This window comes from Amphiprion ocellaris, chromosome 2 (assembly GCF_022539595.1).
Source record: "Amphiprion ocellaris isolate individual 3 ecotype Okinawa chromosome 2, ASM2253959v1, whole genome shotgun sequence".
Taxonomy (NCBI): domain Eukaryota; kingdom Metazoa; phylum Chordata; class Actinopteri; family Pomacentridae; genus Amphiprion; species Amphiprion ocellaris.
Window position 1 is genome coordinate 32,765,386 of NC_072767.1, and position 106,024 is coordinate 32,871,409.

Genomic DNA, 106,024 nt, shown 5'->3' on the forward strand with positions numbered 1-106,024 from the left:
CATTACTGTAACTGGTTGAATATGTGGATGTGGACGACTTGTTTGCTAGCTAATTTATATATTAGTATTGTGTTTTCAGCTCATTCCAAGTGGTCAGTAAAATAATTAACGCTGCTTTAATGTACATAAAAAGATGCTTTTGTCAATTTTAAGTCACTATAACAATTAACAAGTCTTTTTTTTTATTCTAGACTGTGTTTTCTTTTACTGACCAGCTCCACCACAACAACTGATCAGGTTACTCACAAACAACTAACAGACAAATCAGGTTCCAACTGAAGTAGGTTGAACTGGAAGGATTATTCAACTCTGGCTTACTGCCTTTTTGTTGCTCCAGGCAAGATTGATTTTCCCAACGCAACAACAACCTGATCTCAGGTGTAAAAGTCACTGTGACAAAAGACAAATAAAAAGAAGGTTGGATCACATCGTGGGAAAGCATCGTTAATTGTCTAGGAGTTAGAATATTACGATAAATAAGGATTCAGTGAATCAACAGAAATACAGGTTTTACTGGTCACATGGCAGCACTCTGTGGTTGTTTATCTTTAGTGCCGTTATGGAAGCGCAGGACTGGTTGTATGAGCCTGAAAATATTCCACACTCCAGGAAATGAATTTACACTGAAGGTGTTTTGATTCGTTTTGTTGTTTTGCATGAACAGTGGATTCGTGTTCCTCATTCCTTCACCTTCATTCCCTTGAACACACTGTCAGTTAAAATAGCGGTTTCGCTATAGGGATGTCATGAACAATGCCAAGTTGCTGGGCAGTTTAGTGCATAGGCTGTAAATTATCACCTCCCAGACACTGCACCGGACACTGGTAGTTTTGACTCATCTGGATTTCCCCTGCATTAGTCACCAACTGGAATATACACACAGACGCACACAAGTATGCCCACATAACCCCCTCACAGTGTGAGAGTGATTGGCCACAGTATGGTGTATGTGACTGACACTGATAACACAGTGCAGCAAACGTCGGTGCTACTTCATCAGCTGCTCCACCAACTGCTCTCTGGCATCCTGTATGTAAACTCTTGACATTAATAAGGCCGTGTGAATGGGGCCATATAATACTGTTAGAACAATGAACACACCAGGATGAATTAAGCAGATATTAGGCTTTACAGTCACTCTGGCTGGTTGCCATCTATGGTTTTGACTCCAGATACAATTGCAGATTAAAGCAGGCTTAGCACTCTCCAACCAGAGCCCTGTGAGAATAATAACCACATTAGACATTTGTGCTCTCCTACTGATGACAGTACCAGAGATGTCACTGACGTAGCCGCCAACTCATAAACACTCACATACATCTCAAATGAAGTAATACGTGTTCGGTGACTGGTTCCCAACCCCCGAGCCTTAGAGTAATTAATGATGTAAGGGTTTCAGATGTCGTTGTAAATATCAGATTTAATGACATCTTGAGGTCAGTTTGTCCTTGTTATGTTGAGAGGTGGACGCGGTCAAAGCTGGAGTGTGTGTGAAAGGTTTATTAGAGGGAATTTGTTGTATAAATACCATAATAGCCACATTTAACTAGTGTTTTTTTATTGTGTTTATGTCTGAAGTGATTGATCTTTATTTTAACTGTACAAGCTGATTAACAACGCCTGATATTTCCAGAAGTGACCTTGGGGAATAGTTGCTTAGACATTCAGACAGTTGTTGCTGTGAAAAACGTGATAAGAATTTGGATGATTAATAAGTCTCGATCCAAATCCTCTGTAATTTCCTACATGATTATATTTTTTTACTTCACCAAGGAACACGACGGAGCCATGTGAGGATCAGCGTACATTTTTCCTTCCATCTGTGAATCTGTTGTTCCGTCTGTACACAACATTACTTAAAAACATACAAATGGATTTGGATTAAATTTTCAGGGAAGATCAGAAATGACACAAGGACCAAATCAGCTTATAATCTGGATCCACGGCATCACTGTAACTATGACAAGTGAACACTACTTCAGCTGTCTGCCTGTGATGATCACATGATTGCAATCCTACTACAAATCCACCGCTGCGGACTGATCGGAAATGATACAAGGAACAATTGATTAAATTGTGGGGGTGTTTCCGAGTCCCATCAATTAACTGTGACCGCTACATATTAAGGTCACGCGATTCGGTATCCGTACACAACATACACATGCACAACACACATCTGTCCTCAGCGCAAGGTCATTCTGTTTGCAGGTACATCTATATTAAATGGCATTCTATGGTACTGTGATTTCTGCAACTAAGTTTTTCAAGATTTCATCCATTGGAAATGACACAATGACTGAGCAGCCTTGGCGGAGTACTGCGCTCTATGAGTGCTTTTCTTGTTTTAAGTATTTGTCCCAGTGGTCATCACATATACAAAGATAGTAACAGGAGTCAGGACAGTTACACACATTTATAATAAAATCTGTCATGGGTTTCACTCAGGCACTCTGTCTTTCAGTTTGTTCACTTTGGTCCAGACTGAAATATGTCAACAGCTTCTGGCTGACTTGCAGTACAGTTCTGTAGGCATTCATGGTGCCAAGAGAATGGATCCTAATGACTGTGATGATCCTCTAATATCCCCAACAGGTCAGAGTTTTCACATCTTATAAAGTATGTCAACAACTACTAGGCTGATTGACCAAACATCTTATACAGACGTCACAGTTCTCAGATAATAGTGGAACAGATATAGTGAAACAGTAAAATAAAACAGTAAATTAAAAGCGATGACTATAGTAGAACCTTAAGTGTCCGTCTAACTTCAGCATCAAGTCAATACTTTGATTTGTTGATTTTTATTAGCATGCTAACTTGCTAAACTAAAATGGTGACCGTTGTAAAGATTTTTGTACATGCTAAAAACATTAAAAACCCAAAAAGGCACGTTAGCATTGTCATGTTTAGCTTTTTTTAACATAAGTTTTTGTAAATTTTTTGTCAATATGCCATTCTACATCCAAATGATTCATAGTTATTTTTAGTTTATATTTAGTTTTACAAATGAACATTTTTAAACACACACAATCAAACAAGAAGCAAAACCAAAATGGAACAATAGAAAAACTGTCCAAAAAAAACCCCAAAAACCCCCCAAACAAAATAACAGACTGGCCATTACAGCATTTAAAATATGTTCACCTGTTACTTCTAGTCTTGATCCTCCTAAGTTTAGAATTAGGGAAATTATCCCAGACTGGCTTAAATTTTGCTGTTGTCTTGTTTATTTTACATATTTACTATTAAAGGCAGCAGTTTCAGTCATAGATTTAACCCATTCATTGTGTTCCGATGTTCTTGCTTACTTCCAGTTTTGCAGTTTGACCAGTTTAACTTGCTAACATTAACATTTAGCTAAAATCCTTCGTTGTCTTGTCAAGTCTTACTGAAGCTACTCTGGTACAGGCCTTCTCCGACGTGTACACCAGCTTGTATACTCTATGCCATCTTAGTTGCATTGTTCAATGAAACACCCTGGAGAACACAAACATTAGTAGTGGTATTATCTGAAGTGGCTGCAAGAAAGTCACTAAACATGGCTTTTCACTGTGCTTTTGTTATGTTTATGGTCACCAAGCTCGTGGTCACCGTCTATTTCCACGTTTGTCCATGTGGTCTCTCATAACAGGGTCATGCTGTTTGTACTGCCTACCTATTAAGCCTGTCTGCCTCCAAACTAGTCATCTCAAAATGCAAAATGACACACATGCAGTGCAAACTTCAGAAATTAGATGGTGAATGACCAGGATGCTATGATGGCCTGCAGGTCTTTCACTTTCACCAGCCGTGCATTAAAAGACATGCGGAGTGCATCGTTGTTGTGCTTTAAAGTACCAGCATCACAGTGGAACGTAATCTAGGACGTCCAATTTCAGTAACAGATGAATGCATTTAAAGGCATATCAGACAACAAAACAACAGTTTGTAGCATGCACGTGTTCAAGTAACATAAGGGAATGTGTATGTGCATGTACACTATATTGCCAAAAGTATTCGCTCACCTGCCATTCCTAATCCATAGGGTTCAATATGACGTCGGTCCACCCTTTGCAGCTATAACAGCTTCAACTCTTCTGGGAAGGCTGTCCACAAGGTTTAGGAGTGTGTTTATGGGAATTTTTGACCATTCTTCCAGAAGTGCATTTGTGAGGTCACACACTGATGTTGGACCAGAAGGTCTGGCTCTCAGTCTCTGCTCTAATTCATCCCAAAGGTGTTCTATCAGGTTGAGGTCAGGACTCTGTGCAGGCCAGTCAAGTTCATCCACACCAGACTCTGTCATCCATGTCTTTATGGACCTTGCTTTGTGCACTGGTGCACAGTCATGTTGGAAGAGGAAGGACCAGCTCCAAACTGTTCCCACAAAGTTGGGAGCATGGAATTGTCCAAAATGTCTTGGTATGCTGAAGCATTCAGAGTTCCTTTCACTGGAACTAAGGGGCCAAGCCCAGCTCCTGAAAAACAAGCCCACACCATAATCCCCCCTCCACCAAACTTTACACTTGGTACAATGCAGTCCGACAAGTATCGTTCTCCTGGCAACCGCCAAACCCAGACTCATCCATCAGATTGCCAGATGGAGAAGCGCCATTCGTCACTCCAGAGAAGGCGTCTCCACTGCTCTAGAGTCCAGTGGTGGCGTGCTTTACACCACTGCATCCGACGCTTTGCATTGCACTTGGTGATGTATGGCTTGGATGCAGCTGCTCGGCCATGGAAACCCATTCCATGAAGCTCTCTGCTGAAGCACTGTTCCTGAGCTAATCTGAAGGCCACATGAAGTTTGAAGGTCTGTAGTGATTGACTGCAAAACGTTGGCGACCTCTTGGCACTATACGCCTCAGCATCCACTGACCCCGCTCCATCAGTTTACATGACCTACCACTTTGTGGCTGAGTTGCTGTCGTTCCCGCACACTTCCACTTTCTTACAATACAGCTGACAGTTGACTGTAGAATATTTAGGAGCGAGGAAATGTCACGACTGGATTTGTTGCACAGGTGGCATCCTATCACAGTTCCACGCTGGAATTCACTGAGCTCCTGAGAGCGACCCATTCTTTCACAAATGTTTGTAAAAGCAGTCTGCATGCCTAGGTGCTTGATTTTATACACCTGTGGCCATGGAAGTGATTGGAACACCTGATTCTGATTATTTGGATGGGTGAGCGAATACTTTTGGCAATATAGTGTATGTGACTGCTGGATGACGTGTTGCAAATAAAAACGAGCCACGTTTGCATTTTTTCATGCAGGGCTCAGGGTGATAAAAGCAAACAGACTTACTCTCTGCCCCAAAAAATATCATGGTGTCACATGTCCACAGAAAATGACTAAATATTGATGTACCACAAAGTTATGCTCTGACTGTCAAATGATTCGGGCTTTGATAGATGTGAATAGAAGACAATAGAAGAGAGAATGTGTAATCCTTTATATATCATCAAAACAATATAGATACATGCAGGTGCGCAGCTTTAGATTTAAAGCTGCATCCCTGATGAACTCTTATGAGCTGAATGTGACATTTCATATATGAAACCTCTTTTATTTTGTCAGACATGCCTTTTAAAAATAGCCTCTGTTTGACCACAGTGTCTCGTCACCAGGTTGGCACACAGTTTGTGAGTCCGCTGCCCATCACAGGTGCACAGTTGGCGCTCGGCGGGGAGAGAGAGGCTGCGTGTCTTTATTAAAAGTACAAGAGAGTAGCTTAGAGGTTTGTGTTCCCTGGATACACCACATCTATTTATTATCATTCCCCCTGCTGTGACCCTACCTTTTATTTTAGCATGCTGATTCATGTGCTGCTCATCTCTAAAAACCACACAACACCTCTAGGTTTACATCGCCATACTGCCTGGTGAGCGGGGGGTGGAAGTAGGATGTGGCACGATATCTGTACGCGCCTAAATAAGATTTTATGTAGGCTACTGTAAAGATAAAGTATTTTTATCCAGTGTCTGTTTATGTTTGCTCAAGCTTGAATAGGAATTCTGTTAATATGTCTCAGGAGACGTGAAATCTTGATCCAAGTGCATGTTTCACTTCCTTAAAATCAAACATTTGGCTTTTTTTTTTTTTTTTGCTGAATCGGCACAGAATCAACTATTTCTGCCATTTGGAGGGTATTTATGGAAATGCTTAGGCTTCGGTGAGGAGCGTGACGCAACAGACAGGCCCTCGACCAACAAAAAAACTCTCGGGAATCCGGGTGGAAATATCAGGACAAGGCCAGAGAAACACATGCGGGAGTCGGGTACGGGGGGGTAGGTTTTCAGGAGAGTGGCTGTTTGTGTGGGTGAGTGGGGGGAGGTCTGAGGGCGGCTGCAGGGTCAAATGTAGTTGCTTGATATCTATATCCTAGCAACTGAGAGTGAGTGATATCTTGTACAACTGTAGCATGGGATTGGTCAGATAGCTGACACAGGCCCCTCCTATTTGTAGCGTAGCCTAAGAAAAAATACCTAAATTCAAAACATCTCTCAAACTTTCTCCACTCTGCACTGTACCCTCCGGCACTTTAATCCAGGCCTGTTTGTTTATTCATTTCTATGTTATATATTTTTTATTTTATTTTTATTTGCTGTTTTTATTCTCGTAGCTCAAGCACAGTTATTGATACATTTATGACAAGCTGGTCGTTTTGAAGATTTCAACACGAGTGAAGTTTGGCATGACAACATGAATTCACCTTACACAGCTGTGCAGTATTACCCAGAGTTTCCCTTTCATCGGTAAGTACATACATGTTGTACAAATTGATGATTTCCTTGATATGATCTGATCTCATGATCTATTATTTTTTAATGCAAACTCACGATAAACAACATTTACTGCATGGATTTAACATTGACCTTGTATTTAGCTGGATTCTTTAGCATTTATATGTAAGTCTAGTCAAGTATATCAAAGCTACAGGCTGGGAATCTCCCTGCTCTTGTTTGACCTGCTGATGCTGTCTGAGGGTCCAAAATGACCTGAGAACAGTTGCGTCTGCCTGGATCCTCAGCTGCTGTCGCTCGGTCCTGATATATTTATAAGTGTGGCATACTTATGGCAACAATGCATGTGTAAAGGGCAATCAGGGCTGATGGCAGACAGATTACATGACATCCGGAGCTCTTCTTCTAAACCTTACTGTAAAGGATTTGTGGGTCAGTGAGGACGAATGTTCAGGTTCAAAAAAGTGTGATGACAGAAATGCAGGATGCATTCAATTCAGTCACAGCACAATATTCTACTTTATGTATTTTACCCCATAAATGTCCTCTATATGTTTAACAAAGCCATGATATAAACAATATGTTAGAACATTATGTTGCCTCTTCAGCTCTGGGATGGAAAAATAGCTAAAATAGAGCGCAGTAAAAGATAAAAACAATAAATAAAGCAAAACAAAGGGGCTTTATAATGGTATCTTGGCCAAACTGAAATCAATGACAGATAAAAAAAAAAAAAAAACAAGCTATAAAACAGATTAACTGAGCAATGAAAAAGTATCTGTCTATCTATCTATCTATCTATCTATCTATCTATCTATCTATCTATCTATCTATCTATCTATCTATCTATCTATCTATCTATCTATCTATCTATCTATCATTTTCAAATTTAGGTATTTAGTAGACATTATTTAACTATAGTTTCTTCCTCTTTTGTGTGCAGATTCAAAGTGTTCTTCATTTTTTTTTTGAAAATTTTTAGTCTTTTTCACAGTGTCCTTGTGGACAAGTATGTTTTCCATGCCAGAGCTGAAAGAAATGTTCAAATCTTAAGGAAAAGTGTGAGTAAAACAGCGTAGAAATGCTCAAGTAAAATTCCTACATTTACTGTCAAAATATAGTTAACGTACTAAAAATAAATGTATTCATGATGCAGAGAGGAATATTTCATAAAAGTGTATTGTACAGGATTATAATTATCTGCTCAATAATGTGTTGACTGCTTTAACGCTGGAGCTGAAGGAGGTGATTAAACTACTTTTTATCAGCTGGACAGCTTGTGAATTTCATCTCAAGGATCAATTAAGTTGGATGTTAAACTCTAATATTTCATCACATTTTGATCTTTGATTATATTTTCTTTTATAAAAATTAATCTGAAGCTGACTTAAAGTTGTCAAATTAATGTAGTGAAATAAAAAAGTACAATTTTTTTTGTCTATAAAATGTAGTGGTGTAGAAGTATAAAGTGAAATGGAAATACTCAAGTGCAGTACAAGTAACTCTTGACTGAACTTAAGCACAGTACTTCAGTGATTGTACTTACTTTCTGTCCACCACTGTTAAACTTATCACTGTGTCAAGTTTCTTGTGTTGATTAAACAAAATGCTCTGCACATTTAAACGCATTCTAGTGTGTTTTCACATAAAACCTGTTAGCAGTGGTGCTCTAATCTGTTTTTGAGCACGCAAAGTTTTTAGCATTAGCTAATTTTTTGTGTTGTTGCTTTTGGCACTCAGGTATCCAGGTATCATTGTTGGCTCACTGTTTCTCCCTCCTGCCTTGTTTTCTTTGCATTCCAAACCTTCAAGGAATTTGCGCCTGTCCTCGTCCCCCAGAGGATTTGACTTCAGACTGTTTCACTTCTATAAAAGTAAAGGGATAAGAGGAGGAGAAACTTGGGGGCCTTCCATTGTTTTGCAGTCATGTCCCTCCTGCAGCCAAGACTGACAGATGAGGGGAGAGGGTCTTAGGCCTTTGAACGGGTGATTAATAAAGACACTGGAGAAGGGCCCCGATCGGCTGGGCTGTTTGTTTTGATTGCATTTTCATCGGTCGTTGTGCCCAACCTGCCAGGAGACAATGGCCATCCCTGTTTAGTGCTGACCTCTGCCCCAGTCTCGTCTGGAGGCGCTGCGCTGTGTTTAAGTGGATGCTGAACAGCCTCTGCCTCAGGCTAGCTGAAAAACTCTCTGAGTAACCAGACACTTAATAGCAGACAAACAACAGCCAGAAAAGGGACAAACCCATCTAACCGAATGTTGTCTTAGAGAAACAGAACAGCTAAAGGATGATAGAAAGACAGATAAAAGATTTGATTTAAACGTCAGAACTAAGCCTATATTGCTGTGTGGTGTGTATATGTGCAACAATGAAGTCCAGCTTTTGGTATTAAAATCCACTATTTTTATGTTTTTCCACCTTGTTGTTTACCAGTAATCCACTAAAGTCTCAGTGCTTTAAATATTTAAATAGGATTAGCATTACATGCATGTGAAAGTGCACATATTTGCCTTTTTATTAACAGAAAACATGACCATTGCTAAAAACACATGTTTAAGTGTGCTGGACATCAGGAGTTTAGCAGTTTTGCTATATAAATGATTCACTAGTGCAGCTGCTGAACCTGAAGCACAACTTTGGTGATTATATTCTGGAAGCTGGCTGGTCAACAAACAATGCAGAAACAAAGCTCAAAAGTCTTTTGGGCAGTTAATGAGGTGTCAGACAGTTAAACTAGTTCTGCCAAATAGCCAATTTTAAAGTAACATTAATGCCAGACTCAAATGCAGTTGACCTGAGTCAGAAAGTGGCTGCACCTCTTTGAACAGAGGCGACACCACACCTGTTCTATCTGCAATCTATTTGTCTTTTATTATTTGAGTCATCTTACGATTTGTTGTTTTCCTTGTGGCTGGCGGTGTTGGGGTAACACGTTCCAAAGCAGTCACATTATATGTGTCTGCAATGCAATAATGTAACTTATATGATCACATTACAGTTATTACTCAACTGCAGTTTAATTGGAGCAGTATAGCCAACGCTACCTTAACTCTTTTAGACATGCAGGTGAGCCTCCTTCTCGCCATGATTGTTTTTTTCTGTGAAATGCTCTCTGTGCATTTTTTCACCAACTTTGCATTTAGATTTTATGGTAAAAGCAAAGCTCTTGGGTACATTCTCCTTATTGCGATTTGGGTTTTGCTAATGTGTGGACATAAGTAAGGTTTATATCTTTAACTAGCTTTTATGTGACGGTTCATCTCAAGCAATGTTGCAGAGGAACTCAAAAGTACTGTAGCAAGTAGTGGAGTGATTTGCTTTTTGCAGGGAGTAAATATGTAAAATGTTTTAAAATGTGCTATTTGTTTTAAAGTTAAAATGGACTTATCTGCAAAACAAAGCCTTACTATTTGGATTGATGCTCTAAATGCCTTCCTTCTTCAATTATCCTCATTATCAACTGTAATGTTTGGGAAAATGACCTAAAAAGAAAATTAAAACAGGTTGGAAAAGTCTAATGTGCTTTTCAACCCTGTTTTAATTTTCCTTTCAAGTCAACAAAGAAAGTAGCTGAGACAATTCCAAAATCAAACTAAGACAAAAATACAAAACAAACAAGAAAAAAATTACTATAAATTATATATCCTTTTAAGTATCACAAAAAATTACCATCTCGTGCAGGACAAGTTCTTAATTCGTGCTTTACATTTAAGTAAAACAAACCAGAAGTCATTTTTACACACTCTGTACTCCCGCGAAATTCTGTCGTTGACAATCATAGGACCTTGAAGACAACCGGAACTAAAAATCAAGTCAGATTAAAACACCTGCAACAGCAACAGTAAGAGGCAAAAATGTTGAGAATATTTGAAGAATGAATAAACTTCAGCAGACACAGCTAATGATGCTGCAAAACCAGGGCAGAAATTTGTAATAATACCGAGGCTGGCTGTAGGAAGCGCAGCTAAAATGACTTGGCTTAGTAGGTGATTCCTGATGAAAATTTAAAACACTAAGGCTGCTAAATTTATTTTTCCTGGTGTTACAAAACGTCTTAAGCCAGCTGCTACTTCTGCTGAACTGCCTATTATTATCAAAAAGCCAAATTTGTTTGTAGTTAGCACCAACTACAAAACTCAAACTGACACATTCAGTCCTTTTCATAGGATTTTTCATACATAATTTCACATGGGTTTAACATTAATTGTCTAAATCAATCATTAAATTTTTTAGAGTATGTAGTTTTTTGTTGTTGTATTTAAATTAGCCAGATAAATTTGTACTACTACTATTGTTGCACCAGCTAAAAACTTAATAGTTGAAGTTGTTCTGTAAATTTATGATGTTAATCTTGTTTCTCTATTGGAAAGCACTTTGGCTCAGCAGCAGTGTTTAAAAATGTGCCTTGTTAATAATCATGACTTGACTTTTAAGGTTTCATGGCTTTAAATATTTTACTTAATTTCTACTTTTTTAAATGCATTATGTGTTTGCAGTCTCTGTACCTTACTCAAATGTTTAAGTATGTTTAACCTGTCAAAATTAGCTATAAAATAGAATATATTACTTTCACTTTTTACAAATGACAACTTTAACCAATGTGCTGCACAGGCCACAAAGGATATCCATATTGCCATTAGTTGTAGATCATCACTCTTTTTTATCTGCAGATGTGTTGTTACAGTCTTGACATGTTGGCGGTTTAGCCCATCCCAGAAATCTATTTATTTTAATCTGATAATTGCACCACTTTCAAGTTATTTCAGGGTAAAATGGTGTTATAAAATATAAGACGCTGTGCTGGAGGCAAAGTAAGGTCATGCCATTTTCTTTCTATGTGCAGTCTGCGTTCCACAGTAATATTACAGGGTGTGCACAGTGACATTTACAAAGCTGTAACTGTTAAGGTGTGCCTTGGAAATACTTGTTTCATAAAGTTTATTTAATACTTGTTAGGATGACCGACCCTTAGTTCAGTAGGAGAGATACAGGTGCTGGTTAGGGGATAAAATTGACCCATAAAGTCCCTAAAACGATAACCCAAATAAATAATAATCATACCAAATTTGCTGTCCGTGTTGCTGATAAAACATTCTGTCCGTAGCCTAATGATATCTTGTCTAAGTACAGCAACCTATAATAAATCACTAAAATGTCATAATTGTCATAATTTGTTAGTTCTTATGCTGATTAGACAGGTCACATTTTACATATAATTACAGAGGAGCTTCCAGACACACAATAACATCAGTGCTGCAGACATCCTGCTGTGACACTATGAAAGAGAAAAATCTCTGTAATGAAACAGTCAACTTTAGTGAACAGATCAGGCTTTTATGAAGAACAGAATTAATAATGTTTTTTTAAAAAGCTCTATCATATTTTCAGCGATTCTAGCCTGATCAGAATGACTGATGAATGGATTTTTTTTTAATTGCTCTTTTATTTTAAAAAAAGCAAGCAAACAAAAATATATAGATCCAGGGCTATTCATAAAATATTTGGGGCGAACTCGGATGCTCGGGCCAAACAACACCATTGTTAATCCGTTCAAGCCTTGACATTGTCTTAATTTTGCAAAAGCGTTTAAATATATTACATTAAGTTCATTTTGAATAATTAGTCGGCCTAATCCATGACATCTGACCCATAATGTTGTTTTAGCATTGCAAACTGAAGGCATCTTTAATTCATCTAATCTCTCCACCCTCCCTCATGTCTGCCTTCTGCATAAGTTAAATTATTTCCTTCATTAGATATGCCTGTGTTTGTAAGTCAGGTATTAATATCATTCATCACGCAGTGCCGGGGAATTCCAGAACCTAAAATAGTGCCAGCTTCAGATTATGGCCGCCCCATCAGCCCCCCTCCAAGCTCGTCCAGCTGTACACATACCAGGAGCTGTGGCAGTACTATCATATAGACTGTGGGGGGAATTCCTCTCGTCTCAGACTGCAGCGTGCGCCACTTCAGCTGGAACAATGGCAGGCTGAGCTCTGAAGCAGGTGTAATGTTTCAAGGGAGCAGGTCAAAGTGCCTGGGTCTGAATGGTGCATAATCACCATTATGTGTAGTACAAATATTCAGTATTATGCAGGCTGACTTCTCCACAATGGAAGTGCTCGTCATGAATGGCTGCCAGCAGGACAACTCCTCCTCCTTTGCTCCTCTGACTGGGTGGCCAAATGTCAGCCCTGCCCATCAACATTTATGCTCAGTGTTTGCTGACATTGCAACTATTAAAACCAACCATTAAAATAGTTGTTCCTTTTTCCAAATGCCAACAGTAAAGCAAGTATTGCTTATTTGGAATATGTATAATTATAGTAGCTGATTGATGATGTGTCTTTGCAGTCTCAGGGACCCCTCATCTCGTTTGTCCTGGAGAGAGAGCTCATTCCTCACCACCATGTCCCAGAACCAGTCAGCACAGACAAATGACTTCTTCAGCCAAGATGTATTTAACCAACTATTTGATATGTTGGACCAGTAAGTGAATATACACAAATACAAAAGCACACACAGACTTCAGTGACTTTTTGTGACTGACCAGAAAAAAAGATAATGTGCATATCAACTGTTTGTCAGTGGTGCCAATATTTTTCTTACAGATCTGCTCTTCACTCAGTGCAGCCCATTGAGCTGAATTTCACTGAGGGGCCAACAGATGGGTCTGCAGGAAACACCATTCAGATCAGCATGGACTGCATAACCATGCATGAGCCAGACGAGGTGCATTCTGTAAGTACATAGGTTTCTGTGGAAAACAAAAGTTTTATTTTGTGTAGTTTTTCAACAAGCAGCTCCCGCTGCCTCAAACCCACCATGACCCATCATTTAAAAATATGTACAGGAACAACTGCATGCCCTGCTCATGTGACCCCTTTAATTTCAATATGTATCTATGCAACCAGCATTGGTGGAAGAAGTCCAGATCCTTTATATAAGTAAAAGTACCAATATAACCATGTAAAAATACTCTGATCTAGGTAAAGTCCTGCAAAAATCATCCTCCATGAGTAAAAGAACATAGAACATTTAAGTATTATCAGGCAAATGTAGTTAAAGTATTAAAGTAAAAGTTTTGGTTTGGTCTGATTATATTATTATATACGACATTGTGGGATTATTAATAGAGAATCAAGTGTGTCAGTATCATTTTGCTGAAGTCAGAACTTCCTCATATCCAGATTTATATACAGAAGCAACAGATAAATCTGAGGGCTCATCCCATGATTGATAAGAAATTAAAAGTTGTTTGTGGACTTCTTTAGTCTTCTATTTTTTGATAGATATTTGATCATTGGAACATTTATTGACATGAACCCATCTGAGAAGTGTAGAGTGAATAATTGCTGTCTAGTGCAGCTGTCAACAATTCATCTGAATTGTGAGCCTGACTACACACTGTTTTTTCTGGGAAGCCAAAAAGGTTTTAAACCACTGGTTTGATCTTGTGCTGTTATTGAAAAGTTTAATATATACTCCTATGTATAAAATCTTCTTCTAAGAAGTAACTAAGTCTGTCAGATAAATGTAATGTGGTATAAAGCACCAAAAATGCCCTCTGAAATGTAGTGTAGTGTAAGTGTACATTAGCATAAAATGGAAATACTCAAGTAAATTACAAGTACCTCAAAATTGTTTTAAAATATTGTACTTGAGTAAATGTATTTAGCTACTTTACACCACTAACAGTTACAAAACAACCTGGTTCTTGCAAAGGCAAAGCAACTTTTTTATACCGCTTTAATACCATTAACTACGGAGCCCCTCTGGTGACATGGTTAAAAAAAAATAAAAATGTGGCCACAATAACAGAAACAATACAGATGTTTTTGACATTTTACCAATGCTTGTGTTTTTAATGGTTATACTTTTTTAGCCAGTGAAGTCCACTCAAATTATCTCATGAAACCACACAGAGAGCTTATATTTCTCTCTGAATGATTCACCAAAAACAACATGGTTTTTGTATGACACTTAGTAGCTTAGAGCTCTATGTGATTTTTAAATTTGTCAGTTTGTGCACCTGATAACATATATCTGAGATTACTTTCATTCTGAGTTGATGGGACTTACAGTGGTAAATCCCTCATGTTGTTAAATACAGAATCTACTTTCAATTTTCATATTAACAATGGAATTTCCCCGGGACAGTTGAGAAATGTGGCACAGAGCAGTTCAACATGCTAGTAAAGAACACCAGTTTATCTGTTGTTGTCTGAGATGTTGTCTGTAAGGTTCTGATAATATCTCATCTTAGCCTGAGCTGTGCTTGACCTGGGTGGCCCCTGTGAGATTGTGATTGAAGCCACGATTGGGAGCTCGATTCTTGGAAGATGCATATTTTTAAGAACGAAAACTACTTCAATTTTGTCTTGGGTTTAGGTCATTCAAATGTCATTTTTTTGGCAGTATTGCTCAGCTCTATAGTCTGTACAAACAATGTGTTCTAGTTTATAAACTGGTGTCTTTATGAGCTTCCTTCTGTCTGACCTGTGCTGAGGGATGTATCCTTGTCAGCTCTGCTACTCTGAGATGATGAGCATGTTCCCCTCCCAGTGCAGGAATGCCACTGTCCAGCCAGAGTGGAAAAAAAATAGCAAATAAAAATTTTGTTCAAGGAGCTGAGTAATGTTACCCTGTGCATCCCCCTAGGGGGCCTGTGCTCTCTTGAACTGGTGATTAATGGCTCCACCCCCACCACCCACTTTCCTCTGCACACAGAGAGGGGCGTGGTGGGGTGATTGGCACGCCAACAACTCAGGCAGCGTCCGTGTGGGGCTGAGAGCTCGCTGCCGTGGCGGCTTGCCAATCACCAAGCCCCGGTCGTTATCAGCAAGTCAAGCGTCTGCTTAGACGAGAATCTGTGGTGGGCAAACCCACCCTCACCCCTGCCCCCCTCTCCTCTTCCAGCCGAGTGGAGGTGTGCCTCTTTCATGAGTCATTAGAATGCAGCTCACTGTTTAGTGCCCTGGGGGACTTATTTGTATTGTGTAGGGTTTATGTTTAATCTGAAATTCCTTTTTCTTCTGGATTTTTTTTTTTCTGTAGCTGCAGGGCAACAATTTAAGGCAGCACCTGCCTCTCTCACAGAGGTCCCGGCTCTCATCTATCAGTACGTGTCTTCTCTGTGTAAAGGTGGGGGATGGCAACAAGGGAGAAGGAGAGGAGCAAGCAGAGGGTAGAATAACATGAAGGAATGCAGCAGGAAAGTGGTAGGAGAAACTATATCCTACCCCCAACAGCTGATTTTACACCTGATCAGCTCTGATCAGCTGAGGAAAGTCAGTGTTAGGGGCCTAGGGCTGAAGGTCTTTTCACTCACAGGTTAGAGTTTAAACAACTTGGCAGCAGAGTAGCTCAATCGACGCTCCGCTTCTCTGAGATCTAATTACATGTTTGTGTTTGGTTTTGTGCTTTTTTCACCACACCTTGTGTGTCTACTGTGTGATTGCCGCTTTGTTCTGTTTGTGCATATGAGCAGTTTTCTGTTCTGTTTCCTAATTGTAACTGAACTAAAATCCAGTCTTCATGCATCCTTCTAAAAAAATCTGCCAACATTTGGTGCAGTTATTTACATTATCATGCCAACTTCAGACGTTTTTTTTTTTGTCATTTTCTTAACATTCTTTATTAGTCATTACTTCCATTTTACCTGAAGGAAAGTATCTTAACACTAAGTCCATCTTGCCCTTTATTTGTCTCACTCAGCCGACATTTGAGGTACCTTCACTTCCCATCACAATTTTTAAGAACAACAATTTTAAGCTTAACTTGGATTAATCACCAGGACTCGTTGCTTTATTTAATCCAAGGTAAACCTGTGCTTGAAATCCCAAACCATAATATGCTCTTTTATTTTTTTTAATGCTCCACCAGTTTGCCTCCAGCACATAAAGACGTGTTTTTAAGGCGTAACACCAGAGAATGACTACTTGCTGTGGTCCACATGCAGAGCTGAGCCAGGAGGCAGTCTGATTGTGGTGATGCTGCACCGGGTTTTTCCTGCTGCAGAATGAGCCTTTGGGGGGTGACAACATGCAGTCGCTCCCTGTACAGTAAAGGCAGTGAGTCTGTGTTAACTCATTTGACAGAAATCAATGCATTTTATCATTATCTGTGACCATTTCATGAACAAAAATATCTTTTATGCTTGACTAAATGAAAACCCCATCTAACAAAACAGGTTTTCCCAGTTCTTAATATTTTAGCCTTGGTATTTTTTCTTTTGCATTGGTTAAACCGTTTTTAGGGAGTACTGAAAACTTTTTTGCAGGGGTTTTGGGGTGCAAAAAATTCACCTATGCAGGAAAAACCCTGCGATAGTAAAACTCTGTATGAACACCATCAAACCCTATTTTTTCACACATTTTCTTAACTGTATTTTTACACTGCAGTATTATATAATACCAGGTTAGATTGAAAAACTTGCTCACATAAATAAATACCAGTTTTCAATATTCCTCTTCATAAAAATGTTAGATTTGAATCCAGAGTTTTTCGCCAGACTGTGAAAATAAAAATAGATTGGAGTTGATGCACTTGGGAAGAAAAGATTTTATCTTTTACTATAAATGAACACATTTGGTTGTGTAGTTGCAGATGTTTCCTTTAAGATTTTTAAAAATATTTTGTTTTCAAATGAACATAGTCACTGCTGGGATGATGTTTAGTTGGAAAATTTGTTTTTAGTTTGTTTCTAGGATTAGACATTAAAATCAGGCACCACATTTTTTTTTACAGTTTCCATTCTCACTGCACCCAACTGACTGTGATGATTAGACAAATTAAAAAGCAGTGGCTCTGTTTGACAGATAGGTTTTGCATGCAACCAAATAGCATATTGTCATTGTGTTCTTTGTTGCTTGACTAATGTTTGAAAAGATGCTAGAAAGAAGACAGATTGGAAAAAAGAAAAAGACACCTGTTTCTAAAGTATTTCTACTGACGTATGCAAACTAGCAAAACAAAAGCTGCTGTAGTTAGGTTAAATTTTCCATTCCTCTCTTTTTCTCACCCTTTCAGGATTTACACTCCTCACGAAAACATACAGTGGTGGAAAAAAACTTTTCTGACACCATTCAAATTTTACACAATCTCAAATGTTATCATGAAATATTTGTGGAAAAATCTTTTTTGTGTTTCAAAATGTGTGGCTGCATTAGACAGACACAAACAAATACAACTGATATGTTTCTTGTTTGTTTACAAGAAAAAACTAACAAAACCGAATTCTTGACATTTTCAATATGTCAGTTCTCGACATTGTCGGTATCAAAGTCAACAAATAACAGAGAATGTGTTCACAACTGAACAAAAATAAATAAACCATCACATCATCAAATTAATATTTAGCAGTCCTTCCATTAGCAGCAGTAGAGCTCTAATCCTGGCTGGCATGTTTCCCACGAGCCTTTCACACTGTTGAGGGGTAATCTTGTCCAATTCTTCTTGAATTACTGCTTTTAATTCTTCTAAATTCTTTGGTTTACACTTTGAAACAGACCTTCTAATAATCCATCACAGATTTTCAATGGAGCTCATGTCCAGGGATTGAGCTGGCCATTCTAAGACCTGGATACTGAGCTCCTGCAGCCAAGTTCTACAGGCCCTGGATGTGTGGCAAGGAGCATTACCTTGTTGAAACATCTAGTTTTGACTTCGATGGAACAGTGCACGTGCAGAAGGGAGCATGTGGAAGTCTAGAATGGCACAAAACTTGGCAGAGTTCAACATGCCATCACAGACAGTGAGATGACCAACACCAGCAGCACTCATGCATCCCCAAACCATGATACTGCCCCCACCATGCTTGACAGCAGGTACTGTACATGCTGGAGATAATGCCTCACCTGGCCTTCTGTGTACCCTCACATTAGCAGGAGGAAGATAAAGCTGGAAACTGGACTGGAAATAATGAATTTAAAAGTAGTGTATTCAGCACTTTTATTTTTAAAGTACTGTTATATGAACAAAAATACAGTAACATTTGGTTTGTAAACACTTTTTACACAGTAGCAGTTGAGATATTTCTTGTAAATCTCAATCTAAACATTAATGTAATCAAATCAAATAAAACCACAGCTGTTTGCCACTGCAAGGACATTAATATTTTTATCTGGTTTGTTAGAGAAAAGCAAGTTACCGTCAGAGTCCAGAGCCACGATCATAACATTATGACAGGAACCATCCCAGCAACAGCAAGTTAACATTTATTAGCACAAACATTTTTCTTTTTTCAGGGAGCAGCAGAACCAGTCTATATGTCGGGGACTATAGCAGCTGTGTATGGGTCTCCTAGTAGTGATGCATGTTGAGGCTCATACATGCCGTCATTCGTTGCGATCCTAAAAACGTTCCTCAGACCGACATCTTCCATAAGACTAATCGGAATGCAGTCTATAGCTAATTACTTCACTGCTGCATTTGTTAGCTTGTCTTGTTTTAGTTAATCTCTACTTCTCCCACACTCTGCATCCAACCAGTCTGCTGAAGCCTCCCTCTATTGTTATTGGGTGAGACATGATGACGCCCATCCCAAGTACTGATCAACATCCAGCCCTCCTGTGACCCATGATTTGTCTGTATATTCATTAAGAGCTATTGAGCAACAGATTTTCATAATAATTTAAAAAAAACTGCATTAACGTGCAGTAAAATAATTGTCAGCAACATTAACGCATTGATAACGTGTTAACGTGCCCAGCCCTACTTTTAATAAAAAAGCACGACCTTCATTAGTGAGTCACTGGTGCCAAAATGACACAATACTCAAAATTTCTTATGTATTTTTATGGAACCAATCAATTTTAGGCTTCTAATGGCTTTTTTAGGATTTGTTTATTATTCTGGTTGTGACTGTCCTAAAAGAAATTACACTTGAAGACCTCAAAGTGATTCTTAACGTAAAATTTCACAAACGCACGGGGTGTCCGAAAACTTTCTTCGAAAACTGTATGCATGACTGTTTTTTTTAACATCAACTTTGAACAAATGATTCGTAGTCCTAATGCTGATGTTAACTGCAGCCTCTGAATGAATACTGAATGGGCCTTGAGGCTGTTGATTAGTCAGCCACGTTCAGTACTTCACTTCATCTCCACCCTGTTGGTTCATTGTCTGTTGCAAAGCACTAATCTGAGAACTTCAGAGAACAGAAGCTACAGCCCAGTCAAGCCCTTTTATTCATCCAAGCAACTTTTCATACGTAGTATGATGCTATGTTGAAAAAACAACATCAGCGGTACTTTTATTGAAAGATTAATGGCAAGATGGAAGTCTGGTGAATGTTGTAGTACTTTGTAGCTTGTATGAATATTTTTGTTTATTTAAAATTTTTGTTTACAGTATGCTGTGCTTTTAAAAATTACTCTGCAATTAAGTTTTTAAGTTGGTAAATTAATTCTAACAAAGGCAGCTTACTTCTGTTTTTGGGATTTTAGGAACTGCCACCCAAGTAACGCTTTGTGTAGCTCTGTTGACTGCTTGTGTTGTCAGTATGGATGTTGGCTTCCTCTGTTTTAAGGTCAGGTGTCTGTGTCTTCCCAGCCACTGCAGCCTGACACCTGATACTAAACTAATCTAGCTGACTTTAGGAACAGGCTCTTTAAAAGGAACAACTCTAGTAAAGCCTCTTTTGTCTGAGCCCCTGGATCTGCAGACCTTCAGCTGCTGCCTGGTCGACTTAGTTTCTCACTACTGCAGGATCTGAGCTGATGAAGTTAATAGAGATGTGACTGCTCTCATTGAGTGTATAGTTACGTTTATCAGTGAGCTATTGTTTCAATGAACAGCCTAAAACAAACACGCTAGCAAGTGAAAAATTTAACTTTTGCTGCGAGAGACTTTAAAAAATTGTTTACTCATTAGTTTAAAATAGTTTCATGTTAGTTTATGTAGAAAAACTATGTAATTGAGAACATTTAAGATGTGTTTTAATCTGTGGACCTACAGGAATGTATTGCACCAATTGTCTCAGATGCATTAAACAGCCAGTATTCCATGTTTCTATGGTTTGTCTGTCCTGTCCCACTTAAATGCAGCTACCTTTCTATATTTTACTGCTGTATTAGACGTACACTAAGCACTCTAACTTCTTTTCATAAGTCATTGTTGTTTTAACATAATTCGAAGTTTGTTTAGCTAAACTAATTATCACCCTCAGAAGGTTTGGCTTGACCCTCACTGAGGCCAGTACCTTGGGAGGTTGCCGGATCAAGCTCTTTAGTGTTGATTTGCCTTTTGTGGGAGGCTGACCTATGGGCCCTTTGCCTCCAGGGCCTGAACGGGGTGTGGCTGGTGATTGGAGACACTGACTTCACGTCATAGTTGTGCTTGAGTTTTCAGACAGCTCTCAAACCACTCTGACCCACAGGGCAGGAGTCTTCGGGTTCTCACTCTGTAGTAATTGAAGTGATTTGCACTGTAGTAGCCAGTCTCCTCCCTCGTCATACAGCAGTGCAGTTAGCAGTGATTCCACTCATGCTTACAGCTGCAGTTTGACTTCACTCCATATTTCTCTTGCAGATGAAAAACCAAAACTACTTTGAGATTTTAAAAGATTAATATATAAACCTAAAGATGCTTTTCATTTGTTGTTTAGCAAAACGGTCTGTGATGTTCATGAATTTTTTTTTTGGTGAAAAAATTGGTGTAATATTTTTATTTATTTTTTTCAACTCTTCACAGTTGGAAAACACACTTCCCTGCACTGAAATTTTGTTATTTCAATTTGCCAGCTGAAAAATTTAAAATATATTGTATGTAAATTGAAAGTAAATTTTTACTCGGTTTACTGGAGTTGTTGCAATAGCAGGAGAGCGAGATGATCAGTGCCACCACCATTAGAGTATCTGAGAAACAATGCATGTTTCCACAACAGAGCTACATCAGTCATCTCTGATAGATACAAGGATTCTCCAGGAGCCACATTGTTTTTTCTGGGGGCTTCTACATTCAGATTGCTTAGAGGATGCAGAGGAGGGCAATTCTTATGCAAACTAGCTACTGTAGGTTAACTCTTCCAACCCCAGACTACAGCTCTCACTCTGCGGCCTCTTTCACTCTGTAGTTCTAGAGAATTTTGTGTTATTAGTCCTCATTATCATTCACATTGATGGTATTTTTAAATTTGGAAATTTCCTTTTCATTCTCTCCTGCAGTGCACCCACTCAAAGATACATTCCATATAGTTGGAATGGCTAAAATTAAATTCTAAATTGATCTGAGAGCATTGCTATGAAGATACGCCCCCCGAAAAAAAAACAGGATCTAATTTATAAATTAAATGTATTTCTTTTTTCCAGTATTCTATGTTGGCTTACATGGATTGGCAACTGCAGCAAAATGATGGTCAATAAGTAAAATATAAAAAAACTAAAATGCAAGCATGCAAGGAAAAAGCGCATAATTTTTGTTGCGTTTGAAACAGAAAATGTCAATGCTTTGACAATCTAAGCACAGCTTCCAAGTTGCTAAAAGTCATTTGTTTCTCCTCTGAGGAGCTCTGCAGAGATTGAAAGACGGGGTAAGGAGCCAGTGCTTCTTCTTGAGATGGGTGTATACTCGGGTTTTGAACAGGTATCCTTAGACCCCTCCCCTCTCTTCCAGGTATATATGACCTCCCAATAGATTCCTATAGAAGCTTCTGCTTGTCCACTTTGCATTTGTAGTCCACATCACTCCTTTAGAGTGAGGAAAAGAGATTTGTGGAATCCTGGAGCCAGTGGAGCAAACAGCAGCAGCTCTGCTCAATCTCAGCGCCAGCATGTTGTACCTGGAGACGGGGACCACACCATCTTACAGTGAGGTAAGACCAACGGAGGAGCTGGTAATGGAGAATCTTCACTCGATCTCATTCCTCTAGTTGGTTCTCCAGAACTCCATGGCACAAAGGCCACATCAGAGTAAAAGGCCTTTTCCCATTTTATGTCAGCTTTTTGAATTATACTCAATCGTTTGGACTGATGTGTATCATGTTTCTGTGTAACTGTTGGTATTCACTGCTTAGTAGCTTAGAAAAAAATATTCACGACAATTAGACAAATGTTTTTTTAAATCAAGCAAACACCAAGTAAGTCTGTAATGAAGAATTTTTTCTTCTGTGTTGCGGTATGCGACAGTATGTTTGTATATTTGTGCACATCTGTGTGCGTGTGACAGTCTAGGGAGCAGGGAATGTAAACACCTGGAGAATCTCTTTGAATATTTTCTTCTCATGAAATGGCTGCTGTCCGCTGGGCATCGATGTAGTCAGTTGATATAATTTAATTTCAGTGTCTGGCTGCTGTTCAACAAGCATTCTATATGTCAGAAAATCAGGTTTCCAACAGGATTTAGATGGTTTGGATTTTCTATGGTGAGAAGTTCTTCCTGCTCTCTAAGAGGATTTTAATGGAAATGGTCAGAAAAGATGAAGAAATGGAAAGGAAAGAGAAAAATGCCTTCATGTAGGTTATTTTAATGATGAGAAACTATACCAACACTGTGATTTGCTTTGTACGATTTTTGTGGGATCAGCCGTTTTTTGTGCTCCATTTGAACGGAATGTCCTTCCACAAAATGTCGAAGTTTACATTAAAGGATCTTCTGTTCTGTCAAAGATATCACCCAAAAAAACAAAACAGTTTAAATGCATCAATCAGTATTCAAAACTCTTTGTTAAAAAAAAAATCCCATTTTTTATTCTGAAAGTGCAAGCATAATGATTGATGAATCTGTGTTTGCAGAGCTCGATGTCAAATACTACAAAGGTGAATTAAATAAGCTTGTACGAAGTTAAAATATGCTTTCATATTTTTCAAAAACTTGATCGTGACATTAATCTGATTGAATTAATAGCTTTACATCAGTTCCATTTAATCATAATGGTACAAAAGAAAGCACTAAAATTGGTCCTTATAGTGTTTGAGAAGACAAAAAAACTGTTGTCAATTTCTGTATCTCTATTCATTGTGCAAAATACATTCTTTAGTTTTCAAATGATCTTTGTTCTGTTCGTTTTTGTCCCATTTTCCTTTTTCCCATTGTTGATTCCTTTTGTGAACTGTTGTGTTGCGCTTCTTGATTTATTTTTGTTCACCAGCCAAATTTCACATTTAAACTTCGTTGCGGAGCGAGTGAGCGGTGATAGATTCTCAGATTGCAGGTTGCAGATAGCAGGTGTGTCAGGTCACTGTCTTTAAAGTTGTTGAGCAGAGGGTCTTTAAGTGGTGTCCGGCTCAATCCCTCCAGTGTGTGAGGTATCAGGTTCCCCCATCGCCAGTCTCCTGGGAGCCGCTGCAGCCATTAGAATGTGGCTGCTCAGGCGTTGGTGTTTAGTCCGGGGTCGTAATTGCTTTAATGGTATGTCGATGTAGATACAATCACCTGCTCTGCCCACCCCAGCAGGTATAAGGTGCAGATAGACCCCCACCCAGCCCCGCTGAGCCTTTAAAGCCTCCCTCCCCTGTGGTCACTCATCACGGTCCCCTCGATGCTGTTAGGTGCTGGCCAGAGGAACACGCAGCAGGTCATCAGAGAGCCTGGAATGGCAGCTATTTTACCTCCCTCAGGCCAGGTCTGCTCTGATTCCTGCCTTATCAGTGCTTGCAGTGGCTAAACATCAGCAACAACAGGAGAATTTATGCAGCTTTAGATATAAATTGTCAGTGTTTATCTGTTTTGGTTATTCAGTGGAAATCAAATGTACTGTTCTTCAGATGGTATCCACAGGTTTTGCTGTATGTCTGCAGATGTGCAGTATTTTCCAGCAGATATTCTGCATGCACAGCGCTCACACAGATAACAGAATCTCTCATGTAACTGTTGCTAATGATACTCAACTAACCTATTAATCAGACAAAATCATAACTTCTGAGACCTTTCAGAAATCTGTACTGACAGAGGTGCAGAGTATCTCAAACTGCAGAAAATCAGCTACACCTCAATAGTATTTGTTGGTCTTTGTTGAGCACTGGTCTAGCAGTAAACACAAGACAGTAATTTAAATGTGTTAGCATGCCATACCACTACTGAATGCCAATGTGTTGGCCGTCGCAGTAAGTTTTGATTTAGTGCTGCCATGTGTATTTAAAAGATCTCTGATATGTGTTGTGGATAACTCAGATTCCTACGTTGAAATGAACAAGCAGTCGCTGTGAAGGTCAACAGTGTCCTTTTCCTCTTGGCCTGAAATGGTTACCCCAGCATTTATCTCAGACAAAGAAATGAGCTCAAAGGCCTCAAACAGACAGCACAACCTTTCACAAACTTTATTAAAGGCTGTTGAGGATGTCAAGGCTACTGATTTACTGTGCTTCTGCTTAGCAGCGTGACATCCCAAAGGCCTAAACACAGCGTCAGCTATAAACAGAAGGAATTTTTAAGAGCTGCTAAAGTGGTTATTAAATGGTTGCTGTATTATAGTGGAATAAGATCTGATTAAAGGAAACAAAGAGAAGCCCTCAAACTCCCTCTCACGGCTCTTTTTAAAAGCTGATATCCCACTTCCAGCCAATTAAACATTTAAACATGATGAGTTTAGGTGAAACTCTGCTGAGCTGCACTATCAGGTCAATTATGGCTTTATCCTTAAATCCTCAACTTTGATCCTCATATTCATTTAGAGTACAAGAAGAATTGCCTTGGCCCCTGTATTTAATGCTAAGTAGTCTGTGTCAGGCATTTGTGTCCCTGCTTTTATCTGTGTTTGTTCTCTGGCCAGCATCAACCTTCTCTTTACAATAATAATTTGGCATTGATAATTGGTGCCTGTCACATCCACGGTTGCAGCTGCCAGCATCAGGTAAGGGGGGGAGGGGGGCTGTGTCATCTCCCAAAGGCTGAGCGCCTCAGTGAAATTGCGCCAGAGTTCAAAAGAATCATACTGATATCATGATTGCTCACTCGTCACATACGGGAAAACACTGGCCCAACTGGAAAATTAGTCACTCCATTAGTTCCCATGGAAAACGAGGAAAATGATCGTTTTTTAACTTTGTCTAGGTGATTACGTTGACATTTTTTAGTCACACGAGTTCAACACATACCCATTTTCTGCTCTGAGATCAGACACACAGGGTCAATCTCCAGCTCATTGACTTTAAACCTGTATAATACATGTGGGTAATTAGCCTTTTGTGAAAGAGCGCGTCTTTGGGGAAGCCTCTCCCTGCTAGAGGCTGAAGGATCTCCTCCAGAGTCAAGTTTTCTTTCCTTCTTAGTTTGTGTGTTCCATTCACAAAGCACTTGTCTCCTAACACCTGCATGCCCAGCATAATTGTTCTCCAGACAGACTCTTATAAGCTCTGTTGTCATTGTTTCCGGGGGGAGGGGGTTAAGCAGCTTCGCACTGCACACACAGTGACCCTCATCCTAACAGCTCACTACCCTGTGGCGCTGTTGCACAAGTATGTTGACTCGAATGACCTCTTTCAGGTGTGTCTGTCTGTCTGGCTGCATGAGTCTGCGCGGCTCAGTGTGCAATTAAGCAGCATTATTGATTCATAAGTCACAATCTTGACTAATAGTTATATAACCTACCAAGATGTGTGTTTTGTCGGTCATCTGGCACAACACTAACACCTGGCAGCACGGTGGGTGTGAGTAGGACAGCTGTGGTCAGCCGTGCTTGAAATAAACAAGAGGCCCTGGAAGAGATTAATGGCCGTCTAAAGAGCGAGAGCCATGGCACCTCGTCCAGGAATGTGCCATTTATAAATGGAAAGGAATGGGGTGAATGGCAAGCAGAGCAGGCAGGAAGGGGCAGGCTATGACCCAGGCGTACTCTCCATCCTGTTTAAAGGCAGATATTTTAATTCCATTCCTCCTGTCTGAATAGTTTCGGCTGTGGAAAGGTGAATTAGAAGGCTTGGGTATCCAGTTTATTATTTATTTTATATATTCTATGATCATTTTGTTGTTTTTACCTAAATTAAAGTTCTCGGCAGCCATTTTTTTTTACTTAGCCATGGCTATTTATTTCTAAGAATAATCTTTAGCTGCCAACCCCATGGGATTCTGAAGTAATTCACCAATTGTATCTTGGTATATTTGCAGATAAAACTATAACACCTGACACCTAAAGCTAAGATTTTCTCATGTTCTCAATATTAATATTCAAATTCAGCCTTAAAGGTAGCAAACCAACCCTTGTAGGTCCCTAAATATCTAACGTTCACATGAGTATTTCTGTTTGAATGAAAAAGATTGATCAGTCTTTTCTTTTATATTAACTAGTTTTAAACAGTATCACAATGAAGCATCTGACTGAACACATTCCTTTGTTGCCATTCCCTCCATTTTGTCTTCAGTCACAGTATACCAATCTGGGGCTCCTGAACAGCATGGATCAGAACATTCAGAATGGCGGCTCAACCTCCACCAGCCCCTACAACAACGACCATGCACAGAACAACGTGACTGCTCCGTCACCTTACGCCCAGCCCAGCTCCACCTTTGACGCCCTTTCCCCCTCACCGGCCATCCCATCTAACACAGACTACGCCGGGCCCCACACCTTTGATGTGTCCTTCCAGCAGTCTAGTACAGCAAAGTCTGCCACCTGGACGGTAAGACCCTCCGTTCATTTAACAGTTTGTGCAGTCTGCTTAAAGTCAGTTGGATCCAACCTCTGTATTGCATGATGTATAGACAGTCTGAGTCCTGCTGCTGCTCCTTACCAACTTTCAGAACATTTCACCATCACAACATATTTTCAAGCATCTTCCTAAAAAGCTGAACTGTGTTCCCGGAGAGTTACGCATGTACAACATTTTGAGTCAGAAAGCGGATGAATAATCAGTTTATGGAGCCAGTCGCCTTTTCTTTTCAAACACTTGCCAATTTTCAGATTTTGTGATATTTCACTCCTATAACAAGTCTTTCTTTCAGACAAGTGGAAAGAAAACATCTGAAATGTACATTAAGCTGTTTATTTCACTGCATGTTGTCTACTTCCATCTGTAGATTTCAATTACAACACAGGTCATCATATGAGGCACTGATTTCTCAGGGTAGAGGTTTAAAGAGACGCTTTTACCCATGAACTCCTTATCTAACTGTCTGTGCTTGAGGCAAGTTGAGGTGTACATTATTCGAAAGTCCTGCATTGCACAACCACATCTGGAGAATGTCACTTGAGATGTATAGCTTCAAATTATGACTCGACCTCAGGCATTTTTCATGAACTTCTCTTGCTGACAAAAAAGTATGATCTCACTGTGGGAGACATTTGCTTACCAAAGTCTTAAAAAATAATCCTAACTGTGTAAAAACCATATATGGAGGGTTAAAACCTTTGTTTAGCCAACAATGACCGTGTTCTTTAACTTCAGCTTAGTCACAACTTGGTCAAAGTTTACTGGTGCTTTGTTGATGACAGAAGTAAACAGGTAGAATCTTTGCTCCAGGTGTGGTGATGCCCTGTGCAGCTAGATGTCACCATGTGATGCTCAGTAAAGCCACACAACCAGCTCTTCCTGCTCTGTCATTATGCATGACGGGGCTGAGGGACAGCTGTTGCATCAGCACCCCACCTGCTTGGTTGTTTGCATGGTTAACCTGTGCAGACACTGTTGCAGCCATGCGATTTCAGCGTATGGATGCACCCTAGTGGACATCGTAGACGACGAGTTTTCTCTCCGTGTTTGGGTGACGTGCTTTTTATTGGACAGTTTTGATAAGACGTTGAAACGTTCTGCGAATTGGGCACACCAGTGGCCTAAATCGGAATTAGAAAGACAAAACTACGTAGCATGTGTCTCTGGCTATGTGTGACATGTTGATAATTATGTAATGGAGCTGCTTTACTAAAGAATTATTTACAAATGTCAACGGGAATGAGACATCTTTAAAGGAAATTGCCATTTAAAAGGTCTATCATTAGGGTAAAATTGATAATTAGCAGCCGACCCAAGCATTCCCTATTAAATATGTCAAAAGGGGACTGTTGAAAAACCTGCTGAGCTTAATGCGCTGAATTTAATGCACTGTGCCTTCAGAGTAAACTCAGGGAGTGCTGCACCATCTCTCATTATTCCTTTGCCACACCAAGTGTGGGATTGTGACATTTACCCAATTCCCACACTGCCTCACTCATCCCTCTCATTTTCACAGTCCAAAAACAAAAGTGTTTGTCTGATGTGCAACTGTGAGACGGCTAAGAGTGTGGTTTGTGAGAGGCACGCCCCAGAGCCAGGTTTAGGACCTATCCCATTATAGACACATGTAGTAAAACAGACTGCGTCCCACAGTCATAACACATGATGCAAGACAGGTTAGATTGGTCTGACTTAACGTGGAAAAGTAGTGGATTGCTACTTCCTATTATTGCACTGTCTGAAGCCAGGCCATCATTGTGAATGAGAACTGGTTCTCAATTGACCTACCTGGTTAAACAAATAAAAAGCGTATGTCTCCCACTGATGTGTTCATTCATACATTTTCAGTCAACACTTAAGAAAACAGAACATCAGTACTTTCTATCTAAATTCAGTTAGACTTCAGTTTTATTGTGTCTGTGGCCTTTGACGGTTTTGAATATAGTCTTTTTAAAGATGAAAATCAACTATGAGAGTTGAAAATGTAGCAGTAAAATAAAAAAATAGGAATAAAATTAGAGAAGCCTGGGGCAACCTATAGGCACAAATGCCATCAGCACTGAGTCCCTCGTTTGAATCTCAGTCGGCCTGCACCTTTACTACACGTCATTCTCCTGATCTTTTTCCCCACATTTTAACTTCACTATCTAACACAAAGACAACAGTGCCTCAAAAAAAAGTATTTTAAAAAATCTGTAGTCTATGACAGATGCCAATTCACTGAACTACTCATAGTCATTATATGACTAATAATTAAGATGAATGAAGTTAATTCTGATAGCCTGACTGGGAAATGATTCATGTTTAAAAAAACTTTTATTTTAAAGTAGTGCACTGTGTTCATGGAGGAGCTATAGATCCTTTGTTTACTGGTTTCTGCATTCTAGAAAAAGTTTATAGAAACGGCAACATTTTTTTAAAAAACATCTTCAATTTCGCAAAAAATTTCTAGACCCACTTGAGGTGGTTTTTGACTTTTTGTAGAAAGAGTTCATGTACTTCACGGGAGATGGAAACAGTTCTGACAGCAAACTTTATGCACATGACTGATCAAGTGTTTCTTTGGATGTCTTTGTCTTCAGACGGACTTCTTCTACTCTGTTTGTTGCAGCCATATGTCATGTAGCCTACAGCGCCACCTTCTGATGAGTCTACACAGCATATGCGTAGCAAATATAAACAAACCTAAATCACATGTATTTTAACAGAAAATAAAAAACGCAGCATTTTAACTGACACAGTATACCAAGGTTGTCTCAGCTGTTTTCTCACTTAATAACCAGGTAAATGTCACCAGTGATTCTAGCTGCTCCTCTCTCCACTCCCATCAAAGACTATTTGTCACACCTTCGCCTCACTGAACATTATTTAGTTTTTCTGATGAAAGTCATTTTCACTGCTCTGCTGCAGCACTCAGCCTCCTTTTAAAAAGCAGTGATTATAGTGTTGGTCCCCATCTCGCAGGCTCCCTCACCTGATCTCAGGAGATCTTTGGTAAAGCTCCCATAATCTCAACCCAATAGCTCAACTGCTGGACTGATGGACTGCAGGCGGAGACCCACTGAAGATGTCACCACCACAGCTTTGCGCTGCTCATAGATCTGCTAATGCCCCCTTTTGAAGGCCTGTGGGATCTTCCACAGGACTTAGTGGACTGTGTACTGTACTTTTTGATGACTGTTCTTTTGGAGACACACCTAATCCCTAACCCACACCTTAACCTCTTCCTGTCTAGAATGACTGTAAGGTGCAACACGTCAACATTTCCCAGAACTGCTCCCACACGGTTTCCTCGTTGGCACTCCTGCAGTCTCCATGGTGTTCCCTCCTTTATCGTTCACTGAGAAAAACACTGTGAATACAGATGTTTTGTCTTCATTGCTTTACTAAATTAATGGAGTGTTGCAAACGACGCAGCCATTGTCGGCTATTGATGCAGCTATTGTGAGGCTAAAGATTGGTTGTGTTTGCCCTGTGTATTAACTGCCACTACATATAGTCAAAGGAGAGGAATGTCATGGTTTGGGCTATCACTGGGACGCAGTAGAGCTCAGGGGGATTACAGTAATGGATTGAGGGCCTGTAGATAATACTTGTGTAAATACTGTGTGCCTCTTTCCTGAACCCTGTGCTCTTGGAGTGGGCTCTGTCTTTTTGAGAGAGTTAAGCTTGATGGTTGCATCTCACATTGCGCCGGAGGAGGAGGAGAGTCCTTGAATGCTCAAAGAGTGTTCTAGCGAAAGGCAGCAAGACACAGCTTGCCCCTGGAACATCTGCGGGCCCGTCCCACGCCTCACGAGATGGGGCTGAGACTTGTTTGTGTCAAGAAGCTTGTCACGACTCGCCCATCACAGAGAGACAAGCCCTGAGTGCTACAGATGGGAAAAGGTAGAGGGGAAATTTTAAAAAAGGCAGGGTTGAAAAGGTTTTTATGATATGGGCTATGGGATTTCTTCATAATCTTCATGGAAAAGCCCTTTCTCTTACAGTTTAAATTACAAGATTCTTTTTTCCCTCTAACAAACACCACCATACAGATAGCTGCAGCAGTGATTTACCTCCACAGAAAACAGGATCACGCTGCAGTGGTATAAATACAAAAGGCAGATATTAGTCTGTCAACCGAACCTTCACTGAGTTAATGAGCTCTCAACACAGAAGTCATTGTTGTGGGATAATTGAAGGTTGGGATAACACAAACATATTTGCAGCTTTATTACTTCCTTGAAGGATAAGCAGATCAAACATAATTTTTGGAATTATTTTCGTAGGTTAGCAAACTTTGGCTATACTGCATTTGATAAAAAAAGGACAGAATGTGTTGGATTTTATTTGTTCATGCTACTTTCAGGGCCCCAGACATATTTTTATTTATCTCTTCTCACCTGTTGATTTTATTTTTAAATGCAGTTTTAGCTAGTGATGGTTACATTAAACATTCAAACAAACCTCAGGTAAGACAGGCGCATATTTGACTCTTTCAGCACCGGATACATGATGCCATATGTGAGCGCTCAGGTTTACCTTGTGACAGGTGTCATCACTGAGTTTGGGTGGTCAAGATTAGTGCTGATGGCTGCAGCCAAACATTCATTTTTAGAGAGGTTGTAGGAATATGTAGTTGTCCTCTAAAATGTTAAATTTTACCCTATTTTTAATTTTCTTCTAAGAAGCAGGTGCTTTGCTTCTGTGTCAGAGAGAAGAAGGAGAAGAGAGGGAAAAAACCCCTTTGGATTATTGTTGAATTAAACAGGTTTGGGAGAAGCTGTAGGCATGACATGACATGTCAGGTATGAAGAAGACAAGACCAGAGGCGCCAAACAGTGCTTGTTTAAGGCCTGATGTTTGTCAGGACTTGACTTCTGCATGCGCCCGCAGCGCCTGTCAGGGAGAAAAGAACGCTACAGCTGTGGGCCTGCCTCAACCTGCGCTGCACAGGAAGTGTGTGCTTGTGTGTTAGAAAGTAATTGCACACATGCAGCACTGTCCAAGCATCAGAACAAATTGTGTGTTGCATGTAGTCAGATTATGATAGAGGTGTATATTTTCACTATTGCACCAGCTTGCAAACTGCAGTGGTGCTGTCGTGCAGCTCAGTTGTACAATAGCAGTCAGTTGTGTTTGTAAATGCAACGTCTTCAGGTCATTCATTATTTTTTTTAGCCTCACTGCACATGTGCCAGTCGGACAGTATGTCACGTGTGGTTCTTACAAAAGTTTTCTTTCACATGATTTTGATTAAGCTGCTCTTCATTGTGCGCTGTGTGTTCGTCGGCTGTGTAATTCACATTGTGACCATTGAAAGGCTCATAATTACATGTTAACACCTGAGCACCGCGCCCTGTGTGAGCCGCTGAATCCCATCAGTCAACCGGCTGTCCTCCACCCTGAACACTGTTGGCTTTAAGCGTTCGCTGCTTTCAGCAATCAGCAGCAGCTCCTGCTCTCACTGCTGAGCAAACACAGCACCACAAGCACATAGTTGTGTACTCAAAGTTTGTAGCTCGAGGGCTGGGATGGTTCTCTGCTGTGTGTGTATTTGTGTTTGTGTGGCAGTTTGAGACAGTAGGATATCATCTAAACAGACTTCTGCCTCACAAAAATCTCTGATTAAATCTCTGAATTGTGTTGTTTTCACCTTCAGCTACACAAAGCCAGCAACCTGTAATTATTTCAGACACTACTTACTGACCCTTTACACAGCACTTCTCCCGTTTTCTGTTTGCCTCATGATCTTCTGCTCACACTGTTGCTCTTTCCCCCGTCTCTGGGCTCGGCTTCTCCACCTCATTTAGCAGATTGACAGAGGCGTATGGGGAGTATCAGGTTAGGAGTGAGGAGACGACTACAGTCATTCATCTTAGACTTTTTCCTTTTTTTAAAGGCCTTTTGGAAAGCTGCTTTCATTTTAAGGAAGAATCACTTCAGTCACTGTGTTGACACACATGTCCCAGAGCTTGAGCTGTGCTTATCACTTAGTGTATCCTGCTAACTAGTTGTATTTATGCGCACATAAACACTGTTTTGGTGTAACTTTGCTGTTTGCTTTAATACTAACTTTCTAGCAGCAATTATTAGTAGCACACATGTACTGTTGTGTTATTATAATTAGATAACTTGAAGAAAGGAGTGTAGTGGAGAGTTTGGGTTATTATTAAGCTGCCTTTGTTTCCGAAATGCAGTAACAGCAGTAATATGTGCAGTTTGTGGGCGAGAATATGGGAGCGAGAGACGGGAAGGTGCTGTTTAGGGTTTGTCCTGATGAAAGGAAAGGTTGTGCCTGGGGAGCAGAGTAGAAAATGTCCGTGCCAAGCTTGTGTAATATTTAAAGTCAGCACAGGCAGGTACTGGGATGAGCTCCTTTTCATTCGAACCACACTTAATAGGGCTGGAATTTTATGTTGCATTGTTCTCGAACACAGCCCCGAGCGGTTTTCACAATGTTCACTTTTCTTCGCTCAGAAATGAACCTGACAGGAAAATTTTCCCCACCACCCCCCACCCAGTGTCTTCTGCACAGAGAGGATTTGAAGCGCTGCTTACACAGCAGTGATTTCAATGGCTTGTTTACACAGTTGGGTTGTGCCTATTAGTAACAATTCAGTCTTTCTGATGGCTTACTGGTTATCAATTCTAACAGTGCCAGGGATCAAGGTGCATCCATTATTCATGACTCCTGGCTTGCAAACTTGAATGTGGGCCAGCTTGTGTGAGCAACCATCACATTTTGGCACAAGCCGTGGATGGATCTCCTGTGATTAGTCCTTCACTCCTGTACTCTGCTGAGCCATTTTCATCCAACCACACAAGGAAATCTGCACTTAGCTCAGTTCAGAAGCTCTGCTCTGTATGATGAGTGGCCATCGGACGCTTTCAGAGTCCTCCCCCCTTGGAGATGAAAGCCAGGCCCGGTTTAATTGCTCCTGGAGGGGTCCATTTTATGGCGCTCTTCGGAAGTCCCAGAGGCTCTCTCTGAGACATCTTTGAGGTTGTCCAATACACACACCAAAACTTGTGTGTGTTTATTTAAGTAGGTCATAATCACAGTCTTGTATTTAACTTTTTTTTTTTTTTTTTTTTTTTTTTGCTTTAAGGGAAACCAGAAGTGCACAGTCTAGGCAACAGGTGTTACCAAGATCAATGTGAACCTTTAAAATTTAAGCAAAAACTGTTCAGATGTGGGGCTATGCAAAAAAATAATAGTCACATTGCAATTTTCTTGGAAGATATTGCAAGTCACAGTTCTAGTGGAATTCTTTCTCATTTGTTTTCATCAAAAGTCATGATGATGTGACTTTTGCTGTGGTGTGTATAAAAACAAATATGTTCTCTTATGTGTGGAGAATATAATTTGTAGGCTGAGGCATCTCTGTAGCACCACAGTGCTGCATTTATTATAATATGTTGTAACAGGTTTTTTGTCAAAAAATTGCAATTCCTGTGCTTTGGATTTTCCACTTGGTCATGTTGCTTCTTAATATTTTGATTATTTGTTGGACCTTTTTTAGAAGCTGAAAGCTGTGTGTTTATGAACATTTACTTAATCACTTTATTGGACAAAAAGTACACTGTTTAATGTATTTTTTTGTGTTTTTCTACTTTCCAGTACTCAACAGATCTGAAGAAGTTGTACTGCCAAATTGCCAAGACCTGCCCCATTCAGATCAAAGTTCTGACCACCCCACCACAGGGCGCCGTCATCAGGGCCATGCCTGTTTACAAGAAAGCCGAACACGTGACTGAAGTGGTGAAACGTTGCCCGAACCACGAGCTCAGCCGCGAGTTCAATGACGGTCAGTCCTTCTGATTTATTGATGAAATAAATCCAATCCCTGCGCATGTCTTGATTCACTGTTTGCTGTCAGCATTTAATGACACGGCTTGTGTTGCTTCCAGGCCAGATAGCTCCTCCGAGCCATCTGATCCGTGTGGAGGGAAACAGCCACGCCCAGTACGTGGAGGACTCCATCACTGGAAGACAGAGTGTGTTAGTTCCTTACGAGCCTCCTCAGGTGAGCTGTCCGTCATCTTGCCGCTGAACGCTCTGTCAGCGACACCTCAGCACCTCCGCCTCACTCTGACTGATAGAGCGGCGACAGACTCGGAGCTGACAGCCTCTCATGTCCAGACACTCTGCCCTCTGTGTGATCAGCACCTCAGCTCAGCGCAGGCCTCAGCAGAAAGTAGTTCTCTTCCTTAAAATCTTCTTTAGAAGGGAGTGCCACCACAGACACTACAAACAGGCCTTTGGCAGCTATTAGGAAGCTCCCTCAACTAAATAACCCTAACCCTAAACTCACTAACAGCAGAGTGAAAGAATAAAAGAGCTGACGTGTCCTTGGATCCAAAATAATTAAATCTAAAGTGCAACTAAAATTGAAGCTGACACTGAAATGAGTCTAAATAACGACTTTTCTCCAGCTAAATCCTGGAATTTTAATCATGTTTTAAAGTTTTCTTCTGGCACCAGCAGATGATGTTGCTCACCTTCACTTTTGTTCTCATCAGGTGGGGACAGAATTTACCACGATTTTGTACAACTTCATGTGCAACTCAAGCTGCGTGGGTGGAATGAACAGACGTCCAATCCTCATCATCGTCACTCTGGAAACCAGAGAGTAAGACGCACCGTCATCATCTTCATCATCCCATTCGGTTGCTTGTTGTTCTCCTGGATAAACGGTGGATTGTTTGTGACCGAGGCTTGCCTGCCGTGTGTCTCGTCCTCTCCTAGTGGTCAGGTATTAGGACGCCGCTGCTTCGAGGCCAGGATCTGCGCCTGCCCGGGCCGAGACCGGAAGGCGGACGAGGATAGCATCCGCAAGCAGCACGTAACAGACGCTACAAAGAGCAGTGATGGTACGAAACGCCGTAAGTAGCGCTGGGGCTGGTGACGGGCTGACGAGCTTTGGTCTCATCTGACTTGCTGCCAGTGTCGAGGACCATCAACCTCTGCACTCACTAATACTCGGAGCTCAGCGAATGCCTCCTACTTTCAGCTACATGCCTACCTTTCCCCTCGCTTATCTCCCCGCCTGCTCTGGCAAACTGTCAACACATGGTCACCTCTACTCACTCTTTTCTCTCCCTTTTCCAGCCTACCGCCATGTTTCCCAGGGCATACAGATGTCCACCATCAAGAAGAGAAGATCTACAGATGAGGAAGTTTTTTGTTTGCCTGTAAGTGTCACTGTGCTGTTTACTTTAAAGAGCTCATGTTATGCTTTTCTTTTACGTCACCATGTAGCACATTTGCATAATGCCTGCCTTGCAGCTAGTTTAAGACGCCCTAAATCAAAGCAGGAGCAGTTGCCTCACAGTCTGCATTATTAGAGCAGCTTCTGCAGGAGCTACATTCCTATATTCATAAATCTCTGGTTAGCAGACGTAGCCAAAGTTCACTGGCTTTAATCGATCCAACTGACCAATCAGCATTTCAGACAAAGAAGAGGTGCAGCAGGAATGTGCAGTATGAGGAAATGTGTTTTTGAATGTTAAACAACATAAGCATATTTTAGGCCCACAGTATATAATTATAAACCTGTAAATGTGCATTACATGGGCTCTTTAAATAACTGTTCTGGGTGTGTCTATGCTGCTTACTGACCGCTGTCACTTTTTTCCCTCCTATAGATCAAAGGCCGTGAAATTTATGAGATTTTGGTAAAAATCAAAGAGTCTCTGGAACTCATGCAGTTTCTGCCACAGCACACAATAGAGTCATACAGACAGCAGCAGCAGAACCTGCTACAAAAACAGTGAGTACCAGTACAGATTGTTGATAAAGTGAAGCTCATTTGTTCTCAGGCACACTCTGAAAGGCAGACCTACATTACTTGCAAGGTTCACCCTTGAATTTAAGGTTCCTTTCTGTGTTCGTCTTACTAAATACTTTGTTTGCTTGTGTAGAACTTTGTTTTGGCTGAATTTGTTTGCAATAATCAGGAGGATTTTTAATTACCCTGCAGGATAAATTGCTTAGAGTGTAGTGATGACTACCCGACTTAACATGACTGACTTGTTGCTGGAAAAGTGGGTTTCACTGATAAAGGCTGTGCATGAGATTCTTGATTGTATTTACTGCTGCCACCAAAGCATCACAGCTCTCGAGAAAAGCTGATAATAATTGCTCTAAAATGGCTGTTATGCAGTGTTTACCAGCAGCTGAGAATTTTCCCAGAATTCGCTCAATGCTGGCGACTTCAGAGGGTGAGCCTTGCATCAAGTAGAACTGTTTTTCCTTTTCTTTTTTCCCCCCTCTTTCATGGGACGCGAGCCAAAGCTGATGAGTCGTGACAAATGTACCTGGCTATGCTTTGTTAGGGAGAAGCTTCCAAAGGTTCACGGTAACGCCTTTGGGTGCCTTGCCAGGTTTTGCACAACAGCACCAAACAAAATCCGTGCCTCAGCCTCATCTATTGGCTTCAGCATAATTAAAACTGTCTCACAGGTTCGCACACACTTTTCCTCATTTCGCCCATTTCACTATAAGCTATGGAAACGAGGAGATGGGTGTAAGTGATAGTTTGACAGCCCTGTGACGATAATTACTGCTTATGTTATAGTTTCCCATTAAGACACTGGCAGACGCCTCACAGTGACGTAGTGCTTGCATTTGTTTTGTTTTTTAAAAATTTTTTTTAACTTGTCGGACCCCAAAACATCTAAAACATTTAACCCTCTGAACCCTAAAACCTGCCAGCACGGTATGAAATAAACAATCACCGAATTGACAACATTTATCACAGTCAGAAACTGTAAAAACTGAAAATACAATCAAATTTTCAACTTTAAGATGATCCTAGAACTGAATGTGTGACTTATGGTGCTGTCTGGGAAATAAACCAAATTTAAGCTTAAATTCTTTGCCTTTTTAAAAAAATGATATGAACACAAACTGTTTAAACCAAATACTATTAAAAAGAAAAAATCTGTGCTCCTCAGCCCATTTTAGAAACCAAGATTTACTGAGTGGAGACCAAGTCACATAACAAAAATTCTGAGACTATTCAGCTGAACTGCAGTCTGTGTACACAGAGCACAGAGTAGTATGTAAACAATTTAGAAAGGTAGAGAGGAAAATTAAACATACTTGATCAATAAATAAATGGCTCAGAGGAGCAAGTTGTCAGCAAGTACATTCAGCATGGTGAAATATTTTTCTAGAGCTTCTGTGCAGAGTACTGCAGAAAAAAAACTCCTAATTTGTAGAATTTATACAAATATATGTAGTAAAATGTCTATAGTATGCAGTGCCACAATTTTTTCCAGTGTTGGTAACATCTGTGGGCTAACCCTAACCCTTGGAGAAATATTATACATATCATTTCCAAGTTTTTAAATTTTTGTAAAATAATCAAACAAATCCAGGTTTGATTTTTTGTGATTCATGGCATTATATCTATGTCAGACATTTTTGAGTTATCTTTACTTCTAGCCATGGTTGTGCTGTTTCCATTTCATATTGTAGGTAAATATGAGCCCACAGTGAACAAAAATATGTTCTAGAAACTGATTGGGATTTAGAGGGTTAATAAAATAAAATATTTCCATATATGTTTCAATTTTAAGGAATGTATTGGTATATTTAGACTCATAACTTGCAGTTCAAACATTACAAGAATACATTTCTAAAAGGATTTGCTGTGTTCGGCCTTCCTTGTTTATTTTGCATGATTTTCCTTGTTTTCTTGGTATATTCTTCGAGTTCATGCTGCTCGTTACTGTCTTCTGTAATTCTTAACTCCCTCGCAGCCTTTTGAAATAAAAGGTTCTGTCAGCAGCGAGTGTTTCAGACCTTTTCTTTCCCTCTGCGATGTGAATGCTAAACAAAGTACGTTCTAGCAGTGAAGTGCTGTGATTTGTGTGTTCATACTGCCATCTTCTGGACACTGGCGTTAGTGCAGCACTGTCATATTGCATCTGTTGTCCGTCACTGAGTCTCTGTCCAGTTCTTTGTGTTTCTTTCTTCACCACTGTATTTTCCAGTTATATGTGGTGTTTTCTGAACCTCTGGGCCTCTCTTCTCCTCTGTCAGTGAGCCTTTATTTCTGCTCTCTCTCTTCTTTCTGGTTCCTCCCTGCAGCCTGATAAAAGCTCGTCTTGGTAGCCAGCTGCTGGAACCTGCAGGAGATCAGAGGCGGCGCTGCAGCTCCTCCTGAAACTCCACATTCCTCCTCCTCCCTCACATCTCACGGACCTCCTCTCTGTCTCCTTCTTGTCAACTCTGATTTTTCCCATCTACTTCCTGCTGTCTGTGCTGGGACTCTGTTGCTGCTGCAAGATCCTGGAATACCACTTTTACTGAGCCACTATAGACAGATTGTGACTGCCGGCTCCACTGAAACTGCTCTTTGAATCAGTAGATTGACTTGCATGCATCATTTTTGTCTGTAAAAGCATTATTTTGAAGGTTGCCTGTTGCGTTGAGGCTGCTTGTAGAACCTCACTCAGCCCTTCAGGCTGATGTTGGACAGGAACCAAGCTTCAGCCTGTTTTCTATCTTACTTTAGATACAGAGCTTCTTCACATGAATGTGTCATGCCTTTGCATTTTCGTGAGAGCTGGACTCAAACTCTTGCGGGTTTTCGTGGGGGGAAGAGACTTTATTATTGAGAGAACTTTTGATGCTGGTCATGTTTTCTAAAGTCACTGCAGGGCAGTTTGTGTGTTTTTGTTTTTAACTTTGACCCATAAAATGTCTTTTAATAGAGGAAGCTGCAGATGTGCACTCAGTGATGTACAGAGCAGATTTGTGACCATTCTGTTTGAAACAGATTGTTTTATTTTGGTGGCTGCTGCACTTTTGTCTGTCAGAGTTTAATAAATGGCTTTTTTTTTTTTTGCTTGAACTTGGTATTTTTATGAAAGGAATGTGGTCGGTATGAGGTAATACTATGAATGTTGTCATGTTGTTCAGAGACATTATTGTTTAACCTTCTGAACCCCAGTAGTTTCTTTGTATGTTTTGCTCCCGTTACATTTTTTCCCACCGTTAGCTCATTTTTCACTGCAGTATAAAGTCCTGCACCTCGTTGGAAACAGCACAATACCTAAAAGTAGAGAGAACTCAGAAATGTCTTTGGTGGAGTAAACCACAATTATAACACTGGAAATCATTAAAAAAAAAGAAAATATGAATGTGAAAATAAATAAACCAACATGTGAAACAACACATACTATAGATATTGTAGTGTTTTTAGGATTAGTTTTTAGGCTGATTACAGTTCAGTCGAAAGTTCCTGAAGCAAAGAATTTGGAGTTTTTGACAGAATCTGTTGCAACAGACTTATTTTTCAGTTAATGTTTGAATGAAACCTAAAGAATAAAATGATTTTAAGGAATTATCACAATTTTAAACTTAGATTTGAAAATGATTTCTGATGGAACGAAACGTCAGAGATGATTAGTGGAAAGACGAACATCCAAAGGTTCACATTTTATAGTGGCAGATAAATGGTGTCATACTGGTGATTTTTTTCAAGAGAACATTTCTGTCAAACCCACCGGTACTTTTTGGGGTTCAGAGGGGTAAATTAAAGGACAGTTATGAGTCTGCTGATAGAAACCGCCTGTCCTTCTTTCTCCTCCAGAACCTCGATGCAGTCTCAGCCCTCCTTCGGCTCAAGCTCCCCGACTCACGGAAAAGTCAACAAGCTGCCCTCCGTCAGCCAGCTCATCAACCCCCAGCAGCGCAACACACTCACCCCATCCAGCATGTCTGGAGGCCTCACTGACAGTAAGTGCTGCCCTTTTGTTCCTCTTCCTGTCTGCCTCTTGCCCCCAAACCCTCCACCAGTCGTCCCTCCAGGGTTTTTTTTAAGGTCAGCGTGTCCGGGCAGGCAGGAGGGGACCTGAACGCCTCTCAGCCCCCCCAACCCGACAGACAGCTTCTTCCTTAAAAGAATGTGATCCCTGTGAGATTCTCCCGCAGGACCTGTTATGATGCATCATGTGTCATGTTAGGAATAGCCTCTGCTCGTCCCCCTACTACCACGTTATGTAATCTCTACATCTCAGAGCAGCAGAAAGAAGCCTCACGGTCGCTCCTTTTGTCTCTGCAGTGACTCCTATGATGGGAACTCACATCCCCATGAACGCTGACATGAGCTCACTGAGCCCCACACATGCACTGCAGCCTCAGCTTCCCCTGGTGCCCTCCTCCCACTGCACCCCCCCTCCTCCCTACCCCATGGACAGCAGCATCTCCAGGTACCTCCTCAAACCACAGCGTCACACAACCACCGTTCTAGTTACCCTTCTTCGTCCATTTTAGAGATTTTTTTTACTCAAACACATGGAGTCTAATGTGTTTAGTATTTATGGCTGCAGTAAACCAACGAAAATCTCGGTCAACTTAAGTTGTATTAACTAGCTGAAAAAACATCTGCACATTATCACTAAATGAACTAAATCAACCAAACAGCACTTATTTCACTATACCTGGTTAGCCTTATTAGCCTAAATGATTTTGAAATAAACATAAACAGCTAATATTTGCAGCATAGGAAATACTTTTACCTTATTTTACAGTGAAGTTATGATAAAACTATATCAACTGGCGATCTAACCAAGAATATAATGCAGACATGTTGGTCAGCTGTTTATAGACAATATTTCATTTTGGTTGTTGATATACAAACTAATGTTTGCAAAATTTACCCTCGACTTTTTGGACATCTGAACGATATGGAGCCACATCACCAACCTTTTTGTCACTTTTTTGTTTGGAGACGACTTTGACTAAACATCCAGTATAAGATAAATAAGTTAAACTAAACTCCATTAGGCTGAGACAGTTTAAAGCTGTTAAAATGTGAGGACAGTTAGTCTGTTCTTCCCATCACCAGGAATAATGGATTGATCATTGAAAGATGTTGATGTAGCACTTTTTAACTTATTTAAGTATTTAAGCAACATCAACGATTTCCAGTCCAATAAGAGGCTATCGACCAACTAGTCGACCTGGAGACTGCAGCCCAAAAATAATTATTCCAGCGGGCACTTGGTAAATATTATACATGTTGATTCCAGGTTTTTCCAATTTTTGTACAGTAAACAATAAAAGAAATTCTATTCCTGTGAATTTTCCCAGAACTTTCCTGTATTTTTCATGGAATTTTCCCAGAATTTAATTGGAATGTTCTTGGAATTTTATTGGAATTTTCCAGTAATTTTATCTGAATTTTCATGGGAGTTTTCTGAGAATTTTGTGGGATTTTTCCTGGAACTTTCTGAGAATTTTGTGGGAATATTCCTGGAATTTTATGAAAATTTTATTGGAATTTTATGAAAAAATTATTGGAATGTTATAGAAGTTTTCTAGAAATTTTCCAGGGATTTTACAGAATTTTTTTTTGAGTTTTATGGGAATTTTCTGGCAATCTGGGGAGAATTATCCTGAAATTTTGTGGCAATTTTATGGAAATTTTCCTAAAATTTTCCAAGAGTTTTATGGGAATTTTCCAGTAATTTTATTGACAATTTCCTCAACATTTTCCAGGAATTGTATGCTAATTTTACTGGATTTTTAAAAATGAAACTCTATGGGAATTTTCCTGGAATTTTACAAGAAAGTATTTATTCCACATTGTCTCAGTCTCTCTATGCCTGATGTGTAAATAGTAAACTTCACTGTTACCGTGATCCAGTGACCAAACAATCAACGGCCGATTACATTAAAAACACAGTGAGGAGTGAAGAGGAGGTTGGAGGAGAGGGACTCTGTCAAACCCACCTGATGATAAAAGTGTTCAGGATGGGAGATCTAAGCTGAGTCAGATAAGAAGAAATGCAGCCCCACATTCAGTCATGATGGTTCAGACCGTAGCCAGCATGTGAGGCGTTCAGGGAACATCAGTAAAATATAGCTTTTACTGATACGCAGATGTTCAGTGTTTGGGCTGTGCCCAGTTTATGACTGACACCACAGGAGGACTGGTGATGAAATAAATACATATTCAGATTAAAACCTTTTACAGATATGAAGTTTTGTATCACTGAAAGTCAATTCAACACAACTAGGTTATGCAGAAACAGCCGTTCATCAGAATGCACGGTGGATTAATAGCTGTGGCAATACTGAACCAAAATGAGGATAATTTGGTGAGGCGACCAAATTATTTGCTGGTGCAACCAACTAAAAAAGTTGGCAGCACCATTCCTACCAGTGGAAAAGCTAGTCTGGAGCCCAATCTTCACAGTCTCAAACTTTAAATTCACTCATTTCGTAAAACTTTCAGAATGGCATTTTTCCTCGACACTCGTGTTCAGTAGGCACCGCCCCCTCACCTTTCAGCCAATCACAGGCTCTCAGCCTCCTTCAGCAATCTCTACGACTCCTACCAGTTAGCCTGTTAGCTCCAGACAGATAAAACAGTGCTGTCCAAGTATAATGCTCATGAAGCAGTGAAGTACAAGTTAAAAACGCTGCTGGGTCGCAGCTTGAATTCTCAATAAACTGATGAATTCAGAGGTTTTGTTTTTTCCATTGTAAAGAAAGACCCATTTTTTTGGGTTGTTGTAGAAAGGAGTCCTGCTCCTGCCAGCACTCCCCACAGGGTTATCTCTGAAAATACATGTACAGTGGTCTTAAAACTTCTAAGCTACTAGGCTGTTTAAATTGGTAATCATAGACAGACAGAAATGGAGTTTTGCTGTTGTTGCAACAAATGCAACTTTCTTGACTGACAATGAAATTGATAAAAATCTTGAGCAATTCATGGTACAATTAAAACAAGATCAAATAGTTTAATTTAAGGCACTGCTGTTGACTGCTGTTCATGTTTTTCTCCCATGAGGCATGTTGTTTTTATGTTATTTATTCATGTATTGCATTTAATGTTTTATTTCGGATCAAGACTTTTAGTCACTAAGAACTAAATCTATAAAACTGCAGACAGTAAATTGGACTGAAAAGCTAGAAATTAGTTTGGACTTTGGGACAAATGACTTTCATGCTGCAAAATGCACCAATAGTGAGACTGAGCTCATGTCAGTGGAACCATGAACATGTAGTGTATATCCACCAACAACCTCTGACAGTTTCAATCTGCTTCAATTAAAAACAAAAATCCAAAAAATAGTATAGCAGCCTTAGTCTCATCATTTAACAGCCACACGTCTTTTATCCTTGCCTTTGCTAACTGCAAAATTTGAGATTTTAATCTGAAATAGATGAATTGTTGAGCAGTTTGACTCCATGTTTTATCTCAGAGGTTCACAGCAGTTTATCCAGATTCCACAGTATTGCTTAGTGTTTAAAATACATTCAGAGACCAGAGTACGATTATTTCACTCTAGCTTTGGTGTTAAAACTAGAATCTGCTGATGTACCTGCAGTCAGTGTACGTTGTAAATGAAACAGCTGTGTTAAGTTGTGCTCCTCCTCTTCCTCCTGCAGCTTCCTCATTCGGCTGGGCTGCGCAGGCTGCTTGGACTACTTCACAGCGCAGGGCCTAAACAACATCTACCAGATTGAGAACTATAACTTGGAGGTGAGCCCTTGCCTATCCAACACGAGTCATTTGATGGGTTAGAGAGAAGAGTGGCTCCCCCTGCGAATACTAACGCTCCCCTGTGTAATGACCATTAGGACCTGTCCAGGCTGAAGATCCCTGCCGAGTTCCAGCACATCATCTGGAAGGGCATCATGGAGCACCGACAGGCCATGGATTTTTCCCCACCTCCCCACATAGTGCGCACCACCAGTGGAGCTTCCACCGTCAGTGTGGGCTCCTCTGAGGCCCGAGGCGAGCGCGTCATCGACGCCGTGCGCTTCACCCTGCGTCAGACCATCTCCTTTCCACCACGTGACGAGTGGTCCGACTTCTCCTTTGACCTGGATTCTCGCCGCAACAAACAGCAGCGCATCAAGGAGGAGGGAGAGTAAGACGAGCTCCGCCTTGTTCTCAATATTCCCGTTTCTCATTCAACGACTGCTGATGGAACATTTCATTTGAACAAACCTCGTATTAGTGCAAACACCGCTGAGAACAAAACACATTCACACAAAAAATGCACTTATTTTCATGTTTGTTCTGCTTCTCGCTGAGGAGAGATTCATGGTGTTGAGCAAAGGTGCATTTTTATTATGTTGTAATTTCTTGAGAGCACTTAAGAAATGCTGAGGATTTCAAGTTCGCTTTGAGGTTCTGTTAAGTGTTCATGATTCATTCCCATGTTAAAGCATGACTGGAAACATTAGAGGGATTATTAGGGCTTATATTTCTGCTATGGGCCATTGCAAGAGTGTATTTTAGTTGGTACTACTTATAAGATTTCACTTTTATGGTCGACTACACTGGTTTTCAGAAGTCAGCATCGATTGTATACATTTCAAACATTTCCTCTCAGAAGTATTATGTCAAGCGATAAGCAATCTGTTCTCTACTGTAGCTTCTATATTTTGCCCTTTTTTTTTAATGTGTGTTGTGAGACCAATGCATCAATCCCTTCATGTTTATTGAGACTGGTTGTGAAGAATGTGTGTTGTTAAAGTGACAGACGGTCATTCATTTGATGTAGCCATATATAGGCCTAATGCTCTTGACCCAGTGTTTCTACAGTTAAGTGATACTATGACTGATGTTGTTTTGTTTATTCCTGTCTACTGCTGTGTGTGAGAAAAGGTTTTAGCTCTGCGGAGCACAAGTGTTTTTTTTTTTTAAATTCATGAACTGTGTTTTGGTAGAGGTTTATTTCATTTGATAACTGTCCAAAACCTGATTTAAATGTATATAAATTTGTATAGTTTGTTTTGGAAAGTCATCCTAAAGGAACTGCATGATTTCCATCATGAACCAAATGTACTGATGTGAACACTGTCTGGTGCATTTACAACTGGAAAATATATTACTGCCACACCAGAAAAAGAAAAACGTCCTGTTATAATGTGAGAAGTTTGTAATAAGATATATTCATGTTACTACAATAAACTTTTGCATTATAATAAGATATTGATACATTTTTCTCTTTCTGGCAGTAAGAAACCTCCGACTTTACCAGTAAGAACAATGTTTGTAATATTTCACAGGAATCACAGCCCAGCGTTGTCAGAGAGCAGAAACCAACTGCAGTTTCATATTTTTGTACAATGTATTGTAAATATGTTGCAATATACCAAGGGTATTTTGTCATAAAGCTGAAATAAATATCCACATTTGCTGTATTGCATGTTAACACTCATGTGTGTCAAATTATTTCCATCTTAAAGAATCCACATTTTAAATCAGTTGCCTGTTATATTTTAAATTTCATGGATGTTTCCTCAATATTTTCTGCCACACCAGAGAATTTTATAGGAGACTTCCCAAAAAAATTGCAGGAAAATTCTCAAATTGCTGCAACCTGGACGTCAGTAAAGTTTCACATCTTTTCTGTCAACAACAAAAGCAGGAAAAAAAACTGACTGGAAACTCGACAAGAAACAGTTACTTCCAGCCGAATCAAGTGCCGTCATTCAACTTGTATTTCCAAATGCAGACTTGTAATACATCACTTCCTGTTGTTCCTGAATTTCTATCTATTTACACAGAAACACAGAAATGTGAGCGTGTGCGGAAACTCACCTTTTACGGTACTTACATTTCCAGAAAAATAGGCGTCTTAAACATTTTATAGAGACTGAAGGAATCCTGTGATCAGTCTGAGTGCTGAAGTTACTCAACCTCGGCTACATGAGCCACCTCCACCTCCATGGTCTGTACCTCCTCGGGGGCCTCCTCCAGTTTGCCCCCAGTGAGCGCCTGCTGGGCCAAGACATAGTTCACCACCTGCATGATGCCCTGATCCGAAAGCGTCGCCACCGAGCCGTCGCTCACCGCCTGGACGGCCTGAACCGCCTCCACCGTCTCCTCGGTGATCAGCACTGTCTCGATCTCCTCTGACGGTGGCTGCTGGGCCGGTCGGAGCTCTGGAGGCAGGTCGGAGGCCAGGATGCTGACGGCGTGCTCCACCTGAGTGCCCTGGTTGTGGAACTGCAGCGTGTCCTTCTCCAGCATGATCTTTCCGGGCAGGCTGTCCACGTGGTACTTGGCCATGTGCTTGCGAAGCGTTCGAGCGTCGATGTGAGCTTCCTGACACATCGGACAGACGTACGGACGCTCGCCGGTGTGAGTACGAACGTGGCGCTTCAGAGAGCGAGCGTCGGCCCAGGCGACGCCACAAGTCAGACATTCAAAGGGCTTCACTCCTGAAGACAGAGCAGGTGAGAATCAGATAGGGTTAAAAAATTGATTTCAAAATGAGATTTTCAGAAAAGCAATTAGCAAATCACACAGAATGCAATTTGGAATATACTTAATAGAGCATGTCAGAGGTTAACCCTAGACTAGACTAGACCTCATAATATGTCAGTTTTTTTAAGAGAGCAACTGTTGTGCTGTTTCCACTGAGTCCACAGAGAGTAAAAATGTGACGGGAGCAAAGCATACCCATAAACTGCTCCATTTTCAGAGGTTTAAACTGTCAAATTAATGGTTTTACAATTTGTGTGACAGTAAAACTTTTGATGGTTTAAATCTATTACTCAATGAATATTAAACTTAAGCTTGAGTGTGGAAAATTAGATCGCAAATCAAATCACAATATTGCTCCCAGCTGCCCATTTCCACCAGTCTACTCTGCATCGCCCTCACTATACTTGATACCCTCATCTACACACTGGTTGAATTTTACTACCAGCTATATATGTAGTATATTTAATGCCAGAGCCGTACACCATGTCAGTAAACTATGAATCAATTTCAACATTAGCTTGTACTTTGTATGTATCATCTAGCTTATCATACATGTATCCAATTGTGTGTTATGTGTTTCCTTGTCCCCCACCCTCATCCTCTCCACCTCTTCTGTCCCTCTCAACCCCCCTGGCCAGCAGTCAGATGGGTCCCTCCTACATAAAGAGCCGGGTTCTGCTCAAGGTTTCTTCCCTGTTAAAAGGGCGTTTTTCTTGCCACTGTTGCCTTAGGGGCTGCTCTGGGGGTTCAGGCATATGGGTTCTGTAGAGCAGCGATTCTCAAATGGGGGTACTTGAAGGTATGCCAATGGGTACATGAGATTTAAAAAAAAAATATTTAAAAACTAGCAACAATACAAAAATCCTTTATAAAATATATTTATTCAATATTTCAACAAAATATGAATGAAAGTTCACAAACTGAATTTCATATCAAGTAGGCCATTCCATTTTATTACCATAAACCCAGTTTATGGAAGAGTTTAGACAGAAGAGTTTATTTTTTAAAATAATTCTGTTTAACCACAGTTCAAAAGCAATGTCTGATTTTCATTGGTTAATTTTAATAGAATTTTTTTCTTACTTTTGTCAGATTCAAATTATTTCCGTGACCACTGTGGGTTTTTCTTTCATTAACCGAGGGGTACCAACAATTTCCACGTGTGTAAGAGGACACTTTACGTTGACGATGTGTAGAAATCTTTATTTACAATTGAATCAATTATTTATTTTTCAACAAGTTTTTAGTAATTTTTTTCCAAATAGTTAAAGAAAGACCATTACAAATTAGCAATTTTTTGCGTTGTTATAAAATTTAATATATCAGAAACTGATGACGTAGTGCTGTATTTTATGTCTTTGTCTCTTTTTGTTAGCCAAAAATGCTTTGCCTTGGTTGGGGGGTACTTGAATGAAAAAATAGTTTACAGGGGGTACGTCCCTGCAAAAAGGTTGAGAATCACTGCTGTAGAGTGTCTTGAGACAATTTGACCTGTAATTGGCGCTATACAAATAAAATTTGATTGAACTGAATTGAAAATTGGATTTAAAAAAAACAAAAAAACAAAACACGATTAGAAGACTCCTTATGAAGCATCAAGACAGCTGCCTCCCGCTGAGCTCACCCTGGTGGTTGTTGATGTGGCGTCTGTACTCTCTCAGCTGAGTGAACTTCCTGCCACACTGCTCGCACTCTCTCTCCAGGTTCTGCTTCACTCGGCCTTTCTTCCCGTGTGTCGCCTTCTTCACGTGTCTCCTGAACAAAGCCTTCTCAAAGAACTCCTTACCGCATACGTTACACCTGAGGGAGCAAATAAAAACAAATATTAGATAATTAGCAGCAGTCGAAACATGTCAGCAAGGTAAAAAAAAAATCCTTAAAAACACTAATCTGATGTAAAAAGACGACAAAATCAACACAAGAAAAGCACTTAGAGAGCCCAGTACTCCGCCAAGGCTGCTCAGTCGTATCATTTCCAACAGGTAAGTCTTGGTAAGTCCTAGTAGGATCATAATCATGTGACCGTCAGCAGGCAGCTGTTCACTTGTCATAGTTACAGTGATGCTGTGCTGCTATCTCACAATGATACAGAAATCTTTAACAAATCCATGGATCCAGACTATAAGCCACATCACTGCCAAAATCTAATCACTTGATCCTTGTGTCTTGTATCTGTTATTTCATTGTTGAGTAATGTTGCACACAGACAGACTAACAGACAGAAGGACAAACATACACCGATCATCACATAACATTGCTACATTCCTTGGCAGAGTAGCAAGAAATCCAAACACAAGTATTAACCACCACACACAATCTAATACCCCAGCAGTAAAGAGAGGTGTGATCTTTAGCAAATGTTTTTCTAAAGGTTCCAAATTTTCACGATGAATAGATAAATAGTAGGTCCTAAAACTCACAACTCGCTCCCAAAGTCTGAACCCAAAGGAATCATTAAGAAAGTTTAATTTTGATTCTGTTCAACATTTGTTTTTGCTTGCACTAGCTCTTAAACCATGAACTGCTACTGTATCTACAGCAATCTGTCAGCTAGAGTGTGACATTATTGCCATTTACAAGTTCTACATGGAAAATGTTACTTAAAGTCAAAGCATGCGAGTATAATCAGGAAGATGTATTAAAAGTAAACGTAGTCAATGCAGAAAAATGTCTCCTGTGACAAAAAATTGCTATTGCATTAAACTAACTTCCACTGCCTCAGCTGTCAGCAGCTCTTAGCCTCTGAACTGAGTCAAAAATAAAGCCTGCTTTGGTCTCTGAGCCTGTTTGATCATTAGTGAGCATGATACCTGCTAGCAGACTTCCGTTTAGATCCTGTGGCTTCAGCTGTGTTTGTGATAAAGATACAATTTGTTACTGGGTCAATATATAATTGAGGGACTTTTGAAGTCCATGGGATATATCTTGCATGCATTTTTATTAAAAGTAAAAAATAAAAAAAAAAAGTTTTTTCTTTATGTTCATTATGATCATGTCTTTACAAATTCCATAATTATTTATTATGGATTATCAATTATTAGTAAAAAAAAATGACTGGCTATCACTAAAATGTCAACTAAATAACCGTCCAAATTCAATAACAACCGCCTTGTAATTAGCTACACAATAATAAAATGAGCTTATCAAAAATTGTTTTGATTGTGTTCTTTTTATCAAGTTGAGATAATCAGGACAGATATTTCTTTTTTGGCAATATATCAAATTTTATATGGAAAATAACAAATTGTATCTGTGTCTGAGAAATCACTTTCAACTAAGTTATCCATTACAAAAACACCTCTCTAGGAAGTGTGTTGATTCCAGATCACATGACCTGCTCCACATGATGTCATTTCCTCCTGAAAAAAAGACTGAAAAGACTCCAAGGCTTTCTCAGTTATTTAATATAAAGTAGTGTGTGAGTCAAGTCTGGATTTATCGCATGTCAACAGGTTTACTACAATATCTTTAGAAACAAGTTTCAATTTCAATTTTACTCAATTGTATATATAATATGTAGAAGAATCTTTCTGTAAAAATGACGTGGTGTTTGGTTAGAGGCGGCCGTGTTGATTTTAGACCTGAAAACAGCAAAAATATCAACTGTGTTACAAAAAGTCCTGCAATTACATACTGACCCTACTGGCATTAACAACCACCTTTAACGGTTCCATTTAATCCTGTATGTTGTTCTCTCACAGGAACGACGGTTGTATGAGTGTAGATGGTGAGAAACGGACTATCATGTGTCCAGAACACTTGGCCACATCTGTTTTATTATAGGAGATGTGGGCGTGGCCTGTCTGACAGATTCTGACATCTGTCAGACCGGCCACCTGATAAAAAAAGGACACATCGGCACACGTCGGATGACGCTCTGAAGAAGACTGCAGTTGCAGTTGAAACATGTCAGCTAAGGTAAAACCATCTTTTCTTTGATTTGTCGGTATAAAAAAATTACCTTATCCTATGATAGTTAACGACAAAATGAACATCATCCAAATATTACGAGGAAGACTGGAAAAAGACTGTCGTAATATTCCGCCATTTGGAAAAGCTGGAAAAGAAGAGAGCACGCCACAGAAACCATCTCACATTCAATCTCCGATGCAGAGACGAGGACATAACACCGAAAGCCTCAACATCAGGAGCCCCATCCCAACAAAAAATGCAGAAAACATAATAAACAAAGCAAAGAAGGCTCTCATCAGAGAGAGGATAAGGACTATGGTAAATAAACTGGAAAAAATCAACACACTTATACAGGATTATTCAAACGAACTCAAAGAACGCCTCACCTCGGAGCCAGACACACAAAGAAATAAGTTCACATTTAAAACGCACACACGAAGAAGAATTCATTACAACAACAAAAATCGCCACATCCAAAAACTGAGCAAACTAAGAGAAAGAAAAAACAGAAACAAACACACACACACACACACACACACACACACACACACACACACACACACACACACACACACACGCACACACACACACACACACACACACACACAATTCAATAACAAATGGGTACGAAACTTATCACAACGCACCCTCACAGAACCTGAACAAACAGTTTTGACAAGAGGTCTCAATTTCGCCATCACACCCACCACAATACCACACAAAGATTTCATATTAGCAACAGAATTAGCATGCCAGAAATTACAGGATCAGGGACACAAATCGGAACTCCGAAACGCAATAGCAGGCATTTTGAAATCGGCAAAACTTCCGCACAGTAACATCACCAAGCAAGAAACAAAAGCAATAAAATCACTCAAACAGGACAACAGCATCACCATCCTACCGGCTGATAAAGGACGAACCACAGTCATCATGGACACGGACACATACAAACAACAGCTAACCAACATGCTACAGGACAGAAACACATACAAAATACTCAAAAAAGACCCCACAGAACAAAAGAAAAGGACATTAAAAACTCTGCTCAAGCCACTATTAGAAACCAATAAAATAACACAGGAAGCTTACAACCACCTCATACCCACAGCTAACGTTACCCCCTGGATATATGGGACACCAAAAATACATAAAAAAGACACACCACTGCGCCCTATTGTAGACAGCATCGGATCAGTCACCTACAACCTCTCAAAAGCTTTAGTAAAAATCATCAAACCCCTCCTCGGTACATCAAAACATCACTGCAAGAACTCAAAACAACTGGCACAAGAACTCAACAATATTACAGTACAAAAAGAAGACATATTCATTTCACAAGATGTAGTTTCATTATTCACAAAAACCCCCGTTGACGTCACATTACATATCGTACAAGAGCGACTTAAGAAGGACAGGACACTGAAAAAACGCACAAACCTTACAGTAAATGACATCATCACACTACTCCGGTTCGTTGCCACATCCACCTATTTTCAGTTCAACGGAATTATTTACAGTCAAAAACAAGGTTTTGCAATGGGAGATCCACTATCTGCAATAATGAGCAACTTTTCATGGAGGACCTAGAAACAGGACCTAGAAACAAAAGCCATCCACACATCACCCACACACTGCAGACCCACACTCTGGAAACGATATGTTGATGACATCCTGGAAATAATAAAATCTGGACACACACAAGAACTTACTGATCATCTGAATAACATGGACGACACAGGAAATATACAATTCACGCACGAAGAAGAAATAAACCGGACCATTTCATTTTTGGACTTAAACATACACCACAGAGAAGACGGCAGCATTAAGATCACAGTTTACAGGAAACCCACACATACAGACCAGTACCTCCTCTGGACATCAGAACATCCCACAGTTTACAAACTATCAGTAGTTAGAACACTTTGTAAACGGACCAGCATCATAACAGACGATAAAGACAGACAGGAGGAGGAAAAACACATCAAGAACGCACTCATACTCTGCCAATACCCGAGATGGGCCATCAACAAAGGAAAACAACAAGCTAAAAAACAAAACAAAAAAAACAAAAGGAAACACAAACAAAACGCACACAACAACCGGACAATAAAAACAAAGACATAGTCACCATCCCTTATATCCGTGGGATAACAGAACCCAAACAGTGCATAATGAAAAAACACATCATCAACACAGCAGTAAAACCACATACAAAACTCCGGCAGCTATTAGTCCATCCCAAAGACAAAATAGAACCGAACAAGAAATGCAACATCATTTATGAAATTCCGTGCAAATCTTGCGAGAAAACATACATTTGAGAAACAGGCAGAACATTCAACACAAGACGAAAAGAACACCAGACAGAATGTGAAAAGGAAACAACTGGACGACTCACAAGAACACAAAAAGAAAAAGCCGAACAAGAAAACAAAAAATCAGCCATCACAGATCACTGCAAAAGAAATAATCACATCATGGACTGGGACAGGACAGATTCTGACAGATCTGTCAGACCGGTCACATGATAAAAAGGACACGTCAGCACACGTCAGATGACGCTCTGAAGAAGACTGCAGTTGCAGTTGAAACATGTCAGCTAAGGTAAAACCATCTTTTCTTTGATTTGTCGGTATAAAAAAAAAAAAAAAAAAAAAAAACCTTATCCTATGTTTCCTTCCAAGTTAACTCATCATGAAGAAATGCACATTCTGTACATTTCCCATTTACAGCATATCTAGGATCTATTGTGTTCCATATTTTTTTTATTCTTATTGCAATACAGAGGCATTCAAAGCCATTTATGATGCTGTACATGGTATCATTAATAGTATATCAATAGACGAGTCTGATGCATTAACGTAAAAGCAGGATTCTTCTGTTTTCTGTTGTTCGTGTACTTTACTTACTTGAAAGGCTCGGCGACGCTGTGAGACTTGACGTGAGAGTACCAGTCCTTCTTCCAGCTGTAGCACTTCCCACACACCTGACACTGGAAAGGCTTCAGACCCATGTGTTTGTTCATGTGCTGCTGGAGATCTTTTGCTTCGTAAAACCTCTTGTCACAGCTGCAGGAGGAGACGAGGCGACGTGAGTCAAACTACATTTAAATCTGACCACAGTTCAGACTCTAATGTGACGATGAGTTACTCACTGAGCACAAGCGAACGGCCGGACATCAGGCTTGGGTTGGTGCTTCTTCAGGTGTTTGCTCAGAGCTGAGGCTCGGTGGAAAGTGGCTCCACACGTGTTGCAAAGATACTTCGATTCACCTGAGAGAAAACAGCAGCTACATTACCATGTGTATATTTAAGAAGTACAGAGTCAGTTCGCATAAATTACCAACAGAATAACAAGAAGACACACATCTTATGACCGGAAATTAAAAGACAAAGAAACTCTTAACTCTTTTCCTGTCATTGATTGCAATAAGCCTCCTTTTTTCTTCCTTTTTTTTTTTAACTAAACATTAATTTGTTGGAGATCCTCGTCCAGTTCCAGACGGTGTGAAATATTTACATGAACATTCTGACACATTTACTGATTCACTTTACTGTGAGCTGCTCATTGTGTTCATGCATACATGTAAGACACAACATGACATAACGAGTCTTATTTAATCCCACAGTGGGGACATTTGCATTGTTACAGCAGCAAAAGGGATAGTGCAAACTTTTAAGAAATATCGGTACAAAATCAAAATAAACCAAAAAATATACATAAGTCTTTCCATATAAATCAATGTTGCATGAATTCCTGAAGCTTACATATTGACTGTATTTGGGTCAAGAGGTAAACTATTGATGTTTATCTTTGCTCTCTCCTGTATGTGATGTTATTTACTTAAGTTGTTTATTGGAACAAACAGAAACACAGTTGTAGCAGATAACTGAGGAGGTTCTCAGGAATAAACTGACACAATTTGCACAGTATTTAACACAAGCTAATGTTTAGCACATGTTCTATTTATTGTTTTTATTGTGTGTGTGTGCTATAAATAAAGTAAATAAAGTACCTTTGAATTTATTCACTGCAGTTGCAGGTTATTCTTCACATGAAACCTGTAAGTCTAGTTTCCTTGAGAATGTAGTTTTGGCCGTAGGTGGGCTACATATCTTGGGATATGTAAATAACTTTTGTATATATTTTAGAGCTGGGACTTTAATGCGTTAATTTCGATTAATCAATTACTCAAAAAATAACATGTTAAAAAGAATAACGCATTGAATCGCACCTTTCTCAGTTCCCTAATGTCTGGCACATTGGTGACACTGATGCACACTACAGCCCAGTAGGTGGCGGTAATGAACCTAAAGTCTGTTACACAGGACACAAAGTTTGAAAATGTTGAAAATAATCGCTATAATTGCACTTTGAGTTTGCAGTAATCTGTGAATGTAGTAGACAGATGAAAAATGCAGATAAATATAAATAAAATAAACATTTTTGTCATTTAAGTTCATGTATATGTCTGTTAATCGATTCAGTCATCAACCAAAATTTTTTTGTATTGAAAAACTTTACTTTGACAACGCAATTAATCGCGATTAATTAATTACAAAGCCTGTAATTAAGTAGATTCATTTTTTAAATCGCATCCTTCCATTAATATATTTGTGAATCTTACATTCTGTATGTTACTCAAAATTGGCATTTGGTGTAATGTTTTATTTTTTTGCTTACCTATAGCATGTGAAATGTTTATTAATGGCAGAGTTTCAGCTACTTGCTATTTAACATGTCTTCTGTTTTTATAACAAACATTTGCCTGATCAAGGTTTAGCACCAAAACTTCACATGTATGTTTGCAAGTTATACAATGTGTGTGGTCGTCTGTCTGAAACTTTTGAAAGACAGAAAGTTATAAAACACCCTAAGTGTAAGAAGGAGCATTTCCGCAGGTCGTTTATCCCAACATCAGTCAGACTTTACAGTGCCGCCATATAACTGGTCTACCTCTGTTACTGCTGCACTTTCTCCCTCACATATGCATACCACTTATGTGCAATAACTGTTTCAACCTCATGTAAATAGTCTTCTTCGGGTCTTTGTCCACTTGTTTTTGCCACCACCCTCCTGGTGGATAAATATCTGGTACTCCCCACCAGGCTTTCAGAACTGAAGAAGCCTCTTGGATGAGAGGTGAAACGTTTTCGACTCACACGAGGTTAGTCCAGTTGCCATAACTTATGCTTGCTTGAGACTTATCATGACCTGGATGACTGAGAACATCCACAGACTTAAAAAAAATTGTGTTTCTATTTATTCTGTACTGCCTTTATACTATTTTTTCTCCTCGGAGCTGCTGTAACGGTGAACTTTCCCCACTGTGGGCTCAGTAAAGTTTATCTTATCTTTAAAAGAAAACGTCAGGATCCACTGATATCTAAAACATTTAGGTGTTAGGAGTGACACGAGCTGTTTTCACATCTTTCTGTTTTCTGAAGCAGATGGAGTCCACCGACATAATTCATGTGAAAGGAACTGATTGACTGGTGAAGACGTACAGTTTTGGTTAAGTGATCCAGAAAAGTCTGGCAGATGTTTCTGTCATCTGTGGAGGTTTGGAGGTGACAAGTTCTGACTTCCTGCTTCAACTATGATACAGTTCAGTTTTGATGCTTTGAAAAGTGATAATAAAAAAATAAATAAATCAGCATCTCCTTTCCAGAAACTGTTACGCTTGCTGAACTTAAAACATATCAAACTGTAACAACTAACAGTTATTTTCATTGTCAAGTAAACTTGATGATTTTATAAATCAATCAATAACTCCTTTGGTCATAAAATATCTACAAAATGTAAAAAATGCCAATCAGTGTTTCCCAAAGTCTGAGATAGCAAATGTCTTGTTATGTCCATAACCCAAATATATTCAGTTTACTGTCACAAAGGAGGAAAGAAACCACAAAATATTCAAATTCAAGAAGCTGGAATCTGAGAATTTAGAATTTTTCTTAAGAAAAAAAAATGATCAAACTGATTCAATGATCATTCAAATAGTTGAAAACTAATCAATTATTTGTCGCAGCTTGAATGGAAACTGAGCTACATACGAGTCATCCACATCAGCCAGTCAGAAACAGTCATTTTCAGTGAACCGTCTGAAATAACCCTTCAAAGGAACTGACCTGTGTGGAGGCTGGTGTGCTCCTCCATGCTCCTCTTGCTCACAAACGTCTTCGTACAGAACTCACACTGAAACTGCTTGGTGACGTCGTGCAGCACTCGGTGCATCTTCAGGCTGTGTTTGTGGGCGAACGTCTTGCCGCAGACCTTGCAGGAGTGAGGCCGAACGCCGGTGTGGTTCAGCATGTGGATCCTCAGCGAGTACAGCTTCGGTAACGTCTTCCCGCAGATGTCGCACACAAATTCTCTTCTGGTGAGCGTCGACGCCGTCTCCTCCGCATCGCTGTCAGCTTTGCCATCTGGGTTGGGTTCTGCCACGGGTTTGGAGATGGGCGCTCGCTGGCTGCTCTGCTGCTTGTGTCGGGCCAGATGGGCTCGGAGCGAGGCGGCGTACTGGAACTCTTTACTGCACAGCTACATGGACAGAATCATCAGAGTGAGAGCCTGAAAACAGCAGTAATAACTACAACAATTCTTTAACATTTCTGGATGCGTCAATGCAGCTTTTGCCAGTTAGTATGTCCTGCTAGAATTATACATTAGGTAATAGTTATATAAGCACGCTATTTTGAAAAGCCAGCATGTTTCACAAACCTGGTACTGACACCTTTTAACATCTTTTACTTTTAAAATGTGGTTCAGTATAAATCAGTGGCTCGCAGTGAGAAGAGCAGGACGAGCAGAGAGGCAGACTAAGGATTAGACCCTCAAAAAAACAGTCACAGCTCAGAAACTAAACGCTGAATCAATAAACTTATTTTACCATGTGCAGCATAATCTTTTTTTCAACCATGCTGATGTATTTTCATGTACTTACTGTGCATTATCTAGATTTGGTGGCAGGTTTGAGAGACTCACCGTTTCTGATTTTCATCGACAGTTAAGAGCTCAGACATAACGGGAGTCAATGAGAGTGTTGGTCTGAGGTAAATCATGAAAAAGAAGTAATTCCTACAGTAATGAGAGTTGCACTGCGTGAAAGAGGACAAAAATTTCTACATGAATTGGTCACTTGCAGTAGAAAATGTGAGAAGAGGAAACTGCACCTTTCTCAAAAAATTTATTTAGTGAAAATGTAGTCTCTAGGTGAAAAAAGAATTCTGGATTTAAAAGTCATAAAACTTAAACTGCAACTACATAAAAACCACAGAAAAAGGAATAACATTTAAAGCCCTGTGACCGTTTAACCCTGTAAGACCCAAAAAATCAGCAACATAAAACTAAAAAAAAATTGTATAAATATATATAAAAAAAAAAAAAAAAAAAATATATATATATATATATATATATATATATATATAGAGAGAGAGAGAGAGAGAGAGAGAGAAATAATAATAAATGTGTGTGTGATATATGAGAAGAGCTGAAGAGCTGATAGAAAACATTAATAATAATATAATAATAAAATAAAAAAATAAAACTAATGTATTTTGCAACAGTGGGTTTTATAGGGTTAAACATTGAATGAAGTTTCTACAGTAAAATACGCAAGAGCTTCAGGGTTACAAAGATGGCTGTGTTTTGGCAATTGTCTGGCTGACTTCATTTCAATAAGGATTTTTGACAAGTTTTTTTGTAAATTTCATAACCATATAACAAATCGCAAAGGACATAGCACACCGTTCCCGAGCCGTAAGTTTTGATATATAATTTGTATGGGTTTTCTCAAAGCTGTGGGGCGAGTTAGGTGCCCAACGACTAGGAATGAGCCCACGCAATAACAATAATCATGCTTCAGTGCTTTTGCAGTGGTGAACTTAAACATCACACCGACAGGAACACTTACGCTGCATTTGTATCCACGAGCTTTCTCATGTTTTAACGTGTGCATGATGAGGGAGTAGCGTCTCTGGAAGGACATGCCGCACTCAGAGCAGGTGTGTTCTCCCTCCACGGCGCTCTCTGCTGGGGTTCGTTCCGGCTTGGCTCCGGTCTCTGGATCTGCCGCCTTCGTCGCTGCCTCCTCTGTGCTGTCCTCTGCTGTCGTCAACGCCTCCATAGTGCTGACCTCTGGCTCTGACACAGATTCAGACACTGACTGTCCCTCCACATGAGTCTGCACTGGCTGCTTTGGTGGTCTTCCTCTCTTCCCGGGCCGTGGAGTCATCTAGGCCAAACAAATGCACATGCACAACTTTTAACAAATCACCACAACATGTGATTGAAAACAGTCCCTTTCTAGTCATTGATTTAACCCCTAAAAACTCTTTTGGATCATGTGAAGCTTATTGTGAAGAGTCATGGTTTGACAGTAATCTGAGTTTTGAGCAGTATGCTTTAAAGCCTGTACAATCATATTTTTTATCATCTTAAAAATCATTCAAAACACTTTTTTTTTTTAAATTTTCAAGGACGGAGACCATTTTGCACAATTTTATCTCATCACCCCTCGTTTACTGCAACAGCCTTTTTACCTGATGGGAATAAAAATCGATCAATCATCTGTACAGAACTCAGCTGCCAGGTTTTTACTAGAACACAGCGTCTCTTCACACTGTCTCCTGATATGTTTCAGGACAGATTTTAAGATTTTAGGGATTACTATTGATGCCCTTCACTTTCAAATCTTAGAGAAGTTTTTCTGTCTGATGCACCTGAAAACTAACGTAGACAGAGGGTCTGTAGTTGAGGCCTTGAGGCTCTGAAACTATCTGTATCTTGCTGCTTTTATCAGATGGGCTTGCCTGATTTCACTTGAGGTTCCTTTCCACCAGTCTTTTATTTCTTTTTATTCACTGATTGGTGAAGCACTTTGTAATTAGTTTTTTTTTTTTTTTTTTTTTTACTGCTCTATATATTAGGATTAGTATAGTAAATATATGCAAATATTTAACATTTTTTTTCTTGCCTTAAAATGGAGCACAACACACCAGCTCATCTGAGACTCTGTTAAAACACTGATGAACTGCTCTGTACTCAACAGTCAACTGCTGTAATATTGACAGTCAGACATGTTTGAAACACAAACCGTTTCTCAAGAAGACAAACGGTATGGAAAGCTCCACCCTGCAGGATGACAGGACTAGTTCTTGTGTTTGTTACATATGAAACCTTAGAGGTCTGAATGTGTGTTTCTGCATTCATTATTTGAACTACAATTATGTACCTTGGCAGGTGTGGCTGCCCGCGGTGGAGTTGAACCTTTCTTGGCCTCTTCTTCATCCTCCAGCCCCATATGCAGACGAGCATAGCCGCCCTCACCAATAGAGCGTTGCCGGAGTCGCCTTTTGGTTGGGTCATCTGACATCAGCTCCTGCTTGTCTGCGTGGCTTTCATCCACAGATGGATCCTCCTCCTCCAGCGGCAGGAACTTCTCCACCTCCACGTCCTTCTTCACTTTGGCTGGACGCCCTCGTTTGCGGGCTGGTGGTGCAGGCACTGGTTCAACTCTCTGGGGCTCTGTAGTTTCCGTCTGAGGCGAAGTCGCTGCAGATGCCAGCTTGGCGACCTCAGAGGGACTCATTTTGTCTGGATCTACATTTATAACAATAGCTCCTGCTTCAGCAGCCTGCGGCTGCTCCATCGCCAAGCAGGCCGACACCACGGCGAGCGACTCGCTGGCTCCGGCTTGTCCACTGTGGGTGACCACAGTCATCGTCTCCCCCTCCAGTCCTTCTGCATTTCCTGAGATAAGAGTGACGGTCTCTCCTGGTTGTGTCGGACCGCTCTGAGCGATCAGGGCTACAGTGTCACTCTGTCCGGCCTCCTCAACGTGAACTTGGGCTCCTTCCACAGCCTGAGTGACGACTGTCATCTGCTGCTGGATGTAGGCTTCTTTTGGAGCTGCAACAAAAGCCAAAGACTCGCCTGATACAGCGACACCACTGTGTGTGACCATCGCCCTGCCGTCGCTCTGTATGGTCACCATGTAGGCGTCAGACTCGGCCTTCGACTCCGGAGAAGTCAGCTGGCTCGACACCACAGTGTGCACATCTCCTCTTTGATACACCGTCAGCTTCTGTTGCTCCACCTGCTTGTGCACCGACTCACAGATCTGCAGCACCTCCGTCATCAGCAAGTGCCGGGCGAGGTTGGCAATGTCCGCCATTATGCAGAAATTAAATGTAAGCATTGAAGTGTACGCAAAATCCAGCAGTGGCAAGAAACTGGCTTTGGTGAAACCTGCAGAAAGAAGAAGAAGAAAGGTTAGAACACAAACAACGATGCAAAACATTCAGTACAGAAACGAAGATACAAAAATCTCACCAGAGAGGTCAACCACAGCCTCATGTGTGGACGCAGCCCCCTTCTCAAAGAAGAGCTCGTTGAAGTACTCGCTGCAGGCTGCCAGCACAGCTTTGTGTGCGCGATACTCCTCTCCTTCGATCAGCAACGTGATGTCACAGAACTGATTACTGAGACGCTGCTGGTTGAGTTTGTCCAACATCGTCTGGCTGTGTTTGGGCAGGAACTGATTCACTTCACCTTTACTGTCAACCTGGAAAGAGCGCAAAACAAACAAACAACAAAAACACATTAAAAAAAGTCTCTTAATTAAATTTATCTCACTAATTGATAAGGTGTCTGTTACTTACAAAGACCAGTTCATGTTTGGCCATTCCCTTTGCCATTTTAGATCTCTGCTGGTAGAAAGAATCACCAAAAAATAAACTCTCATCTCCCTCATCTTCCTCATCTTCCTCGTACTCTTCATCAATCATGTTGGTGGTCGTCTTGCGTTTCCCCGGCCGGGCATACGATCGAGCCCCGGATCCATCATCAGCGCTCCGCCTGCTCTGACAGTAAACACATTTTCTGATGTGGTCTTTGACATTTTTCAGGATACCTGGAGGAGTCCAAACAAAAAGGACATGTCAATGACTGAGGATAATAACACCAACAGAAAGGAACACAGAGAGCTATTTCAATACCTTATACATGCATTTAAATTAACAATATTAGGGCTTCAGACTGCAACCAATTAGGTGAAGTCTGCGTCCATTTCTAGAAACAGTACTACTAAATTATATAACTGGGAATATGACTTGCAAATGCCATGCTTGTTTTTTTTTTCAAACCACCGTAGCCTTTATCACGTGCAACACCAGCTTGGATTGTGTTTGTGAGATAAAGAGTCGCAATCCTGTGCAGGATGTCAGCAGGCAGCACCAGCGCTTCCTGTGTGAGTCAACCTGGAGCCCTGACACTGGTACAACAAGTAATCACAGAGCTGCAACCAACAATTATTTCGTTTGGTAATTGTTTTGGTAGCAGTCTGCAAATGCTGTCCATCAAGATTCCCCAACACAACAAATTCATACATTGTGTTTCAATATGTACATATCATGTGCATATCTCTCTTGAGTATTGTTGTGTGCAAGTGTACTGAGAAATGCTAGACCCTTTATATGCTTAAACGTACTTGGCCAGTAAAGATTCAGCTTAATTTAACTGAGGTATTTGCTGTTATTATATTTTCTATAATAAATTATTATAAAGTATGAAAATATTGACAATTAAAGTAGTTTTTTCTTTAACATATCATTATCCTCCTACCCTACTTTTTTGTATTTACTATCAACATTTACATCAACCTTCTTTGTGTATATTTTTTTTCTTTAAAAAGTAATGCACTCACATTCAATTCAATCACACAATCAGTAAATCTAATTATTTAGAAACTTCCCGTCCATCTCCTGTTCATCTCACTATTCAAAGCAATGCAATTAGCTAATCGCAACAGCTGCAGTTTAGGACATAATTCAGCCCATCTGAACAGCTCAAGAACCGGAGAGGAAGGTCCAGTGGCTTAAGCTTAGCGTTACCACAACCTGGAAGACTAAGAAGCCACACAGACATTTTTATTATTTATTTATTTAACTTAATTGCAGAATGTGCAATACTTACATGCTGCACCTGAGACGTGAATAATCTACCTATTTAAATGTCAGTGATTGCTTTACTGTATATTCTTTTTTTGTTTGTTGTGTATTTAACTTAACACAGCAACGCCTTGTGTGATACTTGTATTATACCACTATGCCATTTTAAACTGTAATAAACAAATGTTGGAAGCAACTTACATGTTCTTATACATACACTGGAAAAAAGAATTGCTCATATTGTGACGGTATCTTATGAAGTAAGATAAGACAAAATTATATTAAATATTGATAGAATATACAACTCAAAAAATTGTAACAAAAGACTAAATGCAGCACCCAGTAGAAAAGCAATATCAGTAAAATACATTATTGAAAATGAAAACAACTGAGCTAAAGTTTGACTACAATTGAAAAGTAATAAGTAATACTGTACTGCAAAGCTACTTAATCCTTTAACGTTCTGCTCAACCATTTCGTAGAGCACATTTTCACTCACTGTATCTTACTGAAAAATATGTTTTACTTAATTCCACCTGTTTCAGCCATCTCTACCACTCAGTTGAGGTACATTATACTAAAAAAAGTCCAGTAGATGTCACTGTGTTTTGAAATAGCATGCAGAGCAAATTAGTCTGCTCGAGCAAAATCACTCCTCACGAGGCCTGTTTGCTGTGATTTTCAAAGGTAAAGTAATACTTTTGACATATTATAGTGCCTAAGGAGTTGCTCAACACAACTGTGTCATTTGAAATGTTAAAAAAAAAAAAAAAAAAAAGATTTAAAAGGGTCAAATGATTTTTCTCAACCGCTTGGTAGAGGTCAATATTTTAAAAACCGCTGGGTTTTCATTAAAAAAAAAACAAAAAAACATTGATTGTTGTTTTTAGTGCCCCAAAGAGATAAGAAATATAAAGAAATAATTTTTTCATTGACTTTTTCTTGGTGAGGATGTTAAAGGGTTAAGTAGTAAAGAAATATTACACTTGATAATCTAAAACTTCCCATCTAACTGAAATATTGCACAAAGTAAAAATATTAAAATACTACGAAACTGATATTGCACAAACTATTGAGAAAGTACTTCTGTTTAATATATTAGCCTGTGAAATAAGCTATAAATTACATCATAAATTGCGATATCTGTCAGAAAACAAACCGAATTCTATGCTTTCTTCAAATAGTTTAGCCCTAAACTGAAGGAATTAGGGATAAAACTGCCCAGACAGCAAACACTTGACTGCCCACTAGATGGAAGCAGAGAGTCGGTGTGTGTCCGGCGGTGACAGTGGCGTATTTTTAAATGTGCTGCAGCTTAAAAGAGGCTGTTTTAACCACCTCCCAGTCACTGCTAGTTAACCTGGTCAGCCTGCTAACTAACTAACCTCTCCACCAGTACTTCTGGGAGATGACTTCCCAGGTGAGCTGCTGGTTCAGGTGCTCCCCTCCGACCATAATGTGCGCCTCGCTGATAAGTTCGTTCCTCCGGCCGGCCTGCAGCACCACCTCCAGCTCCGTGAACTCATTCTGGTCCTTCAGCCGGCGCTGGTAAAACAACGTCCCGTTCCGCACAACGTAGCAGGTCGCCGCTTTGCGTATTTTCCTCTTGGTGTTACCGGACGTCCCCGGCGCGTACGGCTCCCGCTCGTCGGTCAGATAGCGAATGATGGCCAAGTAGCTCTCCTCACACGACATGTCTCAGCCCAGTCGCGCTTCTCACGCCGAGTTACGGGTTTATTTCGAAGAGGAGAGCCCTCCTCCGCTCCCACAAGACGGGTATTGATTTTATGCGGCGCTCACACGGTAAATAACGTGAAACAGAGACGCCACAACAATATTTCAAATTGTTTGTTTGGGTGGAACTGCAGTTCTCTGCCGTCTGGGGAGACCCGAGCAGACAAAATGGCTGCTGCACAACCGGACGTTGCGTACGCTGACGTAATGATCGTCATCCGCCACACGGGGGCGCCACGTGCAAAGTTAAAAGCCCAAAAACTGTACAGTGTAAAAAACACGCAGATAATGTGCAGTTTGTGGTTATAACCTTGTAAACTGAGTGTTTTTTTAAGTTTGTGGTTGTAATTCCAAAAACTGTATAAAAAAATAAATATATACACTTCTTAGGTATAATCCCCTAAACGGTATAAAACATAAAAAATACAGAGGCTACATATAAAATCAAAATATTTTATAGTCTATGATTATTACCCCCACATACTGTATATAAAATAAAATAATATGTAAATAGTTGGCAGTTATAATTACAATCTGTATAGAAAATGAAACTATTACACACAATCTGCAGTTTTTACTCCACACCCTGTATATAAAATGAAAACAGTAAATAAATACATTTATACCGTCTATGGTTATAACCACACACCCTGTTTGTAAAATGAAAAATAATGTTCATAGTTAAAGCAACACACCTTTTATATAAAATAAAAATAATGCCTCATTTAAATTCTTGCAATTACACCTCCCCTATTTATTAGTTCACAAATCTTTTTCTTTACTTTTTATTTCAAAAGTTTAACCATTATGTTTTATTTTTAATTAATTATTATTATTTTATTTTTTGGCAGTTGTGTTTCTCAGCATAATCATAACAAACTAAGTTAACAATGTATTTTATGGTTCCTAGTTACGTTTTCACTATTCAGATGTGTTTCTAATCTAAAAATACTTGGTTTATATTACAATTTCTGTTTTATCTGGATTTTGGGTTAAAAATTTCAATCGCCTGAATTTAAATTCTTAAACCTGCATCTCGCTTGTTGACAAATTCAATAATTTATTAATGACAAACAACAGAAAGTAGAGATGGACTGGTATGCTGTTTTTTGTTGTTTTGTTTTGTTTTTTGTTTTTTTGTTTTTTTTACGGCTAATGCCAATTTTGTATATTGGTAACCAAGGCCAATGACAGCCAATATTTGTAACCAAAATATATTTACAGAAAAAATAAAATCTTGAAGTCAATATTTTGAATAACATAAACTTCAACAGAAAACTTCATTGAACTGCTTTTGTTTTTATTCATTTATCTCTCGGTGCTGACTGGTTTGTATTGGTGGTGTGTAACTAATCAGATTTGCTGTGCGCAGGACATTGTTTAGGACCACAGAGCAACTACAGATAGAGAGATTGATTGATTTTTATCAGGAATTAGTTACATTAAGTAACAATACTGATAATTGAAAAAAAAAGTGCTGGATGTCAGATGTGATCATCTGACAGGTCAAATAATGGTCACTGAAAGCCAACAACTACACCAAAACACATATTTTCAAGTGGAGGGGGGCTTTAAAAAATGTTTGTCATACTGTATCACCCCAGCAACCTTTTAATTACTGTGGGACTGTTGGTCTTAAAGTTAGATGGAGTTAAACACACATGTAGGGCTAGTGAAATAAAGAAATGTTATTGTATCTGAATGTAAATTCAACTTGGAGGCAACCATAGCAATAAAATACACTTCAGTCATGCAGAAAAAGTGTGTAATTAATCTTCCAGTAACATTAAATTAGGATAATTTTGATACTTTTCACATTGACTGAGCTGTGAGGTCTCCTGCAGCAGTCATGTGATTACTGTTACTGCACACTCTAACTATACTTTACCAGCAGTGTGCACATGAATGAAAGGGGGGGAAACAAAGCAGCTTCCGTATCGCATCTTCATGAAGGCCTGGGATTAAACTGCATGTACACAGAGTGAGATAGTTAACATTTAGCTAATGTTACCGTCCTTTAAATCAAAAGGCAACTGAAACAGCAGTTTATTCTTCTGACTTCTTCAGGCTTTAGTTGCCAGTAAACTCAGTCTAAACCACCTGGCGCCTCAACAATCCTTTACTCAGACTCTCCTATTCACCGTCCAAGTTAAAAATCTAGGGATGATCAAGTGTTTTCCGTTGTAACCTCCAGCTGCGGAGCAATTACTGCACAAAGACCTGCTGTACATTTGTTTTCAGTCCATGCAAACCATGTGTTTGCAGGCATCTAATGAAGTTGGCATCACTTGGCGCCATTAGACTGTTTTTGCGTTTTTTTATTTCGAACTGTTGTGCTGTTGCTTTAAAGTGGTTGAACTCGAAAGAGAAGTAAGATGAAGTTTGGTTTCACTTCCTTTATGAAAGTATCGTTTTGTGGCATTTGTCAGAATGAAAGCAGGTTACATCAGGTTTTATGTCTGACTTGACATCTTTTGAATTCTTTCATGTTTTAGATTGATTTAAAAGACTTAAAGTTGTCCTTAGAAACACAGAAATTTAGCACGTGGAAATCAGACCTTGTTTTACATAAGTAGCTGGATACAAGTGTAGATACGTTTGCTTCCTTAATGTTTCTGATTATGTCTAATCTTCATAGCACAGTCCATATTAGCTTCAATTATGGGACAAATGTCCTGAGTGTCTGTGGATTAAAGTCCAGGTACCTGGGATTTGTCATAAATAAATCCTAGTTCACAGTTTTCATATATATACAGGATTTATTACAATAATTGGTACATCTGCCTCTACGCATCTGCGAGAAGATTCTCCTCTGCAAGGTTGTACAGCACTTTGTTTCAACTATGGTTGTTTAAAGTGCTATATAAATAAAGTTGGATTGGATGGAAGGTTATGAGCTGAGACATGTAGACCCTGATACTATCGTGGGTGATGAGGATTTAGATAGATAGATAGATAAATAGATAGATAGATAGATAGATAGATAGATAGATAGATAGATAGATAGATAGATAGATAGATAGATAGATAGATAGATAGATAGATAGATAGATAGATAGATAGATAGATAGATAGATAGATAGATAGATAGATAGATAGATAGATAGATAGATAGATTAAACCTTTATTGATCCCACAGCGGGGAAATTTACAATGCGACACAGTGACAATGCTAACTTGCTGATGGTTGGCAGGGCTAAGGTAAACCCTGTCACTGTCCTCATTTGGCATTTTAACGTGCTGAACAGTTACTAGTTAGCAGTGAACACAAAGTACTGCTAACAATATCATAGATGCCAGTGCAACACTTCATTTAATAGTTCTTGAAACATTTCAATCTGGATCAAAGTGTTTTTTACCAATTCACTGAGATCGCTAAAGCCACACTGCTGCCACGGCTAAAAAGTCAAGAGAAGTAAAACAAATTGCTCACGTTGACTTTTTCTGTTTGTTTTATGCCACCAAACATCCACCCCTCCTAAATTTTAAGGTTATTACAAAGAGAGAAAAGCTGCAAATTCTAAATGCTGGAACTAACAAAAGTCTGTCATGTTCAGTAAATGAATGATTCATCATTTATCAATTTGCTGCTGGTTGTTGTTTTTGCATTTATGGAGTCTTGCAGTTACATTTACAGGAAACAAGGCCTTCAGCAGTTCCCAAAGCTCCATAGTCTCCCAAACAACAGCAACAAGCTCCACTCTTATCCCCCACAGTCAAATTCAGAGGAGATGAATCAGCAGTCCATCTATTAGTCACAGACACGAACCTGCTGGACAGAAACGCTGCATTTCAATCCTCTGAATTACACTGACTGGCTTTAGTGAGGCACTGCAGCACTTGTATAACTGTTCACACACACAAGTTTAGGTGTCACTGCTTCACTGTTTCTGAACTTAAAGAACTAATGTGTTTCGTGGAACAGGCCTGAAGGGGGCGCTACAGCAATAACTGGTTGATTCAAGAAGGAATTGTGCCTCTCAGCAAGTCACCAGGCTCACATTTTCACTGAATTACACTGACCCTGAGGGGAGGAGCGATACTTAATTTGTTGCTCATCCATGTGTCACATACCAATCCTGACATCAAACACTAGTCAGTGGTGTGTTTTACCACTGCATTCCTGGGTTACACTGACTGGACCAAGGGCAAACTGCAACCACAGCTCCAAATAAAAGGACATAGTTGTTACTGATTGGCCTCAGGGAGAACATTTTTGGACAGGACACCCAGTTATTTAGAAAAAAACTAATCATTCTTGCAGTTCTGGACTGTTTGGAAGGGTAACAAAGCCAGAAATCTAAATGTCAAGTGCAGCTGCCTCTTTCTTTTTGTCATTCCCATCTTGCTTAACTTCCCATACAGAGCTGATTTGGTTCCCTCTCTGGTGAGGCAGAGATTCAATATGTTTATTCTCAGTTGCTGCTGGCAGACACCTCAACACATGTTGCTGTGCGTTTACATGAACACTGGAAAAGAGGTTATTTGCATCCCATCAGAGGACATTTGTTTGCTTCATCCAGCCATCTCTTGAGGTTTAACAGCACACCACAGGTTGCTTGAATCTGATCTGCGTTATTATCACTTCTGTTTAGTTCCTCTGTTTCAAACCAGTCGTCAGCTCACAGCTTCATAGCTGCTCTGCCCATTGTGACACTTCCTCCTCTCTTGAAGTGTTGTTTGGTTTTATGCGGGTTTGCTGCTATGAAGACAAAGGCGTCCAAAACAGGAAGACTAGTGTCTGTTTCAGTCTAGTAAAAAACAACACAACTTCAGTTTAGACAGGTGCTTCGTTGAGTTTAGGGTTTCAGTCGTATGCCAAGGGGAGGCGACGCAACAGAGTGCAGCTGTAAAGAAAGCTGAGAACCTAAAGAAATAGTTTTTGGAAGTATGCCTGTCCTCTCATTGAATTAGATGAGAATATACCACCACACATATGTGATAGATGTTAGTGTACATACAGCTGCTGAGAATGTTCAGTAAATGGTAGAGGGTAAAGAAAAGGTTTGGATAAAGCTTAATTTATACTTCTGTGTTGAATAACCACCAAAAAACACAGGATATGTCTGTGAGTTCTTAACATTTTCCAACAAATACAGATTTTTCCCTCTAAACAAACTTTGATTACAAAAAATGTTCTAATGATCAAATTTTTCTCCAAAAATCCAAGTTTGAGAAAAAGTCTAAACATTGAAAGCAGATTTGTGTATCAGAACTTTGTTTTTCCTTCTTTTTCTCTTCCATTAATCAGGTGTTAAACCTTCAGATTTATCTATGATCCCTGTCAATAAGACTGTATTTGAAGTAGTTCAAACCTTCAGCAGGTAAAATACTGATTAATAATGTAATCATGGCATATTTTAGTATAATCATTTTTCAGTCAGAGGGGCCAAACCAGTACTTTTATATTAATTGTTCAACTACATTTTGCCGCATAGGTCCCATATGGTGAATACCCATTTGTATTGTGTTTTGTGGTTTTTACAAACTTGGAGATGTAAAATAAAAGCTGTCAAGATATCATTATTTATTTCTGCTCCATAACTACTTAGTTTTCAGCTTTACAAGCCAGTAAGAATTTGACCTGAGCCAGGTGCTGTTTAACACTTAACTAAGCAATAGTCATCCAGCTCAGACAGTGAGTTCTTCCTGAAGGGGGCAGAAACAGCAGCAGGTCATTGTTTTTCAAAGCAGAGCAGGATATTTCGGACAGCCCTAAAACCAGGGGTTATACAGCCATGGTGAAATATACTATCTATGCAGTATTTTGAGCTGAAAATCTTAAAGACACAATGTGAGGACATGTGTGACTTTGATTAATTGGCTGAAAAGGCGCACAAAATGTGACACTATGGGATTTTTTTTTGTAATGAAGAATTTTTACATTGCTGTATTAATACTTTCACTTAAAGGATTTGAATGTTTCTTCCATCACTGCCACATTTTTTCCCTTGTATGCACTCCACATGCTAAGCTGGAATTGGTTTTCTGTCAGTGTTTTGTCTGAAAGCTTCCCCTGATGAGACAGATGTCTCCAGATTTGCATGTGTATGATTTACTTTTAAACTCATCTTCTTTTCTCTTGCACTCATAGCTGCTGTGTAACCTCTGCCTTTACGAGCTGCCCTCTTTCTCCATTCTTTGACAACTTTGATGCCCTCATCATCGATTTCTTCAGCTTCACACCGAATGATATGGAGGAAGTTCTTCCATAAAAGCCCCACATAACACCAATTTATATCCTCTCTTATCACAATTGCCCATTTTCACTCAGAAGCCTGCCGGCCTCTTGGCACAAGTGGGCTCGCTATTACAAAGTCTTTTTTCATGATTTCATCAAAGGCCCATACACAGTAACCAAAATATCTGTCACAAACAGTACATCTTGTGACACACAGATCCAGCCAAAATGGTTCCCTCTACGCACATGTTCTCCTCAGCTGCTAACCTTGAAATGAGAGTATACTGAGCCTCTGGCCTTATAGAGCAAAATAATACTCATCTGTGCCCCTATTACCTGCATATTCAGCCATTTGTGGTTTTGGTTGTATATTTGCTGTTGAATCGTTTTCCACTCACCCTTTTAAGTGTGCCAGTATTGACTGTACACAAACACTTTCCCAAGAATAAAGACATTTTAGCTGACCTTGATATGAAATGATCAGGATCTCTCAGTCATCATGAATATGAGATCATAAATATCGTTCTTAAATGAAAAGCTTGTGTTAATGTGGACTCTCTAAAATTTGAAAATGTGCTTCTAAGACGAAAGATATTGATTAAAGGGTTGGAAATGGAGCACCTCAGAACTTTCCTGTATCATAATTACGAGAGCCAGATTTTGGTTGTTTGTTCTATTTGCATAATCATAATTTACTGATTTATTGTTAGGTGATTTGTGTCTTGCATATATGTTCATAGTGTGTCAGAAATACAAAGGTTGAAGTAAAACCATTGAATAAAAATGAGCTTCTATTGATTTTGGTTTAGTTGGCCAATATCCAAGCATCTCTCTCTGTTCAGAAATCAATTGTCTAATCTTAAAATATGAGTCTTTTAGGATGATAATGTTTTTATCATCAACAAAGATCAGCATTAAGTTCCCTGCTATTTACTCTACAGTCAACAATGTCATTTTTTATGCCGATGATGCCACCTTTTACCATCAGCACTGGCTCAAACCAAACTGTCTTCTCCAAGTTACAGCATGTTAATGAATAACTCCAAACGATTTCTATGTATACAGTTTGAGGGTTTTTTTTCCGAGTCCAAAGAGTCAAAAAATGTACCCTGGAATTTTAGAATTTGTTTATCTAGAGGATTGTCTAAACAGGTTGTCCCCAAAACCAAATTGGATGCAAATTACTATAGTCTTATTTGAGTCATCAAAGTCACATTCAGACTTTCTGTCTCTGTTGGTTGCCTGGCAAATTCATTTTATGTTGTTGTTTAAATGAAAAAACTGAAAAAAGAGCCCCCAGTTTTTTTTTAATATAAGTCGAAGTTTTTTGTTTGCAACAGAAAAACAAAAAAATGAGCCCATTTTCATTTTTTTTTATTTCTTCATTTTTTAAGGCTTTTTTCTTTTTTTTGTTTTTATTCATCATCTATTTTGTCCATTTTTAGTGTAACAGGCTTAATCAGCATCACGTGAACTTGTTGGTTTGAATGTAACAGACATACCTCACCATCTGCTAACATTAACCTTGTTCCCTCCACATGAACCTGTGATGTGAATAGAATAAATCATCTGTCTTTAAGGTGCAGATTTGTAATCTATTATCTGTCCTGTTACAGTAATGGCTCAGTAGTGGAGCTTTGAGACAGGCAGGAAGATCTTGTGTCTGACCCAGACTCCTGGGCAAGATAAAGGTATCAAACACAGCTGGAGAACGGGCAAGTGGAGACTGCCTTATCTCTCATTGTCTTGCTCTTGCTGTGCCCAAGGCCAGACATGGTGATAGAAGGCTTGTTACAGCTCTGCTGGCAGTGGAGTACTTTTCCATTACACTCTGCCTGAGGAGGCTCTCTGTGCCACAGAGAGGCAGCCAAGATGTGAACACACCTGGAGATACAAATCCATCTCAGAGTTTCCTCCAGAAACTTTTGTATCATAATTTTCTTTTAATCCTTCTGTGTGATACTGAACACAAAAGAGAAAAGCCAACGATGGAGGCCGCTGGCAGTCAGGCACAGCTTGTCATGGAAACCAGCATAGAGGCCATGAATGGATGATGTAAGAGTTCACGATCACAGCTCTGCTTATGTCACCGCTTTCACTTATCCTTCAGTGCTTTGTTGTCTGGCTGGCTAAGAGGCAGACACTTCACGGCATTTACAGGAATAAGGCTGCAGAACAGGAGGTGAACTTGTTTCTCAACAGGCCTTAAAAAGTCCTGTGTTCTCTGGGCAGCTAGTTAAACTACTGAGGGAGTTTTGAGGAAAATGCACCAAATGAAATCACTGCAAATAATGATGTGAGCAATACACCTGTCACATATTATTACATTACACCTCCGGCCAGCATCCAAACTTTAACATCAAATCGAGATAAATTAGAACCATGGACTTATATCCCACTGGCATATGAAAAAACATTTTTGTGGCTTGTGCCATGTTCCCATGAATCAACAGATGTAATTAAAGAATCTGATTTTGCTTTCTGTCAATACTTAAACAAAAGTTACTGTGATTGGTCCTGCTCCCGATCTTAAATTTGGGCTCTAATATCTTTAAAGATCAATACAGATAAACAACATGCCTAGCCACAAGATTAAAACAAATTGCATAAAATTGTGTAGGTTGTTCTCGTGCCGCCAAAGGAGCAGTGATTCATCAGGTTGGTACTTCTGTGAATCGGGCTTGTTTATCGCACATCCAGCAAATGCTCGATTGGATTGGATCTGTGGAGTTTGGAAGCCAGGTCAATGCCCTGGGCTCTTGGTCATGTTCCTCAAACTGATCCTGATCAGTTTTTGTTTTATGACATGGCAATATTTTGCCACAGGAGGAGGTGCTTTGTCTGTATAATGTTTAGGTGGATGAAACAAGAATACAGAAAGCAGCATTTCCCAGCAGAAAACTGCATTATAATGAGATGTTAGTCACTTTAACTGTCACTGAATGTAAGAGATAAATGAACATGAACATCTTTATGAAGATTTGTGTTGGAGCTTGTGTTAATGTAAATCTTTGCTTTTGAACTAATGTTCTTGGATAAAAACATCAAAGTGCTGGACCAGTATGTTTTAGTCTTTCCGAATAATTACAGCTGACAGCGCTTGGCTTCTTGTCTCCAATTTGCATTTATTAACCTTGAGCAACCGCAACAGTGAACAGATTTTAATTTAACTGTATTTCATGTTAGGCAAGTGAATCCCAAGTGTAGAAACTGTCATGTTTAGAACGTCAGTGTTTGTTCTGCGAGCACTGTTCTGTACCTTGAGATGTATTTTCTATATCCTGAGAACCTCCTGCAGTGTATCTAAACTCTGCGTCACGGTTGGGTTCCACACAACTAAGACACAAGCACATGCTCTGTGGTGTGAGAAGAGGCTGTTTGGTGTAACACAATACTGTCAGAGTCCTGCTCTTCTCTCTGCCTGGGCCTCTGGGCAACAGACACATTAATGCACAGACAAACCTTAGTAAATCTCATAGCCTCGACCTTTCACCTGCAGGGACGTCCGGTAAAAATAAGCCCTGACACCTTTATAATAAAGATGCTCTCTGTGGCACCATCTGATTCATTCTCATGCTTCTGGGGAAGGCAGCTACAAGCTCATCATAGCTAATGAGACAGAGACAAAACTGCCATTGGAAGGGTTGTGGTGAAACGTTTCCAAGTCTGAGTGACCGGAAACATCAGCTGCTGCTGACTCGTCATCGTCCATTCAGCTCTCTCCATCGCAGCCCATAAACCGTCTAATTTATTCTGTGCCGTTGTTTCACTGCCGAGAATTCACCAGCAGCAGAATCCAAGAGCAATAATGATGCTTTTGTCTGGAGGTGCGCTGCAAGCAGAGAAAGTGAGAAAACCAAAGGGAAGGCTGGGAACCAGTAGGTCACTGAGCTCATCTTACACCTCTTGTTCCCACAATGCTTTGGCTGCCTTCCCACATCACACACTCTCTTCACTGCACGCATCCAGAGGGGAAAAAAGTGAGTAAGCTGTTGTTCTTAACTTTAAATCTCAACCGGCTTCGATTATCCGACACCGTCATTTTGTGAGCGCAGGTTGAGCACGAGGTGACTGTGTAAACACAAGTGCAGAGCTCCCTCCTGAGTCGTCAATGCAAAGAACATTTCACAAGAGCCAACGACTGGGAACTGCAGCAGTCAGGAAGCAGAGGATTCACCTTTCTGTTCAAGTTTCTTCCCACAAAATGAGAATTTATAAACTCATCAAGATATCAGTTTTGGTGGAGTATTTAGTCTGTTGATCTCATTAAAGCTGAACTATGACTTCAGCTGTGTTTGACCGTCAGGAATTACAGCTACAGAAATCAACAAGATCAGTCGGATTTTTTATTCCAAAGTATCTATGACAGTAAAAAATATCTATGACTAGCTCGAATTATTGCAATGATGCTGCTCATACAAGGCTTCTCATTGGATATTGGTCCAGCAAAGCATTTGAACTGTTTGCAAAAGTAATGGTGGCTGCTGTGATTGATAAGAGCTCATAAATGAAGAGTTTGTGGAGAATGAAGGTGTATTAAAAGTTTTCCTTCTCCAGACACAGATGTAGACCTACGAGGACCACTATAAGCAGTTATGATATGACCAGACATTTGAACATTTTAACGTGGCTGAACTGGATATGTATCACAGATGTGCATAATTCAGTTCTTTCAGGTCAAAAGGAACATTTCAGATATCCATATTGTCATTCTTCCAGGACAAATGACGTCATGTTCACCGGATATATGTGTAGGGTTTCCCATACATATATCTACAGTTCAGCTGTAGATATCTGTGATATGAATTGCAGATATCAGCAGTTGGATTATGACTAGTTGTAATTCCAGTTTCAGACATCTAACATTTAATTCTGACTAGTCATAATTCTAGTTCAAGAGCTCTCTGATTACTCTCAATTCAAGATATCTACATTTGTCCTTTTTGGACGTCTTAATCCAAGTTTGAACTAGTCAGAATAACGGTGAAGATATCCCAAACTGGCATAGAGTTTTGATGTTGCAGACATCTGTAGTTGCATCCAAAACTACAGCAGACAGCTTGCCTTTCAAAAATACTTTGGTGCTGCAACCGTAACTGGATGTGACAAACTGTTTTACTTCCATGTCAGAGCAGCCTGAGTCCAAAGTTAAACAAAGTTTCAACCACAAGTGTCTAATATACAAAGTTCTGGTTGTCCACCAACTCCTCTTCTAATGAATTTCTAATGATCTCATCCACCACTGCAGCCACTAATGCCTCTTTAACACTGTTCTAATGCTTTGCTGGATTGATATCCAGTGGTAAACCTCACATTCTTACTATCACAGTATAAGTACAACTAGGCAGAATGACATTGCTGATATCTGTAATTTTAGTCCCAGATAATCAGACTATTAAATGTTAAACTGGCTGTTGACATCTGCAGCTCAATCATAGATATCTCTAATGAGAAATTCCACACATATAAATGGTAAACATGATATCATTTGTCCTGAAAGAATGCTATTGTGGATAACTGAAATGTTCTTTTTGACTAGAACTGAGTTTCTGTAATACATATTCAGTCTAGGCATTCAATGTAAATACAGCGCGCCATAAAGGACACTCCTTAAACTATTAATCAGTGCCCTGCAAAAACAAGCCACAGGTTTTCACATACTTCCTTTTGTCTTGAACCCTCCCTTAGGCAACAGCTTCTGCATGATCCCACACCACCAAAAACATCCAAACTGTAAGGAGTGTACTGAGCAAGCTGCCACATGTGGACCAGGACACACCGAGGTCCGATGTAGTCGGAAATTAAGGGGAGACACTACACAGTTCTACCAGACAGACATCACCATGAAGCTTCCCCAGTTGATCACTTACAATAAATCAATGACATTTTTTCATGAATAATTTTCTTAAATTCCAGATTTGAATATGCAAATGTGACCTTATCCACCCACACCTATGTGCAAACTTGCATGGAATTAAAGCCAGCTTGTGTCATTTTGTGGACATATTAGAGTTAAAGGTTTTCACTGATGGGATTTTTGATATCTCTTTTTATCACTCCATAAATCAGAAACTACTTTCAACAGCCTGAAAAATCAATTTTCACCATGTTTATAGGAAAAAAATGTTCTATAAATCACACTATGAATGATATCTGAATCCTATGAATATGAATATGCAATCCTTCTGAAAACACCTTCAGAATATAGTTAGGAATAAAACTGGGAGATTTGGTGTATATAGGTGCAAGTGAGGGGGAGATTTCTGGTTCAGACTCAGAGGAAAATTCACTTTGAGAAAAAAAACCCTTCAAAGATACATATTATAAGTGAAAACTACAAACTGAAATAGACAATGCATAATAAACTAAACACCTAAATGTGTATTTTGAATGTTTTCTTTCTGCTTGTCTTGAAAGAAGACCAAAATCTTAAACTTGACCAATGCATGAAAAAACATGTTTTTGCTACAGTGTCTGGCCACAAATTAAAAACGCATGATGTTGGTCATATTACAGTGACGTACTTTCTAAATGGAGAAATAACACAATTGTCTTCTTATAAAGTAAAAAGTGCAACTCATGCTGCTGCAGCCTGACTTGGCCTGTTGGCCTGTAGCTTGTGATGGTTAACATCTTTATGGTGTGTTGAAAGCAGCTGACTCTATAAAATCCTAGCAAATGAAGGGAAGTTCACTGTGCCATTATCCTGCGGTCGTCCTCCAGCAAAATTTCCATACTTTTGTTTCAGTGTGGGCAAAATCTGTTTCTACAAAAAAATAAATCAATAAAAGCCCAAATTGTGCCTTTGACCAAACCAAAAAATTCAAAAACCATATGTTCCTACTTACCCACAGTGGTATCTGGTCATGCTGCCATGGCGGTTGTGGTGAAAAGTTTTCACTTCAATGACTTTCTACAAAAGAAATGGTCCCTATTAAAATTCCTGAGAATGAGGTCTGTGGATTATCCAGAGTAACAAGGATGTTGTTTCTGGAAAACAGTTGCTGCTCTTGAATTTTTCAGATGCCTTTTTCTTTCTTTCTTTCTTTTTTTTTTTTTTTTTTACACATTATGCATGCATTATTCCAGTCACAACAAATGTTTTGGATGGAAACAGAGTTCACAGAGATAGATACTTTGATTGAATTGACCCTTTAAACTGATCACAACAGTTTGATATCCACTATTGTACACCCACATGATGTCTGTGTTGTCAGAAAAGTCGTGAAGCTCTGTGATAAAGTTTTGTTCAGAATGAGTTTTAGTTGCTTTGTGCCGCAGAGTTCTTCTTGTTGTCAGACATGAAACGAGGCAGCTGTTTTTGTCCTCGAGTGAGAGCAGTGAGAGTGAGCAGAGGCTCCCTAAAATAAACAGGCTATCTGTGCAGCCCCAGGGCTGGGTCAGGGTCACACTGCATGGTGCTGCCTCACTGGTCTGTCCTGCCCACCTCCAAACAGCTCCTCACTTCTTCACTTCTTCACACAACACTGCTCTGATTTACTCTAGAGGAGCAGTTTGTTGGAAAAAAAAAAACTTCATCCCTTTATAGTTTGTTCTCAGCTCACATATTTGAGAAATAAATAATTTGGTATAATATCAACATGTAGCATGGATGTATAGAGAATAACTGCAAAATCTATATATTTGTGGTGGTTTGTTCCATGTTCCTGTGTTCCAACCGATATAGTCAAAGAATCTGACTAAAAATTACTGTGATAGGTCCCGCTCCTGATTTTCAAATCAGGCATGGGTCATCCCTGTTGAATATCTAAAATAAAAACAAATATCATCAATAGATCGTGAACGCAGGTGTCCTGACATTTGTAGTGGATCCTCCGGGTCCTATAGGGTCTTAGTGGATTGGCCGTGTTTTGGACATCCTGCAAATGTTCACTTGAATAGAGGTTTCTGGAGTTTGGAGGCCTTGAGCTCTTGGTCGAGTTCCTCGAACTGCTCCTGAGCAGCTTTTGTTCTAAGTGAAGGTTTCCCAGCAGAACAGAGCACTGTAACAAGACCTGGAAGTTTATTTGTGTCATTTTCACTTTCTACAGAACTATAACTTGTGCAAAAACTTAACTGAATTGGTCTGAACACTCTCTGAAGTAACTGTAATAGAAACTGTAAAAGACATCACATGAAAAGTAGAAGCAATCAACTGTTGGATCACTACATTTGACAAAATTTCAAATAATAAACAATGATAAAAGTACATACAAAGTAAAACAATGATATATGTAATTTAGCAAGGAGTAAACTCACTTCAGGGGCTGCACAGTGGTGTAGTGGTTAGCACTTTCGCCTTGCAGTGAGAAGATCCCTGGTTTGCGTCCCGGCTTTCCCGGGATCTTTCTGCATGGAGTTTGCATGTTCTCCCTGTGCATGCGTGGGTTTTCTCCGGGTACTCCGGCTTCCTCCCACAGTCCAAAAATATGCTGAGGTTAATTGATCATTCTAAATTGCCCGTAGGTGTGAATGTGAGTGTACTTGTCTCTGTATGTAGCCCTGTGACAGACTGGTGACCTGTCTAGGGTGTCCCCTGCCTTCACCCGAGTCAGCTGGGATAGACTCCAGCTCCAGCTCCAGCTCCAGGCCCCCCCCCCCCCCCCCCCCCCCCCCCCCCCGTGACCCTAATGAGGATTAAGCGGTGTATAGATAATGGATGGATGGATGGATAGATAATGGATGGATGGATGGATAAACTCACTTCATATTCTATACATATGGATAGAAACCCCCTCCTAAATTAAACAACTAAAAGTTTACAGCCATGCTAGCAGCTTTGTGAGGCTAATTGCTAGCTAACATCACAGCAAAATGTTAACATGTATCTGATGTCAGAGCTTAGTAAATGTGATGTTTGTCCGTGCTCAAATCTTAATTTAGCAAGGTAAAATTTGCTAATTAGCGCAAAACACAAACCGCAGCTGTAGCTAATGGGAATGCCTTTAGCTTTGCAGGTAAAATGCAGTCTCACAACATCTCGCTAGCTTCTGTTCCACCAGCTGTTGTAACTCTAAACAGCATTCCACTGAGCATGGTTTAATTTAATATTCAAACCAGCTGGTTACCTTGCAAGTATAAAAAAAAACTACAGATCCCAGGTATTCACATCAACAGATTCATACCTTCTCTACTTGGTAGTGGATGGAGAAGGGCTTATGGGAAATGCTGTTCGTTAAACATTCAAACTTTAGTTATAGTATGTAGCACTTTTCATAACATGTGACACAAAGTGGGTTAAAAACACTAAAAACAATGAAAAATACACCTCAACCTCCACAAAAACAATTGCATTATAAATGAAGGACTCACTAAATACAGGGGCTATGAAAGTGAAGAAACACTATCATAAATACATCTTATATATTTCATGCATTTACGATGAAGAAACAACAGAGGCAGGATAAGTTTTAAAAAATGAGACAGTAATAGAACATAAAAAATGAACTGTCAAAAGACATATAAAAGAGACTAAAATTCTGCAATGCTAAACAAGCAAATGAAAAAAGTCCTTATCTAAACATATGCGTACCATTTCACATACTGTTGAAAAATGGTGCTTATTTTATTACAAGTAACGCATATGTGTTACCTGCTATAAGTAGTTAAATCAGACTGTCTACAGCTGTATATGTTAATTATCAAGTGAGTTTCTTAATATAGTTTGGCTTGTTTTGGAACATTTAAAAAAAACTCTTACATGCATTGATACTTGGTAATATAAGATCCTGTCATCAGTAGGAACATAGAAAACAGATCTGAATAGAATATTGTTCAGTTCTGCACTCATTCTGAGCCTCCTGTTTAGGAACACTAAAATTAATTTAAAAAAAGATTTCAAGCATGACTGTAGTAGCTTCTTATTCTGAGAAGCTGTTATTTGTCTCGTTCATAACTCCAGATGCAGAAAAGCCTCACTGGATCACATCTAATGAACTCAGGCAATAACTGAGCCAAAGGCACTCGGGGATTCACTGTGAGTACAAAATCATCACATGCTCTCTGTTTTTATTCAGAAATGATTGGTGTTTGATAAGAGAAGTGTCCTTGGAGTTGATCGGTTTCAAGTTTTTCAAGTTGTATAATTGATACAAGTGCTTTCCTTCATCTCATCAGCTGCAGTGTGGATGTTATGTGGTGCATGCAGACAACCAACAATTCTTTCACGAACCCCCAATTGTGCAATTATACTGAATAATTTATTGATTTTATTTAGAATTTTTAATCGGCACTGGTCTGGAGACGGAGACGTCAGCTTGTGGGTTTTATCACTTTTATACAGACTGATTTTACATGCTTTGTAAGATGTGGTAAACTGAGTGACGGGGTGTATTTTAACCCAAAACCATGATGCTTTTCTCAACCTAGCCAAATGGTTTTCATGCCTAAACTTAACCAAACATCAGCTGAAAAACAGTGAGTGAAAGCCAAGTCAAAACCAGACTTAAATCAAAGAATAATACTATGATTATGGTCTGAGATGAGACTGAATGAATGTCCACTGACTCCACCAACACCAACCCTCCAACCTCCAAATGAAGACTTTTGATCCTCTTTGTGCTAAATTACAGCAACAACACCTTTGAATAAGGTGATCATGCAGCCACAGAGCCATCAAGAAGGAGAAATAGCTCCCTATTGGCCCATTTGTATAGAAATCATCCACAATGAGAACGCCTCCTGAATGGGATGATTACACCCAAATCACGTTACTGTATGTAATGATGGAGGAGACATCACCACTTCCTCCCACTGTACAAAAGCGAAGCCTAAACCTTGCAAAAATTTGCTATGCAAGGTCATACCATTTGCAGTAACTGTAAAGTGACTTCATAAAGCTGCCACAATAACATCTGCATTGGATTCTTGCTGTATATTTAGGAATTTATCAATACAAATGTTTAGTAATTGCTCATTTTTAAGCTAGCTAACTACATTTAAACAAATTTTCCCATAAATTGATCCTACTCTAAGCTCATCAATGGGGGCCAGGAAGATTGTGGGACCTTGATACCATATCTTTATATATTTTTTTATCTAGGTATATCTTTTGTTTCCACAATATTTTGGCTTCAATTCTTCATGTTCTCCATCTTTATATGCAGACTATGGTTCAGACATTTCTGTTCTACTTCAGGACATCATCATTAGCTACATCATCAAGTCAGATAGGGGGATGTATGATACTTCGGCTCATGAGCAAATGCTGAAATTCTTCAGAGATGTAGTTTTACTACCAGCTAGCAGGGGGCGACCTCTGTGGTTTCAATAATAAGTCAGATTGTACAGAAGTCTATGAGATAATGACCCTACTTATCACTTGATCTGTTAGCTCAGTAATCCTTTTCCTAATAAGTTTATGGTGTCAATCACGACTTTCAAGTTTCCTTTGAAAGTGTAATGTTCATTTTCTAAATTATTATCCTCTTTAAAGTAAAACAGACACTAAAGTAGGGTGTGTTTTAGCACAGGGCTACCTTTTAATGGACTGGTCACTACCGTATGGGCGATAGTCGTGTCCTCGAGTTCTCAGTCAGATCCACCCTTGGCTCTTTATGTTTCAAAAGGCCAATGTGGCAATGGCCAAAATCCAGCCTGAAGGCTTCAAAACAATGCTCTACAAAGAAATGGCTGGCATCATGATGGCTACATCTATCTTTTATTTACAGTCTATGCATCAGCCTCGGCTGTACTTTGTGTTTCGTTCTAATGAACAAACGTACACCTGCTGACATCAGCATGTTAGCTATGATACAGTGAGCACGTTAGCATGTTGCCACGCTAACTTATTTCAGAGTAGCTCCTTCATTCGTCAAGTGACACTGAGCAACAGCTGATTGCTTTTATTTTTGATATATTGTCCTTACATGTGAATCTTTACACATTACACAGGTCCTCTGAACAGCTGCGAGTGCAGTGATAAAGGACTGTCATGAAATATGCATGCATTATGAGCTTTATAAGTGTTAATGGCCGAGGTTTTCTGTTCTAAACAGAAGCAAATTTAATTCGAATTTTAATCCTTCATTGGTATGGTGCTTTGTTGCCATAAATGTAAACTTTGCTCTTGATTATATGGTGGCTAACTACAGATTCCAGAAGTGATTGCAGTAAGAAGACTTTAATAGCTCTGTGGCTCCTCCCACGAACTCTAATTACAGCCACTGTGAGTGTAGTTGGGAAAGGATCGTTTTGCATCTGGCTGTAATGAAAACATGTTGGAGGTAGGAGAAGACGGAGCAGGACAATATATGTCCAGTTCAGGAAGGAGGCCTCCACCACAGGGACAGTGGTCTCTGAGGGCAGGAGAACGCTGCTGGCTCGTGGCTCGCCACCGGCTGCTGGCTCAGGGGACAGCTGTGTGACGCTGCAGCGTTTGGCCTCCTGCCCCGAAACAGCAGCTGCCATAAACAAACAGTGCTGAAAGCTACTGGCCCGGTCCCCGGCTCTTTTCAAGACGGTGCAGCAGCCCGCTGACCTTCAACCAGCTCACTCCATTAGGTTTGAATAGATTTGGAAAGTTGAAGTGGCAAAGAAAATCCACAACAAGTGGAAGGAGAATGAGCACTAAGTGGCTGGTAGGCACTTTATATTCTAGTATTTGTTCTTTTACTACCTATCCTGAATTCACATGGTACCACTATTTGGAAAGAACAGATTTACCTCAAAGTTCAAAGAAATGTTGGCAGATGAAGTTGGAAAGTTAGGAAAGTTTTGCTATCTGAGCTCTCAGCTGCACAGTATAAAAGTTATGTAAGGGCAGGAGAGCAGATGTATAAATACTGTAAACATTTTCCTTTATTGCAGTTTTAGGAGCTCTCACCTGTGCTAAAACTTTAAATTAAATGGTTTTGGTGAAAGGTCTGAAAACTCTAGTATGCTTGAGTGGATATGGTTTCCAAAATGAAAAAAAGTAAATATGCTTTCTAATACATTTGCAGTTAGCATGATTAGACATCGTCACTACAAGTTTCTTAAGTTTTTTTTTTTTTATTTTTAATTTGCTGTTGTATCAAGAGTTAGGTGAAAAGACTGATACCACTCTCATGCATGTCTGTCAAATACGAAGCTGGAAGCTGCAGTCAACAGGCAGTTAGCTTAGGAAAAGGTTAAATACAGTGAGATACAGCTAGCCCAGTGGTGTCTGAAGGTCAGACAGTTCACCCTGACCAAGAATCTGGCAACCGGTCTCCTGTGAAACCACAGTGTTTTATGTTTCAGCTTTCCTATAGAAGAGATTAGTTGCTGACTGAACTTTGTAGCTGCTAGAAGGCAGATTTTCTAACCTTCAGACAAACCCAGATTTAGGCCCCATTCCAGTCTCCACCCAGAGCACTAAACCCTTTATTGAGTTTATTGATGAAACCTTGTAATTGGTTGAGTATGAGAGGCTGTGAGGGCTCAAAAGTTTTATATATGAATGAGACAGCACTTTGCAGCATATCACATTACCCTGGAACTCCATAACAGGTTTCAATCTATCGTTGATTTGGGACGTTTTACTTTATTCACAGCCAAACTACTCATATCACACAAGCATGCGCTACAAACGTGCAAAGACAGTCAAACTAAAAGTAAGCTTGCATTGGTGACAGTATCCTAAATTCAAGTCCTGCTCTGCATCACCACATCCTCTTGTCATTGCAAAGTTTGCTGCTATTCATTCCTGCTTTAAAGAAATGAATATTTGGAGAAACAGATATGGCGTCATAGGACAAACAAATACACAGCCATGTGTTTATGCTCACATGTAAACTTCATTTAATAGTAATGTTGGAGTTTCTTGCTCCTTAGGCGCTTCTTAGTTTACCTTTTTCTTCATGTATTCCAGGACTTCCTCAGAGGGAATAACACGAAGCAAGTTCACATAGCTAGGCTTTGTTTGTATAGACTAGCTTAACAAAACCTAAACCTCAATCTGAGATAATAGGTGGCACAATGTTAGCTATCAACTCTCTTGGTTAACCAGATTTTCTTCATCAGGATCCATTCACCCTTCAATAAAAGGCAATTTCAGAAACATTATGTGACTCTTCTACCGTACTGAATGGCTCAATGGCGTGATGCCTTCTCTAGTCAACTGGTTGTTGTTGTGGGGGTGTTAAAAATGTATCACAGCCAAAAGCACTACTGCAAATCATTTCAGAGAGGTATAATGGCAGCAAAACAGTTGGAGTTGCTGACTTCTAACATCACAGCTGCACATTGGAGCTCTGAAACTTCAACATTCTTACTGAACAAATGGGAACATATTCGAACACTGTCCCATAATGAAGGCTACATGGAAATCACTTTAGCTGTAGGCCAAATTAAAGGTAAAATAAATGTAATGAGTGAATAGCCTCTGTGATAAATACCTCTATTATAACGTGGCAGCAAATCAGGCCAAACATTAAAACAAATTCATGCATGTTCTGCATCACCAACTGAACACAACGCAAGCAGTTCGCCTGCTGTGAATGCACTGTTTCATTCAGTGGTATTATTAGTGTAAGACTCAACAGGTTTGCAGATGTAATTTACTCCTTCAGCTGACAATCTATATTGCTGAGAATTGTCAGGAAATGATTTGGTGAAAATATGGCGATTCTTATAGCTGATTTGAATCTGAAACAGTATGAGTTACCATGGCGATGTAGCAGGTTAAAGAAGAGCCTCCTTTGTGACATAGAAAACTCTGACTTTAGACTCAACATACCCTACAAACCCATTAATTTTGCATCATAGCACATCCCTCTATTTACCCGAGTTTAACATCATAAGACTATTAGCTGTAGGTAACTCCCTGGGGCAAAGTGTGTACAAATGGTCTGAAATGTCTGTGAAAGACTCCTGTGCACTTGATGATTTGACAGCTTCAGGCCCTCAAGAGAAACCTGCCTCAAAGTCTATCAGAGCAGAGACTGGGATTGGGCCTTTTCTAATGTTTCTAGTCTTAGCCAAACTCAACTAACTGGCTGCAGCTTTAGTCCTAAACGGAACAATTAAATACTAGAGTCAGTCTTCTCTTCCAGCCATCAGCAGGAAACTGTATTTCCAGAAAAGCTAAACTACTCTCTCAAAAAGCCTTGTTAAGTTGCAGGAGATGTATTTGTTCGCATTCTGTCTCCAAGTTTCATATTTGGCATAATATCTCCTCACAGAAATGATGAGCTGTTGATACGGTAATCTCTGATGTTAGACCTTTCCAAGCAGCATGTGAGCACACAAACACAACCAGAGCTTCGTGTTGTGGCAATATCACATAGTGTTGAGCGCTCCATCAGCCAAGTTAAGCCCAAAGGAGCTGTTGATATCGTCATGGCTGAGTTCATCTTCTCTGGGCTTTTTTAAGGTTTCTACTCTCACCTAGCTACATTATCCTTTCTACCACAACATTTTCTGAGATAGTATCACACATTCAAATGTTATATCTTGTTATTTTCCTGAAAAGTGAACACATTGTTTATATTAAATAAATGATTTTTTTTAATCCCATTTTCACATAATACAGTTACATGAGTAGACATACAAACTGAACAAGACACTTTAATAAAGACTGGAGGTGACGTCAGCTGGTGGGGCACATTTCATTGCATGCAAAGCTGGTGTTTCCAGCGACTCAGAAAGAGTTTCTCATGCATTCCAACACAAAGTGCTACTACCAAGAGAATATCCCAATCAATCAGCTCACTGAAGTTCAGAGATCTTGGAGCAGAGCCTGACACACTGTGTTTTTCCACCACCATGAACACAGTGTCAAATAATTGAGTTTGTTTTGGAAAACCACTTTGACATGCTGCCAGTAGACTTCCAGTTCTTTTCAACTAAATGAAAATGCTTAAAGCTGTCCCAACTGACCAAATCCTCAGCAGATCCACTATGCAGATGTTTGTTTAACTGTTACCTTTATATGATATGAGCCATTCTGCATGCTAAACTAATACAAACAGTGACTATACAGGCATCTATCACGTGCCCGTGGTTGGCTGTTTATTAAAAGCAACTACATGAGTGAAAACATGAACCATATCAGTTACGTATAATATCAGTGTTGTATATCTGCATATATGAAAGAGTGAATATGTATTAAATGTATTTATGCATCAGTGAAATGTTCCTTACACGTCTATAAATTCTCAAATTCACAGTCAAAGTCCGTCATCCTGCACAGGATGTACTTCCACTGCCGATCTCTGAAACAAAGTGCAGGAAAAATCAGTTAGTTCAACAATCATAAATTATTAAAGATTCATTGTTTTTTCAGCTAATAGTCTGATCTGCCAATAATTCTGGTCTCACAGGCCTCACAAAACATTTTTGGACAGACTCTAGCTCTAAACTGCAGCCACAACGAATCAGAAATTATTCAGGAAGAGGAGGAACAACTCTTTTGGACAAACCTTAGCACTCCACTGAAGGTGGTCTGGGCCCCTCGGATGAAGTAGCCATAAGTGGGGACAACCAGCTCACCCTCTTCTCTGTAGTGTTCAGGGATGTCACTGGTTTTCCTGTGGAAAGCAGTGGAAGGTTTTTTTTTTATGTTTTGACAAGTTAAATATTAATGTATAAATCCTTAGTGAGGACAGTTTGGGGAAAATTAATTCACTTTTTTTTGCAGAAACTTAAAAGGGAAGGTAGCACTGGCTGTTAAATGTGAAGCTACAGCCAATTTGGCAAAGACTGAACAATGAAGCAAAAAGTTAGCCAAGATCTACCACTAGCTCTAAAGGTTGCTAATGTTTCATCCACAAACTGTATATATAAATCTGTAGCATCTGGGTGTGAAAAGCCAATAAAATTCTTAAATATAATTTCTGATGTCCAGCAGGGGGCGACTCCACTGGTTACCAAAATAAATCCAACTGTATAGAAGTCTGTGAGAAAATAACTCTACTTCTCACTTGATCCGTTACCTCAGTAAACATTTTTCTAACCAGTTTATGGACCAAATCAGTTTCAAGTGTCCTGCAATACAGCATGATGTAAATTTGGTAAATTATGGTCCTATTTAGAGTAAAATAGACCATATAGCTTTTTCAAAACGGTGCTATCTTTTGATAGACTACTGTACTGTCTGGGAGTATATGGTGTCCTCTAGTTCTTAGTCAGATCCATCCATCGGGTTTCACAAAACCAAGATAGCAACGGGAAAATTTTAAACTTGATAGAACCAACCAGTGTGAGACATCATGTTGGTTAAGTTTTAGTCACACAAAAACATACATGTTTCATGGGTGGTTATGTGTGGGACTGTTTCTTGGCTGGGAGCAGTGACTTCCTGGAGTCTCTACAACATATTCTGGCACAGACTTCATATGAAACCAGAAGGATGTCATTTTAAGGTCAGTTCATGGTTTTTGCATGACCGACGCAGACTTTGAAAACGTGGCTCTATTCATTCTACAATAGATGCACAGACTACGGCTACGCAGACTGTGTCAGTTTCCTTTGGGAATAATTAGTTTCATCTTATCATTGCCCCCTGTATCAACACAGAAAACACATGGGAGTCATGTTTCTAAAAGAATAAAGCAGCTGGTTACAGATTGGCGTTATGTCAGTAATTATGACATTCTGGAGATTTTAGAACTTCCTACTGTGTTTGGGCGCCATCAGTGGAAAGCATGTTCAAATCAAAGCACTTCCAAAGTCAAGCAGCAACTACTTCAGTTACAGGTGTTTTAATAATGAATTATAAAGGTGTGGATGACCAAGTATCTCCTCATAGCAAGCTAAACTGACTCTTTACTGGCTTTACCAGGTAGTTTTGTGATTTTTTTCCATGTCAGTCTCTGCAACAAAGTGAATATTTCCTAGAATGACAAGCTACTTCTTCAATATGTCTATAGCGCTGTGAGAACATACATGCAGGAGTAGGGACAGCGGCGTTTGTAGTAGCAGCAGTAGAACTGCCATTCACGGTCAAGAACGGACTCAAAGTACTTGCTCTGAACACCAGCTACCAGGCCATTTCGAGTGCATGTTGAAGTCCTGCAAAGACAAACAAGAGTCATTAGATGATGTACAGTTTCTTCGAATTTCTCTCAATACAAACATGGTTTACAGAGTGCAAAATTGAAAAACTGTTTAGATAACCAGATATCACTGTTTTGTTTGTTGCAAATACAAGTTGGTTAATGGTGCTATTTGTTTATGGCCCATACTCTCCACTGTCACCACAACACTCCAAGAATACCAGGTCCAAGCAGCAGGGGATGAAGCATGTGTAGACGTTTGTCATGGCAACATGGACACAGCCTTCAGCCATTCAGCCAATGGGGGCAGTTTCCCTGCAGGGTAATGTCCTTGCCAGTGTAATTTAAACAGACAGCTATGTTAAAGAGAGGCAGGCGTGGCTGTGATAAAGAGCATTCAGTGTTTGCCATCGAATTAGAGGGCTGGGTGCAGCCAGGCTCAACTCGAAATAAATCTGCAGGGAAGAAAAAGTCCTCTGAAACCAATATATCAGAGTCAGAGGTGGGTTTAAGTGTATGAATCAAACTGCTGTATACAAAAACATGTCAGGCCACAATTCTCCCTCCTAACAGGTTTTCTGAAGGTTGATCCAAGTCCTTTAATTAGATCAATCTTTAAGTGAAGCTGATGGTTAGTCAAATGTGTTTATGTGAGGTTATGGCGTTTGGAAGAAGGTGAAACTATAAGTCATAGGGGGGAAATAAAGGGTAAGCACAAACACATCTTTTTGTATTTTTTTCTTCGTATTTTCCTACTTCCTGGCCAAACCTGTTGTGGATTATTGTTGCTGTTAACTGTTTTTACAATCTGTTTTTTATGAATGGCGGCTTGCAAAACTTCAGGAAAATGTTTTAACTTGCAGTCTACAAAGTATAATGTGTTTTCCTGCTTTGCGAAGCTTGCTGAAATTCACTGAGGTTAGTCGTGTTCCAAGAAACTGACAGCCGAAGACACTGTTGTGGAGAGAGACTGTGATTCATACAGGCGCAGGAGGACCTGGCTTTGCTCCTCTAAATGAGACAACAGTGGACAGAATTCAGAATTTCATGAAAGCAACAAAAGATGCACATGTGGAAAGTCTGAGACAAAGTTTTGCTGGCTATCATTATGGGCTAGATTTGAGTGTGAAGTCTTTAAACGTCTTAGAAACTACAAGTTGGCCCCAGCTGTTCCTTCTTGCACCATTATCACTTGAAGTCAGTTTTCAAAAATATTACAGAAATATGTAGCAACTCCAAGCAATTAGTTATATGGAAAAATAAAACTTTTTTAAAAATAACTTCTGTTATTTCTTTCTTTGGTGGGGCAATTTATTAAAAATACCTGCCTGCAATAAATGAACATTTTTTTATTCAGGCATACATGGACAAATACATGTTTCAGAGTTAATTATAGTTAAAATAGACACACAATGTTCACAAACCAAGGGTGGTGTCTTGGTGTCTTATTCATTACTTGTATGCAGAGTTGTTTGCGTTTTCATTCAAATGCCCACATAGCATTTACAAATGGCCATGGCTGTCCTGACTTTTGGTAGTTTGCTGTAATGCAGCTGATCAATCTGTCAGTATAAATGCACCCCTCTTTATACTGATGCGTTGTTTCTAAGCAGCATGCACTGTCATAAGAGTGTCTCATTCCTTCTTTTATTACCATTTCAACTCCCTTACAAACTGACACACTCAGTCACTACAGTTGTTGGATCAGTTTAGTCTATGGCGGTTCATCGATTTCTCTGCATAGCTGTTAAGTGCTATTTGCATTCATATAGTTTGGAATGAGTAGGAAATATGCATGGACCTATTACAGCCGGACACGTTCCCACCACTATGTCTTGCTGCCAATTTTGTCCAAGTGGTCACTTGTAGTATTGCACTGAAAAAAATCCATCATACCAACTTAGCTACCATCATTTGCTGTGCTATTTTTGCATAATGTAGTTTAAAGAGCTCATATTCTGCTTTTTCTGTTGCATGCATAATGTCTGCAATCTTACAAAGTTCAAAATTCAGACTTTTCCTGTTACTTATTTTCTTATTTCTCATTTAATGGTCAAAGTTTGGATGACATGTTGGTGACTGGATGCAAATATTTCCCTTGTAGCAACAAATATATACAAAAGAATAATTTGTGTTGTCTTAATATAGAGATGCATAATCATCCGCCTACTAACTAAACACTTAAAACACGGTTAACTCTGAGCTTTGCTGCAGCCTGCTCTTTAAATGACCAAAAGCATCCAGTAGTAGGTTAAATCAGGAGATCTTCCATCTGTGTGTACGTCACCCACCACCCACAACACGGGTGGTTTTGTTCATACAACACTTTCAGCAGCAAAGTCCACATTGGCCTTGTTTGGGCGTTTGTTGTCCACTAATAGTGACCTTTAAGAGAACATGTTGGTCAAAGTCCCAGTGTGAAGGGGCATAACTCTATAATTTGCACTTCCTCCTGTTGATTGGAGCAATAAATCATAAACAGATCATGGGCTTCCTACGTGGCTTTCATGCAGATTTGTCTGCAATCAATCTCCTGAGATGCCTTAGTTGGGCCAAAACAGTTTTCTCCCAAATTTATTGCGTGAAAGCAGAAAATCTGAACGTGCTCACAGCTGCTGTGCAGAGTTTAAAGGAATTCAAACTGAAAACTGTTCAAAGATGTCTTCCTGTATGCATGCAATCTGACTCAGATGTATCCAGATGAATGATTTATGTTTCTCTTTTCAGTTTGTTTTCAGTTTACTGTAGTTGTACATCATTCTGCATCATTTATTTGTATCGTGGCAGGTTAAATCCCTGATAGTTAACACAGTTAGTGTACTGCTGTCAAGATTAGAAACTGGAAAAAACCTACAGCGGACTGAATTCAGTGCAGCTCTTTACGACAGACTTGACATCCTTCAAATTAAGCAATTTTCAAACATATCATCAACCTAATTTACAGATGTTTAAACTCTAAATACCACCCTAACTTCTATAGATTCAAACCACACTCTCCCTGATTTCACTGTAAATCCTGAAAAGATGTGACTCTTTGCCAGCATGCATCACTTCACAGCTGTAAAAGTCAGATAAAGTAGATAACAGGTGGTTTAAAGTGAGCAAACACTGATTTAAAATAGAAGACCCACCACTCCATCCCAGCTCGGTTGATGTCGTCCCACCAACAGTCACTGGGCTCCCCCAGACCTTCAGGTGTGGGCTGACACTCAAACGTCCACAGTCGGTCCGACCCGTCCTGCTCGCTGAAGTAGCTCCTGATAGCCACCAGGACCTCACCGTGGGGACACTGGAAGTTGAAGCCCTGTCGGTAGCCATTGACCCAGCCCATGTCATAATGGTCCTGAGACTGAGCTGCCACTGTGGCCAGCAGTGAGGACGCCAACACCACCAGAGCAGGATTCATGTTGAAGAGATCAGTCCGTCTGTAGCGCTCCCTCACAGCTGTCTCACTTTAAACTCCTACGAGCCTTTTGTTGTCCAGATGTTTTGTTTCCAGGAGTGATGTGTAATTTGCTGCTTGCAGTACAAATCCAAAAGTGCACCTCACTTCTCTTTTTAAGGTAGACTAAGAGATGGAGCGTTAACACAGTCTTCATGCAGATGAGGGTTTACCTTAAGAGACAGCACTTTGCCATTCAGATATTTATGCGATGCTTTATCTGACTCTGGAGGATGGAAACTCACGTGTCAACTGTGTAAATGCTCATGCCCTGAACCTTGCAGCGGGATAACAGCTTATTTTGTCTGAATAAAACAGATTATTTTGATATTGCTAAGCAATGTCTCAGTTTTAATTGTTTAGAGTTTTAATTTTTGTTCTTTCAGGCAACATGAAAATAAAAAAACAACCATAAGTGCAATAGGACTTCTTTTTAGTTCTTGGAGATGTTTCATCTCTTATCTAAGAGGCTTCCTCAGTTTGCGCTTGAATCATGGAGTTGCAGGTATTTACTTTACACATAAATCACACAGCTATTGGCCCATTAACAACCCAAGACTCGCATCCCTCGAGGTGTTAACGGTGGTGAAGCTGTCTTGGGAGGACTACATTATAAGTATCTGATAAGTGGAGCTGTAGACCACCTCCTCTGTTTAGAGATGAATGCTCCAGTTGAACATAAATAACTTCCTTAACTCCTTTATCTCCTAAATGTAAACGTTTATCAAGCTCATAAACAAGTGTCACATTAACAGTTAGGTTGCTGATATTCAGCTGTTTCTATGTTTTTATTACTATTAAAACATCATGAAATGAACAAAAAAACCCAAAACAAAACAATTTCCTAAACCTCCAGTCCACAATCTAATTTGACGTCCAATCACAGCTTGCACTTTATCAAATTTAGGATTTCCTTCCATATAAATGTAGTGTCCATGGAGTTATATATCAATAGCATACTGTATAGTATACAGATTGAATGGAATAATTCTTTATATATACAGTATCTGCATGTTGGTTTCTTTTTTGACCAAAACAAAGGAAGTAAAAGGAAAGGACTAAAAACTACTAAAATGAGCATCAATAAGCCACAGCGTTGCAGTGAATGACATGTTCCTTCTTCACTATAAACATGGGCACTGTAGCTAATTTTGAATCAAACCCACATAAACACACTGCAGTGCTTTAAACTCACCAACATGGCAAGCGTGTAGAAATCCACAAGAAAAAATAGTCCCTAAGACAATCACATTTCACCCTAGCTTGTGCAATGCTTCGTAAAAACTATGGTGATCAGCTGCTTTTTTACTAACACTTTTTTGTTTTAACAAGAAATTTAAATAAATAATTCTGGCCAGTAATTAAAGGTTTGCATGTTTAGTGTAGGAACTAGTGCTGTTGGGGCCACCAGTAGGGAAACTGAGAAAAGCAGACTGGATTTGTTGTCTGACAGAAAAGTACAGAATAAAGTCAGTCATATCTTTAAAGTTCAAATTAGCATTTAACACCATAGAAAGAAGCTCATTTAAACTACATTAGAATATATTACAACAATGAGATGCAATATGGAGCAGTACATTAAGGTAGTGGAAGTGAAGGGGTCAGAGGGGTGAAATTCAAGCTGTTACACACATCCACAGATCACTAAGTGCTACATGACCCTTACATGTAGTGGGAATTAAACACACATGACTCAGTGCAGCGTCACCGATCCATTCTCTGCACTGTATCACAGGATAGCAGCCATTAGACTTTCCACAGCCTCCCCTGTTACTGTGAAACCACGATCTTGTAAAAGCCGATTGCCAGACAAACGAGGCTCCGTCAGAAAATGAGCTCATATTATTTATGGAGTGTGGTGTTAAGAATAATTTTGCACAGGTGTTACTTTTGGCCATGCCTGCATATTTTATGACCTAATAAAGGATTCTCATGACAAGATGTAATTCTGGTGATCAGAGATGAGTTTTAAGGAGTTTAATCAATGCCAGGAGAAGGAGTTTAATCCAAGGAACATTGTTCAAATGGGATTCAGGATTCAGAGGTTGTGTTTGTTGAATGATTCTTTTAAAAAGTTTTTAAAATGTGGTGAAATGCATAGCTGTTGAGCCTAATGCTAAAAGGTTAGCATGTCATTGAGAATAATTATTATAATGAGAGAATAAAATAACAATTTAAACAAGAAAAAATGTGCAGGTTAGCCAGGTATCGAGATTAAAAATGTTTTTTATATATATATACACTACCAGTCAAAAGTTTGGACACACCTTCTCATTCAATGGTTTTCATTTAATTATTTTGTACATTGTAGATTAATACTGAAGACATCAAAGCTATAAAAGAATGCATATGGAATTATGTTGTAAACAAAGAAGTATTTATCTTCAGTATTAATCAAATATGTTATTTAACATAATGTGTGTTCTTTTAAAAAATATATATATGCATGTTCTACATAAAAATACAATATGCAAATGAAAATATGATTAAATGCAAAACAAACAATTCTTGTACGCAGCAATCTAATAGATGTTCTCAAAAACTGTTTGTAAATACAATGTTGAGGCCTTTTTACTTACTTTTTCATGTCACGTTTTGTACCCTGTTGCCTTGATTTACAACCTAAAATGATAGCAATGGCGATAAATTATATACTTGGAAAACTACCATGCTTCACCCCAGATTTAACTATCCAACAACATAAATACAAACAAAACTGAGATGATTGTTGACCTTAAATTATTTGGAAGCTTTTTTTGATAACATTTGATGGTTCCAGTCTCTTAGGTGTAAAGATTTGTTGCTTTTCTTTTATAATTTAAATAATTTTCATTTACTTTTAATGTCATCTTGAGATTTTGGTTGGATGAAACAAGTATACTAAAGGCACTATTTTCATTCAGTTGAGATATTAAACAAACAAACTCAATCCATAGTTTTGTACCAAAATGTTAAAAATCCAGATGAGCGACAACATTAATAGTCTACTTACACAATATACAGTATAATACAGTCATTGGCCACTTCATTAGGTACACCTGTGAAATGTAATGCAACCAAATACAATATTTTTTCCCATAAATTCTACTTTATTTTTAACAAAAAGGTAATCATTCTACTTTGCGTTTGTTACTGAGGTCATAGTAGGTGGTTTATTGGTCTGAATTACTGCACCCTGTTGACATGCACTGGAGGATTTCATTGTTATACCTAATAAAGTGGCTAGTAAGTACACACAGCAGGAAAACAAAGACAGGGCTCATTTTCTTACGTTGAGTACTGCATTTCTTTATATGATTTTTATGAAATATTTTCTTGCTCATCCAAGCCTAAACTGTGATTTAGGATGTTTGCAGTGTCTTTTCAGCACTTCAACTTAAGGAAAAGACTTGTTGGTTTTGATTTGTGAGGAGAGAAATCCATTTGATAACCGTGTGCCTGAGAATCTGATCCCATGCAAGAGATCATCCTCAAAGCATCTAAAAATAAATAACAGCACATGTTCAGGAATAGTGTGTGAGTCAGTGCAAGAGGAGTTCCACAAAAGTCAAAATGGAGCAGATCTGGGGGGGTATTTATAGACACTACTGTCTATTTAAAAATCTCTATTTAGAGCATTGCTGTTGGCAGGTTGAGAATGTAGGGCTTCATTCATGATACTTTGATCTGACTGTGACATACAGGCTGCAGTGTGCCAAAGATCACACTGTGAGGCAGTCAGGCCTCCGATCAAGAGTCACTTCACGCAGTGTCAGTGTGTGAATCAACCAGCTGAGATCTGAACTGTGTTGAAGTCGTCTGGATTCAGATATTACTGATTTGGCAAAAGAAACACCAACAGACTTCTTCAGCGTCTAATAAATAGCATGCAATGTGTTTTTTGATGCACTTAAGTGATCCGTAAGTGAATGAATATAGCAACATCTTTGTGTCAGACGTGCACAAATGAACACCAATCTTTTCTAAGGTAAACATTTGGGAGCTACGGTGCACATCTGCTTTTCATCATACCTAAACCCAGCGTTCATATACTCCTGGCTTCATGCTAACAAATACAGGATTCTCCTCAACCGTATATTAAAGGAAACTATATGCTTCTTGGGACCGTTATTCTAAAATATTAGTGAGTTAGTTGAAAATGGTCGCAAACTCTTCAGTGTTTTTCATACTGTAATGTATCCGTTCACGTAAAAAGGCCACAAGAGCAGCTAGATTCCCATTCAGACATACTGAATATGAGACTTTTAGTCATACAGAATCCCAGCCTGGCTAAAAGCACTTGGTTGTGGCAACCAAGTGCGGTCACAGTCTGGACTGCATGCATTTCCACGCAAACTACAATTGGATGCAAGTGCTCACCAACACGTTCCACACATGTGCACTAGAACACGTGATGGTGACCTCCTGACAGCATGAAGAAAAGCTCCTTTGTTTATTGGGTTTTCCTGAACAACATGAGAAAGTCAGTGAACGAGGAAAGGGCCTCGTGGGACGATGACAAAGGTTTTAAAAATTTTAACAGAGAAACCATGAAGCGGCTTTAAGGATCTGCAGTTATACTAGAAAGACACTTTTCTGTAAGTACAGCACAGCTTTGAGATAAAGTCATTATAGCGGTTTGTTTTTATAGCATGTTAGCGTGCTAAAATTTTCAAACTGACACCCAACACAATGTACAGATTTGCGGTGATGCTCAAATCATTTGTTTTGCAGGGAGTTGGCCGTCCAAGTTTGGACAAAGGCATTGCATAAGGCATTATATGGTTGGTCATTCATGCTCATCAAAGTAATTCATCATCCATTCAACAGTTGCTTCCATATTTCAGACCAAGCCAAAATGATAAACTGAACCACAAATCAACTGAAGTTTAACTTTAGACACAAGTTAAAGGTAGGTATTTGATCAGTCTACTCTTCTGATTTGCTGTTCTTTCTCTGAGCATCATGTGATAAACTTTGGAGCTAATAAAAGTGACAGAGCCATAGAGTCCTTGGGGGAAAGAGGTCAGGGTGGATGGATGGGTCAGCAAGATGTTAGGCTTTAGCAAGGTAGACTCTTGTTTCCTACCATGAGTCAGGATTATCTTCGTGTAATGGTTACAATTCCCCAACCTTAACCCAGCAGTTGTTATTATAAAGTAGCAAACTTCAAATTTTAAACTTACTCTTTTCACTGCTGTCTCAAAGACCAGATCACTGCCTAATTTCCTCAGAGCCTCGCAATTTCCAACAACTATACACAGGAAATGATCAACACCACTTTGGAAACGAGAGAGAAAAGAAGCTCCTGGTTCGTTTTCAGGCTGCCAATGACAGCGTTAGCAACATGGATACCACTCACAGCTTGGTTACTGCCCAAACCAAGAAACAACTGTGAGAAGTCCAATGTCAAAGAGAAACCTGAATCTCAGTGCTATGGTAAAGGCAGAGGACAACAGCCAGTTATATAATTTGCCTCCAACAACAGCAAGACTCTTTTTTCCAAAGCAGACTTTCCATAGTTACTCCTGTTGTACTGGAAATGAAACCTAATTTTCCCAGGACATTTCCTACTTGGATTTGCATAGTAACGACAGGTCTAAACGCTGATGGTGTTATTTATTCAGTAATAATTAGATGGTGCGAACAAGATTTATTTCGTAATGATAAGTGAAAGGAAAAAAGCTTTTCTGTTTCCACTCAAACCATGACAAATGTCCCCCAATCTTTAAATCAAAGCACGTTTTCTAAATTTAACAAAATAATTACTTCAGAACAAAGCACAGTGCTTTTCTAAGCTTGACCAGTTAGTGATTTCATGCAAACATTTTTCCTTAACCAAGACATTTCAGTGCAACCCCAAAGTTTCAACATAGCTGTGTCAGATCAGAAAATGCTTTTATTTTTGTGACTGTTGCGCACTAACAAACATCCTTCCGTTGTGGTTGGTGATAAAAACATGGCACTGTTACATCTGAAAAACTGTCAGAGGCTGAACATAGGGGAAACTGTGAGGGTTTACCAGGCAGGAAGAGGCCCATGAAAAATAGACGCCTAACTAGCACAAGGGTTTAACAAGGGTGCAGACCATGAACCACAACATCCGGCACTGAGTCTGGCTAAAGATCTATCTTGCATGTTCTTCTGCAGCTTTTCTTTCTTTTTTGTTTATCTTGCTTCTAATCTCGTTTGTTGCGTTGTGGCAAGTGTAAGATCAAGCATTTTTGGAGCTTGAGCGACACCAGGGGCTAAATGTCAGAATATCTGAGTGTTGTTACATGTTTTGAACCATTTTTATCATGTCTCTTAAAAGTCCACCAATGTTTTGGAAGCGTAGTTGTAAATTGCAGGTGGCATCCTGTTTAAAACGGCCAACCTGTTGAATATCAGCACCGGATATTAATGAGCAAATCATAAAACCTGATGAGCCAGTACTGGGCAAATTTTAAAAGGTCATGCAAATATCAACAATATACACATACAATAATCAGAGATCTGTTAATAATTACAACATCTGGAGCACTAATTAACTGGCTTTGTTGCCGTGACAATTTATTTATTTATTATTAACTGCCAGAAGTCAGCATTTACTTTTTTAAGCCCATCTCACAAGATTAAAAACTGTTGAAATTTGTATATGACTTACTAAGCTACTATGATATTATATACTGTATCTGCCATTTTTACATGCAATTTTGCAAAAATATCTTTTTAATTTACTTTTAAAAAATCATACTGTAATTTTTTCAGTTTATTTGCACCCAAACAGTCCTTACCTATATATTTTTTAAAATGCCGCTATACTAATTTCATATATTTAATTACCAAAATGTTAGTTCAGTCATAAGGATATTTTTGCATGGCTTCTTGCAGTCTGCATTCCCTTATACACAATGTGCACTTAAAAGCACAAAGAATCATCAACATAATTATCTTTGAAAGTATAATTAAAAAGTGACTGTTTTTTAAATGAAAACAAATTATCAAAACTAATTCGATGTCAACATCTGAGGCTATAATTGTGAATGAATAGCGAGATACTTCACTTCTAAAAACACAACCATCTCTGGTATGCAAGGTTACGCAACTGCCACTGGGAGGATGTCAAAATGTCCCTCAGCATGGTCCGTTTTCCCATCAGACCTTTGCTGTTTAATAGTGCTTCACTGATGAAATTAAGGGGCCGGCTAAAAGGCCACCATAATAACGTCTACAAAACAAATCACTTTGCTTCAGGCTGTAACCTCATTAGAACAATGCGTCGTGGTTGCTTGGAGGATGTGCCTGAGCCACGACCGCCGAGGCAGGCAGGCACAGATAAGCCTCACTGACAGTCGTTATAATGGGAGAGCAGGAATGATTGCCCAGAAAATAATCACACCCCGAGTATTTCAGGCGCATGATACCCTGCTCTCATTTATTTGGGTACAGTGATGCCACAGTGTTTCCCCCCACTAAGGCTTCAAGGTTATCTGGGAGATGACATGCAAGGGTCAAAATGCTTCCCAGATTGTAAAACTGTCAAGAGCAAGTCATACGTATATATTCAGTTTTCATTCCATACACTGGATTTGAACTCAAATGCTCCACACTGACTGCATCTTGTTAAACTTTCCCGATGATGTACAGCTGCACCCATCAGTGTTTCATATTTTGACACTGTCGCTAACAAATTGAGTGAATATATTAGTTCTGCTTGGAAAACCAGCACAATTCAATAACTCTCATCCCCTCTGACAGATCCTGGAAAGTCGGACCACCAAACCGAAAACAAACTCATTTCCAACGGCTCGACGCTACCGCAGTGATCTCAGCTATAATTATTAGAGTCAAACAGAAATTTGAGGCCTCCTAAAAAGAAAACTATAATGATACTGCCAGAATTGCATAGTTTCTCCGTTTTTCTGGAGAGAATAAAAGAGTCTGGGGACGTGTTTTTTGTATAAATCGCTGATTAACACGTCAAAGTCCATACATCAAACCCCCATAAGTCCTATTAACACTAAACATGTTTTATCTTCTTTTAGCACTATACTGTTAGAAATTTAACATGTCCGTCCTTTGTATCATTCAATATTTTGTGCTGTGAGGTTTGTATTTCAATCCGAAAGTGGGCGCTAATTAGCCTAGCTTAAACAAATTTAGCAAAAATCCTCACTTGATGCTATTTTTTGCCGTCAAATGTGATCATTTTTACCATAATTGTGAAAAGAGTACATATGAAGGCCTCCTTCTTGTGGTACTCATGACCACAGAGGTGGAAAAATGTTGAAAAAATCATCTTTAGGGCAAACAAACTGAATCAAATCCTTTCCTGAAACAATCTGTTTATTTCTTACTTCAGTTGAGCTTCTTTGTCAGTAGCAAGTGGACATGCAGGGGATATACTTAGTCACTGAGTGAGTAATTCAAATCATTGATTAGTTCACAAGGAGTGAGTGCATCCTGCAATACAACAACAGCTGGCTGAGGATTGTCTGAGATCCTTTCAGTGCGAGGAAACAGTTGATGCTCAATGATTCATTCACTCACAGTATAACACGGTGAATGCAAGCAGCTCAAGCTGTAAGAATCAAAGCAAGTTTAAAAATAATGTCAAACTGTACAGCAATAAAAAATCTTTAAAAGTGAAAAAAAAAAGAAAAAAAAAGAAAAAGCATTCCTCTCCATTATTCAACACAGAAGCATTTACAATTTCAAGAATTCTTGAGTTTGCCGTATTTGGAAATATCTGGAAACCAGGGATCATTGGGAGCAAACTCTGTTCAGCTGTGTTTTAGTCACTGACTGGATATAAAAATGGACAAACCATCCATCATGTCACCTGTGTCTCCTGTAGAAATGCTTTGAAGTGTGGTGGATACAGGTACCACCATCTTGGCAGTGTCTGAATCCTCCAAACTCCCAGACGAGCAGAAAATGAGCAACGAGATGGAGAGTGAGTGGAGGCAGGTCATAGAACCATCTCTTGGTCATGGAATGTTTGGTCACGCAAAGCAGCGTCACCCTAATTATATATAGCTTTAAGACTTCATGAAATTCAAACAGGTGGTTTCTATAAAAAGTCTTTCCTCATACAATTGTCAGAAACAGTGAAATTAGTTATAAAGACCAAAACTGTTGTTTGTACCTGGCTGTAATTTTGTTTATGTCTGCTGTAAAGCTGGACATTGTAACATGGAGGTCTATGTAGATTGACTCATGTTTAGAGTTAGTCTCTAGTGGCTATATGAGGAACTGCATTTTTATACTTCTGCATTAGTTTCAATAGTGATTACGACAGAGTTCTCATCTAGGCCTGAACAATTTATTGAACAAATCCTTTGGATGAATATTTTCATGAGGCATTTGCAATGATTTGGGACATTTTCAAGGCTTCCTTTGACTTTTGAGATGATATTTTGAACAGTTATTCCACCAGTCAAATTACTGTACAAGCATCAGCTAACACCAATAAAAACATGCCAAACCAAATAGAAAATATATTTGAAAAAGATGTCGATTACATTTTAATTATAGTTCAAATTTAATAATAATTGTACAGTATGGCAGCAGGCCTTCCAAAGGACTCTGAAAACATTTGTCTCAATGTCATTTAGTGGAGCATCTCCACAAACAGGTCTGGCATCTGTAATCTGATCCGCAGGGGAAATGGGCTGCTAGTGGTCATAAATCATACAGTGGAGTGGAAAATGTGAAAGTGACACTGACTCAGCTAATGCTGTATTGTTTTTCAGCCTCTGATGTTATTCAAATGATTCTGAGAAATTAGAGCCCAGAAGCTGCTTCACTAATCAGAGCGTTTATTTTCCTCCTATGCCTGTGGTCTAGTTTTGCAGCATTTGAAATTCAAATCAAAACTCTTTGATGTTACCTTCAAAGGTGAAAAATGTCCAAGGTCACTTTTCATATAAGCTATTTATTTGGTTATGATGAGTTGTACTGAGTGCTCTGTAGGAAAGAAAATCTGGTACTTGCTCTTACGTCACCATTCCTTTCAACTAACTCGATCAAATCCTGCTGACTCTTGTCCAGTCAGGCAAAATACATTCAGCATAGGAATTATCTGCTTCCTCAAGTTGGTGAGGGTTGATTACATATGAACGAGCACAACCTCATGACAGCCACACAGAGAGAGCAGGTAAAGAAACAGGCAGTGGTGGTAATAACTTGTTGACAGTTCACCAGAGGCCCACCAGGATCTGTTCCACTCAGTCAGGATGCCAGTACACCACTGTGTTCCATCTCAAAACATTATTTGATTCACATCACATCACACTTTCTCCATTTTCAAATTACACACTTAGGCTGCACATTAATATCCTCACAGGGTTTGAAGAAGTAGGTCAGTGAAGGCTGACGGAGATGGTGATGGAACTGCATATCAACATAGCTGCTACACTCTACTGCTGATGGTGATTCCTAAATATCACACAATATCAAGTTGATGTATTAATTGTTCCAACAGATACGTTACCATGTTAATATTATGTTAAATTATCTAAACGCAAAAATATGACACATACTGAGTGTTTATTTGTTTTAAGTCCCTTAGTGGTTATTGACTGAACCCCTACAAACTCATTTCGATGTATCAAACCTACATATGTAGAAATGTTTTGTATAAAAACAATAATCTCTTGCCTTAAAACGGCTTAGACATTACTCTACACTGTTGCTCTTTAACATCCACCTCTCCCCACTTGTTGCAGCTCAAGCACACAGCTCACCTACCACTCTGCCAAACACTCTAAAACGACTCTACTGTACATAATGGCAAGTTGTAAGTTGTGGTAATGCAGGTATACATTTTCAAACGGGAAACTGATTCTGAAGAAGAATAATGGCAGAAAGTTCCTTCATGCAAGTAGACAGGACTGGTTTCGAATGTTTGTTGAAACTTTGGAAGTTTGAATCAGTGTTTTTGAAACTGTCATCCATTACTGCAATTTTAAGGTGGACTTACTTCACCCATGATATTAATTATAGCAAATTAAATATATATATATATATATATATATATATATATATATATATATATATATATATTTTTTTTTTTTTTTTTCCAATATGTTCTTTTGGGTAGTGATGCTTCATTTAATTTTATCTTTTTAAGAACAACTGTTAGCTTAGGTCATCACGCTTTACAAGTAGCGCTGGCCCAACACTGGTTATCTACCCAAAGGCTAAAAAAATCTCTCTACCTGCACAGTGACATCATGTTATTTCTTGTTTTTCAAATAGAAGTGTACAATTTAATAACTACACTCTGCCAAAAAACAGCTTCCTGAGCTAATTTGGAGGCTGAAACCAGCAAAGCACTTGAAAAATTTAGCTAAGACCTGCTATATATGATGATATATGCATTGCTAACCAAAGCGCATCAGTATGGCAACATTATGTATCATTCTTTGGTACAGTTCGTAAACACGAGCTAGCATTGTCAACAGCTAACTACAAGCTAGCTATGCGTTTCTCACTGTGTAGGCAGCAAATGCATAAAATGACAGGTAAAAATAAATATTAAAAGTAATTTGTCATGTTGTAAGCTACCTTTGCCATGTTGGCGTAGCTTAGCTTTCTACATTTCTTTGTGCAGTGAAGCTTTATTTCACATAGAGTTATGACTAGCTTAAATAATTACACTTTACAAGTAGTTCCTGCCCAACATTGGTAATGCTTATCTGTCCAAAGATGAAAAAATATCCACCAGCTCATTCAACATTACGTTTTTTCTTGTTTTTCTAAGGGAAACATAAAATTTAAAAAGTACTTTGCCAAAAACAACTTCCTGTAACACAAATCATGCTAACTTTAAGAAAGCATGCAGGCAAATGGAAAGTTTAGTATAAAGACTAGAAAATCCAAACAAGAAATGCACAAAAAACAAAAGCAGAAGAACATAAATGGGACAGATTGGAGAAACAGTATAATATGTACACAAGGGAGAGAGAGAGAAGGAAAAGCTGAATCCCTTGGAAGATAATGATCCAAAACATCTGGAATGATTCTCAAACAGCCAGCGGAAAGAACGAGGTCCCAGGATGGCCAACGGTCCAAAACAGAAAAGCCTGTGTGACATTACAAACCAGACTGTAATGTAATGTGAGACAGTAATATATTAATTAAGACTGAGACTGACCCGCTGTGTGGATAATGTTAATGGGTAAAAGGCCTGAAGCAAAAGCAATTAAATGAAAGATAAGGCAATAAGATGAGTTGTGAGTTTGGACTTAAAGGCCTCAACAAAGTCAGAGTGTCTGATATTAGCAGAGAAGATATTACAGAGGAAATGGCCATGGTGGGAAAAAGCCCTGCAGCATGATGGCTCCTTTTTAATTTCACGAACAGACAAATTAGATGAAGTAAAGGCGTGTGAAAGGACAGGATACAAAGAATTTGAGTCATCTTGTGTTAATTTGTCAATCACAGAGGAGGGTAGAATCCTACATAACACTAAGATTTTTGGCCGTGAAACTGCGTGAAATTATACAGTAGTCAGACGTAGACGTTACGTGATCAAACTGGTGTCTGTCAGTTAAGAACATCTCAGTTTTATTAGAATTTAATAGCTGGAAATTAGTGAGCTCTGGAGGTGCTGCTGTAGATGCTAGATCTGCTCGACATCCTGTGTTTACAAGTGACAGCAAACATTATGATTGACTGTAAACTGAAAGGTGCAGGAATGCCATGTGTTCGTGATCTAGAATACCATTTGGATGTCCAATTCTCCATCCATCTCAGTCTAATAAAGTGTATGTGTACAAACTTACACTGTGCACAACCAGACATGTAATAATTACATGTTAAGTTTAGCATTTACATATTATTTAATCCACTAGATCATGTAAATATCCAAAGATATTTTAATGTAGACATTTAATTTTTATGTATTCACTTGTGAGCTGAGTGTAAATTACATGGGACAAGTCCAAGCTGAAAAGTTCAACAATCATTCTTGACAAACCATAAATGTGAATCAAGCTCAGCAAAACTGTAGCTAATTAGGAAAACTCCTTTTTCCCCCAGCATTCACGTCTAAGACCGACTGTCTCCTTATATTACATCCTATTGTTGTTTAGCTACCAGAACACATTAGTTCAGTTGAGCTATCTTTATGTAACGTCTGGTAGCTTTGCTGGTTAAGGTAAAAATTAGTTACTGCCACTGGACATAATTTTATTTCTATGGGTTGCATGTGTAACCCAGTAATGGCCTTCACCTCCAGTGGTAACCAGTATCAAAATCAGACAACATGTTTTCTGTAAACGCGGGAAACCAAACAGAGCTGCCACTGAACTACACTGAT

General features: G+C 39.4%; 3 protein-coding genes across 8 annotated transcripts; 1 reads left to right on the top strand and 2 right to left on the bottom strand.

Moving 5' to 3' along the window:
• Window positions 1-6,509: 6,509 nt before the first annotated feature.
• tp63 (tumor protein p63) lies at window positions 6,510-46,495 on the top strand. 6 transcript variants are annotated; one of them, XM_035957757.2, is made up of 14 exons: window positions 6,515-6,739; window positions 13,086-13,220; window positions 13,343-13,472; window positions 27,029-27,286; window positions 34,923-35,109; window positions 35,213-35,328; window positions 35,825-35,934; window positions 36,051-36,187; window positions 36,414-36,496; window positions 36,950-37,074; window positions 40,909-41,054; window positions 41,380-41,527; window positions 44,718-44,811; window positions 44,910-46,495. In XM_035957757.2, exons 1-14 carry the CDS (start codon window positions 6,687-6,689, stop codon window positions 45,204-45,206), a joined length of 2,019 nt encoding a protein of 672 aa, XP_035813650.1. In that variant the 5' UTR covers window positions 6,515-6,686; the 3' UTR covers window positions 45,207-46,495. The 6 variants fall into 6 exon arrangements, with proteins under 6 accessions (XP_035813654.1, XP_035813653.1, XP_035813650.1 ...); XM_023291436.3 differs by having other exon boundaries at window positions 6,516-6,739; window positions 36,051-36,175; XM_035957760.2 differs by lacking the exon at window positions 41,380-41,527 and having other exon boundaries at window positions 6,513-6,739; window positions 44,910-45,051.
• A 271-nt stretch (window positions 46,496-46,766) lies between these two features.
• Window positions 46,767-65,322, bottom strand: zbtb11 (zinc finger and BTB domain containing 11). The gene is made up of 10 exons (XM_023291433.3): window positions 64,808-65,322; window positions 62,136-62,386; window positions 61,807-62,038; window positions 60,707-61,722; window positions 59,387-59,707; window positions 57,603-58,014; window positions 54,626-54,743; window positions 54,381-54,539; window positions 49,178-49,353; window positions 46,767-47,507 (listed from the first exon to the last, which is right to left on the bottom strand). Exons 1-10 carry the CDS (start codon window positions 65,115-65,117, stop codon window positions 46,975-46,977), a joined length of 3,528 nt encoding a protein of 1,175 aa, XP_023147201.2. The 5' UTR covers window positions 65,118-65,322; the 3' UTR covers window positions 46,767-46,974.
• A 21,456-nt stretch (window positions 65,323-86,778) lies between these two features.
• dpt (dermatopontin) lies at window positions 86,779-92,817 on the bottom strand. The gene is made up of 4 exons (XM_023291438.3): window positions 92,426-92,817; window positions 89,185-89,310; window positions 87,720-87,827; window positions 86,779-87,512 (listed from the first exon to the last, which is right to left on the bottom strand). Exons 1-4 carry the CDS (start codon window positions 92,698-92,700, stop codon window positions 87,446-87,448), a joined length of 576 nt encoding a protein of 191 aa, XP_023147206.1. The 5' UTR covers window positions 92,701-92,817; the 3' UTR covers window positions 86,779-87,445.
• Window positions 92,818-106,024: the final 13,207 nt, after the last annotated feature.

Excerpts from the sequence above, each read along its gene's own strand:
- dpt (XM_023291438.3), bottom strand. The coding sequence starts at position 92,700 with ATGAATCCTGCTCTGGTGGTGTTGGCGTCCTCACTGCTGGCCACAGTG. Across the intron at positions 89,311-92,425 it reads AACCGAGCTGGGATGGAGTG|GACTTCAACATGCACTCGAA; the intron begins GTGGGTCTTCTA and ends TTGTCTTTGCAG. Across the intron at positions 87,513-87,719 it reads ACCTTCAGTGGAGTGCTAAG|AGATCGGCAGTGGAAGTACA; the intron begins GTTTGTCCAAAA and ends ACTTTGTTTCAG.
- tp63 (XM_035957757.2), top strand. The coding sequence starts at position 6,687 with ATGAATTCACCTTACACAGCTGTGCAGTATTACCCAGAGTTTCCCTTT. Across the intron at positions 27,287-34,922 it reads CAAAGTCTGCCACCTGGACG|TACTCAACAGATCTGAAGAA; the intron begins GTAAGACCCTCC and ends TCTACTTTCCAG. Across the intron at positions 41,528-44,717 it reads ATGGACAGCAGCATCTCCAG|CTTCCTCATTCGGCTGGGCT; the intron begins GTACCTCCTCAA and ends TTCCTCCTGCAG.
- zbtb11 (XM_023291433.3), bottom strand. The coding sequence starts at position 65,117 with ATGTCGTGTGAGGAGAGCTACTTGGCCATCATTCGCTATCTGACCGAC. Across the intron at positions 61,723-61,806 it reads GGCTGTGGTTGACCTCTCTG|GTTTCACCAAAGCCAGTTTC; the intron begins GTGAGATTTTTG and ends TTCTTTCTGCAG. Across the intron at positions 49,354-54,380 it reads AGCGTCGCCGAGCCTTTCAA|GTGTAACGTATGCGGTAAGG; the intron begins GTAAGTAAAGTA and ends TTGCTCCCTCAG.